The 144,179-nt window shown below is 44.6% G+C and overlaps 1 long non-coding RNA gene across 1 annotated transcript; it reads right to left on the bottom strand.

The window, feature by feature from the left end:
- Positions 1–135,594: 135,594 nt before the first annotated feature.
- On the bottom strand, positions 135,595–140,334 carry LOC141735594 (uncharacterized). Its single transcript, XR_012584798.1, has 2 exons — positions 139,197–140,334; positions 135,595–136,851 (listed from the first exon to the last, which is right to left on the bottom strand). It is a non-coding gene; the product is annotated as an uncharacterized LOC141735594 (long non-coding RNA).
- Positions 140,335–144,179: the final 3,845 nt, after the last annotated feature.

The following is a 144,179-nucleotide window of genomic DNA, read 5'->3' as shown; positions in this document are numbered from 1 at the left end:
TATTTGTTAGATACCTGCTTTGCAGCAATGGGGAGAAGCTCTATGAACTCACCCCATCCAATATCTTCAAGGGCAGATTAAGGAAATGTTTGATACTGTTTCTTATGACAATGTGAGTTTGTTTCATATATAAAGATTTAATTTTTCAGTTATTGGTCATTTGTTTGACTATGAGAAATGACAATGACGCTGGCTTAGATAGAGACAATGCGAAAAGGAAATTTGTTGTGGAAATAGTGTTTAAAAGTTAGGAATAAAATAAATCAAATCAAGGTGTTTTTTTTTCCCACTGGAGATGTTAAACATTCACAACTTACACTATCCCACTGTCAGCCAGGACCATTCAGGATCACTGAAGGAAAAATAAGAAGCTGGCGGGTATGGATTTTCCACCCCAAGATTCCTACTTATGCTAAAATATCATAGTTAAATCCTCTCATACAATGGCCTAAATAACTAAAATTCATTAATTGCTTAATCTTTTTTATGTGTAATAGAAATAGAAAAAAAACTCCCGTGAAGAGGAAGGGACTTCAGGTTTTGATTTCAGATATTCTAGAATATAATTTTCTTGTTTCAGACTCCTACATGTGTTCATTTATCTTGTTACCCATAATGCTATGATATGCACCACCAAATTATTCTTAATTGTTTTAATCTTTATGTTAAAGGAACTAAAAAAATAGCCAGTTGTAAAATAGGTGCTATACCTTATTGAGCTTACATAGCTATATAGCTAAAGTCTTTTCACGGTACCTTAATGAAGAACCTTATTTTTTACTAGTCTGATGCCATGTGTCTGTAAATATGAAGAAAATAGTTACCATAAAAATTCTTTTGGATTTTGATCTGTTGCTGCAGATAGAATAATGGCCATGCTTTCTTAAATTCAGTAAAGTTGGTTTACAGTCACATTTCCATGTTGCCTGATCAATGCTATACTACTCTCTTAGCCCGCTTCCATCCTCCCCTAGTCCTTAGATTAAGGAAAGCAAATTGTTCATCCATGCATGAGTCAGTTTGCTCTTATGAGAGATTTGCTGTTATGCGTTTCTCGATGTCTCGAAGACATTAAAAGATAAAAAAAATTGAGAGACGGGTTGGCTCAGACATCTGACAGGAGAGCGTTCCAGAATGGAAAGTCATATTAGCTGCAACTACTTCCTACTGAAATCGGCACCTTGGAGGGTTAGGCTATAAGCCACAGAGTTGAGACAATTAATAGATCCACTTTGCTGTGTATCTGATAGTATGAACTGAAATATTAAGAGCGAAAATCTTCATTAAATAGATACAGCAGAGCTGCCGTGAATATCCTATAGACTAGTAGAGTAGTAATAATCTCAACAGAAGTTTTAATCGAGTGGGAACCACTGTGGTACACCAGGCAGTGGATGATTCCCATTTTGGAGAAAATATCGGTTGATGCAAGTAGTTGCTGTAATGTAACTGTAACTGTTATCCTTTGGATAACATCCACAGGATGTAACTCTTCATCCTTTGAATTTATTATATCATTCTGCTAGAAAAAATATCAAAGCATGGAGTGGAAACGAGGAAACTGACATAGTCTAGGTCTTAGGTCAAAACCTACAAATAACATCTCTCGGATAATAATTTAGTTTAATAGAATGAAGCTCATATAAGACCTTCATGGATAACAGAAAGACACTGGGCCATAATGGGTTAATCAAAACTAATATAATTGCAACCATTTTAACTCATCTGACATGCCTGAGACATCTTGAGTATATCTCCACTGGCTTAATTGAAGTTTCCATAGTGGGCGCCCAAATTTGCTGGATTGCACATATAATAATGTGGACTTATTTATTTTCACAAAAATGTAGGCAATTTCACAGTGAAAACTCTTTTTTTTTTTTTTTTTTAATAGCCTAATCAGTAAGAGGAAATCTATCAATATATTACAACATTTGTGGATGAAGTATCCTAATAATAATGTGTAACTAAAGTAACCTAATAATAATAACATCTCCTTTCGGGTAACTTCTTTCTTTTGTGGTTTATCCGCAAAGGGTAATCTCCTCTCTTCCATTTCGGCTTGCTATTCTCTTAACTGCCCCAGTGCTAGAATTGCATCACCAACTGCTGTCCCCTGGGCACCTCCTAGGACCGATATGATGTTCCCTTTAAGACAAAAAGGTGCCCTGACTAACAGTCTGGATTGCGTTCCTGAGGTAAATAACCTTTGAGTCAGGGCTTGTGAAGGCAGGGTTGCAAGTACCTTGTTGAATAGCCAATTCTCTAAAATATTGCCCCCCTGCCCCCACATCTATGAGCTTCCATGTCACCATTCTGTCTTTCCAATCAAATAGGGAGGGCTGTTGTGGTTTTGTGGCGGTGTGCTCACACATCCTCACACCACCCCCCTGGCTCCTACTCAAGCCATAACTGTCAGTGGGGATTGTGATGGGTTGCACCTGGATTGCTAAGATTGGCTTACAAAAGCCATATGTGTGGGTTTTTTAGACATACCACAGCAGCTCTATCAAGCGACATGTGCATCTGTGTAAGTTGCAGAAGTATTTGAGCAGGTTATTATTCATGTACTTCTTAAATTCAGTGTGTTCTGGGTTCAAAAGAATATTAGAAGCTTTTTTAAATTAAAAAAAAAAAGTTTTAAATGTATCAATTGTACATGCAACAATTGTTGGCTATGGAAAACCATACCCAACATGACTCCTGTAGACTTTAGTGGGAGCTGGAACTGCTCTTGGAGGGCTGCTTCATCATTTTTAATTGTACTTGGGTGTAGGACTGTAGTGTTCTTGGGTGTATTGCATGGGCTCCATTATCTACAGCTTTGTATAATAACTAGAAAGGGCAGGATAGTTCATTGATGCTTGTCTGGTAATATCACTTCTGTGTTATAATGGAAGGGGTTTCTGTGATGGATGAAACGTGGATTTTTTATATAATCAAGTATAGTGTAGACTAGTATTGTAGTAATGCCTCTTCTCATCTGTAAATAGTTGTGTATGTACACAAGATACTACTTCTGATTTTTATTGCAGTGTTCAGTCAGTTTTTTAGTTCACTATTAAAAGCATCAGGCTTTTGCTTTAACTTTCTGTTCTTTCAGTTTAGTTATCAGATGTGCAAACGTGTACAGATAGTTCAATACTTAGGTATTGCACATAATCACACTATCCAGGATCTATGCTCTGTTGTATTATGTAAGTAATAAAAATCATGTACAGAAGGGAATACTTTTTGTAATAGTTCATTGGTTTTAATTATTGCTGTAACTTGAAAGTGGCCCTGTGGAGGTTGGGATACAAAGCTAGTACTAGATTTGTATAGGGTTTTTTTTGTTTGTTTGGTTGGTTGGTTTTTTTTGCTTAAACCTGTCTGTCTAACCTCCTTATTTCTTACTTTGACATACTGACTTGTTTAAGATAGCTTGTTGAGGTCTGAGAAGCATGAACAGCTGGAATACGGGTAACTCCTTGATGACCAGACAAAGATGTCCGCAAACAACAATGACCTTAAGGGGAATGAAGGAAATATTAGCAGTGAACTTTAAATGCTTGTCATTTGTTGTGGGTTTTTTATTTGGTGTGTGTGTGTGTTGGTTGTTTTTTTCTTCCTTTTGGCTACAAAAGTTATTTCCAGTGGATCTGTTTTAATACAGCTGGTATACTGACTACATTGTTTTGTTCAAATCTTCGCCAGCAGGCCTGGGCAGAGTTGTCAGGATGTGTATCCGAATATGGATGTCACATATGCCAGACTTACCCTTCCCAAGGAGAAACAAAAATACAGAGCACACAGCACATGACTTGGAAGAAGCTATCTTCAGTGCTGAGTAATACATAAAAATTGTTTATATCAGAACTGTGGAGAGAGAGAGAGGTGGGGGAGAGCATCTGTCATTCGTCTCAGTGGCCAATCCGGCCCAAATCACGACAGCATCCCATCTAGTAGTACTAACAGTCAAGGGATATGTTATTACTGCTGCCACTATGTCTACTTCTGATAAGGGAACAAGAGCATGTTCTGGGCCTTCATGTGCCAGGATGAATTTTATTTTTTTAATTGTGGAACTGTTTTAAAGCATCAAAATTATCATTTGTCCACCTTTTTGTATTAAAGTAAAATCAACTCAACTGCACCATAAAAAAGCTTGTTCAGTTTGGGGTTTTTTGGTTTGGTTTGGGTTTTTTTTTGTTTTGTGAATGCACCTTGGAACTGGATATTTGAGTTCAGACAGTTATTTTGGGGTGTTTATGTGGTATTGCCCGTACCTTGGGCACCGTCTCTCGGAATTTATTAATAATCACACCCAGTCTATGGTGGGGAACAGGAGAGGTGCCCGAGGACTGGAGGAAGGCTGACATCACTCCAATCTTCAAAAAAGGCAAGAAGGAGGACCCAGGGAACTACAGACCGGTTAGTCTCACCTCTGTCCCTGGGAAGGTAATGGAGCGACTCATTCTGGATGTCGTCTCCAAACACGTAGAGGAACAGGAAGTTATTGGAAGTGGTCAGCATGGATTTACCAAGGGCAAATCATGCCTGACCAATCTGATATCTTTCTATGATGTTATAACGGGTTGGCTGGATGAGGGGAGAGCCGTAGATGTCATCTACCTTGACCTTAGCAAGGCTTTTGACACTGTCTCCCATAACATCCTCATTAGGAAGCTGAGGAAGTATGGGCTAGATGAGGTGACAGTGAGGTGGATCGAGAGCTGGCTGAGTGACAGAACTCAGAGGGTTGTGATCAGTGGCACAGAGTCCAGTTGGAGGCCTGTAACCAGTGGTGTCCCTCAGGGGTCAATACTTGGTCCAATTTTGTTCAATATATTCATTAATGACCTAGATGAGGGGACAGAGTGTGTCCTCAGCAAGTTTGCTGATGATACCAAGCTGGGAGGGGTGGCTGACACTCCAGAGGGCCGTGCTGCCATCCAGCGTGACCTGGACAGGCTGGAGAGCTGGGCAGAGAAGAACCTAATGAGGTTCAACAAAAGCAAGTGTAAGGTCCTGCACCTGGGAAGGAAGAATGCTAAGCACCAGTATAGGTTAGGGGCGGACATGCTGGGAAGCAGCTCTGAGGAGAAGGACCTGGGGGTCCTAGTAGACAGCAAATTATCCATGAGCCAGCAGTGTGCCCTTGTCGCCAAGAAGGCCAATGGCATCCTGGGCTGCATAGGGAAGACTGTGGCCAGTAGGTCAAGGGAGGTCATTCTGCCCCTCTACTCTGCACTGGTGAGGCCACAACTGGAGTATTGTGTCCAGTTTTGGGCTCCCCAGTTCAAGAGGGACAGGGAACTACTGGAGCGAGTCCAGCGTAGGGCAACCAAGATGATTATGGGACTGGAGCATCTCCCTTATGAGGAAAGGCTGAAAGAGCTGGGACTCTTTAGCCTGGAGAAGAGAAGGTTGAGGGGGGACCTGATTAATGTTTACAAGTATCTAAAGGGTGGGTTTAAGGAGGACGGAGCCAGGCTCTTTTCAATGGTTCCCAGTGACAGGACAAGGGGCAATGGGCACAAGCTAGAACATAGGAAGTTCCGTTCAAATACACGGAAAAACTTCTTTACAGTGAGGGTGACAGAGCACTGGAACAGGCTGCCCAGGGAGGTTGTGGAGTCTCTGTCTCTGGAGATTTTCAAGACCCGCCTGGATGCAGCCCTGAGGGATGTGCTTTAGGCAATCCTGCTTTAGCAGGGGAGTTGGACTAGATGATCTCTAGAGGTCCCTTCCAACTCTGAAGATTCCGTGATTCCGTGAAAGGGGGGGGTGGGGGGACGGGGACGACACACACACACTTTTCCCAGCTCTTTTGCCTCCGTTTTCTCCTTCGGGCCAGGTATGACAGCTTTTGAGAATTTTGAATATCCGTGGGATGCTCAAACCGGCCTCGTCCTAGTTTTATGTCTCCTGAATGCATTCCAGGTCTTGTTTAAGGTTAAACAGCTATTTAAGACTACCACCCAGAGATCTGCCCCGAGGCAGACCCAAGCCCTCAGCCTCTGGAGGCGACTCCTGTCAGGCGTGAGGGTGAGGTACCCCTTCAGTGAAGATGTTGTATGTCACCCAAGCAAGTGGACTACCATGGAAAGAGGTATCCAGTACCTGAGAGAATTGGCCGTGCGGGAGATGATTTCTTATGACCTGGACAATGCACAGTTACCCACAGACCCCGATGAGGTCTAATGCACAAGGCCCACATGGCGGAAGTTTGTACGGAGCGCACCATCGTCATATGCCAATTCATTGGCAGTAATGGCACGGAAAGGCGAATAGGGACTAATGGTGGATGAGGTGGCTGGCCGGCTCCTTGGTATAGACTACCTCAGGAGAGGGTATTTTAAGGACCCGAAAGGGTACCGGTGGGCCTTTGGCATAGCTGCCTTGGAGACGGAGGAAGCTAAACAGTTGTCTACCTTGCCTGGTCTCTCGGAGAACCCTTCTGCTGTGGGGTTGTTGAGGGTCGAAGAACAACAGGTGCCGATTGCTACCACAACAGTGCATCGGTGGCAATATCACACTAACCGAGACTCTCTGATTCCCATCCATACAGTTGTCCATGGTGGTCTCCACAGGCTGCAGGGGAATCTCCTCTGACACGTGGAGCACCTGCTCCCCTTCCTTCTTCGCTGACCTTGGTGTCCGCATAGTTGCTTCTTTCAGATTTTTCTCACTCTTCTCCCTCACCGCTGCTGCACCATGTTTTTTACCCTTTCTTAAATATGGTATCACAGAGGTGCTACCACCATTGTTGATTGGCTCAGCTTTGGCCTGTGGTGGGTCCGTTTTGGATCTGGCTGGAACTGACTCTGACATGGGGCAGCTTCTAGCATCTTCTCACAGAAGCCATCCCTGCATACCCCCCCCCCCCCAATCACACACACTACCAGAACCTTGCCATGTAAACTCAATACATCCTACCCTTCACCTATGTGAATCGTATATTTAAGAATTATCATCAAAATATACATTCATCACACAGTCTTCATGGACATCAACAAAACTTGCTGGACGCAGTTTGGAGAAAAGGAGGCTGAGGGGCGACCTCATTACTTTCTACAGCTTCCTGAGGAGGGGAAGTGGAGAGGGAGGTGCTGACCTCTTCTCCCTGGTATCCAGTGACAGGACACGTGGGCATGTTTCAAAGCTGTATCAGGGGAGGTTCAGACTTGACATTAGGAAACATTTCTTTACCGAGACGGTAGTCAAATGCTGGAACAGGCTTCCTAGAGGGAGGTCGATGCCCCTTGCCTGTCAGTGTTTAAGAAGCTTTTGGACAATACCCTTAATAACATGCTTTAAGTTTTGGTCAGCCCTGAAGGGGTCCAGCGATTGGACTGGACGATCGTTGTAGATCCCTTCCAACTGAACTATTCAATTCTGAAAAAAAATCACCACACCAAAATCAAAGTACCATCATTACAACACCGACAGAGATCAACAGTTTACACACACTCCACCCCTTGTCACTTTACAACATTACAGCAACAAAAATTCTCCACAATTCTTCTGCTTTCTGGCAATATCTGGTCCAAGTTTTGCCTGTTACCTCTCCCAGTTACTGTCCTTATCTCAAATTCTTCAAGACCCCAATGTCAGGTGCCAAATTGATAGTCAGGCATTTGTCTTCCAAAGCAACTGCTACGCTTACTGAGGCCCTGCTTCCCAGGAAGTGGCCAGACATTGCCGGCTGATGGGAAGTAGAGAATAAATCCCTTTTTCGCCTTGCTTCCGTGCACAGCCTTTGCTTTTCTCATTAAACTGCCTTTATCTCAACTCACGAGCTTGTCCATTTTATTTTCTCCCCCTGTCATGTTGAGGAGGGAGAGTGAGAGAGGGACTGGGTGGGGGGGGTGTCTGGCAGCTAGCCAAGGTCAACCTACCACAGCCCTTTAAAACCAATTTTTAGTAGTGCTCGTCCGACTGAATTCTATGGTATTTGTGCAGGGGACTGCTGAAATAAGTTTGTTGTCAAAGTAGTTAGGTCTCATTTCAAGTTGACTGCCACGTCAAAACCGAAATGCCCGTTTTTCTTCTCCTCTCCCAGGAAGTAGGATATTTTAATTCCTATGAGAAAACAGAAGCATTTCCAGTGTTTACTGGTGTGATTAGGTCACCAGTGATCCAAATTAATCTCTACAGGAAGATTCCCAAACATACCGATGGGGTTTTACTGAAATGGGCTGTGTAGGTTTGTCTGGTATGAGGCCATATGCCAACCTTTCAGCGCAGTGTCAACATTTTCATCCTTTTAGCTACACATTTTCATTTTTAATGACACATAATGTGGGTAACGCAATGTGTCTTACGTTCGACTGCTCATGCTGGACTTAATGTTTATGACTGTTTACTGGGGCAAGTGATCATATTGTAGAATTTAAAATCCAAGATCAAGGGACACTCATTTCTCTATTTGGAAAGTTGACCCAAAGCAGACCATCCAGACTGAGCACTTCCAAATTCTGAGAATAAGTACCTGTAGCGTGACTTAGCAGCTCGGTACGATGTAATGATCCAAACTTGATCAGGCTTTAACTTTATCTTTGGATCCTGTTCGAGCTGAAATTTGCCCTTTTAAGATACCTTTGTTGTCCCAAAGCGGGGTCGTTTACCCGGTGTGCAGACGCCAATATACACGCAGAGTAGAGGTATTATCTATTTATTTCATTTCTGCAGAGATGGGTGCTAAGGTGGTAATCCACAAAGCTAGCACACCAGCCTAAAAACTCTTAGGAATATTTATACGGTTCAAAACACAGAAATACACGCCCTTGATTATAATTATTGGTTAGTACCTTATCTTAACAATTTCTATTGGTTAGTACAGTCTCTCGCTTTCATTTAAAGTTACAAGGTCCTTTAATTGATGTGCGCGTGCTCCAGCACTGGGGGGGGGGGGGTAGTCCAATTCAGTCTCCAATTGAGTTGGTGGTCGTGATCTCCTGCTGCCACCTTTACCTTTCCCCCAGTTACTGCAAATTTTTGTTGACTTTATGCCTTATCCAGCAGCTGTCTGGTTTTCAGCCGGTTTCGGCGCCTCCTGTGGTGGGATGTTCCTTATTATCAGCCTTCTGTTCTTCTTCAAGGGTATGTTCATTAGCAAGGCATTTATTGTTTATACCAAGTGTCTGATTTCACAGGGCCTTGTGACCTTTTTACAGCTCTTTATTCTTAGTGAGAGATTCTACCTTCTAAAATACATTTCACCTTTTTAAAAGTACATTCTACCTTCTTAAAGTACATCGCCTTTATTAATACTATAGGATCCTTGCTTCAAAGTCTACATTCTTGTTGCTTGATGGTACAAAGTACTACAAATGGACTAAGTTTTTGATGTGTAATTATGTGTTGTGTGCTGATATGATATGCCATAAATTTGGGAAAGTCATTACTGGTAGCTAAAGAAGAAACAGGTTTTATGTTTATTTCCTATGTCTGATTGAAGAAAATACTGAGACCATTTCTGCTTTATGTTGAGAGCAAATGTATCAAAGGGGCACATCAGCACGAGGAAACAAAACTGAGGACCAGATTTCTCACTCTCATAAAGAATTTAATGCAGGGGAAGAAGCAAGTGTTGGCATGTGGGATGTAAAAGAGCAGAACATCAGCAGCCTGTAATTTAAATGAAATGAAAATAGAGGTGTAAAACTGATAAGATGGCACTATTGAAATAAAAGCAAGATAAATAAAAGTGATAAAAGCCTACAGAGGGCGGAAGCAAGGACAGGTAGACTGGGAGGAATACAGAGAAACTGTCCGAGTGGCCAGGAACCAGATTAGGCAAGCTAAAGCCCAGATAGAATTAAATCTGTCCAGGGACAACAAGGACAAGAAGAAAACCTTCTATAAGTATGTCAGAGATAAAGGGAAGACTAGGGAAGATGTGGGCCCTCTCCGGAAGGAAACAGGAGACCTGGTCACCCAGAATATGGAGAAGGCTGAGGTACTCAAGGACTTTTTCGCCTCGGTCTTCACCGGCAAGGGCTCTAGCCATACCGCCCAAGTTCCAGAAGGCAAAAACAGGGGCTGTGAGAATGAAGAACCGCCCACTATCTATAGGAGAAGATCAGGTTCGAGAACATCTAAGGAACGTGAAGGTACACAAGTCCATGGGACCTTATGAAATCCATCCACGGGTCCTGAGGGAGCTGGCGGATGAAGTTGCTAAGCCGCTTTCCATTATATTTGAGAAGTCATGGCAGTCTGGTGAAGTTCCCGCTGACTGGAAGAAGGGGAAACATAACCCCCATTTTCAAAAAGGGGGAAAAAGGAAGACCCGGGGAACTACAGGCCGGTCAGTCTCACCTCTGTGCCCGGCAAGATCATGGAGCAGATCCTCCTGGAATCTCTGCTAAGGCACATGGAAAATAAGGAGGTGATTGGTGACAGCCAACATGGCTTCACCAAGGGCAAGTCGTGCCTGACAAATTTGGTGGCCTTCTATGACGGGGTTACAGCATTGGTGGATAAGGGGAGAGCAACCGACGTCATCTACCTGGACTTGTGCAAAGCGTTTGACACTGTCCCGCATGACATCCTGGTATCTAAATTGGAGAGTCATGGATTAGACCACTCGGTGGATAAGGAACTGGCTGGATGGCCGCACTCAAAGGGTTGTTGTCAACAGCTCGATGTCCAAGTGGCAACCAGTGACGAGTGGCGTTCCTCAGGGGTCGGTACTGGGACTGGTGCTGTTTAACATCTTTGTCGGCGACATGGACAGCGGGACTGACTGCACCCTCAGCAAGTTTGCCGATGACACCAAGCTGTGTGGCGCGGTCGACTCACCGGAGGGAAGGGATGCCGTCCAGAGGGACCTGGACAGGCTTGAGAGGAGGGCCTGTGCGAACCTCATGAAGTTCAACCAGGCCAAGTGCAAGGTCCTGCACCTGGGTCATGGCAAACCTAAGCACAAATACAGACTGGGCGGAGAATGGCTTGAGAGCAGCCCTGAGAAGAAGGACTTGGGTGTTGGTGTGTTGGGGTGTTGGTGGTCGAGAAGCTCAAGTTGTTTACCTTGCCAGGTCTCTCGGAGAACCCTTCTGTTGTGGGGTTGTTGAGGGTCAAAGAACAACAGGTGCCGATCGCTACCACAACGGTGCATCGGCGGCAATATCACACTAACCGAGACTCTCTGATTCCCATCCATAAGCTGATTCGTCAACTAGAGGTTCAAGGAGTGATCAGCAAGACTCGCTCACCCTTTAACAGTCCCATATGGCCGGTGCGAAAGTCTAATGGAGAGTGGAGGCTAACTGTAGACTATCGTGGCCTGAACGAAGTCACGCCACCGCTGAGCGCTGCCGTGCCGGACATGCTAGAACTCCAGTACGAACTGGAGTCCAAGGCAGCCAAGTGGTATGCCACAACTGATATAGCGAATGCTTTCTTCTCAATCCCTTTGGCAGCAGAGTGCAGGCCGCAGTTTGCTTTCGCTTGGAGGGGCGTCCAGTACACCTGGAATCGACTGCCCCAGGGGTGGAAACACAGCCCCACCATTTGCCATGGACTGATCCAGACTGCACTGGAACAGGGTGAAGCTCCAGAACACCTGCAATACATTGATGACATCATCGTATGGGACAACACAGCAGAAGAAGCTTTTGAGAAAGGGAGTAAAATAGTCTGAATCCTTCTGAAAGCTGGTTTTGCCATAATACGAAGCAAGGTCAAGGGACCTGCGCAGGAGATCCAGGTTTTAGGAATAAAATGGCAAGATGGACGCCGTCAGATCCCAATGGATGCGATCAACAAAACAGCAGCTATGTCTCCACCAACCAGTAAAAAGGAAACACAAGCTTTCTTAGGCATTGTGGGGTTTTGGAGGATGCATATCCCAGATTACAGTCTCATTGTAAGCCCTCTGCATCAAGTAACCCGGAAGAAGGACGATTTTAAACGGGGTCCTGAGCAATGACAAGCTTTCGAACAAATCAAACAGGAAATAGTCCATGCAGTGGCCCTGGGGCCAGTCCGGCCAGGACAAGATGTTAAAAACGTGCTCTACACCACAGCCAGGGAGAACGGCCCTACCTGGAGCCTCTGGCAAGAGAATCGAGGTCGACCCCTAGGGTTTTGGAGTCGGGGATACAGAGGATCCGAAGCCCGCTACACTCCAACAGAGAAAGAGATATTGGCAGCATATGAAGGGGTTCGAGCTGCTTCGGAAGTGGTTGGTACAGAAGCACAGCTCCTCTTAGCACCTCGACTGCCGGTGCTGGGCTGGATGTTCAAAGAAAGGGTCCCCACCGCACATCATGCAACTGATGCTACATGGAGTAAGTGGATTGCACTGATCACACAGCGAACGCGAATGGGAAACCCCAGTCGCCCAGGAATTCTGGAAGTGATCATGGACTGGCCAGAAGGCAAGGATTTTGGAATGTCACCAGAGGAGGAGGTGACGCGTGCGGAAGAGGCCCCACCATATAATGAACTGCCAGAAAATGAGAGGAAATATGCCCTGTTCACTGATGGGTCCTGCCGGATTGTGGGAAAGCATCGAAAGTGGAAGGCTGCTGTGTGGAGTCCTACACGACGGGTTGCAGAAGCCAGTGAGGGACAGGGTGAATCGAGCCAGTTTGCAGAGGTGAAAGCCATTCAGCTGGCTTTGGACATTGCTGAGCGAGAAAAATGGCCAGTGCTTTATCTCTACACTGACTCACGGGTGGTGACCAATGCTCTGTGGGGGTGGTTACAGCAGTGGAAGCAGGGCAACTGGCAGCGCAGAGGCAAACCCATCTGGGCTGCTGAACTATGGCAAGATATTGCTGCCCGGATAGAGAAGCTGGTTGTGAAAGTATGCCACGTAGATGCCCATGTACCGAAGAATCGGGCCACGGAGGAACATCAGAACAACCAGCAGGTGGATCGGGCTGCTAGGATTGAAGTGGGTCAGGTGGATCTGGACTGGCAACATAAGGGTGAACTATTCATAGCTCGGTGGGCCCAGGACACCTCAGGCCATCAAGGAAGAGATGCGACATATAGATGGGCTCGTGACCGAGGGGTGGACTTGACCATGAACACTATTGAACAGGTCATCCATGAATGTGAGACATGCGCTGCAATCAAGCAAGCCAAGCATTTGAAGCCTCTTTGGTATGGAGGGCGATGGCTGAAATATAAATATGGGGAGGCCTGGCAGATTGATTATATCACACTGCCACAAACCCGTCAAGGCAAGCGCCGTGTGCTCACAATGGTGGAAGCAACCACCGGGTGGCTGGAAACATACCCTGTGCCCCATGCCACTGCCCGGAACACTATCCTGGGCCTTGAAAAGCAAGTCCTGTGGCGACATGGCACCCCAGAGAGAATTGAGTCGGACAACGGGACTCATTTCTGAAACAGCCTCATAGACACCTGGGCCAAAGAGCATGGTATCGAGTGGGTATATCACATCCCCTGTCACGCACCGGCCTCTGGGAAGATAGAACGATACAATGGACTGTTAAAAACTACACTGAGAGCAATGGGTGGTGGGACTTTAAAACATTGGGATGCACATTTAGCAAAGGCTACCTGGCTAGTTAACACCAGGGGATCTACCAATCGAGCTGGCCCTGCCCAATCAAAACTTCCACGTACCGTAGAAGGGGATAAAGTCCCCGTAGTGCACATGAAGAATATGTTAGGGAAGACAGTCTGGGTTAGTCCTGCCTCAGGCAAAGGCAAACCCACCCGTGGGATTGCTTTTGCCCAAGGACCTGGGTGCACTTGGTGGGTGATGCAGAAGGATGGGGAGGTCCAATGTGTACCTCATGGGGATCTGATTTTGGGCGAGAATAGCCAATGAATCAAATTGTATGATGTCAATTGCTAAGTAACCCTGCCACTGTATGTCCTATTTACTATAACTGCTATCAGTTCTACTACAGTAAGTATCACCCAAATTAAGGACAGATGGACGTTGGTGAAAAACCGAGTAAAGCGCAGCGGTGATGGAATCAGATCTGACCTCAATAGCTGGTGCCCAGCAACTTCCTCAAGATCTACATCTTCAGCCCGTGGACTGTGTGCATGAGCCACACCGGGTGCACCAGTCACAAGCTCCGGAAATACAGCATGCAACAGTCCAGCACCACACAGCATCTCACCTGCCCCGAGAGACTGTTCTAACAGATGGAGCCCAAAGCCATGGATTAAATGAACTCAACGGACATTTTAGAGGGATGGCCCATAGACTAAGGGCATTATATCTGTATGAATATATATGTGTGTGTGTATATATGTGTATATATATATAAAAGACAGGGGAAAGTGGTGGCAGTTAATTGGAACCTGTAAGATCTGGGCATGGCATAGATGGTATGGAATAAGGGGTGGATAATGTCCTGCTTCCGGTGGGGATAGGGTTAGTTCTCCCCAGGGTCCAGCAGGGACACAGGTATTCCATCCCATGTGAGCCATGCCCAGTCTGAATTGTGGGGGGGTGGAGAGGGGGCGGGAAGTCGAGGCTTGGAGCGGGCTGGGGCATCCCAGGTCCAGTCAGCGAGCAGTGGTTCCATAATCGTGTTTGTACATTCCTCTGTCCGTGTTATTGTTGTTGTTTTCTTGTTCCCTTTGCTGTTCTGTTAAACTGCCTTTGTCTCAACCCCCGAGTTTTGCCTTTTTCTTCTGATTCTTCCCTGTATTGGGGAAGCTCAAGAGAGCGGCCACGTAGTTCTTTGTTGCCATCTGAGGCCAAACCACGACACAGTTAAAGCTGATATACCACCCTGTTCAAGTAATAGGTTCCATTCAAACAGTGTTTTTTGAGATAACCCACTTGCACTTCAATGTGTTCACACTTTATCAAGTGTTTTCAGGCACAATCTGTGATTAAGATCAATATTATATTTACTACAATGAGGAAATGAGGCTTCGTACCACCTAGAAACTAATATATCCATCAAACCACCTTTAGGTTAGATGTTTGGTTTAAGATCTCTGGATTTCAGCAGCCTATGTCAAGTCCAAAGCTTAATACCAGGATGATGATGATGATGATTATTATTATTATGTTGCTATTTAGACTGAAACAGCTTTATGCTTAAACAAAAAACACCCCAGGGTAGGTGAATGACAACTGATTTTAACTCATTTTTATACCATTTGTCTCTTCCTAAACTTCCTACACCTCAGTTTATGCTTATATTCAGGAAGTGTGGGATAGCTGCAAGTTTTTCTACACGTCACTCAAATTATGGGAAGAAGTTCTTGTCCACTCATTTGTTAATATATGCGATTATGTCTAATGTTTTCACTTTTTTTGTTGTTTGGTTGTTGATTTGTTTTGGGAAAAGTAGAAGAGAGTTTGCTAGTTGATCACAGAACACGCACAGTACCTAAGCATGAAGAACCTTAACACAAATAGGCTGTTCAGTTTGATTTGTGAAGAAATTTACACTTAAGTATTTAGCATGACTTCTGCTCTATAACCTTTCTATACAAGGACAACTTCTATTTAAGGCCATTTCATGATTATTCTAAGTGATCTGGAAAGAAAGCTGATATGTGTCTAACAGAAAGGATAAGAGTTCATCTGATGCCTTGAGATTCTGTATGCATGTAAACAAACAGACCACCTCTTTAATATCTGTTAAATAGAGTTAAAAGCAAAGATTGCAACAAAGCTCTACTTCTGGATCCAAATTATATCTCTCCATTAAATTCAGGCTTTGTTTCATCAGGCAAGTAAAAGCATTTTATTTTTAAAATTATTTTTCATTGTCAAAAATGTTTTTTCTTGCAATTTTGATGAAGAGTGATCACAGTATGGGTTACCTAACGGAAGTTCACTTGGCTATGCATACAGAAATACTCAAGATAAGATAAGCCACATTTTTTTGACCATCGGGTAAACCCCCCCAATGGGGATGCAGAAGTGACATGAAAAGAGTTTTCAAATAAATAATTTGGTTTTAACTCCCCATTCTCATTTCTGCTTAAAATATGCTTATTTTAATGCATATTTTTAATTTGCTTTTTCTGCTTAAAATATTTTACTCTATAGAAATGTCCTGCGGAAACAGTTAATATTTAGATATTTAATATTTGATATTATTTAATTATAATAAACTGGTTTCATTTCTGTGTATTTTTTAAATACCAGAATGTTACAAACCTATCGGCAGCAGCAATTTGCAAGCTCATAAGAAAACACTAGGAAAGCAAGCTATTAGGTGCCAGCCACATGCCACATAGAGCTGCTAAGTTCAGCTAGGGTTTGTGTCACTTGGTCTCGAGCATTACCAAGGAACAGCATGCAAAGCTCTGCTTCAGGAGAACTGGAATATAAATGATAAATTACATAAGCACTGTGGTTTAACCCCAGATGGCAACTAAGCACCACACAGCCACTCACTCTCCCCTGGTGGGATGGGGGAGAGAATCCGAAGGGTAAAAGTGAGAAAACTCATGGGTTGAGATAAGAACAATTTAATAATTTAAATAATAATAATAATTATCATTATTATTTATTGGAATGAAAAGGAAAATAACAGAGAGAAAGAAATAAACACCAAGAAAGACAAAAGTGATGCAAATGAAAACAATTGCTCACCACCAACTGACTGATGCCTAGCCAGTCCCCAAGCAGCAGCCCCCTCCTGCCAACCTCCCCCCTAGTTTTGCTCCTGAGCATGACGGCATATGGTATAGAATATCGCTTTGGTCAGTTCGGGTCAGCTGTCCTGGCTGTGTCCTCTCCCAACTTCTTGTGCACCCCCAGCCTACTTGCTGGTGGGGTGGTGTGAGAAGCAGAAAAGGCCTTGACTTTTATTGACAGTAAGCACTGCTCAGAAATAACAAAAACATCCCTGTATTATCAACACTATTTTCAGCAGAAATCCAAAACGTAGCCCCATACTAGCTACTATGAAGAAAATTAACTCTATCCCAGCATAAACCAGCACAACTTCTTCTTTAAAGAGAGGTTTAAAAAGATAAAAATGTCATTTAAAAGAGGACTTAATCATGACTGATGGTTATGTTAGCTCAAGTTTATGAGCTTGATTATTTTTATTACAATAATCTAGTTAGGCAATAATCGTAACAGCCAGTTAGTAGTCACAAGAACTAGTGATAGATACTCTAAATCAGAAATTGGATTTTTTTATACCCAGTGCACAGAAGCAAAAGGATATTATTAATAAAGCGATATGAACCGATACATACACTGTCACAATGGTGTTTGTTACCAAATGAGTAGAAAAGAAGATAGGAGGATAAACAAAAAACACCAGATCAAGGCATTTCAATGGAACTTTGTTTTTAAAATAACATCTCAGGATAACACTGCATAACCTTCACTTTTTTCTTTTTTCTTTTATTTTTAAATAAAAAACATGCTTGTACTGGTTCTGGCTGGGATGGAGTTAATTTTCTTCATAGCAGTCTGTATGGTGCTGTGTTTTAGATTTGTGACCAAAACAGTGTTAATAATACACCAATGTTTTAGCTATTGCTGAACAGTGTTTGCCATCAAGGCCTTCTCCATTTCTCACTCTGCCCCACAAGGAGTAGGCTGGGGGTGGGCAAAAGGTTGGGAGGGGATACAGCTGGGACAGCTGACACAAACTGACCAATGTGATATTCCATACCATATGACATCATGCTCAGCAATAAAACTGGGAGGACTTTGCCGGGGGTTGCCATTGCTCGGGGACTGGCTAGGCATCGGTCTTTTGGTGGTGAGTGATTGCTTTTGCATAACTTATTTTTCTTTGTTTTGGTTTGGTTTTAATTTTTTTTTAACTTATTAAACTGTCTTTATCTCAACCCATGAATTTTGTCACTTTTGCCCTTCCAGTTCTCTCCTCCCATCCCAATGGGAGAGGGGAATGAGTGAGCGGCTATATGATGTTTAGCTGCCTACCAGGGTTAATCCACAACAATGCTCAAATCATTTTAGAAAAACCTCAACAATTTTACCGTTACAACTTAAAAATGGATGGATTAAGGCATTTCTTTCAGCATCAGGTCTTAACTCTGGAACTCTCAAACTTGCTGCATAAGGGCATGCTCTGGTAGAATAAGCACATTATCATTTACTTCAAAGATACAAAATCTCCACCTTTTTGAGGCCTCATCATGCCTCACAGAGATTTCTTCCTGGGGACCAAAAATATTAGGTTTCTAGTAAGTTCAAGCATATTTCTACTAAGCAAGGCATATGAGTACGCACTGCAGATTTTTTTCTTCCAAAATCTATAGTTTTTGAGCCCTAAAGAGGTCAAGAGGGATTCACAAGGCCACAGACCTCTCCGCCTTCGTACTAGGTTTTTCCTTTTGCAGTAGAGAGTCTTCAGGAATTCCCAAGCCTCTATGAGTTCATTTTTTTCTAGCTCAGGAAAGCAACAGGAGCAGAAATATCAAATGAACATAGCACTAACTCCCAGAAAAAGGTGGTTCCTATACTTTCTGAGGAGAGGTTTGTTTCTCCTCTACCCATCCCCAGGACTCTGTGAGCCACTATCTTTACCTAGATTTGAAATTGGGAGTGTCCATTTAACATGCAAAGTTACAGAACTATCACTGTGAGAAAAGCTGGCCAAGGGACTCATATGCAAGATAAGTCATTATGAAACTCTAAGATCAGGATTGGAGTTTTCTGTTAGTCCCACGTACCTGGCATATGCAGTGGCTTCCTTAAATTATTTTTTTTAAAGCATTATTTTACACAAGAGGCTGACTGTAACAAATATCTTAGTCTAGAAAAGAAAGTAACTTATGTAGAAGAAATAATTATTCAGTATGTTTTATGTCAATTTTTATTTAAAAAAAATGAGCAAATAGTGAAAAAAGTAGTCGTCAAACAAGATCACAGATCAAGAACCAAAGAGAGGTCTCTGCAATATTCAGGAACCTTTGTGTTATTTGACATAGTTTTCACTTTCTCCAAAGGGGGAAAAGGGATGATACTGATACTGCCACTTCTCACATGGAGCTAGATCTTGTTTACTCAATTTGGTTTTGAACCAAATTGAAAACACTTATGATTATGGATCAGCAGTTTTATTTTACAGTAACTATACTCAAATAATGGCATAACCTAAGCAACACCTACCTATCTAAATTTCTACTACCACAGAAACAATAATAGACAATTTAATGAAAAGTATGATTTTTTGTTCCATGTGATTGTATGCATTTGATATTTTAACATCTTTTAGATATCATATATAATAAACTCTTCTTGTTAATATGGATACTGATATCTAAACGTGCTTCAACCGAGAAGTTGCTCTTACAGATTACCGCACTCTGACTATACAATATCCTGTATGTGCCATAGGCATACTGTTAGGAAAATCTCATTCCCTAACTATTGTACTAAGCTCTGTATTTGTATGTCAAAAAATTATACGGGTTTTTAAGGCAAGGAATGCTTAAGCTGATAGAAAAAAAAAATAATCCACCACACCCCACAAGCAAGCCTAAATGTAAATCTAAATTTAAAAATTATGCTCTTCCTTGTCCCTCTCCCCTTCAAGACTCCTCTTATGTCACATAAACCACTTTTTGTGTAACCTATAAAACATGTGCAGAAATGCATATAGACCAAGCATGATAAATACTTACACAGTTAGTATCCAAAAGACTGTTCCCAACATGTTAAAATAATGTTAAAAGCCATTCATGACACAGTTAGTTTTGGAGTGCTTCAAGCCTCCAGATAAGAGGATCACGTCAGAAGCACTGGAAGTCATCAGCTAGTGTTATTTCATCCCACAGAATTCCCATGAGAGAAAGAAAATGCGAATCAAATGAGAAATTAAATTAGCTTAAAGCAAGTAAGAATAGCTAACTTACTTGGTACACTTGAACTTTCTGTTTCCATCAAGAATGTTATGATAAGGCTATTTTTCTTTTTAGTGTCTGAATAGACTATGGTTTCAGTTTTCACAAAGTGCTGACCAAACCCTTTATTGCCCTTGATGAGACAGCCATACTGAGCAGAGTACTCCCTCCACCCAGGAGGCACAGTTGCTCCAATTCCGTAACAGTCTGCTGGTGTCTGATAAGAGTAAATTGAACTAAAGTACAGGAATGTAGACAGAGGCCAGGGGTACATCCCAGCGATTACTGGGGAAGATTGTGACAGGCTTTGTTGACATATGGGGGAATGGCTCCAGAATTTTAATACTGAATTGGCAGCAAGTGTGTTTGTGGACCAAACCACCTCTGACATCCGCAACTATTTTAAGGTTCGCATGCTGGGATGGCAAGGAGAAAATTTGAAAGATATTATGTTACCTGAAGGTTCTAGACTTGTAAAATATGTAGATGATTTGTTACTTGCCAGTAAGACATATGAAGATTGCTTGAAAGACACTATTTGTCTATGTACTGCTTTAGCAGAAAAAGGTCACTGTGCATCTCTTTCTAAGCTTCAGCTGTGTCAGCAGGAAGTAAAATATGTAGGATTCATATTAAAAGAAGGACAAAGATTAGTAGACAAAGAACAGGTCCAGGCTACTGTAGAAATACCTCAACTGGTAACAAAGAAAACAATTTTTAGGCGCAGTAGGACACTGCAGACCAGAGCTAGGGGAGTGAAGTAAGCCATTGTCAGAAGCTACCAAGGCAGAGGAAGTAGAAATTATATGTTGGGGTCCAGAGAAACAAAAGGCTTTCCAAGCTATAAAAGGAGCTTTAGCTTCTGCTCCGGCATTGGGATTGCCGGATTACTCCAAGCCCTTTGAACTATTTGTGCATGAGAACAAAGGAGTAGCTAGTGGAGTCCTTACTCAAAAGCAAGGTCCATACTGCTACCCTGTGGCTTATTACTCAACTCAACTGGATCCTGTAGTGGCAAGGAAACATTCCTGTGTTAAAGCAATAGCAGCAACAGAGATTATCATAGAAAGAAGCAGACCCAACAACTGTGTATATCCCGCATGAAGCAGAACTGATTCTTAAGCAACATGCTACGCAAGCATTGTCCCCACAAAGAGCGCATCGCTATGAATTATCAATTTTAAATGCAGATAATATTACTTTAAAATGATGCAATGTTTTGAATCCAGCAACTTTGAATCCAGCCTGTTCCCTCCAATGGTGAGCCACATCATGATTGTAGTAGTGTTTCACTCCAGCTGCCCACAGGAAGATCTGCAGGACAGAATCATAGAATCATAGAATGTGTTGGGTTGGAAGGGACCTTTAAAGGTCATCTAGTCCAACCCCCCTGCAGTAAGCAGGGACATCTTCAACTACATCAGGTTGCTCAGAGCCTCATCAAGCCTGGCCTTGAACGTCTCCAGGGATGGGGCCTCCACCACCTCTCTGGGCAACCTGTTCCAGTGCCTCACCACCCTCATTGTAAAGAACTTCTTCCTAATGTCTCATCTAAACCTACCCTGCTCTAGTTTAAAACCATTGCCCCTCATCCTATCGCTACATGCCCTTGCAAACAGCCCCTCCTCAGCTTTCTTGTAGGCCCCCTTCAGGTACTGGAAGGCCGCTATAAGGTCTCCCTGGAGCCTTCTCTTCTCCAGGCTGAACAACTCCAGCTCTCTCAGCCTGTCTTCATAGGAGAGGTGCTCCAGCCCTCTGATCATCTTCGTGGCCCTCCTCTGGACCTGCTCCGAAAGGTCCATGTCCTTCTTGTGCTGAGGGTTCCAGAGCTGGATACAGTACTCCAGGTGGGGTCTCATGAGAGCAGAGTAGAGGGGCAGAATCACCTCCCTTGCCCTGCTGTCCATACATCTTTTGATGCAGCCCAGGATGCGACTGTCCTTCTGGGCTGCAAGCGCACATTGCCGACTTATGTCCAACTTTTCATCCACCAGTACCCCCAAGTCCTTTTCCACAGGGCTGCTCTCTATCACATCATCCCCTAGCCTGTATTAATAATGAGGATTGTGTAACCAGTTCTTTTTAGAGAGATTCCAACATACAAACCAGAGCCCACACAAAGAAAAAAAAGTTAACTGCTTTATTGTGAAGCCTTGCTACAGAGAAAGAAGTTACTCAGCTTTATTGTGAAGCCTTGCTAAGCAGTTCCCAAATGTCCCAAAAGTTACTTCAGAGAGTCTTACCACCCCATAGATCGTAGTAGCACCACCGAGCAGCAGGATAACGAGGAGCCATATCCATACGGCTGAGGGAGGTAGGCACAGCGCCTTCAGGGCGTCCCCTGTATCTTCAAAGTGCACTCATGTCTCTCTCTCTCTCCGCCCCGAGACAGCCTCCTTATATTCTGCACCGGATTGAGCGGAAAAGTACAGGCTAGAGTCGCTGCACGCGTGGCCAGCGCATGCAACGAGCCCCACCAGGCTCATGATCTGGCTTTGCTAACAGCGGCTTTCTGATACGCGACCACATTGTTGCACTCCCTTCTTGTTGTTTTCTTCTTTGAAGGTCAGGTTCTCATGGATACACACATAGTTTTTACAGCAACAGTACTGAGGTCCTTTTTCTCAGCATGTATACTGGGTTTGGTTCAACTAGTAATTTTCCATCGTGTCTCACTCGGACCATCCTCTATTATCCCTTACACAGATTGTCCTGACCCAAGTGTAGGACCTTGCACTTGGCCTTGCTGAACTTCATAAGGTTGGCTTGGGCCCACCTCTCTAGCTCGTCCAGGTCCCTCTGGATGACGTCCAGGTCCCTCTGGATGACATCCCGTCCCTCTGGCCTGTCAACCCCACCACTCAGCTTGGCGTCATCTGCAAACTTGCTGAGGGTGCACTTGATCCCACTGTCTATATCATTGATGAAGATATTGAACAGCACCAGTCCCAGTATGGATCCCTGAGGGACACCACTTGTCACCCCTCTCCATCTGGACATCGAGGCATTGACCACCATCCTCTGGATGCAACCATCCAACCAATTCCTTATCCACCGAACAGCCCACCCATCAAATCCGTATCTCTCCAACTTAGAGAGAAGGATGTTGTGGGGGACTGTGTCAAAGGCCTTGCAGAAGTCCAGGTAGATGATGTACGTAGCTCTTCCCTTGTCCACTGATGCAGTCACTCCATTGTAGAAGGCCACTAGGTTCGTCAGGCAGGACTTGCCCCTGGTGAAGCCATGCTGGCTGTCTCGAATCACCTCCCTGTCCTCCATGTGCCTTAGCATAGCTTCCAGGAGGATCTGTTCCATGATCTTCCCAGGCACGGAGGTGAGGCTGACAGGGCAGTAGTTCCCAGGGGCCTCCTTTCTACCCTTTTTAAAAATGGGTGCGATGTTTCCCTTTTTCCAGTCACCAGGGACTTCACCTGACTGCCATGACTTTTCAAATATCATGGAGAGTGGCTTGGCAACTACATCAGCCAGTTCCCTCAGGGCTCTGGAGTGCATCTCATCAGGTCCCATAGACTTGTATATGTTCAGGTTCCTCAGGTGGTCACGAACCTTGTCTTCACTTACAGTGGGAGGGACTTTGTCCCCCAGGTCCCCATCTTGTGGTCCTTCAACTTGGGAGGCATGAGGAGAGAGGCTGGCAGGGAAGACCGAGGCAAAAAAGTTGTTGAGAACCTCAGCCTCCTCCTCATCTCTTGTTACCAGTTTGCCATTCTTGGTCATCAGGGAGGGTATGCTTTCTTTGACCTTCCTTTTCTGGTTGACATACCTTCTTGTTATTCTTAGCATCCCTTGCCAAGTTCAGCTCCAGCCACGCCTTGACCTTCCTGACCTCATCCCTACATAACCAGGCAGCATCCCTATACTCTTCCCAGGACACCTGATCCTGTTTGAACTGCCTGTGCAGTTCCTTCTTGCCTTTTAGTTTGACCAGCAGGTCCCAGCTCAGCCATGCTGGTCTCCTCCCTTTCTTGCTTGATTTCTTACACCTGGGGATCGAGAGCTCTTGTGCTCTATGGAAAGCATCCTTGAAGATCTGCCAGCTGTGTTCTGCCCCCTTGTCCCTAAGGACTGTTTCCCAGGGGGTCCTATTGACTAACTCCTTGAAGAGGCAGAGGTTTGCTTTCCTAAAATTCAGGGTCCTGACTAGGCTCCTCGTCTGACATGTATCCCTCAGGACTGTGAACTCCACCAGTGCACGATCACTGCAGCCCAGGCTGCCTCCAATCTTGACATCCCCAATGAGCTCATTTGCATTGGTGACTATGAGGTCCAGTATGGCATTCCTTCGGGTAGGGCTGTCTATTTCCCGTCTTAGGAAGTTATCATCGAGGCACTCCAGGAACCTCCTGGATTGTCTACAGCTCGCCATGTTAATTTTCCAGCAGATGTCAGGGTGGTTGAAATCCCCCAGCAGGACGAGAGCCTTCGAGCGCGATGCTGTAGCTGGAGGAAGAAGGCTTCATCAGTAGGCTCCCCTTGATCAGGTGGCCTGTAGTAGACACCAACCACAAGGTTCCCCTTGTTGCCTCAGCCTCTAATTCCTACCCATAAGCTTTCAACTTCCTCTTGGCTATTTAGGGACATCACACTCTATCCCTTGCTTAACATAGAGGGCAACACCTCCGCCCCTCCTTCCTCACCTGTCCCTTCTGAACAGCCTGTAGCCATCGATAGCCACGTTCCAGTCATAGGATTCGTCCCACCAGGTTTCAGTAATGGCCACTATGTCATAGCTTTCCAGCAGCACAGTAGCTTCCAGCTCCTCCTGTTTGTTGCCCATGCTACGTGCATTTGTGTAGAGGCACTTCAGCCGGGCTGTTGGCCGTGACGCCTTCTTAGAGGAGCACCCCTTGGGGTGTTTCACAGGTGTTTCCCTGTTGACTTGGACTACCTCAGGAGCCCCTGGCTCATCTCTGTAAGACTTTGACTGTGATGCAGCATCCCCAGCATGCCTCCAGGCAACAGGTCAAAGGACCTTACTAGCGCCCCGTCCCTCTAACCCTGATGTTTTATCCCACAGCTTGTCACAGACAAGGCTGATATTATTATCCCCCTCCCCCTTCACATCTAGTTTAAAGCCCTGTTGATCAGCCCCGCAATCTCTTGGGCAAAGACCCTCTTCCCCCTTTGAGAAAGGTGTTTCCCATTTGATGCCAATAAGCCTGGTGCCGTGTAGGCCATCCCATTGTCAAAACCCCAAAAATTGTGGCGGTGACACCAGCCACAGAGCCATGTATTAATGGACTGGATTTGTCTGTTCCTTCCAATGCCACTGCCTGCAACTGGAAGGAGTGAGGAAAAAATAACCTGTGCCCCAGAATCCCTCACCAACCTTCCCAAGGTGCTGAAGTCCCCTTTGATTGCCCTTGGTCTACGAGTCGCAGCTTCCTCTCCACCTACATGGAAGATCAATAATGGGTAATAGTCTGAGGACTGTATCAAGCTAGGAAGTTTCCTGGTGATGTCCTTAACCCGGACTCCAGGAAGACAGCAGGCTTCCCTGTGAGGAGGGTCTACCCGACATATTGGGCCCTCTGTTCCCCTCAGGATGGAGTCACCAACAACTATAACCCTTCTTTTCTTCCTTGTGGGTGTGGTGATGATACAGGAGGTATGCCTTTCTGACTGTGGAGATGCCTCTGTTGTAGATTTCCCATCATCCACATCCTCATTCGACTGGCCTTCCTCATCCAGTACCTCATATCTGTTGTTCAGAGGTATTGGGGGGGGGGGGGGGGGGGCGGGGTGGGCAAGGAGAGAGCTCGCCTGCTGCCCCGACCGTGAACTTGCCTCCATTCACTCCCTTCATTTAGGCTTCTGCCTTCTGCCTGACAGCAGCAGGGTACAGGGGCTTCTTGATCCTCATTACTTTCTGCTAGGTGCTCCTGTTTCTGTTTCAAGGAGGGCAGAGCCTGGCTCCACCAGTCTATTTCTTCTTTAGCCTCCCTAATGCTCCTTAACCTTTCAACTTCCTCTCGCAGTTCTGCCACCAGGCTGAGCAGATCGTTCACCTGTTCGCAATGTACACAGCAGTTCTCATAGCTGCCTCCCGTTGCCAGTGAAAGGCTCTGGCACTCCCTGCAGCCTGTGACCTGGATGGCTGCATGTTCCTGTGGGAGCTCTGTCTGGGTTCCCACATCCATTCTGGCTAAGGTTGAGCGCTATCAAACTAGGGAGTTTCCTGGTGATGTCCTTAACCTGGGCTCCAGGAAGACAGCAGGCTTCCCTGTGAGGAGGGTCTACACGGCATATTGGGCCCTCTGTTCCCCTCAGGAGGGAGTCACCAACGACTATAACCTTTCTTTTCTTCCTTGTGGATGTGGTGATGATATGGGCGGTACGCCTTTCTGACTGTGAAGATGCCTCTGGTGTAGATAACCTCTGGGATCAACCTCTAGAGAACTCAGATCTAACCCTTTTCACCAATGGATCTTCATATTATGTGAATGGAAAATGACACACAGGCTATGCAATGGTGAGAAACTTAGAGGTACTTGAAGCAGAACCTCTACAACCCTCAGTGAGTTCCCAAGGGGCTGAATTAACTGCATTAGCAAGAGCAGCCTGGTGGGGACGTAATCAGCGGGTAACTATTTATACTGATTCTAAATATGCTTTTGGAGTGTGTCATGCAATGGGTATGCTGTGGAAAGAATGAGGGTTCCTTACCTCAGCGGGAAAAAGAATTTCTAATGGAACTGAAATCTGAATGCTGTTGGAAGCTATTAAGCTTCTAAGGGAAATTGCTGTAGTACACTGTCCAGCTCATACCAAAGGATACAGCGAAATTGAAAGAAATAATGAAATGGCAGACAAAGCAATTAAAGTTGCTGCCTTTAAAGGGGTAACAGTTTTACACTGAAAGAGGGGAGATTTAGATCAGATATTAGGAAGAAATTCTTTACTGTGAGGGTGGTGAGGCACTGGGACAGGTTGCCCAGGGAAGTTGTGGATGCCCCTTCCCTGGAAGTGTTCAAGGCCAGGCTGGATGAGGCTTTGAGCAACCTGGTCTAGCGGAAGGTGTCCCTGCCCATGGCAGGGGGATCGCAGTCACAGGCCTTGGTTCTCATGGGGACTTCAATCACCCCGATATCTGCTGGGAAGGCTACACAGCCAGGCATGTACAGTCCAGGAGGTTCCTCCAGTGTATTGATGATAACATTTTGACTCAGGTGGTGCAGGAGCCAACAAGGAGAGGAGCACTCCTGGACCTAGTACTGACAAACAAAGAGGGACTGGTGGAGGACATTAAGGTTGGGGGCAGGCTTGGCTGTAGTGATCACGAGAAGATAGAGTTCAGGATCATGGCTAGTATGCACAAAACAACAACAACAAGTAGGATTGCAACCTTGGACGTCAGGAGGGCTAACTTTGACCTCCTCAAGAGACTGCTTGGAGAGATCCCGTGGGCTAGGACTCTGGAAGGTGGGGGGGGTCAAGAGAGCTGGTTGGTATTCAAACACCACTTTCTCCAAGCTCAGGATCGGTGCATCCCTAAGAGCAAGGACACCTGCATGGTTGAGCAGGGAGCTTCTGAAAAAGCTCAAGTGGAAGAAGGAAGTTTGCAGCACATGGAAGAAGGGACTGACCCCTTGGGAGGATTACAAGAATGCCGTCAGAGTATGCAGGGATGAAACGAGGAAAGCCAAGGCCTCCTTGGAATTAAACCTGGCGAGGGATGTCAAGCTCAACAGGAAGGGTTTCTTCAAGTATATCGGAGGCAAAAGGAAAACTAGAGAAAATGTGAGCCCCCTGTAGAATGAGACAGGAGCCATGGTGACAGAGGATGTGGAGAAGGTGGAGTTACTGAATGCCTTCTTTGCTTCAGTCTTTACTGCTCGGCCCAGCCCTCAGGAGTCCCAGACTTTGGAGGTAACAGGGAAAGTCTGGACGAAGGAAGACTTCCCCTTGGTCGAGGAGGATCAAGTGAGAGATCAATTAAGTCAACTGGATATCCACAAGTCCATGGGCCCCGATGGGATGCAACCGAGAGTGCTGAGGGAGCTGGCGGAAGTCATTGCTGGGCCGCTCTCCATCATCTTTGAAAGGTCCTGGAGAACAGGCGAGGTGCCTGAGGACTGGAGGAAAGCCAATGTCACTCCAGTCTTCAAAAAAGGCAAGAAGGAAGAGCCGGGGAACTACAGGCTGGTCAGCCTCACCTCCATCCCTGGAAAGATGATGGAACAGCTCGTTCTGGGCGTCATCTCAAGGCATGTGGAGGAAAAGAAAGCTATCGGAAGTACTCAACACGGATTCACCAAGGGGAAATCGTGTCTGACTAATCTGATAGCCTTCTATGATGGCATGACTGGATGGATAGATGAGGGGAGGGCAGTGGATGTGGTCTACCTTGACTTCAGCAAGGCATTCGACACGGTCTCCCACAGCATCCTCATAGGGAAGCTTAGGAAGAGTGGGATAGATGAATGGACAGTGGGGTGGATAGATAACTGGTTGAAAGACAGAGCTCAGAGGGTCGTGATTAGGGGCACAGAATCTAGTTGGGAGGTCCGTGACAAGTGGCGTTCCCCAGGGGTCAGTACTGGGTCTAGTCCTGTTCAATATATTCATCAATGACCTGGATGAGGGGATAGAGTGCACCCTCAGCAAGTTTGCTGATGACACAAAGCTGGGAGGGGTGGCTGACACACCAGAAGGCTGTGCCGCCATACAGCGAGACCTGGACAGGCTGGAGAGTTGGGCAGAGAGGAACCTCATGAAATTCAACAAGGGCAAGTGTAGGGTGCTGCACCTGGGGAGGAATAACCCCATGCACCAGTACAGGTTGGGGGCTGACCTGCTGGAGAGCAGCTCAGTGGAAAGAGACCTAGGAGTCCTGGCGGAGGGTGCAGCAAAGGGCTACCAAGATGATTAGGGGACTGGAACACCTCTCTTATGAAGAAAGGCTGAGGGACTTGGGTCTCTTCAGTCTGGAAAAAAGACGACTGAGGGGGGACCTTATCAATGCTTATAAATACTTAAAGGGTGGGTGTCAGGAGGATGGGGCCAGGCTCTTTTCAGTGGTGCCCAGTGACGGGACAAGGGGTAACGGGCACAAACTCAAACATAGGAAGTTCCATCTCAACATGAGGAGGAACTTCTTTCCTTTGAGGGTGGCAGAGCACTGGAACAGGCTGCCCAGAGAGGTGGTGGAGTCTCCAACTCTGGAGACATTCAAAACCCGCCTGGACGCGTTCCTGTCCAGCCTGCTCTAGGTGACCCTGCTCTGGCAGGGGGGTAAGACTAGATGATCTCCAGAGGTCCCTTCCAACCCCTATCATTCTGTGATTCTGTGATCTTTAAGGTCCCTTCCAACCCAAACCATCCTATGTTTCTACGATTCTATGATTCTATGAATCAACAGCTACGATGGCAACCCAACTCACTTTGCAGTGAGTGCTTATTTGTGTAGATACAAATCTGTACTAGTTTTAAAAAAGTGTTGATTAGTAAAATTACTAGAGTCAGCTTCTTGAAGAATCTGTCTCACTGTTGCCTTTTGTCCTATGTAATAAGATGTAGATGACAGAATTTTTTTAATGCCAAATACTTTTCAGTGCATATTTCTCTATTCCCTCTGGGTTTGTGGCCAGTATTGTAGTAACTCTTGTAGTTGGGTTTCTCATGGCAATGTTACTTTCTCTCAAGCTCCCTGAGTAGGATATCTTTATCTTTATTAAATCTCCTTGTATCTAAGATCAGAGTGCAGCATTTATTCCCAAATAGCAGTAAGCTTGGTTATCAAAAACTGAGGTTTAATTAGTACACAGAGAAAATAAAAACTAAGTAGTACAATTATATCTGTCTTCTGAGTACAACCATGCAGGATAGAATAAATTGTGTAATTAGTCCTTACCCAAGGCAGGTCTTGTATTTGCTGACCTTATAGGCACCTGAAAGAGTTCTATAGAGTCAAGTACCTCCCTCTCTGCAGGCTTTCACTGTGAGGCTGCCCACAACCTGTGCCAAAAAAAAGCACTTTCATAGCCTCTCTCTTTAGTACAAGTCCTGCAGAATTCCTGGATTCCAATCCGGATGATTCTAATGCTAAATGACTAGCATTTCAGTGTGATGCTATTTTTAATCCATACATAGGTGACAGTATTTCTCAATTACATTACCCTGAAGCAAGTTCTTATTTTGTTTGTTTTCTGTTTGCTTTTGTAACTGGTATGCATGTATTTTTAAAAATATACATATATGTGTGTTTGTATGTCAAGGAATTTTATATATTTCATCTCTAAAATATGGAGTTCCTTGATCTTTTTTCATTTTTCTTCCAGCTAATATGCTGTATCTCAGAGGATTCAACTGAACATAAGCCTGATGCTTACAATGTCATATACTGTAGTTAGAAAGTGGCCATCTTTGTATAAGACCAACCCAAACATCAGTGTAAGGTTACCTTCCCTTGTGATAAACCAGGACCATGTTTGCTAAATGAACCACCAAAGCTGGGTTGCTCATGAAAAATGTTTAAATCCAAGGAAAGAGTTAGTCATTGACTGTGTAATAGCCAAATATATTTACCTAATTAGACTCAAGGCACCTTAGCTGCTTGGCACTCCGCTTGCTATTCCTCCAGCAAGAGCTACTGGAAAATGTGACTGCATCTTAATTCATTTTGCTTTTTTTTTTTTTTTTTCTTCAGTCCCAGAGCCAGCCAGCCTTGACATGATTTAGTTTGTTATAAGGGAAATATCACAGTTTTAAAATATTTTGTTTGGGGGTTTTGTTGGGTTTTGGGGGGTTGTTGCTGTTGTTTTGACAGGACTATGAGAATGCTTAATGGTAAATTACTTTTAACTTGCTCTTCCTGGTTCATGTGTTTTCAGGCTCTTCCTATAGCTCTTTCTAATGGTTCAATAATAAAAGCAATATAAATGGAGGCAACATGACCTAGAGGATAAAATGAGGCTAGGGACCAGTTTATCACAGCAAATCTTTCCTCTTTTTTTAGCTTCATTTTTCCACTGTAACAACACGGGTAATGATTCTCAGGCCCTTTATCTAAAATACAGCCAGTGCCTGAAAGGTGTTATAAAAATGCTACAGAGGTATATTTAACTATGCGTATTTGGACTCCTCTTTATCGGTTGATTTTTACTTTTAGGTTTTATTCACACAGTCTGTACATCTAGTTAATATATTTTGTTTCCTCAGAGCATTTTGGTGGGGGTGGTTTTCAGTTTGTTAGTGTACTCTTTTGAGAGAAGCACAAACCAAGCTACTGCATGGCAAACGTAGGTGGAGAGACACTCCCTACAGCTCAGATCATTCATCTTTAGAGAACTGCAATGCCTCTCTAATATTTTTGCCTGATTGTTCGGTGAATTTGCAGTATAGCAAGACAGGATGATGTCCTACTGTGAATCTTCATTTGTAATATCACCAAGATCAGAACACAGATCTGAGGAGATGAAAAGCAATTTCATTCATTGTAGCTCATTCACATTTATCTACTCTTTACAATAGTGTACTCTGGTTAGCTTTATATTTACATCGTTACACTGTGAAATTTTATTTAAACATTCTTGCAAGAACAGGTGACCTAGCAGGTAGGCACACCTGAGTTCCCAAAATAACTTCTTTTTATTTCCTATCCCCGGCCGAAATTTCCCTCCCCTGTTTCCCCATTGGCTAGGTACTCCAGGGTTTACAGCCTATCCGATTCGCCTAAAACTACTTCCGTTCGCTCCGCCTCTGTTTACTTCTCCCCATCACCCCTCCTAAACCCCTTACTTCACCTGTTTATTTCTTCCCTCTTTTGGTATTATTGCCCACGGTAGCTGGTCCCAGTTAAACATTCATCCTCCCGTTAAACTACCGATCCGGCATAGACTGGTTTCTCCTTTGTCTAAGGGATGAGCGTTCTTGCATGTCTCCTGATCAGCCTTTGTGTTGTTAATCATTCTCTAGCTACATCATTGCAGACTGGCCAAGTTGTTCCTCTGCAAAAACAATACTTTGATTTTTCTTACAATGGGGCATCCACAACTTCCCTGGGCAACCTCTTCCAGTGCGTCACCACCCTCACAGTAAAGAATTTCTTCCTAATACCCGATCTAAATCTCCCCTCTTTCAGTGTAAAGCCGTTACCCCTCATCCTATCGCTCCACTCCCTTATAAAGAGTCCCTCCCCAGCTTTCCTGTAGGCTCCCTTTAGGTACTGGAAGGCTGCTGTAAGGTCTCCCCAGAGCCTTCTCTTCTCCAGGCTGAACAACCACAATTCTCTCAGCCTGTCCTCATAGCATAGGTCCTCCAGCCCTCTGGTCATCTTCGTGGCCCTCTGCTGGACCCGTTCCAACAGGTCCATGTCCTTCTTGTGCTGAGGACTCCAGAGCTGGATGCAGTACTCCAGGTGGGGTCTCACCAGAGTGGAGTAGAGGGGCAGAATGACCTCCCTCGACCTGCTGGCCACGCTTTTTTTGATGCAGCCCAGGATGCGGTTGGCTTTCTGGGCTACAAGCACGCATTGCTGGGTCATGTTGAGCTTCTCATCCACCAGCACCCCCAAGTCCTTCTCCTCAGGACTGCTCTCAAGCCATTCTCCCCCCAGTCTGTATTAATACCGGGGGTTGCCCCGACCCAGGTGCAGGACCTTGCACTTGGCCTGGTTGAACTTCATGAGGTTCGCACAGGCCCACCTCTCAGTCCTCTGGATGGCATCCCTTCCCTCCAGTGTGTTGACTGCACCACACAGCTAGTATCATCAGCAAACTTGCTGAGGGTGCACTCAGTCCCACTGCCCATGTCCTCAAGAAAGATGTTAAATTATACTGGACCCAATACCAACCCCTGAGGAATGACACTCAACACTGGTCACCACTTGGACATCGAGCCATTGACTGCAATTCTTTTGAGTGTGACCATCCAGACAACTCCTTATCTACCAAATGGTCCATCCATCAAGTCCATGTCTCTCCAATTTAGAGACAAGGATGTCATGCGGGACAGTGTCAAATGCTTTACAAAAGTCCAGGTAGATGATGTCTGTTGCTCTCCCCTTATCCATCAATGCTATAATGCCCTTGTAGAAGGCCACCAAATTTGTCAGGCATGATTTGCCCTTAGTGAAGCCATGTTGGCTGTCACCAATCACCTCCTTATTTTCCATGTGCCTTAGCATGGTTTCCAGGAGGATCTGCTCCATGATCTTGCCATGCACAGAGGTGAGACTGACTGGCCTGTAGTTCCCCGAGTCTTCCTTTTTTTCCTTTTTGAAAATGGGGGTTATGTTTCCCCTTTTCCAGTCAGTGGGAACTTCACCGAACTGCCACGACTTCTCAAATATGATGGATAATGGCTTGGCAACTTCATCTGCCAGTTCCCTCAGGACTCCTCAGTGGGTGTTACCTCATTCTACCAGTCCCTGCCTTTGCCTTCTGCAACTTGGGCAGTGTGGCTAGAGCCCTTGCCTCTGAAGACTGAGACAAAAAAGTCATTGAGTACCTCAGCCTTCTCAATATCCTGGGTGACCAGGTCTCCTGTTTCCTTCTGGAGAGGGCCTACATTTTCCCTAGTCTTCCTTTTATCAGTGATGCACCTGTAGAAACTTTTCTTGTTGCCCTTGATGGTCTTTGCCACATTTAAGTCTATCAGGGCTTTAGCTTTTCTAACCTGATCCCTGGCTGCTCAGACAATTTCTCTGTATTCCTCCCAGGCTACCTGTCCTTGCTTCCACCCACTGTAGGCTTCCTTTTTCTGTTTGAGATTGTCCAGGAGCTCCTTGTTCATCCATGCAGACCTCCTGGTGGTTTTGCCCAACTTCCTCTTTCTTGGGATGCTTCGCTCCTGAGCTTGGAGGAGGTGATTCTTGAGTATTAACCAGCTTTCTTGGGCCCCTCTTCCCTCCAGGGCTTTATCCCACAGTACTCTATGAAGCAGATTCCTCAAGAGGCCAAAGTCTGCTCTCCTGAAGTCCATGGTAGCGAGCTTACTGTGCGCCCTCCTCGCCACCCTAAGGATCTTGAACTCTACCATTTCATGATCACTGCAGCCAAGGTTGTCCTTGAGCTTTGCATTCCCCACCAGCCCTTCCTTGTTGATGAGACCGAGGTGCAGCACAGAATCATAGAATGTGTTGGGTTGGAAGGGACCTTTAAAAGTCATCTAGTCCAACCCCCCTGCTGTAAACAGGGACATCTTTAACTAGATCAGATTGCTCAGAGCCTCATCAAGCCTGGCCTTGAATATCTCCGAGCCCCATGTTGGGCGCCAATAAATCTGTCGTGGTTTTGGCCAAATTGGCCAATGGCCAGCAACAGATGCTCTCCCCCCACCTCTCATACAAGGAGAGGAGGAGGAGAGATAAAGAGATTTATGAGTTTAGAAGGAACTAAACTACTTCAATGAAATATTAATAATAAAATAAAAAGGAAATAATGAAATAGATACAATATATACAAAACCGTATTGAGCTCCCAGGATGACATCACCGGCAGGCACTGGGAAGTCCCAGACTGGACTCATTGATGGGTGGGAACTGGATTCCAAAGCTGGAGTCAGGAACCCACGGATCGTGATCAAAGGCAGACAAACAGACAGGGTCCTCCTCGGACGACAGCCATTGAAGAAAGAGACTTGACCTTTTGATCCCTCAGCTTTTATACTGAGCATGGGGTATGTGGAATAAATACTAAATTGGCTAAAAAATACAAAAGTACAGCATTGTTCACACATTAAGGAAAAGTATAAAATCAAGAGGCTTCTGAGGTAGAAAATAGCCGCAGCTGGCATGAAGGACACAACATCTGTGGTTCCCTGATAAGCTACATGAGGTACGGGACGGGATGCAATTATTCCGTGGCTTTACCTTATGATGTATAGCGGATACGGGAATGGGATGATACCATGAAACAGATAAGCTGCCAATTAGCTGCCCGCTAGATGCTCAGAGCCAACATTTTGTCAAATTTTGATGAAATGCTGTCCTTTGTGCGAACTTTGCTCATTCTAATGTCATTATAATACCAAAACACACCTCCATCCCGAAGGCTACCCGCCTCCAAGGTGCGACCACTCCTCCTTGAGTCTGCGCCCTGAATTTCTCGTAAACTATACCTTTAATTGTGAAGCGAGAGAATTTTACACCAATCATGATAAAAGTATGTATGACTAAAGTCACTCAAACTCCACCTGGAAGATAACAACTAGTACAAAAATAGCCCAAGAGAGGGGGGATACCCGGGGAAGACACCATTGCAAAGAATTACATCACTGACTTCTGGGATCAGTCGATGGGCTGAGCCTCTCTTCCCCCCCATAGGGACACCTTTGGGTAAGACTTAGATTATACCGAGTGCTTCCTCGGGGAACTTAGAAATTTCTCTAGAGACTCTCTTTTCTACATTTAGAGCCAGGCTGTATCATTTATAACTTTGTCGCGCGTTTTGTATATGTAACAATACTTTCATTTGCACGTGCTTTGCAGACAGTGTATTTATCACCGGCAATCCTAAGAACCTATCTATCTGTTGTTTAAATAAACTGCACTTTTTTAAGTAGCTAGTCGTTTTGGTTTCTCACTGAACGCGACCAAAGACTCAAGAGTGGCCGTGCTAGTTCATGAGCACGACTAGACTGAAGGTGCAGTCCACTATAAGTGTATCCAAATCGTAATAGTTCAATACATATTAAACACGATTGGACTGATAGTGCTGAATTGGGCATCACTCAGAATTTAAACCTAGCCGCACCTAGCCTCCCACCTCGGTGAGGAGTGTTAGAACGCAAGGGGGTTTATTTTCTGTCAAAACCGCTTTGCCCCTTTTCACGCAACAGGGTAGATGGGATGGAATACCCTGTTGGTCAATTTTGGGTCACCTGTCCTGTCCCCTCCTCCCTGCAGGTGGGTCTCCTCTACGCTTTTCCGTTTCCAACCCTCCAATGGAGCAAATAATAAAGTGAGCTGGCCTTGGTTGTTATAGCAATAAGTATAAGCAAGAGCCTCTTCTCTGCATACCATTCCTTGGCATGAACTATAAACATAGGTCTTCTCACTCTGAGAACAAACAGTTTTCTGCACAATATGCTGTTAACTTCAGAGAGCTAGAAGAGGCCTAGCTGCAAAGTAAAATAATTGAACAAAAATTGGTTCTGGTTTACCTCAAAGCAGGACATTATGGCAGTGGTCCAATATAGTCAATTTGCCAGTCCTTGCCATATTGAAAACCCAGGCACCGCCCTCTATTCCAGGGAGACTTAACATTCACGTTTTGCATTCATGGGTGACCTGTGTGATGGCCGCCATAGTCAGGTCCACCCCTCAAGCACGAGCCCATCTGTATGTTGCATCTCTCCCTAGATGTACCAATGTTTCAGGACCCACTAAGCTACAAATAACTCACCCTTATGCTCCCAGTGCAGATCCACCTGAACCACTTCAATTTTGACAGCCTTGTCTACCTGTTCATTGTTTCGATGTTCTTCAGTGGCGCAGTTCTTGGGCATGTGAGCATCTACATGGTGTACCTTTAGAATGATGTCCTACCTGGGTGGCAATGTCCTGACACAATCAAGCTGCCCAGATGGGTTTACTCCGTGCTACCAATTGGTCTTCTTCCGCTGCTGTAAGCCACCCCCATTAAGGCATTTGCCACCATCCACGTGTCAGTATATAGAGAGTACTGGCCACTTTTCTCATTCAGCAACCTCTAGGGCCAGTTGGATGTATTTCACTTCCACAAACTGACTCGATTCACCTTCTCCTTCAATGGTTTCAACGACTTGTTGTGTGGGACTCCACACAGCTGCTTTCCACTTCTGATGGTTTCCTACAACACAACAGGATCCATCAGTAAACAGAGCATGGTACTGGCAAAAAAAGGCAAGAAAAATTGAAGCAGACACCCCCGTGCCAGGCCCAAATCACAAACCTGACTGCCCCCACTCGAGCTCTGTCCTTGTACCAGCTGCACCAGGGGAGAGTGTGAATGCAGTCTCCCATTACCACAAATTATGCAGTCAAGTTTCCCATATTTGGGGAAATTGCAGGGGTCAGCATGCCTGGAGTGCAGGGGATGAGCCTCATCCTGGGAAAACCACCCGCCTGCTTAAGGCAGTTAAGTTAAGGAAAGTACAAATTCTAGGTGCTCACTTCCAGCAAAAGACGGGATTAATATGCCAGTTGCCAGTAAAATGACTTAAATGAAGTTTAGCAGGTAGAAACCAGAGGAGAGCCAGCAGCACAAAATCAGCCAGCCATTCTGGGATGAGATTAACTTTCTTTGTAACAGTCTGTATGGTACTGTTTTTTGGGATTTGTGGCTAAAACAGTGTTGATAACACAGCAATTTTCTGGGTATTGCTGAACAATGCTTGCACAGCTTCAAAGCTTTCTCTTTTTCCAACTCTGCCCCTGTAGCGAGTAGGCTGGGATTGCATAAGAGGTTGGGAGAGGAAACAGCTGGGACAGCCGACCTGAATTGATCAAAAGGATATTCCATAGAATATAACATCACGCTCAGCAATAAAACTGGAGGTTAGTCTTTCCAAGGTAATCATTGCTTAGAGACTGACTTGACATCTGTCTGCTGGTGGGAGGTGGTGAGCAATTGCCTTTGCTTTCGCTCTTCCTTTTCTTCCTTCCCCAGCTTTCCTGCTGTGGGAGGGGAGGAGTGACTGAGTAGCCTTTTGGGTGTTTGGCTGATGGCCAGGGTCAACTCACAACAGACATTAAATACAAATACCATCCTATGTTATTTTCCTGTGTAAGCAATTGCTGCAGTGGCTGTATAGAAGTTACACAACTGCCAATTCATAAACAAGTTGGTCTGCACACAATAGTGTATGAGAGTAGAGGTGTTATATAAAATAATCTCTCTATTAAAATATTGCTCACATTAAGGGAAACATTTAGGAGAACCATTCTTAGGCATTGTTTTTACTTGTACGTTGTTTTCAGTGCAGCCAAAATTTTCTTTAACTCTTCAAGCTAAAATGGGCAACTTTTCAGTTCTTGTTTGTTTTTTTCTCTTGATCTGTAATGTGACTAATTTCCCCTGCCACTCCCTGTCCCCAAGTCTCAGATCATTTAGTCTTTGGCTTCTTAGCTGAGGCTGCTAAGAAGTTTGCCAGTTAATTCAGTCATTTGGTATCACTTATGATAGGAACCACACTTAGACCACGAAGTCATTTCATACAACCACTGAATATCAGCCAGCTGGTACTAATATTCAATCATTACCAACTGGGCTTACTTGAAATTGAAAAGCCAAAGTGATTTTTTCTTGGCAATTATTTAAAAGCTGCAATGACCAAGATGAAAAGTTTAATAAAAATTAATATTAAATATTTTTAAATGTGTATTATTACTACAGATTGCTGTTGAAATGTTCCCCTGATATTATTTTTACAAAGTCAACATTTTCCACAGGGAAATATCAGTTTTGGGGAAAAAAACCAAAACCAACCAAAACCCAAAATGCAAATTCAAAATAACTCCCTGGATGCTCTCAGAAACCTCTTCCTAATTTCTTCCTGCAAGTAGAAAATGAAGTAATCAAAAGTCTAATGAAAAAACTACTACCTCAGAGGCTCAGAGTACCCTAATTCTCTGCATGGTTGTATCTGGGCCTCTACTTTTCTTTTAGAGTCAAGTCAGAGAGGTTGAGAAGAACAACTCTAAATATTTCTAAATATTAAAGTACTGATTCAGATATTGGGAAACAAACAAACAAAAATACCACAACAGAAAAAAGAAGCAAACATTTACAAACTTAGGGAAAACATCTTTCTTTCCCCTTTCCCAGGTTCAACTTCCCTCTCAGGCTCAACTTCACTCCAAGCACATCTCCTCTCCCACTTGTTATCCATGCAGGTTACATTCAGTCCATTCAAGTGAGGCAACAAGTGGTGCAGGGCATGGGAGAAGGGCTGTGGTCAGGATGTAGAGGTTTCTCTCTGCTGCACCTTTCTTCTCACTTTTTGCTCCAGAATGTGTTCTCCATGGGCTGCAATTCCTTTGGGAAAATACATCTGCTCCAGTGTGGCTGCAGGGAATATCTGCTCTTCCATGGAGCACCTCCACCTCCTTCTCCTCCTCCTCCTCCTCCGACTTTGGTATTCTCTCTGCTGTTTCTCACTTTATTTGTTCCCTCTCCCTGACGTGTTTTCTCCCCTTTCTTAAATATATTTTCACAGAGGCACCACCAACTCCTCTGATTGGCTCAGCTTTGGCCTGCAATGGGTCTGTTGCAGAGCTGGCTGGAAATGGCTGTGTCTGGCATAGGGCAGCTCCTTACCTCTTCTCGCAGAGGCCACCCCTGTAGCCCCCCGCTACCAAAAGCTTGTCACGTACACACAATACAATAGGGGTTCATTTTTTTCCCAAGAAAAAGATAAATCAAAAACTAATTACTTAATTTGTGGATGCACTGTATTGAAGCCCTGGGTTCATAAGTAAACTCAGGACCAGGAACAACACTGTGAAATGGGGGCCCCAAACTGGACAAGAAGGATATTGATAAACTTGAACAAGTCCAGTGGAGAGGCACCCAGATGGTCAAGGGGCTGGAGCACATGCTCTATGAGGACAGGCCTAGAGAAAAGTAGGCTTTAGGGGGACCTAACAGCAGCCTTTTGTCCTGGTTTGAGGTAAAACAGAACCAATTTTCTGTTCAGTAATTTTACTTCTTAGCTAGGCCTCTTCTAACTCTCTGAAATTAACAGCATGTTGTGCAGAAAACTGTTCATTCTCAGAGTAATAAGACCTATGTTTATAGTTAGTGCCAAGGAATGGTATGCAGAGAGGCTCTTGCTTATACTGATTCCCATAAGAACCAAGGTCAGCTGACTTTGTTATTTTCCCCATTGGAGGGTCAGAAACGGAAAAGCGTAGAGGGGTCGTACCTACAGGGAGGAGGGGACAGGACAGATGACCCAAAACTGACCAACAGGGTATTCCATCCCATCTGCATCATGCTGAGTATAAAAGCTGAGGGATCAAAGGGTCAGCCCTCTTTCTTCAATGGCCAAGGAGGACCCTGTCTGTTTGTCTGCCTTTGATCACAATCCAATCAGTGTGTTCCTGACTCCAGCTGTGGAATCCAGTTCCCATTTGTCACTGAGTCCAGTCTGAGACTTCCCCAGTGCCTGCCGGTGACGTCATCCTGGGAGCTTAATACGGTTTTGTATATATTGTATCTATTTCATTATTTCCTTTTTATTTTATTATTAATATTTTGTTAAATTAGTTTAGTTCGTTCTAAACTCGTAAATCTCTTTATCTCTCCTCCTTCTCTCCTTGGAGCAAGAGATGGGGGAGAGAATCTGTCTCTTGTCATTGGCCAGTCCTGTCATTGGCCAGTCTAGCCCAAACCAGGGCACCTTTCAATATGTATGAGGAGGCCATCAAGACAGCAGCAGGACAAGAGACAACAGGCATAAATTTAAACAAGAGAAGGTCAAACCAGTTATACAGATAATACAGAGAAACTTTAAGTCAGTAGTTCCCAATTATTTTTTAAACCAAACTTCACTTGAGAACACTGTCAGTATTCATGCCCCATAGGGTTCAGCTCTTTCCCCTCTACCCCAAACCTGTTGCTGTGCAAAAAAATAGTTTCAAAAGGTGTAGTGTTGAGGCACCAAGCCAGAATGCATCAAGCCAGAATGCATCTACTACAGCTTATTCAACTGGGTTCCGCACCTCACTTCTTAAGCATTCTCACTAGATGAGCAAGGCCCATCTCACCAGCAGGCAGCACCACTCTGTGTCACTAACAAGTTTGAGAACAGTGGATATATTTAACTTCATGCATTTATTAACACCTACCCATCCTTCCCCCATTCATCTTTGATATACAAGATACCAAGCTCCTTCCACAGAAGGCTAATAGGCCTTTCAGTGTAAGAAGCATCTCACAATTTTCTAATAAGAAAACTCATACCCGAGTTGTGACTCAAGTTGGGCCTTTCACATTATATCTGAAAGTTTTCCATTCTTCAGTTGTCTTGGACAAAGAATAAATTGCTACCAGGGACTTGTATTTACCCATACCATAGTTTTCATTTTGCCTTTTGAGACTATAATGAGCATGGGCCAAGGGCTGTCTTCCCTTTTTATATCATCATTAATAGCAGTATCAAACAAGGTAGTTTGGGCTCCATATTTCATTTAAATTACAGATAAGATGGATATCACTGTAACTTAACACTGTACAAATCATATGAGATATCATTTACTTTTAACAGACAATGCTGTCAATTTAAAAAAGACATTCTATAGAAGTTGGGCAGATTTATTGACTTACACCATCAAAAAATAAGGGAAATGGTTAAATTTATTATCACATTCAAACAAGCACTCCAATGTCATGGAAGGCCTCTGTCAGAAGCAAAATCACTAGCCAGGAACTGATAAGCCTTTTTTCATTTTGGTATTTAGTATTCAGGTTAAATACACACTTCCAACTCTGGTTTACATAAATAGCACCTGCCAGAGCCTCTGAACAGAATCCTTTGTTACACTTACCGGGACAGCAGTTCCAGCATCACCTCTAGCTTCTGGGCCTGCTTGGATAGCCAGTGATCCATACCATGAAGCCAGTAACACATCTCCAGCATCAGCTGGAAGTTAGCCACAAAATCCATTATCCCTGTGTACTGTACACTGGAAAACTTCTGTTCCATCTTCAGTAGCCACATTCCAGCTGATGACTGCTGAAAGGAGCAACTGCTGCCATAACTTGACTGGGATGCACCTCCTCCTTCATCCCTGATGGATGTCTGATCTGTGAGCGGCTTCAGGAAAGGTGCTGTCAGTGGATGATGCTTCTCCAGAAGAAATTCACACAGTATGCAGTACCCTTGCTGCAACTCCGGACTTAGATTCTGTTCCCAGGGACAGCTGCTGTTCTTGCCTCCCACATCATCGTCATTACCCTCATCCTGCTGATGATCCTCCTCCCTCTCTGGAGGGCTGCTGGCTAGAGCTGGATACTTCGAAACCTCTCTGTCAGGAGCAACAAGTAGCAGCTTCCCCACAGCCCCCATGGGCTGTGCCAGGTCCATTTCTCTCACCCTGGGTACACATGTACACATACTGTACCGGTCCTGAAGGGGGCACTCAGCCCAGGAATTAGCTGATGCTGAAAAGACCTCTGTACTCCCCCTCTAACCAAGCCAGGGAACCAAGATGGAGTTCACCTATGTACACAAGTCAGTCTCTCAGCATGCTCCCTCCAACGTCCTCACCCCTACCCTAAAGTGGGAAGAGGAACATTAACTTCTCTGAAGCAACAGGAAAGTAGGCAGCCATGGACAGCCTAGTGCACAGTGCTAGTGCAAGCTTCCTCACCTGGATCTGTCCCGGGCCAAGTCAGCCACGTAAAATGGACTCGACTGAACCTGCACGCAGCTCTGCCTGCACACCTCCTCCCATTGGCACTGAGTGAAGGCCACTGCTTCTGCTGTGCCTACTCCAGAAATATCTCCCTGTCCCTTGTCCTCAGGTACTGCCCTCTTCACAGGGCATTTAAGCGTCATCAGCTTCCCCCCCCCCCCCCCGCCTTCTCAGGAGAGGGATGAAGAAAGCACTGGTTGGCGTTCAATCCAGCTCTGGCTTCTCCCGCTACCTGCAGTAAGCAAGAGGACCCCACCAGCTGCTTCCTGCCATCCAGAAACTGCCCCTGCTTGTGTGTGTCATTCCTTCCCCATGATGTGGCCACTGCCCTTGCTGATTCCTCACCCCATGGAATCCTCCCTCAATCATCCACCTCGGAACGTGCATCTCCTGAGAAAAGGAAGGTGAGTCAGGCTGCAGGGCCTGAGTGCACGACAGCAACAACAGAAACGACAGCAAGCATCACCTTCTTGCTCACAGCCCCCAGCTGGCCTCTATGTATGTTCTGGACAGTTCCCCTTCTCACATCACAACACAACACAATGGAGCCAGGCTTTCCGCTGTGGGACATAGCTGTTACCGAAGCTAGCAATGCTGTCAGTTAATAGCATAGCAAGGACAGGTTAATAGCAGAGAGCAGGGACTTGGTCCTCTGTGAGGCCTAGAAAAGGAGTGAGAGAAAGAAACAAGTTTCCTCACCTAGTACGCATGCGCCCAAATAGAGACTATAGCCAGTAAGGCAGCATGCCGGTTATTTTGGACAGCACCTGAGTTGGCATCATCAGAAAGCAACTGGCTTAGAAAAGGTATGTGAGATTTAGGATGCTTGCACCTCCTCCTGGTATGCATTTGGTATGCCCATTGAGGAGAATTGGAGGGGGGGTGAGGGGATTAAGTGTGCCATTGAGGAGAATTGGAGGGGGGGTGAGGGGATTAAGTGTGTGGAACCTTGGCACCAGGGACCTGATAGTAGACATGCTTGCAAGTGTACGGTTTTCAACTGTCTTAACCCTAGCACGAAGATCATGTTACAAGTCCAGTGAAGCCATACAACTATAAGTATGAATGAATGTACCTTTATCCTTCAAACTTTTTTAACTGTGGTGTGTACTAGTTTGTATTGAAACTAAATCCATGCTAGACACAGTTATCAATGTATCATCTGCAAATGTACATCAGACTTACAAAAGAGCCTTTGCTCTTGCATTACAGATAGATTTCCTCTAAAGACATATATTTTTACCAAATATTAAAGGTTTTTGTACAATTGGTTCTGCAGTTACAGTGAATGAGTTTGTAAAAATTGCTCATAAGTATTAAAGTATTTCTCTTTGAATTGTTACTATTATTTGTATGGGTCAGCTGAGAATTAGTTACAGCCAGAGGGGCTGTAAAACATTCAGTAGAAGTATTCAATCTCTGTAAAATCAGGGCACTTACTGAAACTTGGTTTGGGGATATTTATAACATTTCTATAGTTTGCCTTAACTTGACATAGTGTTCCCTTCACCTTAACTCTCAAACAGGAATCAATATTATTAAACCATGAATGAACATCTAATGACTACAAATTGTTTTGCACCAGGTGGTGCTGGTCCATTATGATCCCAGTAAGAAAGGCACTCAGACTCTGTAAGGTATTGTTTAAAATGCCATTTATAAGAGCTAGCACTATATGGAGAGAATAGTATAGATAATCTTACATCCCTTTGGACGCTGGGTACTGTTATGAAAATTCCCTTCCCTATTATATCAATCACATACTCAGTGATATGAGTTTTCGGAGGGGTGTGAAAAGATAGTAACAGCTCCTCCAGAGCCTGTCCAAACAGGTTGGGAGACTCTGTAAACCCTTGAGGTAGCTTTGTCCATCTGAGCTGCTGTTTACGTCCGGTATTTGGGTCCTCCCATTCAAAAGCAAAGATATCTCGACTTTCCTCAGCCAGGGGACATGCCCAAAATGCATCTCTTAAATCCACTACACTAAACCAGCTGTGTATGTGTATGTGTATGTGTATGTGTAAACCAGTATGTAGATGACTTATTAATATCAGGGGAAGAGGAAAAATTAGTCAGAGAAGTAACAATTCAGTTATTAAACTTTTTAGGAGAGAAAGGTTTAAGGGTTTCCAAGGGAACGTTACAATTTGTAGAACCTGAAGTACGATACTTAGGGCATATAATAAGTCAGGGAAGTTGCAAATTAAACCCCGAGAGGATTGCCGGAATAATATCCCTCCCACCCCCAACTACAAGAAGAGAAGTAAGGAAGTTATTAGGACTACTAGGGTACTGTAGATTATGGATCGAGGGGTATACCCAGGCGGTGAAATTTTTATACGAAAAATTGACGGGGGAAGATAAGATAGAGTGGACACAGAATGACAATGAAAAACTAGAAGAACTAAAGTCAAAACTGATAAAAGCTCCGGTTCTGAGCCTACCATCATTAGAGAAACCCTTCTATTTGTTTGTCAATGTGGAAAATGGGATAGCCCATGGAATTTTGGCCCAGGAATGGGGAGGGGTGAGGAAACCGGTAGCGTACTTATCAAAATTATTAGATCCAGTCAGCCGAGGTTGGCCAATATGCATCCAAGCGGTAGCCGCTACCTCGATACTAGTGGAAGAAAGTCGAAAACTCACTTTCAGGGGTAAGCTAATAGTTCACACTCCACACTCTGTAAGGAATATCTTAAATCAGAAAGCAGATAAATGGTTGACGGATTCTAGGATGTTGAAATATGAGGCCATTTTACTAGACAACAAAGACCTAACCTTGGTAACAGATAAGAATCAAAATCCTGCCCAGTTTCTATATGGGGAACCTAAAGAGGAACTAGTACACGATTGTTTAGAAGTAATAAATTATCAGACAAAAATCAGAGAAGATTTGACCGACCAAGCCTTATCAGTAGGAGAAAAGGTATACATAGATGGATCATCTAGGTGTATACAAGGGAAAAGAATGTCTGGATATGCAATAATAGATGGGAGTAACATGACGATTATAGAAAAAGGAAAACTGCCATCTAATTGGTCTGCTCAAAGCTGTGAGTTATACGCCTTAAAAAGAGCATTAGAATTTCTAGCACATAAGGAAGGAACTATTTATACAGATTCTAAATATGCATTTGGGGTGGTACATACTTTTGGAAAAATCTGGGAAGAAAGAGGATTACTAACTTCAAAAGGAAAAGGACTAGTTCACGAGGAGTTAATATTGGAGGTATCAGAAGCTTTAACTCTACCTAAGGAAATTGCAGTAGTCCATGTAAAGGGGCATCAGAAAGGATTAACACCAGAAATAAGGGGAAATAATCTAGCTGACCAAGAGGCGAAAGAGGCTGCTGAAAATGGGGAAGAGAAATTATTAGTTGTTCAACAGAGAAAAGAGGAGCGAGGTAATATTCCTCAATTCACTGAAGCTGAAGAAAAGGAATTGACTAGAATAGGAGGGGAAAAGACTCCGGAAGGAAAATGGGTGTTACCTGATGGGCGTCAGATGATAAATAAAACATTAGCAAGAAAAATATTGGAGGAATTGCATAGAGAAACCCACTGGGGAACACAGGCCATTTGCGATCACTTTCTTAGAAAATTTGGATGCATAGGGGTGTTTGGAATAGCTAAACAAATCACCGATAGGTGTATAACTTGCCAAAAGGTGAATAAAAAGGTAATGAGAAAACCCATCCATGGAGGGCGGGAGTTGGCCTTACGCCCCTTTCAAAATATACAAGTGGATTTTACAGAACTCCCACAAGTCCAAAGGTGGAAGTTCCTCTTGGTATTAGTAGACCATCTTGCCCATTGGGTGGAGGCAATTCCAGTCACTAGAACATCGGCTAATGTAGTAACAAAGATCCTGCTAGAACAAATTATTCCTAGATACGGAATGGTTCATAGAATAGACTCTGACAGGGGAACACATTTCACCTCCAAAATAATCACCCAGATAACTCAAGCCTTAGGTACTCAAGAGAAAAAGGACTAATAATAATTGTAATAAATAGCCAGATCCCTTAAACAGAAACGGCACTTATTTTATTATAGGGACAAAGCCAATAAAGCAAAAGCACAGCGCTGGGTGCATGACTCAAGTCAGAGGCACACCAGCTAACACTTCAGCCATGTCTTATATACATTCAGTATTGCATACGTATTCACTATTTTAGACAGAGTAATTGTTGATAATGGTTGATTATCATTAGTCCTTTTTCTCTTCTATTTGTGTGTTTCCTTCTGAATTGTTTCTGAGGATCGATGATCTTCAGTTCCCTTTTCCCATGCATCTGTTTCCTTCTGTTAATCACTTGTGGAGTCTTTTGGAGAAGTTCTCTTTTGTTTCTTTCGGATGTTTTTCTTCATGATGTTTTTCTTCATAGTTGCTGTTAGTTGTTATCTTTGAGGTTTCTCATGTTTCCTAATTTACTAAAGGTTAGTTATCCTTATAAGTCAAAGATTTATAGCCTTGTTATTATGGCGAGAGCCAACAATACCTTCACTATTTTTCACAATTCCCCCTTTTTGTCTTTTATACTACATTTGGCTTGAGCCATAACTTTCATTTTGCTTAATCCATTTGTTTTGTTCATAGATCGATTCTGCTTCTTCCAATTGTTGTGGAGTATTTCTTATTCTCCTTAATACCATTATCTTTTTAGTTGAGCCTGAGGCTGCCAATTTTGGATTCTTGGGTATGGAAACTTCTTGCATGCTTTGGACTACTGTTATAATTAAGCGTATAAAACAAGGGATTAAGCAAGGAAGAAATAATAAACCAGCAACTGAACATAAGAGAATGTAGCCTAGTTTCTTCCACCAGGTTCCCCCAAAAACATTATTCCACCAATTATCGTTTAACATAGATTCCCATTTTTTGAACCGGTACATGCGCAATTTTCCGGATTTCTTCTGTTATTTCCAATATTGCATCCCCATTATCATCTATCTGTAAACAACAATCTGAAGTGTTCCATTTTCCACAAATGCCCCCTTCTTCCGCCAGTAAGTAGTCTAAGGCTAATCGGTTTTGGTAGATAGCAGCCCTCACTATTTCGGCTTTTATCATATCTTGTACCCCACCTCCGTCTGATATGTCCCAATGCCCGGCTTTAGTAAAGCAGAGCCATTGCTCCCCTCTAGGACAATGTACTCCTAGTCTTGTTCCGCCTATTCCTAAATTCTTCCCAACCCAATATTCGTGTTGGTCGTATTTGCACACTGTTAACTCATGGCAGTTATAACAGTGGCTGTTGATATGCGAATGCACTGTCATAGTGGAAACCATCTTCCTATTCCAGGAGACCTGCTGGTAACACTTCATGCATTCGTTACTGGATACTAAGGATACCGCTAATAACAATACGAGGAGTGGAGGTCCAGTATGGCTTATACTCCTACCTCTCATGCCTGTTGGGGTGCTTCCAACAGCCGAGAAATAATTCTTCTTGGCAGCGAGTACAGTGGCCAACCTGGTCTTGCCCTCCATCCTCTTTTGATTCGGTATCCCTGGCTCTTGTAGCAGGTAGGGTTCTTATCTCTTTTTCCAAGCAAACCGGTTTTTACACTTAGAGACCACTGTTTCCCACCATTCTTCAGGAATTTCCCACAGAACCGGCACTAGCAATTCCCACCCACAAATTAATGTTACAATATTGGTATATTGTATCTGAGTTTGAGCCAAACTCGAATTTTGCTTCCGGCAATTTAAACAGAAGGGATGTCTTCGGGATGAATGGTAATACCAATTTTGCTTACAACCTAAGCATTCACATTTCACCCAACTATGATATCTAGCATAGGGATGTATCAGACAAGGTATACTACGGGGTACTGGAGGGGGCTGTAGTTCTTCCTCAAGGTTAGGATATAGCCGACTATCTTCTTTATATAAATCGCATGCAAGTGCAAACAGAGAGTTTTCAGTTTTATACAACCCTGACCCTCCTGTCTGTAACGGGAGTGCTCTTCCCCAAGGAGGATATCTAATTTTCCTTAAGGTTTGCCCCGGCCGTACCCAAAACCAACGATAAAGTTCTGGTTTCACTCCCCAAGTTTCTGTGATTTCTAAGTTATTATTCAGTTCCTCTCCCATACATCACAGCGTTGGTTGGCGTTTTAAGGTGAGTCTGGTGTCCCCGGGAGTTGAAGTCAGAGTCCAATCTCTAGGTTCTTCTACTAGTCCTTTTGTTCTGCTGGCATGAGTCCACCCTTTTTCCTTCGTCCGTACTGCAGCTTCCGTAGTCAACAGCACCTGAAAGGGACCTTCCCATTGGGGAGTTAAAGATTGCTCTCTCCATGTTTTTACTAAAACCCGTTCTCCAATTTTCATGTTATGGATCTTAAAATCCAACAGGGTAGTTTGTGGGAGCAACCCTTTATTTCTTAGTTGTTCCAAGTTCTTTGCAATCTGCATTACATATTGTTTAATACTAGCCTCCCCTCCTTCACAAGTGAGTGATTTGAGTTTTAGGAGGGGTGTGAAAAGATTGTAACAGCTCCTCCAGAGCCTGTCCAAACAGGTTGGGAGACTCTGTAAACCCTTGAGGTAGCTTTGTCCGTCTAAGCTGCTGTTTACGTCCGGTGTTTGGGTCCTCCCGTTCAAAAGCAAAGATATCTCGACGTTCCTCAGCCAGGGGACATGCCCAAAACGCATCTTTTAAATCCACTACACTAATCCAGCTGTGTTCCGGGGGAACTTTGCTCAGAAGGATATAAGGGTTTTGTACAACAGGGTACCGAGTCAAAGTTCTCTTATTCACCTCCCGTAAGTCTTGCACCAACCTATATGTCCGCTGCAGCCCAAACTTGCTGATTAATTTTGGATTCGTCCTCCTGACTTAATATTTTTGCAATCATTTTCCCCTCCTTGGGGATTACTCCAACCCCGAGCTGGATCTGCAAGTCTCTTCCCAACAGATTGCACCCAGCTCCAGGCACTAACAAGATATTCCCTACGCCTATTTTGTCATTACCTTCAAAAACCACCTGCTTGATCACCGGGGCTTTAAAACTTTCCCCGTTTGCTCCCATTACATTAATTACTTCTTTACTTATAACGCATCCTTTAGGTATGTTACAAACACAAGTTCGCTCAGCTCCTGTATCTACTAGAAATTCTAATACTTCCTCCTGGGGGCCTACTTTTAGGTTTATCAAGGGCTCAAGGTGATAGATATCCCCCGGGAGGTAGAGCCCCTGACACCCCTAATCCTCAATTTCTTTAAACATTTTCTGATCTTTATCCCTTTGAGGACATTCCTTCTTAAAATGCCCAAGTTTCCCACAATAGAAACATCCACTTCCTTCATTCCTTTTCTCAGTTCCCGATGGTCCCCTTCTGGGAGGGATCTGATTCCGTCTAAAAGTCTCCTCCTGCCTTTCAGGATAACGTCCCATCCCCCCTTTCACCCTGGGATTTTTCTGAATATTTCCTTCCCTCATGGTGGCTACCATGATTTTAGCTTTTGCTTTAGCCTTCTCCTCATCTCTTCGTACATATACTTTCTGAGCTTCCCTCAGTAATTCGTTCAGGCCCCGATCCTGCCAGTCCTCTAGTTTCTCTTAATTTTCTTCGAATGTCTGGCCAGGCGTGTGTAACAAATGGAACTCTCAGTATTGTTTGCCCCACGGGACTCTCTGAATCTCTTCCTGAGCACTGCCTCATGTCAGGTCGCAGCGTTTCAGGCCATTCGGTCGGGGTTTCCTCCCTTCCCTGCTGCCCATCAAATGCTTTGGTTACATTCTGCCCTCTAGGAGCGGCTTCTTTTATACCTTTAATAATTAAATTTTGATAATCACTCATGTTCCTACGACCCTCTACATCATTTTGATTCCAATTTGTGTGTACTATTGGCATCTTCTGATCCCCAGGTGGGCCTTGCTGATTTTCCCTTTCCCATATTCTCATCCCAGCTGTTCTAATCATTTGCCGTTCTTCGGGAGACAATATTATACTTATTATTGACTGCATTTCCTCCCAGGTATAAATATTAGGGCCTAGGAATTGGTCTAATTTTTCTGATAGGCCTATTGGATCTTCCAGTAACCCTTTTAATTCCTTTTTAAAGTTCCTGACTTCAGTGGAAGTCAAAGGAACGTTTACAAATCCTATCCCCCCTTGTGCTCCCCCCAGGGGTACTTCCCTTAAGGGGAATAAACTAACTCCTGGTGTTTCCTGCACCGTGTCTTGGTCTTCCGATTCCTTTACTTTAACAGAAGTTTTCCGCCGTAACCTAGGAGAGTTTGTAAGTGATACTTTTTCAATTAACCTCTGAGACCTGTCCGACCTTCTCCTAGCACTAGGTGTCAGCTCTTTTCCAGGAGAAGGGGGGGCTGTTGGAGGGAGGCGGTAGGGAGGGGGCAAAACTTCCAGAGAATCCCACTGCTTCTCCTTTTCTTCCCTTGAGATCGCAGATATTTTAAAGATACTAACTCCTTTTGGCCAAATCTCCCCTTTCCAGCAGGAGGCATATTCACTCTCCTCTGGGCTGAAGGATTCTTTAGAGTTTACATAAAGGTTTAAAGCCTGGCATATCCACCCTTCAAAGGACCCATATCTAGGCCAATACAAATGGTCTGCTCGTATAGGTTCCTTTGTCCATTCTATCATATAATACTGAATCATTTTAACTTTATCCTTATTTTTAGTATCCGGATCGATATTCCAATTAGCCAATTTTATCCCCAAAGGACTGTCTTGGGGTATATCTGCCAGCACTTTCCCGCTCCCCTTTTCCCTGGGACTCTTTTTACTTATCTTTTGTCCCATTTCCCTGGGGCTGTCTTCCGCTCACCACAGCAGTCAAGCACCCAATTTTCCCGGGGCTGTCTTTCACTCAGTTTCTGACGCTTCGTCTCTTCACCAGCCAATTCCCTCGCGGGAGATTGGAACCGCGGTTAGAAAGACTCCACACTCGCTCCCCAGATCCGGACTGTCCGGTCCGAGTTCCACACACATAGCAATCAAGCCCCAAACCCGCCCAACCAGGCAGTACTTACAGTCCTGTTTTCTTGCCTGGGTCTTCGTGCACAAGAATTATGGGCTACCGTGGTTTTTCCTGGGGAGACTTACCCCTTTTGCTTTATGAGTCCCTCCTCTCGTGGGATGCAATATTGAATGTATATAAGACATGGTTGAAGTGTTAGCTGGTGTGCCTCTGACTTGAGTCGTGCACCCAGCGCTGTGCTTTTGCTTTATTGGCTTTGTCCCTGTGATAAATGATTTAATCGCAAACAGGATTCCAATTAGAATTTATAATTTATTAAAGGAATAAAGGCAAGCAAACAGCGCTGGGTGTGCCGGGGGTCTCTGCCCAACCAAGACACACACCTTACAGACCCCATTTTTGGTTTATATCTCCTATACTAATACATATTCATAACTGCCTCTAAAATGGTTGGCCCTTGCCAAAAATGGGTGTATCCCCCCTCTTACAGGTCACTATGCAGATAACAACAGGACTGGTTTAAGTTGGTATTCTAGAATGTTCGCCAGGTGGCTCCTGCAAAACACAGACACGACAGACACACCGTCTCGTCTGCGGCCAGACAGACAAAACAATCAAAGGTCACACTTCACCCTGTGGCCCTAACACTGTTCCACACTGACACGAATCAGTTAAGCACATTTCACAATCCCCCATTTTCTTTTTCTATGGCATTGATTCGTGTTTTTGATTCCAACCGAGTTAATACTTGCCGAAGGGGTATTAGTTTTGAATCTTCTTTTGTCTTTAGTATCATCAGGGAAAGAGTTTTCTCTTTCCCTGGTTCTGAATCAACAGGTACTGTAGCTATCTGCATTCCTTGTATAACTGAGCGTATTAGTCTAATAAAACAAGGTATAAAACATGGAATTATTAACAATCCTGCAAATGCCCCCAATATAACAATCCCAATTTTAGTAAGCCAATCACCTCCCGTAAAGTTTTTCCAGAATCCTTCTAGGTCGACTCCAGTCCAAGTCTGAACTGGGACATGTGCAATTTTCTTCATTTCTTTTACAAGTTCATTTACAGCTTCCCCTTCATCATCAATTTCTAAACAACAATTACTAAGGTTAAACTTCCCACAAACACCTCCCTCTTGTGCCAGCAAATAATCCAAGGCTAAGCGATTTTGATACAAAGCAGTTCTCATCTTGGTATTTTGTCTCGCATTGTTTTCCATATTTGAGGATTACTAATATTGCTCTCCATAGCCTCCCATGGCCATCGTTCACCTTGGTTTGTTCCACCACAAACATAACAATTAGTTACATTTAATGACTTAGCAATGTTTTCAGCAAGATTTACAAATAGATTTTTAGCAACTGTGGGAATTTCATATTCCACTCCTGTTTCTATTTCATGATAAAATGAGTTAAATAGTAGTCTGTGCTGTACCGATTCCCTTATTCTTTCTTTTATTTCGATATTATAAACCAAAGTCTGGGAACTTACCCGTCCCCTCCTAGTAGTTACTACGCACTGGCTGCAGTTGTTTGCCATAACCAGAGTCAAGGAGCTTACCCCAAATAGGACCAGAAGAGGTCCGGTCAGGGCCATAGTGATCGGCGGTCACAGCCCGAAGGGGTTGCAGCCCTTGGCAGACCTTTCAAGCCGCACCACTCGTTCCCCTCCAGTCTTGCCCTCTTCCTTAATCTTTTAAGGGGTAACCTTCAATCAAGAAACACTCTTTGATTAAATTGACAGCAACAAAGCCTAACCCATGGTAGGTTATATAGGGGAGTGGTGGCCCCACAGCGAATGCACAAAAATTCTAAACTGTTTCCTAGACCCTTGACTTCTTTTTTGGAAAATGATATATTTTAAGACATGTAGAACACTTTGCCCTTAAAAATAAACAACACCGTTTACACAATGGACTAAATTACCTTTCCTAATAGGTATTTATCCCTGTCCACTAATTCTACAGGAGTAGTTAGAATGAAATTCCCACAGCAACTTAGCTTATGCTTCTTGATGAAGGTCTCTTTAAGTTCATCTGATGGTTAGCTTGGCTTCTCCGGGCTCAGATGTGACTCTCCACTCCTTCACTGGACCTTTCACTCGCGACACATGTGTCAAATCCTAATGGTGGTGTTTGAGCCATCATCCCAATCTCTCGTAGTTCTTTTAACTTTTTTCCAATGGATATTATATATTTTTGGATACTATAATCTTCAACTACATTATTCCCCAGGGGCATCCCTTGGGAGTAAGGCATTCCATATAACATTTCATATGGCGATAATCCAGTCTCACTGTGTGGCTTAGTTCTTATGTTTAATAGTGCCAATGGTAGGCATTTCGTCCAGGACATCTGTGTCTCAATCATTAATTTAGCCAATTGCTGTTTTATTGTTTGATTCATTCTTTCTACTTTCCCTGAGCTTTGTGGGTGCCACGGAGTGTGGTATTCCCATTGAATACCTAATGATTGACATAATAATTTTATTATTTTAGAAGTAAAATGTGTGCCCTGATCAGAATCAATATACTGGATTATCCCATATCTAGGTATTAAGTGTTCTAATAAGATTTTTACTACCATCTGTGCCGTAGCTCGTGCTACAGGGTAAGCTTCTACCCATTGTGTTAAATGATCTACTATTACTAGTAAATATTTTATTCTCCCTACCTTAGGCAATTCAGTAAAATCGACTTGTATTCTTTCAAAAGGTCTATAAGCTGTTTTCCTTCCTCTCGTGGCTGCTTGTCGAAACACTTTCTTGTTTACTTTTTGACAAGTTAAACATCCTCGCGTGATTTGCTTTGCTATTTCAAAAATCCCAATACAGCCAAATTGTTTAAGGAAATGATCACTTATCGCCTTTGTACCCCAATGTGTTTGTGTGTGTAATCGTTATAATATTTGCCTGGCATAAGCTTTTGGCAACATCTCTCACCCGTCGGGCAGCATCTATTTTCCCTGTTCTGACTTAGCTCCTATTTTCTCTAATTTTGCCTGTTCCTCAGGGGTAAATTTCTTCTCTTTCTCCTCTAGTTCTTTTTCACTAATGTCTCCTTGTACTTGTACTACATTAATTTTAGTGACCTGAGTCCTCAGGGCTGCTTCCTGGGCCTCTCTATCGGCTAGGTTATTCCCTCTGGTTCGATAATCTAATCCCTTTTGGTGTCCTCTCACATGTACCACTGCTATCTCCTTTGGTTTTCTTAACGCCTTTAAAATTTTCACTATTAGTTCTTGATGTATTAGATTCCTTCCTTGGGTATTAATTAAACCTCTTTCCTCCCAAATTTTTCCAAAAGTGTGGACTACTCCATACGCATATTTAGAATCCGTAAATATGGTCCCGCTTTTTCCTTGTAATAATTCCAGGGCTCTACAAAGGGCATACAGCTCACAAGCTTGAGCTGACCATGATGGACTCAGAGGTCCTGATTCTGTAAGTTCTAAATTTTTATTAATTATGGCATATCCTGATTTTCTCCTCCCTTCCACCACACGGGAGGAGCCATCTACAAATAACACTTCTGCATTTTCTAACTCAGTATCTCTTAAGTCTGGCCTCACCTTAGTCTGGGTCTCAATTACCTCTAAACAATTATGTTGTACTTCCTTTGATGGCTCTCCAAACAAAAACTGTGCTGGACTCTGAGCAGAAGTCACCCTCGGTTCTAAATCGGGGGAGTCTATTAATATTGCTTCATATTTCAAGATCCGGCTGTCCGTTAACCATTTTTCTGCCTTTTGTTGTAAAACACTCCTGACATTGTGTGGGGTATACACCTTTAAAGGAGCACTAAAGGTAATTTTCCGAACTTCCTCTATTAATAATGCGGTAGCTACCAAAGCTTGGAGACAAGCAGGCCATCCTCTACTTACTGGATCAAGTAATTTAGAACAGTACCCCACAGGTTTTTTTATTCCTGCCCAGTCTTGAGTAAGAACTCCATATGCTGTCTGATTTGATGTATTCACAAAAAGATGAAAAGGTTTTTCTAAATCTGGGAGGCTCAATACAGGTGCTTGTATTAATGCCTTTTTTATTTCCTCGAATTTCTGGTCATCTTCTTTAAACCACTTAAGTTGGTTACTAGTTAATTTTTCATATAGAAATTTTACCTTGTCACTATAATTTTCAAGCCATGATCTACAATATCCTAATAATCCCAATATTTGCCGAACCTCCTTTTTAGTTTGTGGGGGTCTTAAAGATAGAATCCCAGATATCCTATCAGAATCTAGTTTCTTCTTTCCCTTACTTAGCCAATGTCCTAAGTATTTTACTTCCTGTTCTACAAACTGTAGTTTTGATTGGGACACTTTCAATCCCTTCTCCCCTAGAAAATTTAACAATTTAATAGTAGCTTCTCGGGTCCCCTCTTCAGTTTCTCCTGCTACTAATAAATCATCTACATATTGCAATAATTTTATCTCCTGGGGTAATGTAAAATCCTGTAAGATTTTCTCTAAAGTTTGCCCAAATAAATTTGGTGACTCCGTAAACCCCTGTGGTAATACCGTCCATCTTAATTGCTGTTTCCATCCCGTTTCAGGGTCCTCCCACTTGAAAGCAAAATAATCTCTAGATCCTTCGTCCAGAGGACAGGCCCAAAAAGCATCTTTCAAATCTATCACACTATACCAAATATGTCTGGGAGAAATATGACTTAATAAAGTATAGGGATTTGCCACTACAGGGAATTTAGTAATCGTTCGCTGATTTACAGCTCTTAAATCCTGTACCATTCTGTATGACCCGTCCGGTTTCTTTACAGGGAGGATGGGTGTATTATGAGGTGACATACATGGTTCCAAGGTTCCTTTTTCTAAAAGTCTGTCAACTACAGGTTTTAATCCTTTTCGACCCTCCATGGGTATATAGGGTATTGCTTGATTCTAATCGAACGATGTGGATCTATTATTTGAACGCTTATGGGGTCCATTTTTATTTTTCCAGTTTCCCCTTCTTTATACTACACCGAGGGGTTAATAGCTTCTTCATCCTCCTGTGTTAAAGTATATAATTTGATCTGCAGTTTGTTCCCCTGACTCTGAATGCTCAAGTTTAACTTCAAAATCAGATCCCTTCCTAGTGAATTGTATTCCGCTTCAGGGAGCAAAAGTAAATCATTAAGACAAATTTTCTTTTCTGTTTCTACTTCTACATCTTTCAAGATAGGGACTTTAAAAGGTTCTCCTTTTGCCCCGACTACTGACATATAATTCTTCCCTATCTCTATTCCTTTTGGAAGTTTCTGAATGGTTGATTTTTCAGCTTCTGTATCCACTAAAAATAAAACCTCCTCCTTATGGGGACCTATTAATAATTTTATCAAGGGCTCTGTTGATGTTTAAGTCCCCAAAAGATATAGCCCCTGACACCCCTATTCTTCTTTGAACATTTTCTCATCTTGTTCTCGCTTACGACAGTTCCTCTGAACATGTCCCCTCTTGTTACAGTAGTAACAGACAGGAATTGTGAATCTCTCCCTATGAGGCTGTCCTCTGGGTGTCTGCTCTATTCTTTTTTCCCTTTTCTCTCTAAACGGATTCTGATTTTTCTGACTTTCTTTTACTGCTGCTACAAAAATTTTTGTCCCTTTTCCTCAGCAGTAAATAAGATCCCTAAAATGGACTGTATTTCTTCCTAGGTATAAGTATTAGGTCCTAAAAATTGGTCTAGTTTTTCTGCTACTCCAAGGGGATCATCTAATAGGGTCCCCATTTCTTTCTTGAAATTCCTTACATCTGTGGTATTTAATGGAACTGCCACAAACCCGATGCCTCCCTGATTGCCTCCGAGGGGTACTTCTCCTAAGGGATATAGAGAAGCTCCCCCAGATGTGGCAGTTCTACTTCTCGTACATGCAGCCGGAGGTCTATCTAATTCCGGTGCTGTCGGTGGTGGAGGCAGGGGTAATGGTGGCACTGGTGGGGGTACTACGGCCCCTGGAGGGAGAGCCGCCGTTGGAGGAGGATTGTTAGGATATGGAGGTGGTAAGTTATCCAGTGGTTCCCCTTTATCATCTTTTTCCTTCCCTTTTTCATCTTTGTTTCCTTCTTCTTTCTCAGACTTTTCATCCGTTTTTAATGTAAGTATTGAAGCCGGAAAAGGACGTGAAGTCCTGATCCATAATCCTGCATAATCACTTTCCTCCTGACTAAAAGGTTCCTTTGAATTAACATATAGATTTAAGGCCTGGCAAATCCAGTCTTCTAAGGATCCAAAACCAGGCCAAAAGACATGTGGTTTTAAAGGTTTCTTCGGCCATTCAATCATACAATAGTGAACTAATTTTAATTTACTTTTTCCTTTTCTGGGGCCCCTTTCATTCCAATTCCTAATCATTATTCCTAATGGACTTTCCAATGGTATATCTGGTAATTTGCTCCCTTTCCTCTGGTCCTGGGTCTTCGATTTTGTCTGACCCATCTAGGAATTTTACTGTGGCAATTCCTATAGCCCTTGGTTACCAGTAAGAGTGTCTTGCAGGGGGTTTAGGACCTATCACCCACCCACGAATCCTATAGGAATCGCTTCGGTCCTTCACTGGCCAAGTCCCTCGCAGGAGATTGGAACCGCGGTTAGAAGACCTCCACAATCACTTCGGAACCAGGTTCCGTCTCAATCACACTCTTACACACAGGCAACCGAATCCCACCCAACCGAACGGTATACACTTTAAATACTTACGACTCCGTCGTCTTCGTTCGGATCTTCGCGCGCAGAATTACGGGTAAAATAAACTGCTGCAGCCGGCAAGGGAGCTCATAAAAATAAAAATCAAAATCTTTTCTTTGCTTGCCTTTACTCAGGTTCAGGATGGCGTTAGTCCCGACCTGACCTGATCAGGAGCCACCTAATGGTGGGGCGCCCCTCCTAGATCAAGTCAGAATTCAGGAACTAAGACCATCCCGGACAAGCCCCCAAATTGTGATAAATGATTTAATCGCAAACAGGATTCCAATTAGAATTTATAATTTATTAAAGGAATAAAGGCAAGCAAACAGCGCTGGGTGTGCCGGGGGTCTCTGCCCAACCAAGACACACACCTTACAGACCCCATTTTTGGTTTATATCTCCTATACTAATACATATTCATAACTGCCTCTAAAATGGTTGGCCCTTGCCAAAAATGGGTGTATCCCCCCTCTTACAGGTCACTATGCAGATAACAACAGGACTGGTTTAAGTTGGTATTCTAGAATGTTCGCCAGGTGGCTCCTGCAAAACACAGACACGACAGACACACCGTCTCGTCTGCGGCCAGACAGACAAAACAATCAAAGGTCACACTTCACCCTGTGGCCCTAACACTGTTCCACACTGACACGAATCAGTTAAGCACATTTCACAGTCCCTATAATAAAATAAGTGCCATTTCTGTTTAAGGGATATGGCTATTTATTACAAAGGGTATAAGAACCCTGTGTAAAACCACATTCGTAGTGCCCCAATTTGGCTGGGACACCTCATGTACATTGTTATAGATTGAGGCCCAATAATTGACAGGAACCAGTCCAATTAATCAAATTAGTTTATTAAGCAAGCGGCAACAAGCAAAACAGCGCTGGGCGGCCGGGGAGTCTTTGCTCCGCCAACGGCGCGCACCCACTTCCCGAAAGTAGTTGATTATATACTCTTCTGGTTCCCGTATATGTGTCAATCCTGGTATATTCCGTGTCTGAGCGACCTGTTGCTAGGGGGTCGGTCTTGTCCCGCCTCCTGATGGTCGTGAGGCTGAAGGCTCCTCATCTTTATCAGTGTCCTTGGGGAGACTCTTTTCAGCTTATCTCACAATTTAGCTCTTCCCTTTGAAGTGTTAAAACACACCAGATGCCTGTGATTTAGGCCTTGAGGTGTCAAAGTGCCCCAGACAGCACACCGGATGCCTGTGATTTAGGCCTTGAGGTATCAAAGTGCACCAGATAACACGCTGGATGCCTGCGATTTAAGTATGTGAAGAGTCGAAACAGTGTAAGTTTTCACCAGCCTTTAAGAAAGCCTGATTTGGTTAACAAACATGATTCTATTTATTACATACATGAATAAATATTTACCCTTGTAATTCTATACTTTGTGTCCTAGCCTCTCTCCTCAGTCGGCACGGGGCAGTTGCGGATTTTTGTGACAGTACCCTAGGTGGTGTAGCATTGAACGGGCTTCTGATCCATGTGCAGCATGCCATGCAGACCCTGTCCATGGAAAGGTTACGCCATTTTGGTCATTCAAGCTGTTGTAGGATTTTTCTTACAAGGACACAACTCTATTCAACATTTCTACTGTCAGACAGGAACGATATTCGTATAAGAACTTCTTGCTGCACTGTTAGATAAAGGCAAGGACGTGCAGGTGGCATAATCTCCAGTACCAAGTGGAGCTGCCTGCGGGCTCCTCTGTTACAACGAGCTGTCTGAGTTTATCCTGCGTCCAAGGGATTTGCGCCACACAGCACAGGCCTGAAGACCAAACTGTATGTGCAGCATAACGCAGCACTAACTCCTCACCTCTTCCGGGCAGGACCATTACACACATAGAGTAAGATGAACTCCAGGAAAGGAGGAAGAAATAAAATTAAGTCTTAACTCCCCATTTTGAAACAGTGTGTAGCAGTACAGATAGGGGCCGACTGGCTAGAAAGAAGCTTTGCAGAAAAGGACCTAGGGGATACTGGTGGATGAGTTGAACATGAGGTGTTATAGTTGAATTTAAAATAAATCAAGTCCGAAATAGATTCAATAAATATTTATTGAGGTAGGAAGGCAAAAGCAGCGCTGGGCAGCCGGGGAGTCGCAGCTCCACCAAAGGCTCGCAAATTCAAGCAAGCTGAGCAGCTCTTTTTATCTTCACGGAGGTCGGGTTTCGACATCTTCGGTACGCCCCTCCGTAGCTTCTTGCTTGAGGTAGTTTAGATAAAATGTTGGTCACAGAATCAGCTCAAAACAATACATTCTGATAACATTGTGGTTAAGCTTTTTGTCAAACAGGAGTTCCCATGTTGGTGTAGCAAGATAACATTGTGGACATGTCTCTTCTGGTAAAACAGGGAGTTCTCAAGACTGTCACAATGGGTTCGTTCCTCTTGCTTAACTTGTTCGATCAGCAAATCACCTTTAGTTACTTATTACAATCCCCCCCTTCTTTTATTTATAAGTGATTTGCTGATCAAACCTAGACAATACCTCACAAGCTGCATCTAATTCAGGATTTTCGTTCGGTATAATTTTCATTTCCAGTTCTGATTGCTTCATCACCATTAGCTGCACTTTTTCTAACCTGCTTTCAACAAAGGTTACAAATTTGTTAATGACACAGGGTCCAAAAGTCAGAGCCAATAGCAACATCATGAGGGGTCCCGCCAAAGTAGAAATTAAGGTACTCAGCCATGGTGACTGATTAAACCAAGATTCATACCAGGAGGACTGAGCCTCTCGCTCTCGTTTTCTTTTCTCTAATCCCTCTCTCAGTTTAGCTAACGAATCTCTTACTACCCCTGTATGGTCAGCATAAAAGCAACATTCTTCACCTAGGGCAGCACATAATCCTCCGTTTTGCAAGAACAAAAGGTCCAATCCTCTTCGATTCTGTAAAACTACTTCCGACAATGAGGTCAATGATTTCTCTAAATAGGAAATAGATTTTTCTATTCGGGCCAAATCTTCGTCTACTGCAGCTCTTAGAGATGTTAGACTCTGCTGTTGTTGCACCAAGGAGGTTATGCCAGTGGCGGTCCCAGCGACCCCTAGACCAAGTAGAGTAGCTATAGTAATTGTAGATATTGGCTCTCGTTTGTTGATTTTATGTCCTAAATTGCTCCAGTGTAAATACATAGTTTCTTCCCCATGTAAGAGGATTCTAGGTACCACAGTAACCTGTACACAAAATTCTGAGATACTTTTCTTGAGAACAGCAGTGGACAAACACGGTGTTAATCCGGTTATGGAGCAGACCCACCATGCCCCAGGACTGGGCAGAACCCATTTAGTATTAGATGTAAAGTTTTGAGTCTGGTTGGTACATAGAGTTCTTCTCTCGTTCGTTACCTTCCCTATACACCAACCACTCCCTCTGACCTGTTGGAGAGTAATCCCCGCCTTCCGTTCCTTCCAATTACATCTGGAGGGATTGTCCTCGGTAGAGGTATTAAAAGGAGATGACACAGCTATTCCCTCATAAAAAGGGGGCTTTATGTCATAACATAACCAACAGGAAATGGTAAAATTTGGATTTGTTGTATTTAAAGCTTGATAGGCTGCCTGCATTACAGCCCATAAGGGTTCATTGTCTTTGGGTATTTTCTCCACTTTATTTGTAGAGGTTAGGTATGTCCCTGGGGTGACTGAGGCTGTGGAGTTTCCTACCTTTGGCTTCTTCTTTTTCCCTTTTTGCTTTGTGATGACTCGATTGGGCCCTACTGCTTGTGGCATTTTAACTTCCCGTTTTTGAATGAATATTAGTCCTCCTCTATCAGTTCCAGATTCCCAATATCGCATTCCCCAGGTTCGTCCCAATAACCATCCGTGGTCATTAGGCTGCAGGATTTCTAGTATAACATGCTTACAGTTGCCAAGGTGGGGGCCCTCTATGTGTCCATCCCAGCTAGGAGCTGGCGGGTTGCATCCTCTGGGTCCCCATGTTATAGTTAAAAATCTATCTTTAATGGCTACGTCCCAGTTTGAAGCTATGGTTTCACATCCCCAATATGCACAGTAATAGTGATTAGGGAAATTGCAATAGCTTTTCCCTGGATTCGAACTGGGGCAGAGATAAAAAGGTTTTATTGCTCTTTCTCGTCGGCCAGGTGGGTCTAGTTCATAAAAGACTAAATCTTCCAATTTAACTTGGAATTCTGGGGGTCCGGCTGTCACATTATACCGAACTTCCATTGAATCTTCCCATCGACCTAAGGTCCAATTGAAGGGTTGATGTTCATTTTCTAGCGTCATGGCAATCAATACCATTAATAGGATACCAGCTTTCATTTCCCCACTGTTTAGTACCTCTCTGCCTTCCTCGTCTACTCCTTTGCAGAGAGCAACGGGATATCAAGATCTTCTTGGCAGCAGCAGATAGTCTTCAGGGGAATTTTGCTGTTATCCTGTCAATAATTTCCAAGGTCTAAAGAGTTAGTTATCTCTCAAATATATTTCCACCTATGTGGTTGTTGTGCCTGTTTCCAGGCGAATCTTATAGCACACTGTCTTAAAACTCTATACCAGTCTGTTTCATATACTTCCCAAAGTTCAGGTACTGACAGTTCCCACCCACAAAATAATTTACGAATTTCCACTGGATCCTCTGGTCCCCTGGCACGTATCAAATCATTGCAACATTTCATACAGTAGGGTTGTCTCTTAAATGAAACACAGGACCAATCTCTATTACAATTTAGACATCGGCAAACAACCCAACATAAATGTCCGGAAGTAGGGTGTTCTAAGCAGGGTATTCCCCAGAGATCTCCTATTCCGGGTGATTCGGGTATCTCCGTCTCTGTTTCGCAACAAAATGGAAAAACCTGGGGAGTTCCTGTTAGTTTGTATAATCCACCCCCCCTGTTTGGTCCGGTATCCTTTCTTCACTCCAAGGTGCAAAATATACCTTTCGTAGAGTATTTCCTGGTGGTATTTGGAACCATCGATATAAACTATCTCTTACTTCCCTTCTGGAGTGGTTCATTTACCGGTCTCGCTTTTCCTTATCTTTACTCGAAGATCTCCTGGTTCCGACGTCACAGTCCACTTCTCTGGGAAGATAGGTCCCTTAATCCTACTAGCGTGAGTCCATCCTTTTTCTGCTGTCCATACAGCCGTATCTGTGGTAAGTAAAACAACAAAGGGTCCTTCCCAACGGGGTGTTAGGGAGGTTTCTTTCCAGGTTTTGATTAGTACCTGGTCTCCGGGCTGGATTCGGTGTATGGAAATGTCCAAGGGAGGTCTTTGTACTACCAAGCCCTTCTTTCTTAGTTCCTGTCTTCTTTTTGTAAGTTCTAAAATATATTCTGTTAAAAGTTTATCCTCGACTTTTGGGTGTTCCACGAATAACCCAAAGTCATAAGGCATTCCATACAACATTTCAAAGGGGGATATACAAGTATCTGTTCTTGGCTGAGTTCTAATGTAAAGCAAAGCCAATGGTAAACATTTAACCCAATTCATTTTTGTTTCCACCATAAGTTTGGTTAGGTGTTTCTTTATCTCCCCATTCATTCTTTCTACTTTCCCAGAACTCTGTGGGTGCCAGGGAGTATGGTATTCCCATTTTGTACCAAACAATTCAGTTGTCTCTTTAATTACTTTGGATGTGAAATGTGGACCTCGGTCTGAGTCAATTACCACAACAGTCCCATATCTTGGAATAATTTCTTCCAAAAGAATCTTAATAACTGTCTTTGCAGTAGCTCTTACCACTGGAAAGGCTTCTACAAAGTGCGTAAGGTGATCAACCAAGACCAATAAATACTGATATCTCCCCACCTTTGGCAATTCGGTAAAATCCACCTGTATTTTCTCAAAGGGTCTTTTAGCCAATTCACGACCTCCTTGAACCTTTTCCCTAAGTTGTCGTTTATTCACTTTGTGACAGGTTAAACATCCCTCTAAAGTCCTTTTAGCTAGACCGTATATTCCGACACAGGCATAGTTTGTCTCAAACTGATCCACTAAAGCTTGAATTCCCCAATGAGTTTTATGGTGTAATTTATTCAGTATTCCCCGAGCTAATCCTTTTGGAAGAATTTCCCTGCCATCTGGTAGCAGCCATTTATCGCCATCTCTTTTTGCTCCAATTTGTTGTAGCTTCTCCAATTCTTGGAGGGTGAAAGTTTTATCTAATTTTAGCCTTTCAGGTTCCTCTCTCAAGGTCTGAACCATTAATAATGCAGCCCGTTTTGCCTCCGCGTCGGCTAGATTGTTTCCTCTTACAGTATGGGTTAGTCCCTTCTGGTGTCCTTTTACATGGACTATGGCTATCTTTAGTGGACCTCTTAATGCCTTTAAAACTTCTAAGATTAGCTTTTCATGGACTAATCCTTTTCCCTGGGTGTTAATTAAGCCTCTCTCTTCCCAAATTTTTCCAAAAGTATGTACCACCCCAAAGGTATACTTTGAATCTGTATAAATAGTTCCAACTTTATTTTCTAAGAGCTTTAATGCCCTTAGCATAGCATATAACTCACACGCTTGCGCGGACCAGGCTTTACTTAATGGTCCTGATTCTTTTATCTTAAAAGTATACCCATCCACAATAGCATAACCTGATTTCCGTTGTCCTTCAACCACTCGTGAGGAGCCGTCCACAAATAATTTTTCTCCTTCGTCTAATTCATCGTCTTCTAAGTCCTCCCTTATTTTAGTCTGCAAATTTATTAGTTGGAGGCAGTCATGTGTCAAATGTTCTTTAGGTTCTCCGTATAAAAATTGGGCAGGATTCTGAATAGAAGTGGTTTCCATTTCTAGTCGAGGGGAGTTAATTAAAATTCCCTCATATTTTAGCAGTCGACTATCTGTAAGCCACTTATCAGCCCGTTGTTGCAATACTCCTCGAATGTTATGGGGGGTGTATACTTTTAGTTCACCTCCCAAGGTGACTTTTCCAACTTCTTCTACTACTAATGCAGTGGCCACTATTGCTTGCAAGCAGGTGGGCCACCCGCGGCTTACAGGATCCAGTATTTTAGAATAATATCCTACAGGCTTTCTCTGCCCTGCCCATCCTTGGGTCAGAACCCCATAAGCTGTCCCGTTATCTACATTGATAAAGAGTTGAAAGGGTTTATGGATATCGGGTAAACTGAGGACAGGTGCTTCTACCAGATCTCTTTTTATATTTTCCCAACGATTCTCATCTTCAGGGGACCATTTTACCAACCCGTTTTTAGTTAATTTTTCGTACAAGAATTTTACTTTACTGCTGTAATTTTCTATCCACTGTCGACAATACCCTAATAATCCCAATAACTGTCTTATCTGTCTTTTATTAGTGGGAGCTGTTAGAGACAAAATTCCTTTTACTCTTTCGGGATCTAATTTCTTGTGTCCCTTTATGAGCCAATGCCCCAAATATTTTACCTCTTCTTCAGTAAACTGTAATTTGGACTTAGAAACCTTTAATCCCTTGAGGCCTAAAAAGTTCAATAATTTGATGCTCTCATTTCTGACTTCTTCTTGAGTTCTTCCAGCGATCAATAAATCCTCCACGTATTGTATTAGAATTAGTCCCTGACTTAATTCATAAGATTCCAGTAACTGTTCCAGAGCTTGTCCAAACAAGTTCGGAGACTCTGTAAATCCCTGGGGCAAAACGGTCCACCGTAATTGTTGTTTTCTATGGGTCTTGGGGTTCTCCCACTCGAAAGCAAAATAATCCCTACATTTTCCTTCTAAGGGACAAGCCCAAAAAGCATCTTTTAAATCTATAACACTATACCATTTATAATCTGGACTTAACTGATTAAGTATAGTGTGCGGGATAGCCACCACAGGGAACCGGGTAATGGTTCGTTCATTTACGGCTCTCAGATCTTGTACTAAACGATAGGACCCATCCGGCTTCTTTACGGGCAATATGGGAGTATTGTGGGGAGACATACAGGGTTCCAAAAGCCCTTGGGCCAAAAGTCTCTCAATTACTGGCTGCAACCCTTCTCTCCCCTCCCTAGAGATGGGATACTGTTTTATCCTAATTGGCTGGTCTGGGTCTTTTATGGAGACCGTGATCGGTTTGATATTTAATTTTCCCACCGACCCTGGGCTATACCAAGTTTCTGGATTAATCTTGGCTTCATCTTCTGCAGTTAATAAGCATAATCTTACTTTTAATTTCTCTTGCTCTACTTCCAAATTGATTCCTAATTCCACCATCAGGTCTCGTCCCAAGAGGTTATACTCAGCTTCTGGGACCAATAAAAATGTTCCCACTCCATATTTATTTGGGGCTTCTATTGTTACATTCCTTATCAGGGGCACCTTAAAAGGTTCCCCCTTTGCACCAATTACTTGGAGTTTATCCTTTGATTCAACACATCCAGATGGTAACTTTTGGACTGTTGATCTTTTGGCACCCGAGTCCACAAGGAACTCGAACACTTCGTGCTGAGGACCCAATTTCAATTTTATCAAGGGCTCGGTAACCTTAGGGGTCCCCAGCAAATAGAGCCCCTGACCCCCCTAATCTTCCTTAAAAATCTCCTCATCCTGCATTCTTTTCCGACAATTTCTCTGTAGATGTCCCTTCTTGCGACAATAAAAACATTCTATGTCCTGCGAACTAAATCTTCTTCTTCTCGGTTCTACTGGGCCCTTCCGGGGACTTTCTCCTCTCCTGCCCTGATTTTGTCCTTCCCTTACAGCTGCCATCAGGATTCTGGCTTGTTTCTTCTGATTTTCTTCCTCCCTTCTCACATACACCTTCTGAGCTTCTCGTAATAATTCATCTAACCCCCTTCCCTGCCAGTCTTCTACTTTCTCTAACTTTCTCCTTATATCTGTCCAAGATTTAGCTACAAATTGAGTTTTCAGCAGGGCTTGACCCACTTGGCTATCAGGGTCTAACCCAGAATATAGCTGTAAACTTTTTCTCAATCTTTCCAGCCATTCGGTGGGGGTTTCATCTTTCTTTTGTTGTTCATTAAAGGCCTTATTAATATTTTGCCCTCTGGGTACAGAATCTCTAATCCCCTGAATTATTATATCCCGGAGATCAATCATGTTATTTCTATGTGCGGGGTCTCGATTGTCCCAATTGGGCCACTGTAAGGGCCATTTTACATCTCCGGCGGGACCATGCTGATGCCTCTGGTCCCAATGCCTTATGCCTGCCATTCTGATCATTCCTCGTTCTTCGTTTGTGAACAAGATCTTTAAAATAGACTCCATCTCATCCCAAGTATAAATGTTAGGCCCGAGGAATTGATCAAAACATTCTGCTACCCCTAATGGGTCCTCTAACAAGTGTCCCATTTCTTTCTTAAATTCCCTCACATCCCCGGAGCTGAGGGGTACAGATACAAATCCAACTCCGGGTTGTGGTCCCCCCATAGCAGTCTCCCTTAAGGGATACAAGTTTTCCTCCCTCCTTTCTCTAGTTTGACTTCTAGTTATTCTTCGATTAGAAGGAGGAGCCTCTTCCCCAGGTTCTGTGGGGGCTGTTGGAGGGAGATCTTGCTCAGGACCTTGCGGAGGGGGGACATAGGGTGGGGGAGACGCTGGAGGTTCGTCTACATCCCACCTTTTCTTTTTATCATTTTTCTTTTCTTTTAATGGAAACAAATTAGCAGCCTGAGCCGTGCCCAGGATCCATAAAAAGGCGTATTCACTCTCCTCCTTATTAAATGGTCGTTTGTTGTTAACATATATGTTTAATTGTTGGCATATCCAATCCTCTAAGGATCCATGAATTGGCCAATATAAATCTTTTCTTATCTGTTTTCTTCCCCATACCTCCATACAATAATAGACCAATTTCTCCTTGGATTTCCCTTTTCGAGAAGGGGAACTATCCCAATATCTAATCATTAGGCCTAACGGGCTATCTTGGGGTATATCGGGGAGCCCACCCCCACCCCGTATCTCCTGCATGGAACCAGAAGTCCTACTTTTCTTCTGTCCCATCTTCCAAAAGTGCCTTCTTTCACTCAAAATTCACTCACTTCCCTCCGTTCGTGGCCCACGCCCTCGCGGACAATGGGAACCGCACTATTAGGAGGTCCACACTCACTTCGTCCGGTGGGCTACTTAGCCCAGTGGACGTCTCAGTCACTCGCACCCGGGTACCCAATCCCCGACCGAACGGAACCGCAATATACTTACTCACTCCCGAGTCTTCGTCCGGATCTTCGTGCACAAAAATTATGGGGAACTGCAGTATCTCCTTTCTCTTTTCTTTTTGCTTTCCTATCTCAGTTCGGAAAATCCAGGTGAGCTAAGTCGGAATCTCCTCCGGGACCATCCGAAGATGGGCCGCCCTCCCAGAGTTGAATTCCGAGTCGGCTGTCTGGATCCGAGTCACGGCACCAAATTTGTTATAGTTGAATTTAAAATAAATCAAGTCCGAAATAGATTCAATAAATATTTATTGAGGTAGGAAGGCAAAAGCAGCGCTGGGCAGCCGGGGAGTCGCAGCTCCACCAAAGGCTCGCAAATTCAAGCAAGCTGAGCAGCTCTTTTTATCTTCACGGAGGTCGGGTTTCGACATCTTCGGTACGCCCCTCCGTAGCTTCTTGCTTGAGGTAGTTTAGATAAAATGTTGGTCACAGAATCAGCTTAAAACAATACATTCCGATAACATTGTGGTTAAGCTTTTTGTCAAACAGGAGTTCCCATGTTGGTGTAGCAAGATAACATTGTGGACATGTCTCTTCTGGTAAAACAGGGAGTTCTCAAGACTGTCACAATGGGTTCGTTCCTCTTGCTTAACTTGTTCGATCAGCAAATCACCTTTAGTTACTTATTACATGAGGCAGCAGTGTGCTCTAACAGTAAAGAAGGCAAACAATGCCCTGGGCTGTATCAGCAAGAGCATAGCCAACAGGTTAAGGGAGGTGATTATTTCCCTCTATTTGGCACTTGTGAGACCACATCCAAAGTCCTATGTCTGCTTTTGGGCTCCCCAGTACACGACAGACATGGACATACTGGAGTGAGTCCAGCAGAGGGTCACCGAGATGGTCAGAGGGCTGGAGAACTTGACGAAGGCAGAGATGCCGAGAGGACTGAGTTTACTTAGCTTTCAAAAGGGAAGGTGGTGGTAAATCTTACTGCTGCCTTCAACTATCTAAATGGGAGAGTGTGGAGAAAATGAAGCATGCAGCAAAAGGACAAGTTGCAACAGTCACAAGTTGCAACAATGGAAATTCTATTTTTTCCTAATAAGGAAAAAATCTGCCCCCCCCCCCCCCAATGGTGGTCAAACACTGAAACAGGGGCCTAGTGGGTTGTAAGATCTCCACCCTTAGGGATAGTCGAACATCAACTGGACAAGGCCCTGAGCAACCTGCTCCAATTGGTCCTGCTCTGAGCAGGGGAGTAGTGGAATGGAGACCACAAAAAACAACCAAACCCCAAAAAATCCTGTAAAAGTTTTTATTTTTCAAGACTGCCATATAAAATTTCCTTTTAATTCACTGCACAAAAGTTGTCAGGGAGTGCAGGGAGTGGAGCCTCTGGCATACTTCAGTTTTTGAATAATCAGTTTTTTAAATGTTCTGGATTCATTCTGCTGATCTTTTCATCCTCCCCCATAGCCTTCCACTATCATTTCAGATCATACCCCAATTAGGGAGACAGCACTACTTTATATTTTATTGCTAATGCTACCCTTGTTGCTAGTTATATATGTAAGCTGAAAAAAGCAGAGAAAGCATCCTTGAGTTTTATTCTTTAAAGACATTTTCCTCTTTGAGTTCACCATGCTCTACACTGTTTTGGACCCTAAGGTCTGCAGTAAATGGCTCTGTAGTTCTTAAATCTTTTTCAACAGCTTAAATATTAACTTAAAACCTGAGATATAAGAAGTAAAATTCTTGCAATTTATTAAAATGGATCAAAAAAAAAGTAGGAATAAATATTTATTCCTTCATTATGACAAAAGGTTATCAATGTTACGACTCAAAATTCTGTTCCAGATCATAGAATCATAGAATGGTTTGGGTTGGAAGGGACCTTTGAAGGTCATCTAGTCCAACATCCCCCTGCAATGAGCAAGGACATCTTCAACTAGATCAGGTTGCTCAGAGCCCCATTCAACTTGACCTTGCATGTTTACAGGGATCTACCACCTCTCTGGGCAACCTGTTCCAGTGTTTCACCACCCTCATTGTATAAAATGTCTTCCTTATATGTAGTCTAAATCTACCCTCTTTTAGTTTAAAACCATTACCCCTTGTCCTATCACAACAGCCCTCCTAAAATGTTTGTCCCCATCTTTCCTGTAAGCCCCCTTTAGGCACTGGAAGGCTGCAATAAGGTCTCCCCGGAGCCTTCTCTTCTCCAGGCTGAACAACCCCAACTCTCTCAGCCTGTCCTCATAGGAGAGGTACTCGAGCCCTCTGATCATTTTTGTGGCCCTCCTCTGGACCCGTTCCAACAGGTCCATGTCTTTCCTGTGCTGAGGGCTCCAGAGCTGGACACAGTACTCCCAGCGGGGTCTCACGAGAGCAGAGTAGAGGGGCAGAATCACCTCCCTCGACCTTCTGGCCACGCTTCTTTTGATGCAGCCCAGGATACCGTTGGCCTTCTGGGCTGCAAGCGCACATTGTTGGCTCATGTCCAGCTTTTCATCCACCAGTACCCCCAAGTCCTTCTTGTCAGGGCTGCTCTCAATCCCTTCATCCCCCAGCCTGTATTGATACCAAGGGTTGCCCTGACCCAGGTGCAGGACCTTGCACTTGGCCTCATGAGGTTCACACAGGGCCCACTTCTGGAGCTTGTCCAGGTCCCTCTGGATGGCCTCCCATCCCTCAGGCATGTCAACCGCACCACTCAGCTTGGTGTCGTCTGCAAACTTGCTGAGGGTGCACTCGATCCCACTGTCAATGTCATTGATGAAGATATTAAACAGTACTGGTCCCAGTATGGACCCCTGAGGAATACTGATGGCTACAGTCTGTTCAGAAGGCACAGGCAAAAAGGAGGGGTGGAAGGGTTGCCCGCTACATCAAGAAATGGATAGAATGTGAAGAGCTGTCTCTGAAGAATAGCCACGAGCAGGTTGAAAGCTTATGGGTAAGAATTAGAGACCAAGGCAACAAAGGGAACCTTGTTGTTGGTGTCTATTACAGGCCACCCGATCAAGACCTGCTGGTCAACCTAAAGGGCAAGAAGGAAATGCACAGGCAGTGGAAGCAGGGACAGGTATCCTGGGAAAAGTATAGGGACGCTGCCCGGTTGTGTAGGGAGCTGAACTTGGCAAGGGATGCAAAGAATAATAAGAAGGGCTTCTATAGCTATGTCAACCAGAAAAGGAAGGTCAAAGAAAGCGTGCCCTCCCTATGAACATGACTGGCAAACTGGCAACAACGTTACGAGGAGAAGGCTGAGGTACTCGACAACTTTTTTGCCTAAGTCTTCACTGGCAACCTCTCTTCCCACACCTCTCAAGTGGATGGACTGCAAGACAGGGACTGGGGGAGCAAAGTCCCTCCCACTGTAAGAGAAAATCAAGTTCGAGACCACCTGAGGAACCTGAACATATAGACATCTATGGGACCTGATGAGATGCACTCCAGAGTCCTGAGGGAACTGGCTGATGTAGTTGCCAAGCCACTCTCCATGATATTTGAAAAGTCATGGCAGTCAGACTACGTCCCCGGTGACTGGAAAAAGGGAAACATTGCACCCATTTTTAAAAAGGGTAGAAAGGAGGCCCCTGGGAACTACTGCCCTGTCAGCCTCACCTCCGTGCCTGGGAAGATCATGGAACAGATCCTCCTGGAAGCTATGCTAAGGCACATGGAGGACAGGGAGGTGATTCGAGACAGCCAGCATGGCTTCACCAGGGGCAAGTCCTGCCTGACGAACCTAGTGGCCTTCTACAATGGAGTGACTGCATCAGTGGACAAGGGAAGAGCTACGTACATCATCTATCTGGACTTCTGCAAGGCCTTTGACACAGTCCCCCACAACATCCTTCTCTCTAAGTTGGAGAGATACAGATTTTAAGGATGGACTGTTTGGTGTATGACGAATTGGTTGGATGTTCGCATCCAGAGGGTAGTGCTCAATGGCTCAATGTCCAGATGGAGATCAGTGACAAGTGGTGTCCCTCAGGGGTCCATATTGGGACCAGTACCATTTAATATCTTCATCAATGATATAGACAGTGGGATTGAGTGCACCCTCAGCAAGCTTGCAGATGACACCAAGCTGAGTGGTGCGGTTGACATGCCTGAGGGATGGGAGGCCATCCAGAGGGACCTGGACAAGCTCCAGAAGTGGGCCCTGTGTGAACCTCATGAGGCCAAGTGCAAGGTCCTGCACCTGGGTCAGGGCAACCCTTGGTATCAATACAGGCTGGGTGTGGAATAAATGCTAAATTGGCTAAAAATACAAAAGTACCACATTGTTCACACATTAAGGAAAAGTATAAAATCAAGAGGCTTCTGAGGTAGAAAATAGCCGCAGCTGGCATGAAGGACACAACATCTGTGGTTCCCTGATAAGCTACATGAGGTACGGGACGGGATGCAATTATTCCGTGGCTTTACCTTATGATGTATAGCGGATACGGGAATGGGATGATACCATGAAACAGATAAGCTGCCAATTAGCTGCCCGCTCGATACTCGGAGCCAACATTTTGTCAAATTTTGATGAAATGCTGTCCTTTGTGCGAACTTTGCTCATTCTAATGTCATTATAATACCAAAACACACCTCCATCCCGAAGGCTACCCGCCTCCAAGGTGCGACCACTCCTTCTTGAGTCTGCGCCCTGAATTTCTCGTAAACTATACCTTTAATTGTGAAGCGAGAGAATTTTACACCAATCATGATAAAAGTATGTATGACTAAAGTCACTCAAACTCCACCTGGAAGATAACAACTAGTATAAAAATAGCCCAAGAGAGGGGGGATACCCAGGGAAGACACCATTGCAAAGAATTACATCACTGACTTCTGGGATCAGTCGATGGGCTGAGCCTCTCTTCCCCCCCATAGGGACACCTTTGGGTAAGACTTAGATTATACCGAGTGCTTCCTCGGGGAACTTAGAAATTTCTCTAGAGACTCTCTTTTCTACATTTAGAGCCAGGCTGTATCATTTATAACTTTGTCGCGCGTTTTGTATATGTAACAATACTTTCATTTGCACGTGCTTTGCAGACAGTGTATTTATCACCGGCAATCCTAAGAACCTATCTATCTGTTGTTTAAATAAACTGCACTTTTTTTTAAGTAGCTAGTCATTTCGATTTCTCACTGAACGCGACCAAAGACTCGAAGGTGGCCGTGCTAGTTCATGAGCACGACTAGACTGAAGGTGCAGTCCACTATAAGTGTATCCAAATCGTAATAGTTGAATACATATTGAACGCGATTGGACTGATAGTGCTGAATTGGGCATCACTCGGAATTTAAACCTAGCCGCACCTGGCCTCCCACCTCGGTGAGGAGTGTTAGAACGCAAGGGGGTTTATTTTCTACTAAAACCGCTTCGCCCCTTTTCACGCAACACTGGGGGATGAAGGGATTGAGAGCAGCCCTGACAAGAAGGACTTAGGGGTACTGGTGGAAGAAACGCTGGACATGAGCTGACAATGTGCACTTGCAGCCCAGAAGGCCAACGGTATCCTGGGCTGCATCAAAAGAAGCATGGCCAGAAGGTCGAGGGAGGTGATTCTGCCCCTCTACTCCGCTCTCGTGAGACCCCACCTGGAGTACTGTGTCCAGCTCTGGAGTCCTCAGCACAAGAAGGACATGGACCACCTGTTGGAACGGGTCCAGCAGAGGGCCACAAAAATGATCAGAGGGCTCGAGTACCTCTCCTATGAGGACAGGCTGAGAGAGTTGGGGTTGTTCAGCCTGGAGAAGAGAAGGCTCCGGGGAGACCTTATTGCAGCCTTCCAGTACCTAAGGGGGCCTACAGGAAAGATGGGGAGGGACTCTTTATAAGGGAGTCAAGCAATAGGACAAGGGATAACAGTTTTACAGTGAAAGAGGGGAGATTTAGATTAGATATTAGGAAGAAATTCTTTACTCTGAGGGTGGTGACGCACTGGCCCAGGTTGCCCAGGGAAGTTGTGGATGCCCCTTCCCTTGAAGTATTCAAGGCCAGGTTGGATGGGGCTCTGAGCAACCTAGTGTAGTGGAAGGTGTTCTTGCAGGGGGTTGGAACAAGATGATCTTCAAGGTCCCTTCCAACTCTAACCATTCTGTCATTCGATGATTCTATGATACTAAGGAAATGAATTGGAAAAGAATGTAATAAGTTCAGAGCAAAGAGTGGAAGATTAGAAAATAGACAATATAAGCAGAGAACCAGAATTACTGGCATTTTGTATGAGTAGGAAGAACAAGTTTCTTGTAAGCTTTGGTTTCCTTGACTCACTTTAACAAGTTGTGACAATGTTTGTTTTCTGTGCGGGCTCACATTTTACCCATGGGGTCTGTTATAAGGAAGATGATAGTGCATCCAAAGTATCCCCCTTCTCAAAAAAGTGTATGAAACCACAACAGTTTCATGAACTTTACAAATAAAATCAACAACTTACTTAGAAGCAACTAAAAAGACAGCTCAGGTTTTGTGGGTAAATATGAATGGTTATGCTTTTTAAAATTGAGTGGTATATAATTAGCTCCATATTGTGGCTTGTGGCCAGCATTAGCGTGAAACTTTAGGACTCAGAGGAGCAGTGGAAGGGTGAATATAACACCAGGAAAGGGGGTAGAAACTAAGAAGTGTGTGTGTGTTACAATTTTAATTGTATCATAGCTATTATTGCAACTTTTTCTATATGTAAGTACTATACCTCCATTATTATTGTTTTTCTGTAATAATTAGATCTGGACTAATGATGATCCTTCAATTAGACTGTTAAGATTTCCATTATATTAACAATAATTTCTTGGCTTTACATATATATGGTGGGCTTCCCTTGTCCATAAACAAGATTCTGAGAATAAAAATTTCATACTACTCACAACTGCACTCACTTATTAAAATTTTAGTGTATTTCTGTATACAGCTGAAAACTAATGACTTTTATAATATAGTAACGCCTATGCTGACAACTGCTCTGAAATCTGTTTACAAGTTTTTTAAGAAACCTCCATTCTTAAAAACACACAGCAAAAAGTGAGAAAGTCCTGTCGAAACAAAAAGTCGATGTGCCTCCAATGTTTTGATTTTTTAAAATACATTTCTCAATCTAAAGTTGCTATACTGAATTTTACAATTGTTTTGTTTGGGAATTTTTATTTGAGGCAAATTAAACACACATTTGTGCTTAAATTGAAAAAAAAAATTAATGAACAATGCATTGGACAGAATCCTACTGCCATAAGTGGTTCTACAGCGTCTGCAAAGATGCATCATGAGAAGATTCCTTGTATACGCTTGCACCAGCACCAATCCTGTGAGCTTTGGCATGGAGTGCCTTAACCCAGCCTTGGATCCATCCCCCAGCCCAGCTCTGCTGCCCAAAGGTAGCCCCTGAGCATTCGAAGTCCAGGATTGCTACAAGGCAATACTGCATCTGTTTCTTAACTCATCACCAAGGGAAACCTCACTCCCTTAGAGGGAGTCCTCCTGTCTCTGGCATGCCTGCTTCCAGACAGTTTAACCCTTTCTGCAGTTGAGCATTCTCGCCTTCCATGCCAGATCATTCCTTAGTCACAAATTACCACTGCTGAGCAGTTACAATTTGAATTTCCCTTTCAAATTCTTACTCATTTTAGTTTGAATAATGCTTGGTCCTTACAAAAAACACAGAAGGTTGAATTCTCTTGATCTTGAAATCACAAAAGCTGTGTTCTATTTACTGTCTGGTGGCACACAGGTCCACATATGGGGTCAGGTAAAGATGGTATTATGCTGCAATCCATAGAGCAGTGTTACAGACAACGTTGCATGCTGAGGAAAACATGGAGGCAGTCAGGATGCCTCCTTCCATTAGAATAGCTTCTTTGTCTTAAAGGCACAATTGAGTCATGTTAAGTTTGGCTTTACACCCCTTTGGAGTAAAGGCTCAACTTGGTTTAAAAAAAGGAGGGGAGTGACACTGTTACCTGAAATAAAAGCCCTCGAAACCAAAAGTAGTTTAGAGAGGAGATATTGCTTTATTCGATGTCAGGTGCTAGGGGGAAAACCCACAAATCTAGCACACCTTACCGGGGATGTTCACCCATTATTTATACACAAAAGATTCTCACTATTCCGCCTGCCTAATACATAACTCCACCTAGGCTTACGTATTCATTAGGATGACCGAATAGCCTTTTTGCCCATGCGCATCAAATTTTGCTGGGTTGGCAAAACACTTCTGCGCAAGCAGTGAGTGTCTCGGTGGTCGTTTGGGTAAGGAGACCCTTCCTCACATTATTCTTTTAAGGTATTGAGTCATCTCAGGACAGTAAAAGTTTGCTGTAAGTTTGCCAACTTCTTGAAGATAATAAGGATGTTCTTTGAAGCAGCCATAACTCTATCCTAATTGGTATAGGAGTACGTACTTGATGCATAAAAGAACTTTGGAGTGATTAACTACTTCTTGTTATCCCATCCTTGGTGATTAACTACTTCTGGTTGTCTCCTCATTATCGCTATCTATAACATCAGCTCAGTGAATAACTATTTCTATACAGTAAGAAGGTCAGTAATTAGCTATTTTCTCACACAGTAAGAAGGTTAGTAAGAAAAAATTATTTTAGAAACAAAGCAGAGGCCTGTCTTTGGTAACAACGCAAGATGAAGTAACATTCCAGAAGTACACACCTTCATATTAAAAATGAAATGAAGTGAGGCTATGTTGTCTCTTTTAAAGAGAGACCAGTTCTTCTCTTCAGTTTTCCTCATTGAAATCAAGAGAACTAAAGTAAATATTCCCCCAAATTACAAGTAATTTATACTGCAGAACTGTATTTCAGCTCTTCTGAATCTCCTATTTGGAATTAGTTGTGTTTGGATTTTGCAAAACAGATGTTCAGAAGAGATGTAGTTGGATGAGACTAAACATTCATACAGAACAGGTTTAGGTATGTACATTGTGTATCTGCACCTGTCTACTTATTGTACTTCTTCCTTCCCTTGAATAACTTTTCAATCCACTGGTTAATTTTTAACCAAATTTGAAAGGTGGGTTTCTATAACTTCTGTGGAAACACTCCAGAACAAGTGACAATATTTTAAGTTATTCAGGAATAGGGATCATCCATTAAATTCACACCTTACAAGTATTGACTAATATGGACACCATTAAAACTATTCTTTGATGAAACAGTACAGTAGAGACTGTAACATCTTATACATGTGTTCAGTGTGTAGGTTTTGTACCCACTGATCACTGTCAGGGCTTCTTCTATGTGTCACCAGCCCTAAGATAGGCACGATCATAAATGTACAGGCTGTTTTTTTGTGAATCTATTGGGAGAGGTTCTCTTCTGAGCCAGAAATGTTCATATCTGGCATGACTGCAGTTTTAGTCCTGGCCTGTAAGGAACATTCTCTCAAATTGTTGTAGGATATGGCTTTTATGGTATATGATTATACAGGAATTGAATGGGCAGTGAATTGAACAAATGTTTTAGTCATCATGACTTTCTCATTTCAGTAAGTTCAGAATTCACTTCAATTCAGTCCTAGCAGGTGTGAGACCATGTCAAAATTCAGTGTATAAGAAATAAGAGTGCTATATTGTATATTAGTATACAATAGTTCTTTGGATATGCATTTGAACTTGAACATCCTTTACCTGGATTTTCTTTATTTCTGCGTCTGTCAATTGTTATCTTTGAAACATTGCCTCTGTTAGGAAGTGATGGGATGATGTCAATGCCATTAGGTCTAGAATGGACACTGACATGGTGATACCAGGATGCTTGATCCATCTGTCTGGGTGTTCCCCTGTTAGCTGGGGAAAGCAACCCCTCCCATCCCCCCCACCCCACCCCCATCTTCCTGACTGCAGAAGCAGGTTCAACACATGTGGTACGGTCAGAACAATAGGCTTGGTTTATTGTCTTCATGTAGATTGTGGTGACTGAGTGCAGGGCTGCCCCCAGGAAATCAAAGACAGCTCCAGGTCACATGATTTGCATACCTTATCTTTTTCATGCTTTTTGATCCTCCTTTTTGCTACCTTTGTCCCTCCCTTTATCCACACACCAGTCCCCTTCCAAATAACCTACCTCTAATTACTTTTTTCCTGTTGATCCCTGTTTTGCTACGGTCATACCCAAATTTGATATTTCTGATACTGGTCTCTAGGCACTCTTGGCCTTATATGCTATTACTGGTACATCAGGTGTCTGTGAAGTCCATCTCTCTCATCATTCTCCCTTTAACTACCCATGCAATCCAGCCATCCCCCATGGCACTGCCTATAACTTTTGTCAGCTTCTCCCTTTGGTATCTGTCATGTTCAGCAGTTGCTCATATCACATCCAGCAGTTTTCTATGTCCTATTCATTTAGCTGATTCTTGGTCCAGGGCCTAGGCAGCAGCCTAGTCATTTGTCTGCAACCCTAAAAACCTGTATGTCTACTTACAATGTTCAGACTTAGCCTCTTACAAAATCTCTTTGCTGTTACAGTTCTGTCCTTTTACTCTTCCACTGCTACTGTAATGAAAAAAGGGTAATAATTACAATTCCTGTAATATCAGAATAATGAAAAACAACAGTTTCGGCTGAGCAATTAGATGCTGGAATGTATGATTATAAAAATTCAATTAAAAATTGTTATTATGTATTAAGCAATTCTGTGGCTGCCATGCTTGTGTTTTTCAGTTATAAAGGAAAGATTTAAGACTTACAATATTAGGGATGAGTGTTAACGAGTCCTTTTTGACCTGGTTTTCTAAGGAAATGAGGCATATGCAGTTGTGCTATCTGTATATCTGTCTTCCCCTCCAGTAACTTTTCAACCTGTTGGACAATCTTGACCAAAAATGCAGGGAGGGAGAAAAAAGGTTAATGTCTAAATGTCCTGGTTTGGGGTGGAGCAGAGCCAACTTTCTGTTCAGTGAGAGAGGCTCTTGCTTACACTTGTTGCTGTGGCAACCAGGGTCAGCTGACTTGGTTGTTTACCCTGTGGAGGGGTTGCACCTGTGGGGAGGCGTGGACAGGTCAGGTGACCCAAACTGACCAATAGGGTATTCCATCCCATCTGCCTGCTCAGTATAAAAGCTGAGGGACCAAAAAGATCAGGTTGACTCTTCTTCAATGGCTTGGCTTAGTTGGTGATTGTCTTTTTCCTCAGTGACTGATGTCTGAGGAGGACCCTGTCAGTTCATCTACCTTCAATCCCCATCAGTGTGTTCTGGAATTTAGTTCCCATTCATCACTGAGTCCAGTCTGGAACTTTCCTGGTGCCTGTCAGTGATATCTCCCCAGGAGCTTGATATGGTTTTGTATATATTTATATATTGTATCTATTTTATTATTGCCTTTTTATTTTATTATTAATATTTTGTTAAAGTAGTTTAGTTTTTTCTGAACTCATAACTCTTTTTATCTCTCTTCTTCCTCTCCTTGGAGCAAGAGGTGGGGGAGAGCATCTGTCATCTTGTCATTGGCCAACCTGGCTTAAGCTGTCACATTAAAAAAAAGAAAATTCTCACAAGTTTTGTGGTAGCTAGCAGCTGGATAGAGGAGTGAGGTGGAAATGCCTTACTTCAGGCAATGCTGCAGCTTGATCTCAATATTGCCTGTTTGTTTTCTGAGAAAACAACTAGGAAAACTGGTGCAGGTGGATTTTGGGACATTGCTGATGTTTAAGCATGGCTCTACTTCAGAAGAAATAAGTTTGTTCTTAAAGTATTTAAAATCCAAGTAAGCACCCTGGAGCATGATTTAATGATATTGAGGTCAGGCATTGTGTGGATCTCCAGCAGCATGCCTGTGTGATTTAGATCTCCAAATAAATTAATTCCTTTCTATTAAAAAAATTTAAATTAAATCAGTGATCTGGATGAGGGGATCAAAAGTGCACCCTGTCTGCAGATGACACAAAATTGGTTGGGAGTCTTGATCTCCTTGAAAGACTCTACAGAGGGATCTTGACGGGCTCAATTGATGGGCCTAGGCCAATTGCATGAGAGTCAACATGAGCCCTGCATCAAAACCGCTTCCACAAAGAAAAAAAGATGGGTCATTGTCGTAGGTGACTCCCTCCTGAAGGGAACAGAAGGCCCAATATGCAGACCAGACCCACTCCTTAGGGAAGTCTGCTGCCTTCCTGGGTCCCAGGTTAAAGATGTGGCAAGAAAACTCCCCCCCCGGTACAACCCTCAGATTATTATCCATTATTGATTTTTAAGACAGGCAGTGATGAAGTCGCAACAAGAAATCTGAGGGCAATCAAGAGAGACTTCAGGGCCTTGGGATGACTGGTTAAGGGATCAGGAGCACAAGTAGTGTTCTCTATGCCTCCAGTTACAGGGAAGAAACAGGAAGAACCAACAGATCAATGCCTGGCTCTGAGCCTGGTGTCACTGGCAGAACTTTGGGTTTTTTAATCATGGGTTGATTTACCCTGCTGGCAACAGATGGGGTACACCTGTCTCAAAGGGTGAAAAAGATTTTTGCACAGGAGTTGACAGGGCTCATTGAACAGGCTTTAAACTAGATTTCAAAGGGGAAAGGGATAAAACCAGGCTCACTAGAGAGAAACCTGGGGGTGGTACATCAATGTTTGTGGGATGGTGTGCTAGCAAGGTCCTCTAGTCTGCCATCACAGTGGTGGTAGGGGATGGAGTGCCATGTGATAGCGAAGACACAAGGGATATTGATGGTCTAGAAATCATGTAAGTGCCTGGGAATGGTCAGGTAGGAATTAGGGCTTCTCCCTGCAGAAACATGGTGGGATGATACATGACTGGAGTGCTGCATTGGATGGCTATAAAATCTTCAGAAGGGATAGGCCAGGAAGGAAAGGCGGTGGAGTGGCCCTGTATGTTAGGGAATATTTTGATTGTCTAGAGCTTGATGATGATACCAATAGGGTTGAGTGTTTACGGGTAAGAATCAGGGGGAAGGCCAACAAGGCAGGTATCATGGTGGGAGTCTGTTATAGACCGCCCAACCAGGATCAAGAGGCAGACAAAATATTCTATAAGCAGCTGGGAGAAGTCTCACATCACTACCACTTGTTCTCATGGGGAACTTCAACTTAACAGATGTCTGCTGGAAATACAGTACAACAGAGAGGAAACAGTCTAGGAGGTTCTTGGAGGTGTGGAAGATAACTGACACAGCTAGTGAGTGAGCCAAAGAGGGAAGGCGCCCCGCTGGACCTGTTGTTAACAGAGAAGGACGTGAGGGTGATGTGAAGGTTAGAGACCGTCTTGGGCATAGTGATCATGAAATGACAGTTTTCAATTCTTGGAGAAGTAAGGAGGGAGGTTAATAAAACTGCCACCTTGGACCTCTGGAGGGCAGACTTTGACCTGTTTAGGAGCCTGGTTGACAGTCCATTGGGAGGCAGTCCTGAAGGGCAAAGGAGTACAGGAAGGCTGAACGTTCTTCAGAAGGAAATCTTTAAGGCACAGGAGCTGACTGTCCCCATGTGCCAAAAGATGAGCCGGTGGGGAAGAGGACCAGCCTGGCTAAACCAAGAGCTTTGGCTGGAACTCAGGAAGAAAATGAAAGATTAGGGGCTACGGAAGAAGGGGCAGGCCACTCAGGAATCATAGAATCATAGGGTTGGAAGGGACCTCTGGAGATCATCTAGTCCAACCCCCCTGCCAGAGCAGGGTCACCTAGAGCAGGTTACACAGGAACACGTCCAGGTGGGTTTTGAATGTCTCCAGAGTTGGAGACTCCACCACCTCTCTGGGCAGCCTGTTCCAGTGCTCTGCCACCCTCAGGGTAAAGAAGTTCCTCCTCATGTTTAGGTGGAACTTCCTATGTTCAAGTTTGTGCCCATTGCCTCTTGTCCTGTCCCCGGGCACCACTGAAAAGAGCCTGGCCCCATCCTCCTGACACCCACCCTTTAAGTATTTATAAGTGTTGATAAGGTCCCCCCTCAGCCATCTTTTTTCCAGACTGAAGAGACCCAAATCCCTCAGCCTTTCGACTACAAAGGAAGACTACAAAGACTTTGTGAGGCTATGCAGGGAGAAAATTAGAAGGGCTAAAGCTCAACTAGAACTTAATCTGGCTACTGCCATAAAAAACAATAAAAATTGTTTCTATAAATTAACAACAAAAGGAGGACTAAGGAGAATCTCCATCCTTTACTGGAAGCAGGGGCAAACCTAGTGACCAAGGATGAGGAAAAGGCTGAGGTACTTAATGCCTTCTTTGCCTCAGTCTTTAACAGTGAGACCAGTTGTTCTCTGGGTACCCAGCCCCCTGAGCTGGAAGACAGGAATGGGGAGCAGAATGAAGACCTCATAATCCAAGGGGAAATGTTTAGTGACCTGCTACACCACTTAGACGCATACAAGTCTATGAGGCCAAATGGGATCCACCCAAGGGTACTGAGGGAGCTGGCGGAAGTGCTCACCAAGCCACTTTCAGTCATTTATCAGCAGTCCTGGCTAACCGTGGAGGTTCCAGTTGACTGGAGACTAACAAAAACCCATCTACAAGAAGGGCCACAAGGAGTATCTGGGGATTTACAGGCCTGTCAGTCTAACCTTGGTGCCTGGGAAGGTTATAGAGCAGATCATCTTGAGTTCCATCACGTGGCACATACAGGACAACCAAGTGATCAGGCCCAGTCAGCATAGGTTTATGAAAGGCAGGTCCTGCTTGACTAACCTGATATCCTTCTATGACAAGGCGACCCACTTAGTAGATGAGGGAAAGGCTGTGGATATTGTCTACCTGGACTTTAGTAAAGCCTTTGACACCATTTCCCACAGCATCCTCCTGGAGAAACTGGCTGCTTGTGGCTTAAAATCTGGCTGGATGGCCGGGCCCAGAGAGTGGTGGTGAATGGAGTTAAATCCAGTTTGCAGCTGGTCACAAGTGGTGTTTCCCAGGGCTCAGTATTGAGGCCTGTTCTCTTTAATATCTTTATCAATGATCTGGACAAGGGGATCGAGTGCGCCCTCAGTAAGCTTGCAGGCGACACCGAGTTGGGCAGGAGTGTCGATCTGCTTGAGGGTAGGAAGGGATCTGGACAGGCTGGATCGATGGGCTGAGGCCAATGGTATGAGCTTCAACAAGGCCCAATGCCAGGTCCTGCACTCGGGTCACAACAACCCCATGCAATGCTACAGGCTTATGGAAGTGTGGCTGGAAAGCTGCCTGGTGGAAAAGGACCTGGGGGTGTTGGTTGACAGATGGCTGAATATGAGCCAGCAGTGTGCCCAGGTGGCCAAGGCGGCCAATAGCATCCTGGCTTGTATTAGAAATAGTGTGGCCAGCAGGACTAGGGAAGTGATCATCCCCCTGTACTTGGCACTGGTGAGGCCGCACCTTGAATACTGTGTCCAGTTTTGGGCCCCTCACTACAGGTGGAACATTGAGGTACTGGAGCGTGTCCAGAGAAGGGCAATAAAGCTGGTGAGGGGTCTAGAGCACAAGTCTTATGAGGAGCGGCTGAGAGAACTGGGGTTGTTTAGTCTGGAGAAAAGGAGGCTCAGTGGAGACCTTATAGCTCTCTACAACTATCTGAAGGGAGGTTTTAGTGATGTGGGTGTCAGTACTGTGAGAAACAAGTTCCAGTCCAAATGAAATAGGCTCAGGCAGAATCCTCTGTGAAGCACATTTTTATTTACGTTCTTGCAAGAGCGGGTGACCTAGCAAGTAGGCACACTTCCAGTTCTTGAAACACACCTTTTTATTCCCTAATCCCGGCCAAATTTTTCCCTCCCCTGTTTCCCATTGGTTAGGTACTCCAGGGTTCACAGTCTGTCCGAGCCGCCTAAAATTCTTCCCGCATGTCCTGCCTCTGTTTACTTCTCTTTATGCTACACCTAAAGGGATTATCTGACTAGTTTGTTTCTTTCCTTTTTGGTAAAAGACTGCTCAATGTCATTAGCCCTGGTTAAATGTTTGACTACCCTTCTAGACACTAATCCAGTAGGAATCAGTTTGTCCTTTTGTCTGTGTGATAAGAGATGTTCTACAAGCCTTTGCTGGAGCCTCTTTGTCTTAGTCATTCCCTTATCATGCCACCTCTGATGGAAACGGCTTTTCTCCTCTGCAAAAGCAATACCTGCCTTTCTTACAACTTCCCCCTTTCCTTTTTCATAATCTTATTGTCTTTTGCATTTCTAGGGCATGGTTCCATATGAGGCCTCTAGATCCGACAGCATGATGTTACATTCTTCTTCTTCTTTTCGAGAGTTTTTATTTTCTTCTAGATGAAGCATTTTCCCAGGGTATGGGGGAGGGTCTGCTTCCATTTGTTTCATTAGGGCAGTTTCAATTAATCGTTGAACTAATCCTCACACACAGGGAATGATACAGCATCCTACAGCCACTAAAACTCCTGCTACCATTATAAGAGAAGTCAGTATTGATACCACCATACCTTTCCATTTCCCAAACCAGGAATCCAGCCAACCTGTCAGTGAGGTGTCTATTACAGAGTTCTCAGCTAACTCATCAGCTAGAGTGGTGAGCCCTTGAAGGGCTTTAGTTATAGTACCATCTGGAGCTGTATTGTTTGGCATGAAGGTACAGCACCGATTCCCTAACATTACACACACACCTCCCATCTCTGCTAAGATCATGTCCAGGGCGATCCTATTCTCCCATGCCATTCGGCTGGTTGCATCCAATTGTTCAGCTATTCCTTTCAATGCATCTCTGGTATAATTAATAAACCTCTGCTGGTTATAGTAAATATAATTTATCCAATCTACATTTCTGTTTACAGTTACCTACCAGAAAAGGACAGATTTGAATCCTGCTCCTATCTGATTCCTTGCTTTGTGTTCATCTGGGACTCCTCTAGGGACTCCAATGGAATCTATATATATCCGTTCATCAAAGGATACACCCACACTTCTTTTTACTCTATTGCCTGAGCTCAGGGATCCTGTTCCTTTTTCAAATGCTAGGGTGAATGGTATTGCCAATTGTACCATTCCACACGTACCTTTCCAGTTAGCCAGCAACACAGATCGCAAGGTCTTCCCTCCACAATACCACCAGAGATCCACCCAAGGCACTTGTATCGCTGAGTAGTTTCCTTTCACATCCTTGGTCACGTTCAGAGTTTCAGTGCATGGGGTAAATCCCCTCACAGGTTTGGTAGCCTTCACACCCTGCCGTGAGAGGCATGCTGGATGGTTACCAATTGCTGTGGAAAATACTGGTGGCACTTTAACATCTCTAGACTCCAAGGCAGGAAACAGTAAGGAAAGTGAATGACAGGTCTCATTTCCCCAGGCGCTCCTTTCTTGGTATAATGCTATCACACACCACATCCCTATGGAATCTTTCGTCCACCCTAAGGGAAAAGGGACGATCTGTGCTGTGGGCCTTCCTGAGGCAAAAGCATAGCAATTGCTTTGGTTCAAACTACTAACAGTATATTTTACCCATTCTACCCAAGCATTTGTCTCACCGTACCCTGTCTCAATCTCAAATGTTTGTCTAAGATCTTTAATCTCAGTAACCGTTACCAAAGCTGGATCATTCGGTGGTTCCCACTGTTGTATTACTGGGAGTTTTAGTAGTCATAGTTGTCCCTTCTGCTTAACTGCTATTTTCCAGTGTGTCTATTCTAAATCTTCCCCTTGGATCTCTTCCAGACACATCTGCTCCTATTCCATATATTAGGTTAGCCGTATCATCCGCCTGGGTTATAGTTATCAACAGAGGATTACATTCAAAAAGGCCACACTGTGGGGAAGGTGATCCTTTATAAAAATGTATTTTCTTTTTGAGAGGGTAATAATAAGAAGGCTTGATCCACTTATCAATGGCCCACCCTCCAATTTGGGTGGTCCACCACACTTCACTCCATCGGTCACAAGGTGCAGCCTCGTGATATCCCTCTGCGACCCTCCAAGTTTCTGGGCACAGGTACTTGTTTTCACCACTCAACCATCTTTGGGCCTCTAGATTCCCACACTTCAGTACTTGACAGGCATCAAAGCGTACAGTCTGTGGGGTATTTCCTTTAGTGATATTTATGATAAGCCTAACCGGGTAATCTGGGTGTGCACTTCGTATGTGATCTAGGCGTACAACACCGCCCCTATGACCAGTATCATCACAAAATGCTTCTTAAAATTCATGCCGTACACAGATTTATATCTCCCGACTGGATCATCCTGCCCCAACCTACGGCTTATTGTCTCTTTAGGGTTACTCGCAGCGGGCTGTCAGTAGAAGGTACAGTCCACCGTTCTACCGGATCTGTTGGCGGGGATTCAGCTGGTCCTTTTAGCTGAGTGTAGTGAGTCCAACCCCTGTCGGCCGTCCTCACTGCAGTCTCAGTGGTCAGTAACACTTGGAATGGGCCTTCCCATTCTGGTTGGAGCTTGGTTTCCTTCCAGGATTTGATCAAGACCCAATCTCCTGGTCGGAAGGCATGGACTGCAAATTCCAGTGGGTGGAGTTTGGGCAAGAAGTCCTTTATTTCTGAGGAGAGAGAAAGAAGATGACAACCCCAGTATATAGTTCTTAAGAAACACATCTTTAGTTTCAAAAGTGGGCAAGTCTTCTCTGTTACCCATATAAGGTAGTTCAAAAAGCATCTCATAGGGCGAGAGACCTGTATCTTTTCTAGAAGTCTGGATCCTCAACAATGCTATTGGTAAACATTTAGTCCATGGTAATTTGGTTTCTAAAATCAGTTTCAACAATGGTCTCTTAATGGTCTGGTTCATCCTCAACTTTTCCTGATGATGGGGGATGCTAGGGGACATGAAATTCCCAAACTATCCACAAAACTATTTGCATGTTGCATGTGTTCCCCAATGGCTTCCCTGTTGTAACACTGTCACTGTTTCTCTCATTGTTTGTTGACCATTTCCCTTCCATCAGGCAGAATCCATTTACCACATTTCTCCACTGCCCCTGCTTCTGTCATTGCTTCTCCTGCCCCAAGGCTGCCTCTTTTGCCACTTTGTCCACCAATCTGTTTCCCTTTGCGATAATTGAATTGCCTCTCTGGTGACCTTTAACATGTAAAGCTGCTATTTCACTTGGTATTAATATATTAGCTAACATCTGCTTTGTACGTTCTTAGTGTAAAAGTTCTTTCCCTTTGCTATTTATTAGTCCTCGTTCTTCCCAAATTTTACCAAAGGTATGCACTACCCCAAGGGCATAACAAGAGTCTGTATATATTGTTCCTTCCCCTTTCTCCAATTAATTTAAGTGCCTGGTTTAAGGTATACATCTCACATGTTTGAGCGGACCATGCACTAGGTAATTTTTCAGATGCTTTTACTTGTTGGTGTCGCGTTAAAAGGACTGTAGTTTCGATATTTGTCTGTCAGAGTCCCAGGACTTTCACTGATTTGCTATCAGAGTCCCACCAAAGGACTTTCACTGAATCAGATTCACAAATAATCAAAATTAGTTACTTTATTGAGAGTGACAGAACAGATTCGAGATTGCCATTGATAAATTCGCTAACTACAATAGCGCTAATTACTTAAGGTTAATATTGCTAGCAAAAATAATGATAGTACAACAACCCGGGGTGACATTCACCAGAGGGTGAAAGGCACAGTGCTTACCCAGAAAGGCATCCCTGCCTGGGGTGGAGGGAGAGAACGCAGCCCATGGACTGGTCCATCAGGTATCAAGTTTCTTCTCTCCCAATTTAACAATCATTTTCTCCATCCTTTTATCCCCAAAGTTACAAGGTTTCCCTCCCCTAGGTGATGTGTAGTATGATTTGGGTGGAGAGACGAGTGCTATAGTCATATATGTTTAGCATGATCTCTAAAATCTTCCTTAGCATATACAGGGGTGTCAACTTGAATATGCATTTCACAGGTAACGAGGCAAAGGACTACCCCGTCATTTATGTATCCTGTGATAGCCAGACAAGCCTTCACTCCCCTGGGCTGCACAAGAGATAGCAAAGCCAGTCTTAATTGCTCTTTGAGCACAGAGACTTCACCTCATTATCCAAATTCCACAGTTGACTCACTCCATGCACCACCGCATATCCATTACACCTCTTTCCTTCTATCACTCTTGAAGAACCGTCTACGAACAAATGAAGACCCCCAGATAGGGGTTCTTCCCTTAAGTCAGGTTGTATCTTAGTCTGGTACTCAATTTATATTTATGCATTCGTGTGTAAGTTCTTCATCCTTTGCCTCTATTTTTTTTTTTTCCCCCTACAAAAAGCTCACTGGGTTAAGGCAAGGTCTGGTAGTTAAAATCAAATCATCCTTTTCAATTAAAATTCCTTCATACTTCAGTATTCTTGAATTGGTTAGCCGTTTTCCCGTGGTTTGGGCTAAAATGGTTTTTACTTGGTGAGGGGTGCTAACTTGTATCATTCCCCTGGCCACCCTCGGGAGACCGGATCTAAGAGTTTAGATAAATAGGCTGCTGGCTGCCGCTTATCCCCCCCCACTCTTGAGTTCCTAACGCAGCCCCTTTGTCTACAGTTAAAAATAGTTGAAAAGATTTTTCCAAAGAACATAAGGCTAAAACTGGAGCTCTGATTAGGCTCTGTTTTAAATCTTACACTAAATCCTTCTCTTCTTCTGTCTAAACCCATACATTTGGTTCTTCAGCTAACAGTTTGGAATATAGTCCTTTAGTCTTTGGAGCGTACTCCTCTATCCACAGTCTACAGTACCCAGTCAGCCTCAAAAATTTTCTCAGTTCCCTCTTGGTCTTTGGCAGAGGTACGTCTACTATTCCTTTGATCCTCTCAGGATTTATAGGATTTATTTTTTGAGCCTTATCATGTCACCTCTGATGGAAACGGCTTTTCTCCTCTGCAAAAGCAATACCTGCCTTTCTTACAGTACCAAGTGATAGGACGAGTGGAAATGGCCTCAAGTTGCATCAGGGGAGGTTTAGACTGGATATTAGGAAAAATTTCTTCACTGAAAGGGTTATCAAGCATTGGAACAGTCTGCCCAGGGAAGTGGTTGAGTCACCATCCCTGGAGGTACTTAAAAGATGTGTAGAGGTGGCACTTAGGGACATGGTTTAGTGGTGGACTTGGCAGTGTTATGTTTATGGTTGGACTCGATGATCTTAAAGGTCTTTTCCAACCTAAATGATTCTATGATTTATTCTTTCTTTTTGGCCAAGGAGGTGGTCATCCAACCTCCATATACTGGTTGGCCAGCCAGCACATGTGTAACTGAACCAGCCACAGCACAGAACTCGCCTCCTGTCTAGTTGGTAGTGGAGAATATGGGAGGAAAGACTTTAAGGATGTGGGAGCAAAGTGAAGATACTGTAGCCATTTAGTATGGTATTATGTATCAGTACATACCACCAATTCATAGGAAATCAGATGGTATTAGTTGTGCTTCTACAAAGAGAATCAGAATGGTTGAGGTTAGAAGGGACCTCTGGAGGTCATCTAGTTCATGTCACCTGTTCAAGCAGGGTCAGCTAGAGCAGGTTGCCCAGGATGCTGTCCAGTTGGCTTCTGAATATCTCTATGGATAGAGACTCCACAGCTGCTTCTCCTATGTCAGATGCTCCATTCCTTTAGTCATCTTAGCAGCCCTTTGCTGGACTCACTCCAGTAAGTCCATATCTCTCATGTACTGGGGAGTTCAGAACTGGACAGAGGACTCCAGGTGTGGCCTCACCAGTGCTGAGTAGAGGGGAAGGATCACCTCCCTTGACCTGCTGGCAACATTCTTCCTAATGCAGCCCAGGAAGACTAGGGAAAATGTGGGCCTTCTCCAGAAGGAAATGGGAGACCTGGTCACCCAGGATATGGACACGGCTGAAGTACTCAATGACTTTTTTGCCTCGGTCTTCACTGGCAAGGGCTCTAGCCATACTGCCCAAGTTCCAGAGAACTGGGAGAATGAGGAACTGCCCACTGTAGGAGAAGATCAGGTTCGAGAACATCTAAGGAACGTGAAGGTACATAAGTCCATGGGACCTGATGAGATTCATCTGTGGGTCCTGATGGAACTGGCAGATGAAGTTACCAAGCCACTATCCATCATATTTGAGAAGTTGTGGAAGTCTGGGGAAGTTCCCACTGACTGGAAAAGGGGAAACATCCCCATTTTTAAAAAGGGAAAAAAAGGAAGATCCGGGAAATTACAGGCCAATCAGTCTCACCTCTGTGCCCTGCAAGATCATGGAGCAGATCCTCCTGGAAACTATACTAAGACACATGGAAATTAAGGAGGTGATTGGTGACAGCCAACATGGCTTCACCAAGGGCAAGTCGTGCCTGACAGATTTGGTGGCCTTCTATGATGGGGTTACAGTGTTGGCGGATAAGGGAAGAGCAACTGACTTCATCTCCCTGGACCTGTGGACATTTGACACTGTCCTGCATGACATCCTTGTCTCTAAATTGGATTTGATGGATGGACCACTGGGTGGATAAGAAATTGTCTGGATGGTCGCACTCAAAGAGCTGTGGTTAACGGATCGATGTCCAAGTGGAAACTAGTGATGAGTGGTGTTCCTCAGGGGTCGGTATTGGGACCAGTACTATTTAACATCTTTATCAGCGACATGGACAGTGGGATTGAGTGCACCCTCAACAAGTTTGATGACGACACCAAGCTGTGTGGCATGATCCACGACCCTGCTCAGTGCCTCCCCGACATCCTGCTCGGTAGGTGCAGTCAGCAGGATGTCATTAATGTTATGGAACAGTTGACACTTTGGGGACAGGTTTCACTCCCCCAAGTGCTGAGCTACAACCCCATGACAAATTGTGGGGCCATGCAGGTTATCTCTGAGGCAGCACTGTAAATATGTACTGCTGTCCTTCCCAGGAAAAGGCAAACTGTTCTTGCAGCTCTTCAGCAACAGGAATACTGAAGGCAGCATTCACCAAGTTGGTAACAGCATGCCAGGGGCTTGCCCCAGCTTCCAGCCACTCTAACAGAGTGACAATGTCCAGCAGGACCACAGCCATGGGAAGGGCAGCTTTGTTCAAAAGTAATCCAGTCATACACCAGGAGCCATCCGGCTTCTTTACAGGCCATATAGGGTTATTAAAAGGTGAATGTGTCCGTCAGATAACCCCTGCTTCTAACAACTGTTTAATAGTTTGAGAGATCTCAGTATGCCCCTCAGGCAATTGGTATTGTTTTAAGGCTATAGGCTTGAAGGGAGGGAGGGAGGGAGGGGTGTCTGGTCAGCACAGCTGGGAGTCACAGTCCTTCCTACCATAAGCATTTGGATCCGAGGTGATCAGGTACCAAAAGAATATTTTCCCCCAGTGGTATAAAAAGTGTTGCTTGCTAACAGATTATATATTCAGGCATTCTCATCATCCATACTTGAGCTGAAAACAGTGGGTATCCTAGTTGCAAGATTAGAGAAACTTCTCAAGATGGCTCTTTCCTTCTCTTGAATACATTAATATTTATCAGTTTATTCTTGGGGTAATGGGACAGATTTCCATCAATTAGGGTTACTTACACCCCAGTGTCTAGCAGGACCACAGCCCATTGCTTATGATGTCAGCTACAGTGTATTACAAATGGAATGCATGGATGGCAGTCCCCCTTGTCAGCTCCCTTTATCGGCTGTACTGGAAGGGGACCACAAGTTCCCTGTTCTTGTTTCCAGGGAGAAAGGTCAGGGTACTTAGGGGCAGTTAAAGATGATAGTATCTTCACTGTTGACAGTGTGACATGAATGAGACCGCTTCACACTTCCTTTCACCCCTTCTCCTTTGCTTTTGCTTTCTTATACAAATTCCACAAATAAGGAGTTGGTTTGCCATCTATCTGCTCCCTAGGCACTCCTGCCTGTATGAGTGCAAGAAACATCTCTTTCTGAGTAACCTTTCCCTTGAGTTGTTGCAATCAGGCTCCATCTCCTCTTTTTCAGTCTGATAATCATCAAGCTGTCCTAGTGATAGAATAACCTCCCCCACTGGTTTGTCCCATGGCAGCCCCTAGCAAGGAAATCATCATCCCTTTCAAGGCAAATTGGCCACCCCTCTAATATGCAGATTTTCATGTGGGGTGTAAAAGGTTCCATATCAGGACCTAAAAAGTTATGTGAATACATTCCTTGCCATGTGGCCAGCTCCTGTAAATGCTGGCCAGCCCGAGCTATACTTTTCCAGGATGCTGCTTTATCATCCCAATTGATAGGTAAAGATACTCTACTTGTAAAGCTTCCCTGAGCCATACCCACAGGGAGTGGGATACATTATCCTGCACTCATCTCAGCTGCTGGGTAATCATAGAGTTTTGCAAGATGACATCCAAACACTCGAATTCCTTACTATTTAAATGTACGCTATCTCCTCCAAATTCCCATACTCGCAACAGATAGTGTGCCAGCCTTTTTCCCAGCTTTTGCTGGTATGTCTTTGCTGAATCTTGCAACTCGGGCTGTGTAAAATCGCACACTGAGTGTGCTGAGGTGCACTTGGGGGCCCCTTTTCTTTGTCAATCACTAATGGCAGGATGGAAACGCTGTTGCCATGCTCATCCTCCAACCCTTCTGTCTACTTGTCCACACCAGAGGTCCTCATCCCACCATTCATCCTTCTGGTAAATAGCTCGTACCTCAGTGGTGCCGTTCCCCAGGCTACTCAATGCATCTCCCCTGAACCATAGCCACCTGCACCACTGTTCATTGCCCAGGGGCTACTGTGTGGAGCTGCACCTGCAGCTCATACAGGTCTTTTTGTGTCAGCTCTAACCTCCCCCATATCCATTTCAAGCATGTTAGCACAAATTTTCCTTGAGTTTTCCTTTCCCTAGCCCGGTTTTTAAGACAACGTAATGCTTCAGATGGGTTGGGGCATTCAGACAATTCCTCCTCACTTTCCCAATCAACTGGGGAAACCACCTGGGCCAAATGCCTTGCAACTACCCCCTACAGCTCCATGTGGAGACAACCAGGCATCCAATTTCTCTCTTCACCTTTCTTTCTCCAAAAAGGCATTTCTCACTGGGACCTGCTGACTATGCCAAATGTTTTGCACCAGGAGGTGCTAGTCTATTATGATCCCAGTAAGAAAGGCACTCAGACTCTGTAAAGTATTATTGTAGAATGTGATTTATTAGAGCTAACACTATAAAGAAAGAGACAATAGCATAGATAATTTTATGTCCCTTTAGATGCTGGGAACCCTGAGCACTGAACAGACCTCCAATCCACTCACAGCACACCATGCAGATCCCTTCGGTCATTCAAGCTATTATAGGATTTTCTTGCAAGAAAACAACTCTATTCATCGCTTCCACTGCCAAAATGGAAACTATGTTCTCATGAGAACTTCTTGCTGCACTGTTAGATACAGGCAAGGCTACATAGGTGGTGTAATCACCAGTACCAAGTGGGAGCTGCCTGCAGGCTCCTCAGTTACATTGAGCTGGCTGAGTTTATCCTTCACCCAAGGGATTTGTGCAGCACAGCACAGGCCTGGGCCTACTCAAAGTAACTATTATGTGGCCCACTAACTCCTTGACGTACATTGGTCTTCTGGTCAGGATCACTACAACATGCCACGTTTTTCTATCTGCTTGAGTAAATTGTTTTTTCTCGTCAGCTTTAGAACTGTTCCACAGGTTGTGGTCAGTTCATAATGCTTTGTCTCTGCCACTCCTTCCTCCTCACTCTCTTCCCCTGCTCCAGTGTGGGGTCCCATCCATGGGAGACAGTCCTTCATGAACTTCTCCAACATGGGTCTTTCCCACGGGCTGCAGTTCTTCATGAATGAACTCCTCCAGCATGGGTCCTCCATGGGCTGCAGGGGGACAACCTGCATCACCATGGTCTTCACCACAGGCTGCAGGGGAATCTCTGCTCTGGTGCCTGGAGCACCTCCTCCCCCTCCTTCTTCCCTGACCTTTGTGTCTGCAGAGTTGTTTCTCACATTTTCTCACTCCTCTCTCCCAGCTGCTGTTGTGCAGCATTTTTCCCCCTTCTTAAATATGTTATCGCAGAGGCGCTACCACTGTTGCTGATTGGCTTACCTTTGGCCAGCAGTGGGTCTGTCTTGGAGCTGGCTGGAACTGGCTCTGTCCAACATGGGGGCAGCTCCTGGCAGCTTCTCACAGAAACCACCCCTGCAGCCCCCCTGCTACCAAAACCTTGCCACGTAAACCCAATACGCAGGTTCTAATAATAATAATATCTGAAGGAACAAAAATAAAGCCGAATTAAAAACAACCAGCATAAAAACAGTCCTCATGCTAATGATATTAGACTTGTCCCATCACCAAAAGCAGACTAGTACTTTCTGAAGTAGGTCTATATTTCACTGGAGGGAAGTAAGCAATATAACAGGTCTGCCAACCCTATTATTTTGTGTATTATACTATTATAGTATAGCTATTTGTCGTGGTTTACCCCCAGCTGGCAACTAAGCACCACACAGCTGCTTGCTCACTCCCCCCACGGCAGGATGGGGGAGAGAATTGGAAGAGTAAAAGCGAGAAAACTCATGGGTTGAGATAAAGACAGTTTGATAAGTAAAGCAAAAGCTGCGCATGCAAGGAAAGCAAAACAAGGACTTCCTTCACTGCTTCCCATTGGCAGGCAGGTGTTCAGCTATCTCCAGGAAAGCAGGGCTCCATCATGTGTAATGGTTACTTTGGAAGACAAAACGCCATAACTCCAAATGTCCCCCCCCTTCCTCCTTCTTCCCCCAGCTTTATATGCTGAGCATGATGTCACATGGTATGGAATATCCCTTTGGTCAGTTGAGGTCAGCTGTCCTGTCCGTGTCCCCTCCCAACTTTTTGTGTACCCCCAGCCTACTCGCTGGTGGGGCAGTGTGAGGAGCAAAAAAGGCCTTGACTCTGTATAAGCACTGCTCAGCAGTAACTAAAACATCCCTGTGTTATGAACACTGTTTTCAGCACAAATCCAAAACATAGCCCCATACAGGCTACTATGAAGAAAATTAACTTTATCCCAGCTGAAACCAGGACACTATTATAGTATAGGGTTTTGTTTTAAAATATCTGCTATGCTTTTTTTTTTTTAACCTATGATCTCATCTTGTTGCTTGATAAAAATAATCTATATTTTCTGGATATTTGTCAGCCAGGTGTCTGGCAACCTAGGAAAGACCTCCCTTTGCACATGCATAGATCCATCCAGCACAAGGAGAAGGTGCAACACAGAGTGTGTCAAACCTGTCAGCGTTGAAAGGTGCGACTCAGGCACTCAGGACGTTTTGTTAGTCTCCTTTGTTTAAGGGAGTAGCTGAATCTAGTGGACTTCTCCTCCCAGTCTGTTAGATAGGAGGCTGCTGCTCTTTCATTTCCAGGCCCAGACACTTAGCAAGGCTGAGTGTACTGGGTGTACATGGCAAGGTTTTGGTACTGGAGGGGGGGGCTGCAGGGGTGGCCTCTGTGGGAAGAGGTCAGGGGCTGCCCTGTGCCAAGCACAGCTGATTCCAGTTGGCTCTGCGAGAGACCCACCACAGGCAAGAGCTAAGCCAATCAGCAAAGCTGGTGATGCTTCTGTGAAAACATGTTTAAGAAAGGGGAGAAAACGGTGGACAGGCAGAAGAGAGGGAAAAAAAAGTGTGAGAGACAACAGAAGGAACACCAAGGTGAGAGAAGGAGGACTGTGGAGCACTTCCTGCACATCCTGCAGCCCATGGAGGACCCATGCTGGAGCAGGAGGAATATCCTCCTGAAGGAATTGCTGCCTGTGGAGAACCCACACCAGAAGAGATTTTCCTGACAGGACTGTGGCCCATGGAGAACTCACACTAGAGCAGAGGAAAGGTGTGAGAAGAAAGGAGTGGCAGAGAGAAACTACTGTTTCGTACTGACCATAAACTGCCCCCATCCCTCCTGGTCTGCTTGCAGGGAGGGGGTGTAGAGGAGTCTGAAGTGAGGGAGTAAAGTTGAACCTGGGAAAGGGTGGAGGAAAGGTGGTGTTTTCAGTTTTGTCTTTGTTTCTCATCATCCAAATCTATTTTAATTGTCAATAAATTAAAATAATTTCCCCAAAGTCAAGTCTGATTTGCCTGTGACAGTATCTGGTACATGATATCCCTGTCTTTATCTCAACTCATGAGCTTTTTCATTCCTATTCTTCCTATTTTCTCCCCATCCCACTGGAGGTGGGGGAAGTGAGTGGCTGGGTAGGAGCTTGGCTGTTAGCCAAGGCTAACCCACCACACCAAGGAAGTATTAAAAAAAATGCAATATATATACACACAAAGTATAGACACAACCAACCACATAGAGACCAAAACAGGCAGACAGCAATGGCTTTACCAGCACCCACATAAACACCAGCAGCACTCACATACACCACACAGATTACTGTTGGAGTGGGAGACAGACCCGGAGTAACGATGGAGTCTCAATATGAGTATGATCGTTCTCCTTTTATTCCAGTTTTCACAGAGTAGATATAGACAGGCAATAAGAGCACGCGCTAGCGGCAGCTATATGATTGGCTTACAGTCTCTGTTCACGCACTGTCCATGCAGTTCATTCACAGATCAGATTGGTTACAAGAATTCGCATAGTAAATTGCTTAGTCATTAGCACCACATGTTTTCTACCTTCTCAGTTCCCGTTTTTCCCATGTACTAATTCCATCTTCTACCACCTGTTTTGCCCTTAATCTAATCTCTCATAGTAGGGAGGCTGGCTCACATGACCATTTTCTCTCAGACACATTCCTACAATCCCCCCTTTTTCTTCTTGAGCCAGCCAGACCTTATGCATGGCATTTTCTATCATGTCAGTCACTTTGCGGAGAACACACGAGGCTACCATAATCAATAATAATATAACCAACAGTAGCATGAGCCCTTGTTTTAGTAAGTCTGATAACCATCCCGTTATACACCATGAGTTTGACCAATCATCGAAACCATTTTTGACCGCTTTTAATTTGGACATGTTATCCTTGTTGTGACGCTCTTAGCAGGTTATATACTAAACACAATTGAAAACAGAATCAAAAAGAACCCTGCTAAGGCAATAAATACCCAGATTCCTAAATTTAGCCCAGAAAGCAAATTTCTTTGGATTTACCCATGAGAAATCCTTTTGTAATATTTCAAATACATTGCGGTTGCTGACAGCACAAACGACACTGGAAAAACAATCGTGGTAACATTTCGATCATCATAGTTACTGGTTTTGAAAAGGTATGTGGCAAAAATACCCACTCTAATGCAGTCAGGCTCTTTGCGAGTGCATCATCCCACTGTCCTATCAGGGCATAAAGTTGAAATTCTTGTAGGAAGGTGTTCAATGCGTCTTGCAGCAGTAGTAGACTATATCTTATCTTGCAACATGCTGTAATGCCTTCAGAGCTGTTGGGGTTAATGAACATAGAGCTTATGGGGGGGGCGGGGGCAGACACAGTGCTTCCGGGCATCCCCTGTACCTTCAAAGTGCGCTCATGTCTCTCTCCCCCTCTCTGACCCGAGACAGCCCCCCTATATCCTGCACTGGATTGAGTGGAGGAGTACAGGCTAGAGTCGCTGCATGCATGGCCAGTGCACGCAGCAAGTCCCACCAGACTCTCCTGCACTGGATCGAGTAGAAAAGTACAGGCTAGAGTCGCTGCACGCGTGGCCAGCGTAGGCAGCGAGTCTCACCAAACTCATGATCCAGCTTTGCTAACAGCAGCTGTCTGATACGTGACTACATTGTTGTAATCCCTTCTTGTTATCTTCTTCTGTGAAGGTCAGGTTCTCATGGATACACACATAGTTTTTAGAGCAACATATTCTACAACTCGTACAAGGGTACGATGCAAAGCGGCATCTACAACTGATCGTATAATGCTTATTAAACACGGCAAACAGCATACTAAACATAACAGACAAATTCCTTCCACACAGGCGATGAGTATAATTTGCTTCAACCAACCCCACCCCCAAGTCCATCCAGCAAAGAGATTTCACCCAGTGGTCTCCACAAGTTGCTGGTTCGGTCGGTGCAGTTCCTGCAGCTGGGCATGGATGGATTTGGAGTGGTCACTTAGATTCATACAACACAGTCCTTTAAAATCTTGACAACCATGTCTGTGAGCTGAAAGCAAAAAATCAGTAGCAGCTCTGTTTTGCAGTGTCGCATATCAAATACTATCTACATCTAGCAATAACTCAGAAATAGCTGGACTAGTAGCATTGTTAAACTTATCCTTGGCAGCGAGAGAGTCCTTGTTATCACGAATCCTTGGCAGCAAAAGAGTCCTTGTTAGCAAGAGCGCATGCGGACTCCCTGTTCTCACTGGTACTGTGCTTTGATCTTCTTCCACAACAGGCCAAGGTTCTCAAGCAGCTGGATAAGGTGTCTGTGAGTCCATTACAGGCTTATGTCATCCAAATGTTTTTCTTGCCAGCACCCGAGACAGAATAACAATTGGTGTGATATATGTGTTTTCCAGCACCCAGGTGTGAGTCCCTTGAGTGTATTTACAATCCTCCTCGCCGATTTTCCGTTGCTTTCCCATATTCCACCCCCTTGCTCAAGAGACCACTTCTGCTGGGTTCATTTTAGTCTCGCAGGGTATAACACAGAGCAATCTACTAAGGCATGCAATAACATAGACACATATAGGAAAAAACCAAAACCATATCTCTATGGTACTGCTTTGAATCAGGTGTCCTATTTCTCTTTTTCTGATGCTTTCTCGTAATGCGTATGGCATACTTTTGTGCTAACGTGGCACATTTCCCATCTAATTGTTCCTGTTTGGTTTCTTTTTGGTTTTTCTTGTTTTTTTTTTTTTCCCCCTCTTTTTTTCCCTCTTTTTTGTTTTTTTTTCTTTTTTCTTTATTTTTTTCTTTTTTTTTCTTCTTTTTTTATCACTTATGACTGACATAAAAGTCTGCCTTTGCAACAAGAGCTCAGTTTCTCATTTTTCCTTAAGTTTCTCATTTTCCTACAGAGCATCCTATAGACTTTGTCTCAACTCCTTTTCCCAATCAACCATGATCTTATAGACAAACAACAAACAACCAGCGATACGCCCTGCACGGGCGAGCCGTTCCCGAGAGTGTAAACGTGTCGGCTCGTGAAAACTCCCCCAATATTTCAGGACTTCCATCGGTTCTACAGCCCATCCTGGTGTATCTACCTGGGGCGCGCTCGCCTTACGTCTAAACATTGTGTATACACAAACTTCTTCACTTGACGGAGTGTCAGCCCTAGTTGCATCCGAGAACAGTACCACACCGGGCAGAACACCTGCTCAAGTGGAGTCACCTAACGACACTGCACACAACAAAAAGCAAACAGTAGCACAGATGCTGATCAGCAGGTATAAGCTGGCGCCCACACACACTTACACAGCAGACATACAAAACCAGCACTTCTATCTCAGGGAGATGACTGGGGAGGGGAGGGGGCGAGGCGGGCAATGTCAGGAGCAAATGGCTCTGGCTCTGTCCTTCTCTCCTGACATTCTGCCTCCTCCCTCGGCCTCAGGTGGAGCAGAGGGGATCAGCAGGGGATTGTCCCAGACCTTCGGACCTGGCCTGTTTGATCCCCCTCCCGTGGGTTGTAATGCTGCAAAAGCCCCGGCTGCCGTGGCTCGCTCCGCCTTCATATCTTGTAAGGTCGATAACACCAACCGCCATGTCATCGCTAACGGTGATGCCTCTTTGTCTCCTTTACTTATCACTTCCCACAGTTTTTTCCCAACAGCCTCCCATATTTCTGGTTTAAAAGCTGTCTGGGGCTCTGGTGCGAATCCGTTCTCTCTGCACCAGGTTAACAACCTTCGGAGCATACGCTCATCGTATTTCACCCCTCTCTTAGAGAGGATATGCAGGAGAAGTCTTAATATAGCCCCTTCTTCTTTTGTTACTTGTTGTCCCATCTCCTGCCCCGGCTTAATCAGTTTGAGCAACAGTTTCGCTGGTGTTTCAATCCCTCTCTTAGAGAGGATCCCAGCGAGTAGCGTGGCCGCAGCTTCTGTTTCCATAGCTGCGCCTGGGAGGTGAGGAGCGACCTCACGCCGTTGTCTGCTCCCGCTGATGCACCCAAGCAGATCGTCTCCCAGCCGAAGTTTCCCACTCCCCTCCTCTAGCTGCTTACCGCAGTCTTGGAGAACTCAGTCGCGCTGAACCATCCTCTGCTACCAGATGTTGGAGTGGGAGACGGACCCGGAGTAATGATGGAGTCTCAATATGAGTATGATCGTTCTCCTTTTATTCCAGTTTTCACAGAGTAGATATAGACAGGCAATAAGAGCACGCGCTAGCGGCAGCTATATGATTGGCTTACAGTCTCTGTTCACGCGCTGTCCATGCAGTTCATTCACAGATCAGGTTGGTTACAAGAATTCGCATAGTAAATTGCTTAGTCATTAGCACCACATGTTTTCTACCTTCTCAGTTCCCATTTTTCCCATGTACTAATTCCATCTTCTACCACCTGTTTTGCTCTTAATCTAATCTCTCATAGTAGGGAGGCTGGCTCACATGACCATTTTCTCTCAGACACATTCCTACAGATTACCCCATCCTGTTCCTCCTTTCCAGTGTCAGAGAGGAGCAAGGACCATCTGTTCCCTAAGGGACAGAGCATAAAAAACAATAACACAGCCAGCAGGGCAGGGGCCTCACCAGCTAGGGAACAGCCCCACAGTATGCAAGCAAAGTGAGCAGGGCAGACCCAGAGATGGAAGCCAGATTAAACCAAGAGTCCAGATCATCAGGCAAGTTCATGTTGATGAGCCAGGTCCAAAGTACAGCCAAAAAGTTAATCCACAGCTCAGGATCAGAATCAGGTTTGGTGAGGGTAAACGGGGTCAGATACAACCCAATGATTACCAGGCAGGTCCACAGCAATAATGTAAGTCTGATACCAAACCAAGAAATCAGTCCACAAGTCAGGGTCCCAATGGGATTGATAGCCAGGCACAAGCAAGGCTGTGGTTGAGCTAGAGACCACTACTCCTGCAACATAGCTCAAACAGAAAGCAAGGGGCCCAGGCCTGAGCTTAAATGCAGCTCCTGGAGTCATGGACAGAGGCTGTAGGTGGAGGCAAAAGTTGAGGCTGCTCAGGACCCTAAAAGGATTGATCAGGATTAAAGTTCACTAGCAGAACATATACCCTCACTCTTGATTCATGGGCACACTCTCATTTGCCGATCCCTTGAACAGTGGCATGGACTTGAGATCCACCCAGTAGCCATGCCCAGACCCTGGGCCCTTTACTCAATCACGGGCCATGGGTATTTCCAGATGTCATTCTCCTACTTGCTGGCTAAGTCCGACTTGAAGTTTGCTAGGAGAATATATACATACGCTTACAGACATACACAGAATAGAGAGTGAGCTCACACAGAAAACAGTTAGGAATAGAGTTTAATAAGATGATAGGACAGACTGCAGTGATTGGATGCAGGACTTGCTCAGACAAGCATACTGTTGAGAAGCTTGCTTACACACAACCAGCTCCTTTTATTCTCCCCTTCTCTCCATTTTCCCATGCTTGTTCTTCCTCCATCCACCTTGATCCCTCCCTTTCTCCACCTCAGTCTCCTCCCAAATAAACAACCCAACTTTAAATACTTTTTCCCCATTGGTCCCAGTTTTGCTACATATTAACCCATATTTGGTATGTCTGATACCAGTTCCTAGACACTCTCGGACATGTATGCTATTAGGTTCCACTCCCCTAAAGGTTCCCAGTGTTCCCTGTCAGGTGTCTGTGAAGTCCAGCCATTTCTCACATCACTTGCCTTTAACCACCTGTGCCATCCAGCCGTCCCTCACAGAACTGCCTGTAACTTTTGTAAGCTTAGAATCATAGAATCTGTGTGAGCCGACACAGGCAGGATGCAGAAACAACCACAAAACCACAGATGAAATGCAAAGAGTAAATTTATTTTCATTACATCACAAACCAGAGGATCTCTGAAGCAGCACATGGGCAGAGGCACACAAGCAGGAATGCAGGCACCGTGGAGGTCAGTCCTTGCTAGGGAGTGTTACCAAACCTGATAGTTTTGCCTGTATATCAGGGATTCAAGCAGGCGTAGTTTACCACTGTGCTTTGATCTTTCCCACAGCAGGGCAGGAATCTCAAGCATGTTTGATAGGGTGCTCCGAGTCTATCACAGGCCTACGTTACTGAAACACAGATCATAGAATCATAGAATCATAGAATTGCTGAGGTTGGAAGGGACCTTTAAGATCATCAAGTCCAACCTTTAACCTACCCTGACAAAAGCCACTTCTAAACCATGTCCCTAAGTGCCCCGTCTACCCTTTTTTTAAACACCTCCAGGGATGGTGAATCCATCACCTCCCTGGGCAGCCTATTCCAATGTTTAATAACCCTTTCAGTGAAAAAATGTTTCCTAATATCCAATCTAAACCTCCCCTGACATAACTTGAACCCGTTTCCCCTCGTCCTATCACTTGTCACCAGGGAGAAGAGGTCAGCCCCCATCTCTCTACAACCTCCTTTCAGGTAGTTGTAGAGGGTGATAAGGTCTCCCCTCAGCCTCCTCTTCTCCAGGCTAAACAACCCCAGCTCCCTCAGTCGTTCTTCATAAGGTTTGTCCTCCAGACCCCTCACCAGCTTTGTAGCCCTTCTCTGGACACGCTCCAACACCTCAATGTCCCTCTTGTACAGAGGGGCCCAGAACTGAACGCAGTACTCGAGGTGGGGCCTCACCAGTGCCGAGTACAGGGGGATGATCACTTCCCTAGTCCGGCTCACCACACTGTTCCTGATACAGGCTAGGATGCTGTTGGCCTTCTTGGCCACCTGGGCACACTGCTGGCTCATATTCAGCCGGCTGTCAACCAACACCCCCAGGTCCTTTTCTGCCGGGCTGCTTTCGAGCCACTCTGCCCCAATCCTGTAGCGCTGCATGGGGTTGTTGTGACCCAAGTGCAGGACCCGGCACTTGGCCTTGTTGAACCTCATACCATTGGTCACAGCCCATCGGTCCAGCCTGTCCAGATCCCTCTGCAGAGCCAACCTACCCTCAAGCAGATCAACACGCCCGCCCAGCTTAGTGTCATCTGCGAACTTACTGAGGGTGCATTCAATCCCTTCATCCAGATCATTGATAAAGATATTAAAGAGAACCGGCCCCAGCACCGAGCCCTGGGGGACACCACTTGTGACCGGACACCAACTGGATTTAACTCCATTAATCACAACTCTCTGGGCATGGCCATCCAGCCAGTTTTTTACCCAGCGAAGAGTACACCTGTCCAGGCCATGAGCAGCCAGTTTCTCCAGGAGAATGCTGTGGGAAACAGTGTCAAAAGCTTTGCAAAAATCCAAGTAGATAACATCCACAGCTTTTCCCTCATCCACTAAGTGGGTCACCTTATCATAGAAGGATATTAGGTTTGATAGGCATGACCTGCCCTTCACAAACCCATGCTGACTGGGCCTGATCACCCTGTTCTCCTGCATGTGCCGTGTAATGGCACTGAGGAGGATCTGTTCCATGACCTTCCCAGGCACCGAGGTCAGACCGATAGGCCTGTAGTTCCCCGGATCCTCCTTCCGGCCCTTCTTGTGGATGAGTGTCACATTTGCTAACCTCCAGTCAGCTGGGACCTCCCCGGTTGTCCAGGACTGCTCATAAATGATGCAAAGTGGCCTGGCGAGCACTTCCGCCAGCTCTTTCAATACCCTTGGGTGGATCCCATCCGGCCCCATAGATTTGTGCACCTCCAGGTGCTGAAGCAGGGCCCTTACCGTTTCCCTTTGGATTATGGGGGCTTCATTCTGCTCCCCATCCCTGTCTTCTAGCTCAGGGGTCTGGGTACTCAGGGAACAACTGGTCCTACTGCTGAAGACTGAGGCAAAGACTTCATTAAGTACCTCAGCCTTTTCCTCATCCTTGGTCACTATGTTGCCGGCCCCATCTACTAGAGGACAGAGATAATCCTTAGTCCTATTCTTATTGCTAATATATTTACAGAAACTTTTTTTGTTGTCCTTGACAACAGAAGCCAGGTTTAGTTCTAGCTGGGCTTTGGCCCTCCTGATTTTTTCCCTACATAGCTTCACTGCCTCTTTGTAGTCCTCTTGAGTGGCCTGCCCTTCCTTCCAAAGGCCATAAATCCTCTTTTTTTCCCTAAGTTGCAACACTAGCTCCCTGTTTAGCCAGGCCGGTCTTTTTCCCCGACGGCTTGTCTTCTGGCACATGGGGACAGCCTGCTCCTGCGCCTTTAAGACTTCCTTCTTGAAAATCATCCAGGCTTCCTGGGCTCCTTTGCCCTGGAGGACTGCCTCCCAGGGGACTTTGTCAACCAGGCTCCTGAAAAGCCCAAAGTCCGCCCTCCGGAAGTCCAAGGTAGCAGTTCTGTTGACCCCCCTCCTTGCTTCTCGCAGAATCGAAAACTCTATCATTTCATGGTCACTGTTCCCGAGACAGCCTCCAACCTTCACATCCCCCACAAGACCTTCCCTGTTTACAAACAACAGGTCCAGCAGGGCACCTTCCCTAGTTGGCTCTCTCACCAGCTGTGTCAGGAAGTTATCCCCAGTACATTCCAGGAACCTTCTAGACTGTTCCCTCCCTGCTGTATTGTATTCCCAGCAGATGTCCGGCAAATTGAAGTCCCCCACGAGGACAAGAGCTCGCGATCTTGAGACTTCTCCCAGCCGTTTATAGAATATTTCATCTGCCTCCTCATCCTGACTGGGCAGTCTATAACAGACTCCTACTACGATATCTGCCTTGTTGGCCCTGCCCCTGATTCTTACCCATAAACACTCAACCCCATTATCACCATCATTTAGTTCAAAGCATTCATAACACTCCTTAACATACAGGGCCACACCCCCACCTCTCCTTGCTTGCCTATCCTTCCTGAAGAGCCTATAGGCATCCATGGCAGCACTATAGCTATGTGAGTCATCCCACCACGTTTCTGTGATGGCGGCTACATCATAATTATCCTGCTGCACAATGGCTTCCAGCTCCTCCTGTTTGTTGCCCATGCTACGTGCATTAGTGTATAAGCACTTCAGCTGGGCTATAGGTCCTTTCTCCTTTTTACTGGCGGGAGACGAAATTCTGCCACCCCCAGACTTATTCCTAAGGAGCCTGGTTACGCCCCCTATCTTTTCCAAGTCTAGTGCCAGCATGCCACCTTCAGGCTTTTTGCTAGCAAGCTTGGATCTATCCCCATCCCCCTTCAAATCTAGTTTAAAGCCCTGTCAATGAGCCCCACTAACTCCTGCCCTAAAACCCTTTTCCCCCTCTGAGACAGGCTTTTGCTGTCTGTTGCCAGCAGGCCTGGCGTCCTGAAAAGCAGCCCGTAATCAAAGAACCCAAAGTCCTGCCGATGACACCAGTCTCTGAGCCAGGCATTGAACAGCTGGCATTTCCTATTAATCTTCTCATCAATCCTCGCAACTGTTGGGATAGAAGCAAACACTACTTGTGCTCCTGATCCCCTAACCAGCCGTCCCAGGGCCCTGAAGTCTTTCTTCATTGCCCTCAGGCTTCTTCCTGAAATTTCATCATTGCCTAACTGAAAAATCAATAAAGGGTAGTAGTCAGTAGGCCTAACTAGGGTAGGGAGTTTCCTCTGGACATCCTTAACTTTGGCCCCAGGGAGACAGCAGACTTCCCTACAGATTGGGTCTGGTCTACATATGGGACCTTCCACTCCCTTCAGAATCGAGTCCCCTACTACAAGGACCCGTCTTTCTTTCATAACCGAGGATGTTGTTATACGAGGCATAATCCGTCTTGGCCTCGGTGACAACTCCAAGTTCAGCAAGCTGTTGTCCTTGTCATCCTCCGGTTCCCTTTGCAGAACATCATATCCGTTCTGCAAGAGCACCTGGGATGGTGTGGGGGTTACCTGGGTGGCACGCCTGCCACGCCGGACGGGGACTTGTTGCCACTGGCCCCTGTCCTCTGAATCTCCACATTCAGCTATGCTGCTAGAGGGTGGGGAGTGCTCTGTATGTGGAGCTCTGTCTGCCTGAGGTGCTTCTTTCAGGGAAGGCAGGATGCGACTCCAGTTATCTATCTCCTGTTCACAATCCCTTATACTTCTCAAACGACTTACCTCCTCACGGAGCTCCATCACTAGGTAGATGTTCTACTTGTCAAGCATACAAGACTAAACAATGATTAGTATGATATATGTTTTTGACACCTCAGCTGCAAGTCACTTGAGTGTGTCTACAATCCTCCTCGCTAATCACTCTTCCGTTATTTTCCCACAGAATCATAGAATGGTTTGGCTTGGAAGGGACCTTTAAAGATCATCTAGTCCAACCCCCCTGCCATGGGCAGGGACATCTTTCACTAGATCAGGCTGACCCATCCAACCTGACCTTGAACACTTCCAAAGATGGGCATCCACAACGTCCCTGGGCAACCTGTTCCAGTGTCTCACCACCCTCAGGGTAAAGCATTTCTTCCTTACGTCCAATCCAAATCTATCCTCTTTCAGTTTAAGACCGCTGCCCCTTGTCCTGTCCCTGCAGGCCCTGTTGAAAGGTCTCTCTTCATCTTTCTTAGAAGCCCCCTTTATATACTGAAAGGCCGCAATAAGGTCTCCCCGGAGCTTTCTCTTCTCCAGGCTGAACAACCCCAACTCTCTCAGCCTTTTCTCGTAAGAGAGGTGTTCCAGCCCTCTGATCACTTTTGTGGCCCTCCTTTGGACCCATTCTAACTGGTCCATGTCTTTCTTGTGCTGGGGACCCCAGAGCTGGATACAGTACTCCAAGTGGGGTCTCACAACAGCAGAGCAGAGAGGAAGGATCACCTTCCTCGACCTGTTGGCCACGCTTCCTTTTATGCAGCCCAAGATATGATTGGCTGTGAGCGCACATTGATGGCTCATGTCCAATTTTTCATTCCCCCATTCCCTACCTTGAGTTTCATGGGCTTGAGAGATTTGGGAAGAGAAATTACCATTGAAAACCAAGGGGAAAATATTGTTGAGTACCTGTCCTGGTTTGAGGTAAAACAGAACCAATTTTCTGATTTGTAATTTTACTTTTTAGCTGGGCCTCTTCTAACTGACTAAACTCTGAAATTAACAGCATATTGTTCAGAAACTGTTCGTTCTCAGAGTGATAAGACCTGATTATACCAAGGAATGGGATGCACAGAGGCTCTTGCTTAGACTTATTGCTATAACAACCAAGGTCAGCTAATTTCGTTATTTGCCCCGTTAGAGGGTCGGAAGTGGAGAAGTATAGAGGGGTCCCAACTGCAGGGAGGAGCAGACGGGACAGGTGACCCAAAACTGACCAACAGGGTATTCCATCCCATATGCATCACACTCAGTATAAAAGCTGAGGGATCAAAGGGGCAAGGGGGCTCGCTCCCTCCTTCTTCAATGGCCGACGTCTGAGGAGGACCCTGTCTGTTCGTCTTTGATCCCGATCTGAGCATTCCTGACTCCAGATCCGGAATTCAGCTCCTGTCCATCACTGACTCCAGTCTGGGACATTCCCTGTGTCTGCTGGTGACACGATCGTCATCCTGGGAGCTGGATATGGTTTTGTATATATATTGTATACTTTTTTTATTATTTTATTATTATTTCTTAATTCCTTATTTATTATTATTTTCATTAAAGTAGTTTAGTTCTTTTTCTAAACTCGTAAATCTCCTTATCTCTTCCTCTCCTCTCTGAGGAGAGAGGGGGAGAGGGCCATCTGTCATTCTGATTGGCCAATCCGGCCAAAACCACAACAGTACCTCAGCCTTCTCCACGTCGTTTGTCACCAGACCCCCTATCCTATTTATCAGGGGGGCTACAATTTCTTTCATCTTCCTTTTCTGGACAACATACCTGTAGAAGCCCTTATTATTATTCTTCACATCCCTTGCCAAATTCAGCTCCAGCTGTGCCTTAGCTTTCCTGATCCCTTCCCTACACAACCGGGCGGTGTCCCTATATTCTTCCCAGAAATCATACCCCTGCTTCTGCTGCCTATGCATTTCCTTCTTACTCTATAGTTTTACCGGGAGGTCCTTACTCAGCCATGCTGGTCCCCTTCCTTCCTTGCCTGATGTCTTACATGTGGGAATGGATAGTTCTTGTGCTCTAAGAAAAAAGTCTTTTAATAGCTGCCAGCTCTGTTCAGTTCCTTTATCCCTGAGGGCAGCTTCCCAGGGGGTCACATCTACCAGTCCCTTATATAACTGAAAGTTCACTTTCCTAAGGTTTAGGGCCTTTACTATACTTCTTGTTCGGCCTATATCCCTTGAGATCATGAATTCCACCAGGGCATGATCACTGCAGACCAGGCTGCCACAAGTCTTGACCTCTCCAATTAAATCATCTATATTGCCAAGCAACAGGTATAGTAACACTTCTCCTCTGGTTGGGCTGTGTATCACCTGGATTAAGAAATTGACCTCGACACACTTCAAGAGTCTCCTGGATCGCTTACAGCTTGCTGTGCTGCTCTTCCAATGGATGTCAGGGTGATTGAAGTTTCCCGGCAGGATCAGAGCCTGTGAGCGTGATGCTTCCCATCGTTGAAGTAAGAACACTTCATTAACAGGCTCCCCTTGATCAGGCGTCCAGTAGTAAACACCAGCCACGAGGTTTTGTTTGTTGGCTTGGCCCCTAATTTTTACCCATAAGCTCTCAAATTGTTCATCGCATTTTTTTCAAAGACAGCTCTGTGCAGTCAATGCCTTCTTTAACATAGAGGGCAACCCCCCACCCCTCCTTCCTTGCCTGTCCCTTCTGAACAGTTTATAGCCATCGATTGCAGCTGTGATGGTGTGCTCCACCGCCAACCTGCCCTTTATCTCCCATAACCCTGCCCAAGCGACAACCACCCGTGGTGGTCACAATGGGTGCATCTAGTCATGATGGCTGCATCTGGCTCAATGTGGTTTCAGGGAGACAAATAACAACACAATAGCCAAAGGCTAACTTGAGCAATGTGCCCACCTAACCACAATACTGGTACTGTGGTCAATATGCAAATATGACTATAAGTCAGTCATCTTACCCCCATAAATACTGAACAGCCCAAGAGCCCTTTGAGCTCTCCTGCACGGCAGTGGGCTGCACACCAGGATCTCCCCTTGGGTGGGGGTCCCTCTCAAGGTTACTTCTCGAGGTTGAGAGATTCCTTGCTGCAACAGATCCTCAGTAAATGACTAATAGCATGCTAAACTTTGAAATCTTAGCTAAGTGATATAAAGAATTGATCGTGCATAAATAATCCTTTAGACATAAACCATTGACCAAATCTGGGACTAGGATTGGATCCAGCTGCACCTAGACTCCTCTCTGAGAAGGAGTTTAGAAAGCAAGGGGGTCCTTTCTGAACCTTGTGACTCAACGGGAGGGTCTCCCTGACAGTTCTGTCTGACCCTGTCCTCTGTGCAGTAAATAACCAAGTGTGCCTTGCCATTGAATCTTGTTACAACACTGTCACATTTACTATCAAACTTTGTTAAATCCCTGTTTTATATCAATAAATGTACCGCTGCTTCTCTCTACAAGTGAAGTGCATCACTCCATCTGCGACAGCAGTGCTCCAGTCATGCGATTTATCCTAGCACGTTTCAGTGGTAATGATCAGATGATAGCTTTCTAGCTGCACAGTGTCTTCCAGGTCCTCCTGCTTGTTACCCATGCTGTGTGCATTGGTATGAGGCACTTCAGCTGGTCTTCATACCTTGTCACCTTTATAGAGGGACAAGACCTAGTTCCTTTGAAGCATTTCACAGATGTTTCCCTCTTGGTTCCTAATACATCATGTCCTGGTTTGGGATGCTTCAGAAGATTTCTTTCTCAGTTGGGGTATAATTGGCCTTGGAGCCTTTGTATCCTCGACTCCAGAATCCTAGGGGTCGACCTCGAGTCTCCCCTGGTACTTTCTGCCAGAGGCTCCAGGTAGGGCCGTTTTCCCTGGCTGCAGTGTAGAGCACAGTTTTAATGTCCCATCCTGTTCGGATTGGTCCAAGGGCTACTGCATGCACAATCTCTTGTTTAATTTGCTCAAAGGCTTCTCAATGCTCAGGACCCCACGTAAAATCTTTTTTTTTTGAGTCACTTCACAGAGAGGTTTCACAATCTGACTATAACCTGCAATAGGCATTCTCCAGAAACCCACAACGCCTAAAAAGGCTTGTGTTTCCTCTTTGTTAGTAGGTGGGGACATAGCTGTTATTTTGTTAATCACATCCATTGGGATCTGGCGATGACCATCTTGCCACTTAATTCCTAAGAACTGCATGTCTCATGCAGGTCCCTTGACCTTACCTCTTTTTATGGCAAAACCTGCTTTCAGAAGAATTTTAATTATCTTCTTACCTTTCTTGAAAACTTTTGCTGCTGTATTATCCCATACAATGATGTCATCAATGTATTGCAGGTGTTCTGGAGCTCCACCCTTCTCCAGTGCAGTCTGGATCAGTCCATGGCAAACAGTAGGGCTGTGTTTCCACCCCTGGGGCAGTCCATTCCAGGTGGACTGGATGCCTCTCCAGGTGAAAGCAAACTGTGGCCTGCCCTCTGCTGCTAAAGGAATAGAGAAAAATGCATTAGCAATGTGTGGGAAAGCAAGGGAAGATCGGCGAGGAGGATTGTAAATACGCTCAAGGGACTCACACCTGGCTGCTGGAAAACACATGTATCACACTAATTGTTATTCAGTCTTGGGTGCTGGCAAGAAAAACACTTGCACTTAGATAACAGAAGTCTGTGATGAGCTCAGGGACACCTTATCTAGCTGCTTGAGAATCCTGGCCTGTTGTGGAAGAAGATCAAAGCACAGTGGGAAAACTATGCCTTTTTGAACCCTTTAAAGACCAGAAAGAACAGGGAGTCCGCGTGCACTCTTGCTAACAAGGACTCTCTCTCACTCCGCAGTGCCCACGGTCCCTGCCTGCGTGCCTCTGCCCGGGTGTTGCTTTGGAGTTTCCCCGGTGTGTGAGGTATCAAGATTAAATTTGTTCTTTGCTTTCCATCCGTGGTTTGTGGTTGTTCCTGCGTCCTGCCTGCATCGGCTCATACACTATGTCAATTGTAGCATACCATTTGGCTGCCTTTGACTCCGTTTCATACTGAAGTTCTAGCATGTCTGGCATGGCAGCACTCAGTGGTGGTATGACCTCATTCAGGCCACGATAGTCTGCCAGATAATCTCCAGTCTCTGTCAGACTTTCACACTGGCCATATAGGGCTGTTAAAGGGTGAGTGAGTCTTGCTGATCACTCCTTGGGTCTCTAGCTGACGAATCAGGTTCTGGATGGGAATCAGGGAGTCTCAGTTAGTGCGATACTGTCTTCGATGCACCGTGGCAGTAGCAATTGGCACCTACTGTTCTTTAACCCTCAGCAGTCCCACCACAGAAGGATCATCTGAAGGACTGGGTAAGGTAGACAGCTGTGTAATATCCTCAGTCTCTACAGCTGCTATACCAAAAGCCCACCCTTTCTTGACATAGTCTATGCCACAGATGCACGGAGCATCTGGGTCGGTCACAATGGGGTGCTTCTCCCATTTATTCCCATTCAGGCTCACTCTGGCCTCCAAAACAGTCAGTTCTTGAGACCCGCCTGTCACTCCAGAAATAGTAACAGATTCTGTCCCTTTATGATTCGATGGCAATAGGGTGCACTGTGCACCAGTGTCCACCAGGGCTGTATATTTTTGTGGCTATAATGTGCCAGGCCATCGAATCCACACAGTCCAATAAACTTGGTTGTCCCTCTCCTCCTCCTGGTTGGAGGCAGGGCCCCTCTAATGTTGAGAACAACATCTACAATTAGCGGATGAGTTCCTATCTGGACCGGAGAACCGCTTATCGTGAACTGGAGCAGCCACCCTCCTGCAAGAATTCTTTCTTCTATCTGCTTTACTTTGCAACTCAAGCACTCATGCCTCTAGGACCGGGATAGTTTTTTTTTTATCCCACTTACTCATATCCTCTCCACAGTTGCAGAGGCAAACTCACAGGAAATCTCAGAGTGGGTCCTGTTTTTCTTGAGTCAGTTTCGTAGGAGAGTATTTTTTCTTAATGACCAAGACATGCGTCCATTCAGGGGAAGAGTGGGATTCTTTGTCCATCCTGGACAGTTTTTCAAATAGTTTTTCAAACAGTTTATCATTTTTCTTAGCTATTTCCTTGTTTCACTTGGCTTTTGTCTTGGTCATTTCCTCTATTTTCTCAGTCATTTTCTCCACGGCTGCCACTGTAAGGGGACGAGAGAGACTGTCTTCATACTGTCATACCTTGTTAGCCACTTCACTTACAGTTGGTGCATCATTATCAGATCCTCCCCAAACCACTGTTGACAATGCGTGGGAATACGTTAATGGTGCACTCTGCACAAACTTCCTCAGCAAAGATCATTTGCATGGCATTTCATCAGGGTCTACGTTCACCTGCCAGTCACCATAAATCACCTCTCGCACAGCCAGTTCCTTCACGTACTTAATACCTTTTTCCATACCGGTCCATTTGCTTGGATGGCATTCCATATCATCCTTAAAGGGATTCCTGCCCTTTACAACTGATAGCATTCACCTCCAGAGACTGAGAGTGTTTATCTTTCTCCCAATCGCTTTATCGATACCTCCATCTTTGGACAGGTTTCACAACTGCTTAGCCTCTCTACCTTCTAAGTCTATGAAATCAGCCCCATTGTCCCAGCATTGGAGCAACCGGGAGATAAGTGTTTCCCCTTCTTGATGACTAAAGTCCTTCCTCATATTTCGCAAATCCTTCATAAAGGATTTAATGATTATCTCTACATCTGATTCCCCTTCCTGTGTTGACGCTACCCAAGAAGGACCCTCTCCTGGATCTGCTTTAGAAGGACCCTTTCCTTTATCTGCTTTAGAAGGACCCTCTCCTGGATCTTCATCAGAAGAACTCTCTTCCATGCTACCTGACTTGCGCTGGTCTTTGTCATAAGGGGCAGGGGAATGAGCTGATCTTGTTTTCTGCTTCCTGGTCACAGAGGCAACTTGTACCGCTTCTGTTGGAATTTGAGTAGCAGCAGAACTCGTTGTCAAAGCAGCTGAAGTAGTGACAGTGCTTGTTGTCGAGGCTGGAACAGCTGGTGCTGATACAGGCAGGGGCAGAGTCATAGCCAGTGCTGGTGTGGGGGTAGCTTGGGGAGTGGTTTCTGCCTGTGCTGGCTGTGAATTGGCCCATGGGATCTGAGTAGCAGCAGCACATGCCACACAATACCCACTCCTGCACCGATGTTTAACACAAAAGCACCCCTGAAAACATTCAGGAGAACCAGCGAGAAAATCATGATCTTCTGAAAGTAACATTCATTTTCTAAAGAGCCCAAAAGGTTTCCATCCCCTAATTCTTTGACATAAGCATTAAAGGGCAAGATAAACCTTTCCCAGGTGAAACCAAAAGTGTAATTAGTAATAGAATCCATCACGTTGGGCTCCACGTTGGGCACCAATAAATCTGTTGCGATTTGGGCTGGGTTGGCCAATGACAAGATGACAGATGCTTCAGAAGTAATCAGTACAGAAGCACAGCTCCTCCTGGTGCCCCGATTACCAGTACCGGGCTGGATGTTCAAGGGTAAAGTTCCTTCTACTCATCATGCCACCGATGCTACCTGGAGTAAGTGAGTTGCCTTAATCACACAGCGAGCTCGAATAGGAAACCCAAATCGTCCAGGGATCATAGAAGTGATCACAAACTGTCCCAAAGTCAAACACTACTCCGGATGCCACCAGAGCAGGTGGTGACTTGTGATGAGGAAACCCCACCATATAATGAACTCTCAGATAATGAGAAACAGTATGCTCTGTTCACTGATGGGTCTTGTCATATTTGTCGTAGTTTAGCCTCAGACAGCAACAAAGAACCACGTGCCGCTCGCTCGGGGCTTCCCAATACAGGAAGAATCAGAAGAAAAAGGCAAGACTCTTGGGTTGAGACAAAGGCAGTTTAACAGAACAGCAAAGGGAACCAGAAAACAACAACAATAACACGAACAGAGGAATATACAAACACGATTACCACACCGCTGCTCCCCACAGGACCCGGGACACCCCGCCTCGACTTCCTGCCCCCTCCCCCCGGCAGCTCAGGATGGGCATGGCTCATATGGCATGGAATACCAGGAAGAATTAACCCTATCCCCGCCAGAACCAGGACAGTATTGTAGGAAAACATCAAAGGTGGAAAAATGCTGTGTGGAGTCCTACACGACGAGTTGCAGAAGTGACTGAAGGGGAAGGTGAATCGAGCCAATTTGCAGAGGTAAAAGCCATTCAGCTGGCTTTAGACATTGCTGAACGAGAAAAGTGGCCAATAGTCTATCTCTATACTGATTCATGGATGGTGGCCAATGCTCTGTGGGGGTGGTTAAAGCAGTGGAAGCAGAGCAACTGGCAGCGCAAAGGTAAACCCATCTGGGCTGCTGAATTGTGGCAAGATATTGCTGCCTGGCTAGGGAAACTAGTCATGAAGGTATGCCATGTAGATGCCCACGTACCCATGAGTCGGGCCACTGAGGAACATCAAAACAATCAGAAAGCGGACCAGGCTGCTAAGATTTTCCAGACAGATTTGGACTGGGAACATAAAGGTGAACTGTTTTTTAGCTTGGTGGGCCCATGACCCTTCAGGTCATCAAGGAAGGGATGCAACATGTAAATGGGTCTGTGACCGAGGGGTGGATGTAACCATGGACGTTATTGCGCAGGCTATCCATGACTGTGAAACATGCACCAAAATCAAGCAAGCTAAAAGGTTAAAACCTGTGTGGTATGGGGGATGATGGTTGAAATATAAGTATGGGGAGGCTTGGCAAATTGACTATATCACACTCCCTCAAACCTGCCAGGGTAAACGCTATGTGCTTACAATGGTGGAAGGAAGCACCGGATAGTTGGAAACCTATGCCGTGCCCCATGCCACTGCCGGGAATACCATCCTGGGCCTTGAAAGACAAGTCTCGTGGTGACATGGTACTCCAGGAAGAATTGAATCAGACAACGGGACTCATTTCAAAACCAGTCTTATAAGTACTTGGGCAAAAGAACATGGCACTAAGTGGGTATATCATATCCCCTATCATGCACCAGCTTCTGGGAAAATTGAGCAATACAATGGATTGTTAAAAGCTACCCTGAAGGCAATGGGTGGTGGAACCTTTAAAAATTGGGACCAGCATTTAGCACAAGCTACCTGGCTAGTTAACACCAGGGGATCCATCAATAGAGCTGGTCCTGCTCAGTCAGACATTTACATACAGTAGAAGGGGATAAAGTCCCCGTGGTGCATGAAAGAAACGTGCTAGGGAAAACTGTTTGGGTTTTCCTGCCTCAGGCAAAGTCAAACCCATTTGTGGGACTGTTTTTGCTCAAGGACCTGGATGTACTTGGTGGGGGATGCTGAAGAATGGAGAAATTCAATGTATACCTAAAGGAAATTTGACCCTCGGTGAGAATATTGAATTCTGAGCAGTATGATGTTTTTATATAATAGTAACAGTGTTCAATAAGTGTGTTCAGGATAAAATGGCGGTGATTAAACCTGAGCTAACTTAATCAAGTGGCGTCCAGCAAACTCTTCAAGATCGACATGCTCCCCATGGACATGAACCACAATAAATTTCATATCATCTTTCCTGCCCTGAGAGTCTCCTATAATAGATGAAATTCTGAAATTATGAACTAAATGAACTTAACGAACTTTTGTGTATAGAGATAAATCATAGATGACTGATCTGTGTATATGTATATATTTGATGGATAAGAATTATTAGTGATCTGAACACGATGCAAATGGTATGGGATAAGGAGTGGAATGTCCTGGTTTGGGGTGAAGCAGAGCCAACTTTCTGTTCAGTAAGAGAGGCTCTGTCCTCTACATGTTGCTGTGGCAACCAGGGTCAGCTGACTTGGTTGTTTACCCCATGGAGGGGTCAAACCTGTGGGGAGGAGTGGACAGGTGCCCCAAACTGACCAATAGGGTATTCCATCCCATCTGCCATGCTCAGTATAAAAGCTGAGGGATCAAAGGGTTAGCTCTTCTTCAACGGCTTGGCTTCTTTGATGGCTCTCTCTTTCTTCAATGACTGACATCCAAGGAGGACCCTGTAAGTTCATTTGATTCTGATCCATTGATTTCTGAATCAAGACCCGGAATCTAGTTCCCATCTGTCACTGAGTCCAATATGAAAATTCCCCAGTTTCTGCCAGTGACATCTCCTTGGGAGCTTGTTATATTTTTGTATCTATTGTATCTATTTAATTATTTCCTTTTTATTTTATTATTAATATTTCATTAAAGTAGTTTATTTTTTTCTAAACTCATAACTCTCTTTATCTCTCTTCTTTCTCTCCTTGGAGCGAGAGGTGGGGGAGAGCATCTGTTGTCTTGTCATTGGCCAACCCGGCCCAAACTGCAACACATCAGCAGCCCCTGGCTCTCCTCTGTTGCTCAAAAACCACATCCCCTTCCCCCACTTAATCTAGTTTAAAGCTCTTATAAATCTGGCCAGCTTGTTGGCAAGGGCCTTCTTGCCTCACTTGGTCAGGTGAATCCCACGAGCTCCCAACAGAGCCAGCTTCTCAAAGGTAGATCCATGATCATAGAAGCCAAAACCCTGAGTATGGCACCAGCCACACAGCCAGCCATTCACCTGTTAAATTAATCTCCTCCTTCCTGAACACTTACTATGACTGGGAGGATAGAGAAGACGACCATCTGTGCTCCTGATCCTTTTAACATTGTTCCAAGGTACATATAGTCTCTTTTGATGGTTCTAAGTTGCCTTGTCGCAGTATCATTAGACCCTATTTGGAATAGTAGGTGCAGATGATAATATGTCGGGTTCACCAGGCTCGGCAGCCTCTCAGTGACATCGTGAATGCAAGCTCCTGGTAGGCAACAAACATCTCACACTGTTATCTGTCACATCCAGCAGTTTCTCATGTCACATTATTTTTTCAGTTAGCTGAACCTCAGGCCAGGGCCTAGTCATCTGCCTGCATACCTTAACATTGTTCACTTCATGTACAGAATTTTTGCTCACCCTGAACAGAGAGGATGGAAAGAAAGCCTCCCAGAAACAACTGCTAAACCCTAGATATTTCAGAAAATCGTCATCAATGTAAAACAGGAATAAAGAAGTGATTGATCACGCCCAGCATTCTCAGAACATTGTGTCGCCGCTAGTGCATTCTGTTATTTCACTAGCCTAAGTTTTCTGGCCAATAAAGGTCAAATTTTGTTATAGTACTTGTTTACTTTATAGGTCTGCGTTGGCTCAGAAACATATAGGGTTTGTACTGAATTTGAAAGTAGCAAATTTGTTCCAGGAAGGCACTGCTCAATCTACTGCACTGGACAAGACCTAGGTCCTATCAAGAAACTGTAGAGTTGTGTCTCGTAGCAGCTGACACCATACTTGGGGAACAAAAAGTGAGACACCCTAACCATAAAATCAGAAGTGGTTTAAGGGAAATGCTTTCTGTCCTTGCTTTTTACTTTTCTCAATTTACAGTTTTATTACATGTTTTAATACTGAAAACATTATTTCAAAATTTGTTGAGCTCAGATGACCAGGATTGCTTCAGCATTTTCAATAAATTCTGTCTGTTTCTTTGTCAGTACTGCTCTCTCTCCTTAACCAACATCCTAGGCACTTGGAATGTCAGACATTAATACATTCCTACATGCACATCTTTCAGTCTTACCACGTGTTGCTCTATATGGACAGTCTCTCCTTCCCTCCCTTCCCATCTTCTGGTCATATGCAAGTCCCTCAGCCTTTACCAGCCTTCCTAGTGAAGGTATTGTTGGCTTTCGCCATAATAACAAGGCTATAAATCTTTGACTTATAAGGATAACTAACCTTTAGTAAATTAGGAAACATGAGAAACCTCAAAGATAACAACTAACAGCAGCTATGAAGAAAAACATCATGAAGAAAAACATCCGAGAGAAACAAAAGAGAACTTCTCCAAAAGACTCCACAAGTGATTAACAGAAGGAAACAGATGCATAGGAGAAGGGAGTTGATGATAATCGATCCTACCAGAAGGAAACACATGCATGGGAAAAGGGAGCTGATCCTACCAGAAGGAAACAGATGCATGGGAAAAGGGAGCTGAAGATCATCGATCCTCAGAAACAATTCAGAAGGAAACACACAAATAGAAGAGAAAAAGGACTAATGATAATCAACCATTATCAACAATTACTCTGTCTAAAATAGTGAATACGTATGCAATATTGAATGTATATAAGACATGGCTGAAGTGTTAGCTGGTGTGCCTCTGACTTGAGTCATGCACCCAGCGCTGTGCTTTTGCTTTATTGGCTTTGTCCCTATAATAAAATAAGTGCCATTTCTGTTTAAGGGATCTGGCTATTTATTACAATTTGGGGGCTCGTCCGGGATAATTCACTTGGTCCCAGTGGGCTCCGAGACCCCGAGCAGGAGGTGCACCCCACTGATTTCGGCGGCCTGCTCGAAGGACTTCCTGGTGCCTGTTGAGACTCCAAGCTGATAATCCCATAAGAGGAGGGACTCATAAAGCAAAAGGGGTAAGTCTCCCCAGGAAAAACCGCGGTAACCCATAATTCTTGTGCACGAAGACCCAGGCAAGAAAACAGGACTGTAAGTACTGCCTGGTTGGGCGGGTTTGGGGCTTGATTGCTATGTGTGTGGAACTCGGACCGGACAGTCCGGATCTGGGGAGCGAGTGTGGAGTCTTTCTAACCGCGGTTCCAATCTCCCGCGAGGGAATTGGCTGGTGAAGAGACGAAGCGTCAGAAACTGAGTGAAAGACAGCCCCGGGAAAATTGGGTGCTTGACTGCTGTGGTGAGCGGAAGACAGCCCCAGGGAAATGGGACAAAAGATAAGTAAAAAGAGTTCCAGGGAAAAGGGGAGCGGGAAAGTGCTGGCAGATATACCCCAAGACAGTCCTTTGGGGATAAAATTGGCTAATTGGAATATCGATCCGGATACTAAAAATAAGGATAAAGTTAAAATGATTCAGTATTATATGATAGAATGGACAAAGGAACCTATACGAGCAGACCATTTGTATTGGCCTAGATATGGGTCCTTTGAAGGGTGGATATGCCAGGCTTTAAACCTTTATGTAAACTCTAAAGAATCCTTCAGCCCAGAGGAGAGTGAATATGCCTCCTGCTGGAAAGGGGAGATTTGGCCAAAAGGAGTTAGTACCTTTAAAATATCTGAGATCTCAAGGGAAGAAAAGGAGAAGCGGTGGGATTCTCTGGAAATTCTGCCCCCTCCCTACCGCCTCCCTCCAACAGCCCCCCCTTCTCCTGGAAAAGAGCTGACACCTAGTGCTAGGAGAAGGTCGGACAGGTCTCAGAGGTTAATTGAAAAAGTATCACTTACAAACTCTCCTAGGTTACGGCGGAAAACTTCTGTTAAAGTAAAGGAATCGGAAGACCAAGACACGGTGCAGGAAACACCAGGAGTTAGTTTATTCCCCTTAAGGGAAGTACCCCTGGGGGGAGCACAAGGGGGGATAGGATTTGTAAACGTTCCTTTGACTTCCACTGAAGTCAGGAACTTTAAAAAGGAATTAAAAGGGTTACTGGAAGATCCAATAGGCCTATCAGAAAAATTAGACCAATTCCTAGGCCCTAATATTTATACCTGGGAGGAAATGCAGTCGATAATAAGTATAATATTGTCTCCCGAAGAACGGCAAATGATTAGAACATCTGGGATGAGAATTTGGGAAAGGGAAAATCAGCAAGGCCCACCTGGGGATCAGAAGATGCCAATAGTACACCCAAATTGGAATCAAAATGATGTAGAGGGTCGTAGGAACATGAGTGATTATCGAAATTTAATTATTAAAGGTATAAAAGAAGCCGCTCCTAGAGGGCAGAATGTAACCAAAGCATTTGATGGGCAGCAGGGAAGGGAGGAAACCCCGACCGAATGGCCTGAAACGCTGCGACCTGACATGAGGCAGTGCTCAGGAAGAGATTCAGAGAGTCCCGTGGGGCAAACAATACTGAGAGTTCCATTTGTTACACACGCCTGGCCAGACATTCGAAGAAAATTAGAGAAACTAGAGGACTGGCAGGATCGGGGCCTGAACGAATTACTGAGGGAAGCTCAGAAAGTATATGTACGAAGAGATGAGGAGAAGGCTAAAGCAAAAGCTAAAATCATGGTAGCCACCATGAGGGAAGGAAATATTCAGAAAAATCCCAGGGTGAAAGGGGGGATGGGACGTTATCCTGAAAGGCGGGAGGAGACTTTTAGACGGAATCAGATCCCTCCCAGAAGGGGACCATCAGGAACTGAGAAAAGGAATGAAGGAAGTGGATGTTTCTATTGTGGGAAACTTGGGCATTTTAAGAAGGAATGTCCTCAAAGGGATAAAGATCAGAAAATGTTTAAAGAAATTGAGGATTAGGGGTGTCAGGGGCTCTACCTCCCGGGGGATATCTATCACCTTGAGCCCTTGATAAACCTAAAAGTAGGCCCCCAGGAGGAAGTATTAGAATTTCTAGTAGATACAGGAGCTGAGCGAACTTGTGTTTGTAACATACCTAAAGGATGCGTTATAAGTAAAGAAGTAATTAATGTAATGGGAGCAAACGGGGAAAGTTTTAAAGCCCCGGTGATCAAGCAGGTGGTTTTTGAAGGTAATGACAAAATAGGCGTAGGGAATATCTTGTTAGTGCCTGGGGCTGGGTGCAATCTGTTGGGAAGAGACTTGCAGATCCAGCTGGGGGTTGGAGTAATCCCCGAGGAGGGGAAAATGATTGCAAAAATACTAAGATTAAGTCAGGAGGATGAATCCAAAATTAATCAGCAAGTTTGGGCTGTGGCTGGTAACAGAGGAGGTCTGAATATCCAACCAATCAAAGTTTCTATAGAAAGGGAAAATCACCCCATACGAGTCAGGCGGTACCCCATTTCAATGGAGGGGAAAAAAAAGGCCTCCAGCCGGTAATTGAAGGACTCATCTCTGATGGAACCCTCGAACCCTGTATGTCTCCTCATAACACTCCTATCCTACCTGTAAAGAAACCTGACGGGATGTATAGGTTGGTGCAAGATTTACGGGAGGTGAATAAGAGAACTTTGACTCGGTACCCTGTTGTACCAAACCCTTATACCCTTCTGAGCAAAGTTCCCCCGGAACACAGCTGGTTTAGTGTAGTGGATTTAAAAGATGCATTTTGGGCACGTCCCCTGGCTGAGGAAAGTCGAGATATCTTTGCTTTTGAATGGGAGGACCCAAATACCGGACGTAAACAGCAGCTCAGATGGACAAAGCTACCTCAAGGGTTTACAGAGTCTCCCAACCTGTTTGGACAGGCTCTGGAGGAGCTGTTACTATCTTTTCACACCCCTCCGAAAACTCATATCACTCAGTATGTAGATGACTTATTAATATCAGGGGAAGAGGAAAAATTAGTCAGAGAAGTAACAATTCAGTTATTAAACTTTTTAGGAGAGAAAGGTTTAAGGGTTTCCAAGGGAACGTTACAATTTGTAGAACCTGAAGTACGATACTTAGGGCATATAATAAGTCAGGGAAGCCGCAAATTAAACCCCGAGAGGATTGCCGGAATAATATCCCTCCCACCCCCAACTACAAGAAGAGAAGTAAGGAAGTTATTAGGACTACTAGGGTACTGTAGATTATGGATCGAGGGGTATACCCAGGCGGTGAAATTTTTATACGAAAAATTGACGGGGGAAGATAAGATAGAGTGGACACAGAATGACAATGAAAAACTAGAAGAACTAAAGTCAAAACTGATAAAAGCTCCGGTTCTGAGCCTACCATCATTAGAGAAACCCTTCTATTTGTTTGTCAATGTGGAAAATGGGATAGCCCATGGAATTTTGGCCCAGGAATGGGGAGGGGTGAGGAAACTGGTAGCGTACTTATCAAAATTATTAGATCCAGTCAGCCGAGGTTGGCCAATATGCATCCAAGCGGTAGCCGCTACCTCGATACTAGTGGAAGAAAGTCGAAAACTCACTTTCAGGGGTAAGCTAATAGTTCACACTCCACACTCTGTAAGGAATATCTTAAATCAGAAAGCAGATAAATGGTTGACGGATTCTAGGATGTTGAAATATGAGGCCATTTTACTAGACAACAAAGACCTAACCTTGGTAACAGATAAGAATCAAAATCCTGCCCAGTTTCTATATGGGGAACCTAAAGAGGAACTAGTACACGATTGTTTAGAAGTAATAAATTATCAGACAAAAATCAGAGAAGATTTGACCGACCAAGCCTTATCAGTAGGAGAAAAGGTATACATAGATGGATCATCTAGGTGTATACAAGGGAAAAGAATGTCTGGATATGCAATAATAGATGGGAGTAACATGACGATTATAGAAAAAGGAAAACTGCCATCTAATTGGTCTGCTCAAAGCTGTGAGTTATACGCCTTAAAAAGAGCATTAGAATTTCTAGCACATAAGGAAGGAACTATTTATACAGATTCTAAATATGCATTTGGGGTGGTACATACTTTTGGAAAAATCTGGGAAGAAAGAGGATTACTAACTTCAAAAGGAAAAGGACTAGTTCACGAGGAGTTAATATTGGAGGTATCAGAAGCTTTAACTCTACCTAAGGAAATTGCAGTAGTCCATGTAAAGGGGCATCAGAAAGGATTAACACCAGAAATAAGGGGAAATAATCTAGCTGACCAAGAGGCGAAAGAGGCTGCTGAAAATGGGGAAGAGAAATTATTAGTTGTTCAACAGAGAAAAGAGGAGCGAGGTAATATTCCTCAATTCACTGAAGCTGAAGAAAAGGAATTGACTAGAATAGGAGGGGAAAAGACTCCGGAAGGAAAATGGGTGTTACCTGATGGGCGTCAGATGGTAAATAAAACATTAGCAAGAAAAATATTGGAGGAATTGCATAGAGAAACCCACTGGGGAACACAGGCCATTTGCGATCACTTTCTTAGAAAATTTGGATGCATAGGGGTGTTTGGAATAGCTAAACAAATCACCGATAGGTGTATAACTTGCCAAAAGGTGAATAAAAAGGTAATGAGAAAACCCATCCATGGAGGGCGGGAGTTGGCCTTACGCCCCTTTCAAAATATACAAGTGGATTTTACAGAACTCCCACAAGTCCAAAGGTGGAAGTTCCTCTTGGTATTAGTAGACCATCTTGCCCATTGGGTGGAGGCAATTCCAGTCACTAGAACATCGGCTAATGTAGGAACAAAGATCCTGCCAGAACAAATTATTCCCAGATACGGAATGGTTCATAGAATAGACTCTGACAGGGGAACACATTTCACCTCCAAAATAATCACCCAGATAACTCAAGCCTTAGGTACTCAATGGGAGTTAAACACTCCATGGCATCCCCAAAGCTCATGAAGAGTTGAACGAATGAATCAGACTTTAAAAAGGGCTTTAACCAAATTAATGATAGAAATTCAACTGTCATGGGTCAAGTGCCTCCCTTTAGCATTACTCAGGGTTCGAACTCAACCCAGAACAGATCTCGGAGTCTCTCCATATGAAACGATGTTTGGTTTGCCCTTCTTGGCTTCACAGCAGGAAATGGCTACTTATGAAGGAGGGGAGGCTAGTATTAAACAATATGTAATGCAGATTGCAAAGAACATGGAACAACTAAGAAATAAAGGGTTGCTCCCACAAACTACCCTGTTGGATTTTAAGATCCATAACATTAAAATTGGAGAACGGGTTTTAGTAAAAACACGGAGAGAGCAATCTTTAACTCCTCAATGGGAAGGTCCCTTTCAGGTGCTGTTGACTACGGAAGCTGCAGTACGGACGAAGGAAAAAGGGTGGACTCATGCCAGCAGAACAAAAGGACCAGTAGAAGAACCTAGAGATTGGACTCTGACTTCAGCTCCTGGGGACACCAGACTCACCTTAAAACGCCAACCAACGCGGTGATGTATGGGAGAGGAACTGAATAATAACTTAGAAATCACAGAAACTTGGGGAGTGAAACCAGAACTTTATCGTTGGTTTCGGGTACGGCCAGGACAAACCTTAAGGAAAATTAGATATCCTCCTTGGGGAAGAGCACTCCCGTTACAGACAGGAGGGTCAGGGTTGTATAAAACTGAAAACTCTCTGTTTGCACTTGCATGTGATTTATATAAAGAAGATAGTCGGCTATATCCTAACCTTGAGGAAGAACTACAGCCCCATCCAGTACCCCATAGTATACCTTGTCTGATACATCCCTATGCTAGACATCATAGTTGGGTGAAATGTGAATGCTTAGGTTGTAAGCAAAATTGGTATTACCATTCATCCCGAAGACATCCCTTCTGTTTAAATTGCCGGAAGCAAAATTCGAGTTTGGCTCAAACTCAGATACAATATACCAATATTGTAACATTAATTTGTGGGTGGGAATTGCTAGTGCCGGTTCTGTGGGAAATTCCTGAAGAATGGTGGGAAACAGTGGTCTCTAAGTGTAAAAAACAATTTTGCTTGGAAAAGAGATAAGAACCCTACCTGCTACAAGAGCCAGGGATACCGAATCAAAAGAGGATGGAGGGCAAGACCAGGTTGGCCACTGTACTCGCTGCCAAGAAGAATTATTTCTCGGCTGTTGGAAGCACCCCAATAGGCATGAGAGGTAGGAGTATAAGCCATACTGGACCTCCACTCCTCATATTGTTATTAGTGGTATCCTTAGTATCCAGTAACGAATGCATGAAGTGTTACCAGCAGGTCTCCTGGAATAGGAAGATGGTTTCCACTATGACAGTGCATTCGCATATCAACAGCCACTGTTATAACCGCCACGAGTTAACAGTGTGCAAATATGACCAACACGAATATTGGGTTGGGAAGAATTTAGGAATAGGCGGAACAAGACTAGGAGTGCATTGTCCTAGATGGGAGCAATGGCTCTGCTTTACTAAAGCTGGGCATTGGGACATATCAGACGGAGGTGGGGTATAAGATATGATAAAAGCCGAAATAGTGAAAAATAAAATAGAACAAATTAAGAAAAAAATATCTCCAAAATTTGATGGAGAATTGTATGCAAAAATCAGAAAGCAGTTGGAGGAAGAAATAGGACTCCCAACATTAGGAAAGAATTTGTTTGTAGATTTGGGGGAAAGAATAAGCAGGGAATTAAATGTAACAAATTGCTGGATTTGCGGAGGGCCTTTAATGACGGAAGAGTGGCCTTGGAAAGGGAGCAGTTTAGGGCCAGTGGAACTCCTTAAATGGAATCGTACCAGTAGCACACGAGAAGACCAACCTGAGGGATGGATTTTGAGTTCTATCACAATAGGGGAGGAATGCCTACGGAGAGAGGGTAAAAATTATTTAAAGAGTGTGGGACATTCTCCTTGTAAAAGACTTAAAATCAGCAATGGGACTTCCACCTGGTGGTACCCAGAAAAGCCAAAATGGGTATGGGCCCTAACTAATAATACAGGAAATTGTGAATATGACAGTATGACCAGACTTTTTAAATGTAAAAAAAGGGTCCTAAACCCTTACCAAAACATTCCAGAAATATCCAAGTTTTGGGAAAATATAGCGGAGATGCAGACAGAGTTTTGGAAAGCCCCTGAAGGGTTATTCTGGATATGCGGAAAAAGAGCTTATTACGAACTACCTTCTAAGTGGAAGGGTAGCTGTACCCTTGGTATTATTCAGCTGGGATTTTTCTTATTGCCTGGACCAAAAGGAGGTGACTTAGGAGTACCGGTATATGATTCTTAAAAAGAACTAAGAGAGATATTATAGGAGGATCTCAGAGGTGGGGTGAAGAGGATTGGCCTCCTGAATGGATAATCCAAGTATATGGACCAGCCACTTGGGCTCAAGATGGCAGCTGGGGTTACCGGACTCCCATTTATATGTTAAACCGCATTGTCCAACTACAGGCGGTTGTAGAAATAATATCTAATAGAACAGCTCAAGCAATAAATCTAATAACGAAACAGCAAAAACAAATGAGGGCTGCTATCTACCAAAACTGATTGGCCTTAGACTACTTACTGGCGGAAGAAGGGGGCATTTGTGGAAAATGGAACACTTCAGATTGTTGTTTACAGATAGATGATAATGGGGATGCAATATTGGAAATAACAGAAGAAATCCGGAAAATTGCACATGTACCGGTTCAAAAATGGGAATCTATGTTAAACGATAATTGGTGGAATAATGTTTTTGGGGGAACCTGGTGGAAGAAACTAGGCTACATTCTCTTATGTTCAGTTGCTGGTTTATTATTTCTTCCTTGCTTAATCCCTTGTTTTATACGCTTAATTATAACAGTAGTCCAAAGCATGCAAGAAGTTTCCATACCCAAGAATCCAAAATTGGCAGCCTCAGGCTCAACTAAAAAGATAATGGTATTAAGGAGAATAAGAAATACTCCACAACAATTGGAAGAAGCAGAATCGATCTATGAACAAAACAAATGGATTAAGCAAAATGAAAGTTATGGCTCAAGCCAAATGTAGTATAAAAGACAAAAAGGGGGAATTGTGAAAAATAGTGAAGGTATTGTTGGCTCTCGCCATAATAACAAGGCTATAAATCTTTGACTTATAAGGATAACTAACCTTTAGTAAATTAGGAAACATGAGAAACCTCAAAGATAACAACTAACAGCAACTATGAAGAAAAACATCATGAAGAAAAACATCTGAGAGAAACAAAAGAGAACTTCTCCAAAAGACTCCACAAGTGATTAACAGAAGGAAACAGATGCATAGGAGAAGGGAGTTGATGATAATCGATCCTACCAGAAGGAAACAGATGCATGGGAAAAGGGAGCTGAAGATCATCGATCCTCAGAAACAATTCAGAAGGAAACACACAAATAGAAGAGAAAAAGGACTAATGATAATCAACCATTATCAACAATTACTCTGTCTAAAATAGTGAATACGTATGCAATACTGAATGTATATAAGACATGGCTGAAGTGTTAGCTGGTGTGCCTCTGACTTGAGTCATGCACCCAGCGCTGTGCTTTTGCTTTATTGGCTTTGTCCCTATAATAAAATAAGTGCCGTTTCTGTTTAAGGGATCTGGCTATTTATTACATTAAGAAACAACTATTTTGGAAACAAAGCAGAGGCCTGTCTTTGGTAACATACTGTCCTCATTAGCAAAGCTGAACATTTTCTGTAACTGCTGTATACACTTGGCCTGCTGGACTCAGCACGCGTACAACCAGAATGTGCATTACCAGCTACCTCGCGATAACCTTTCCCCCCAGCGATATTCCTCATAGAGCCCTACCACATATGCCTTTCCTTAGAATGCAACCTGCTTCACTTCTGTTCCTTCCCTGAACACACTTCACTCTGCATGCTGCCACCACAGCAATGCTCTTTAATTTCCTTTCCTTATCCTGTTTCCCCTTAATCTCCCATATCACCAGTGATTCTCTGCTCCTCTAGGGTCATGGGGCTACAAGGTGTTGAGGATGACTACTTGTTTTAGGGATATAAGGCATGTTGTGTATTGGAGACAATACACAATGTGACAATTTACACAGCATCATACCTATTTTTCTGCAATGCATCCACATCTAATGGCCACTATGATCCCATCTATCCCTGTAACCCAAATACATGCAAACCTGCAGCTCTTTTGCACCTTTTGTAACCTATAAAATCACTGTATAGTTGTATGCAGACCATTCTACCATCTACATAACCAGTAATATTTGGCTGTAATACATATATTGGTCATAGCCAGCATGGGCTCATGAGGGGAAAGTCCTACTTAATTTCCTTTTACAACAAGGTCACCCATCTAGTTGACCAAGGGAAGCCAGTAGATGTGTGGGTTTCTTTTATTTTAGCAAAGCTTTTGATACTGTCTCTCACAGTATCCTTCTGGATAAAGCATCCAGCACACAGCTAGACAAGTCCATAATATGTTGGGTGAGCAATTGGCTAACAGGTTGGTTTCAAAGAGTTATAGTAAATGGGGTTACATCAGGCTGGCAACCAGTCACCAGTGGGGTTCCCCAGGGCTCAATTTTAGGGCCAGTGCTCTTTAATGTTTTTATAAATTATCTGGACGCAGGAATCGAATGTACATTAAGTAAATTTGCTGATGGTACTAAACTAGGAGGAGCTGTGGACTCCCTCAAGGGTAGAGAGGCCTTACAGAGAGATCTGGATAGACTACAGAACTGGGCCATCACCAACTGTATGAAATTTAACAAGAGCAAGTGCCGGATTCTGCACCTGGGATGAGGTAATCCTGGTTATACATACAAATTGGGGGACGAGAGACTGGAGAGCAGCCCCGTGGAAAGACATCTGGGGGGTTGGGTTGATGGATAGTTGAATATGAGTCAACAGTGTGCCCTGGCAGCCAAAAGAGCCAACCATTTCCTGGGGTGCATCAAACACAGCATAGATAGCCAGTCAAGGGAGGTGATTGTCTCACTCTACACTGCACTGGTGCAGCCCCACCTCGGGTACTGTGTGCAGTTTTGGGCACCTCAATATAATAAGGACATCAAACTATTAGAGTGCATCCAGAGGAGGGTGACCAAGATGGTGAAAGGTCTTGAGGGCAAGACTTATGAGGAGCGGCTGAAGTCACATGGCTTGTTCAGCTTAGAGAAGAGAAGGCTGATGGGTGACCTCATCACAGTCTATAGCTTCCTCAAGGAGGGCAGCAGAGGGGGAGGTGCTGACCATGGAAATGGTATGAAGCTGCATCAGGGGAAGTTCAGGTTGGACATTAGGAAAAGGTTCTTCACTGAGAGGGTGGTTGGTCACTGGAACAGGCTCCTCAGGGAAGTGGTCACAGCACCAAGTCTTGAACCAAGTTCAAGGAGCATCTGGATGACACTCTTAGTTATATGATTTAGTTTTAGGTAGTCCTGTGAGGAGCAGGGAGTTGGACTCAATAATCCTTATGTCAACCACCAGGGAATGGTCTTCCATATGGCTGCTGTCTGAATGAGCTGCATGTATTCTCTCACATAGCAGCCATTCTCAAAATCAGGCTGCAGCAGTTTCACTGGCATTTGTTCATCATCCACAGAGGGCCAAAAAATTTATATCATAATGTTTAAAGTTGAAAGGGTTCTTAGCATAATTGCTGCTAAAAGCAAGACAGAATAATCTTAAATTAGTAAAATAATGCTATTTTTTTAAGGAGAAGATATAGCTTGTTACTTTCTATTATAGAATCTAATCCCAAGAGGCTGAACAAATACCTTCTCCACTAGGTTCCTGTGGTGGGTTGTCCCTGGCTGGATGCCAGGTGCGTACCAAGCTGCTCTATCACTCCCCTCCTCAGCAGGACAGGGGGGAGGAGAAAATAAGATGGAAAAAAAACCTCGTGGGTCAAGATAAAGGCAGATTAATAAAGCAAAAGCAAAGGCTGTGCATGGAAGCGAAGGAAAACAAAAGATTTATTCTCTACTTCTCCTCAGTAGGTGATACTTTCTTTAATAAGTGTCGCGTTAAAAGGACTGTAGTTTCGATATTTGTCTGTCAGAGTCCCAGGACTTTCACTGATTTGCTATCAGAGTCCCACCAAAGGACTTTCACTGAATCAGATTCACAAATAATCAAAATTAGTTAGTTTATTGAGAGCGACAGAACAGATTCGAGATTGACGTTGATAAAGTCACTAACTGCAATAGCGCTAATTACTTAAGGCTGATATTGCTAGCAAAAATAACGATAGTACAACAACCCGGGGTAACATTTGCCAGAGGGTGAAAGGCGCAGCGCTTACCCAGAAAGGCGTCCCTGCCTGGGGTGGAGGAAGAGAACGCAGCCCGTCGACTGGTCCATCAGGTATCAAGTTTCTTCTCTCCCAATTTAACAGTCATTTTCTCCATCCTTTTATCCCCAAAGTTACGAGGTTTCCCTCCCCTAGGTGACGTGTAGTATGATTTGGGTGGAGAGACGAGTGCTATAGTCATATATGTTTAGCATGATCTCTAAAATCTTCATTAGCATATACAGGGGTGTCAACTTGAATATGCATTTCACAGGTAATGAGGCAAAGGTCAATTACCGGGCATGGGAGACTCTCAAGGAAACAAAGAGCTACACAAAGTCTCTGTTATCTTGATTTTACTGTCTTTGCTGATGAAAAGCAGGGCTGTCCTGGCTCCCCAAGACTACCCTGTTATTTATGTATCCTGTGATAGCCGGACAGGCCTTCACTCCCCTGGGTTGCACAAGAGACAGCAAAGCCAGTCTTAATTGTTCTTTGAGCACAGATACTTCACCTCATTATCCACATTCCACATTATCCACCCTGTGACTATAGTCACTCGAATCGAAATCCAAATCACACTCTCATAAAATCAATTTTGGGGGTATCCCTTACATTAGACGACTTCTCTTCCTCCACTTCAGGATTCAGCTTCAATTCTGTCCTGCCAGAGATCATCCGCACCTGATGAATTAACATCCGGGTCAACATAGATTTAACACAAGCCAATATCATACAAAAAACAATTACTACAATGACTACAATAATCACAGATTGCAATAAAGAAGCAAGCCATCCTGATAGTGAAAATCCTAATCCTTGTAATAGCTTATTCAACCATGTTGTTTCCATCCCTATCCTCAATTCGCGGCTGGCCTTTGCCACAAGCTTTATGTGATCTAGTTGTTCGTCAAGATCTTTAGTCACATTTGGTATATGAACACAACAGGTATCATTCACTAAGTCTAAATATCCACACGCTCCATTTTCATGCAGCAATAGCAGATCTAATGCCAGTCTATTTTGCAATGTCATTTTTGATGTTGCCTGAAGCTGTTCATTTAATTTTTCCAGTCCAACCCAAGTCGCATTATCCAAATTCCACATTAAGTCAATTTGTTTCGAAGTTAAAAATTATTTTGATAAACATATTTTTCCTTTCTATCCAGCAAATAAAGATAGTTTAATTTAGCTAATAATACACTGAAAGTGTTGGGAAGATGTATTTTCATTGAATTTTAAATTCCTTTTTAATGATATATGGGACAGAAAAGGCTCTAAAGGTTCTAAAGGTTGGGCACCAAATAATTTTTGTCTCATAAAAGCTGTTGCCAGAACACTATGACTGTAAGTCCACAGTAATGCTTTAGAATACTTCATCTTACCCATAATGGTTAAGAAAGCACTGACATCAGGAAGCACTTTATTACTATGAGGGTGACTGAGCACTGGAACAGGTTGCCCAGAGAAGTGGTGGTGGTTGCCTTGGAGATATTTAAAAGCCATCTGGACATGGTCCTCGAAAAACAGTTCTAGGTGTCCCTGGTTGAGCAGGGAAGTTGGACTAGATGATCTCAAAAGGTCCCTTCCAACTTCAACCATTCTGTGATTCTGTGACGTGAAGGCTGTTTCTTCTTGATACTGTACTCTTATTTCTTCTGTCAAGCATCATTTGAATGCTTACTTGCTTGGACAGATGAACAGGATAAGCTGTGGTAAGAGCCTTAGAATTGGCTCTTTATCTCAGTCGACTGGGCTTGTCAATTTGTGTTCTCCAAGCCAGGAACTTCATGTGCCTGTCTTTGAAGGAAGAAATTAAACCTCTTTCAGGACTTGGCAGAAATAAAATGAAATGACTGAAGTTCTTTCCCTTACTCTACATATTTCCAGAATGTTTTAGAAACATCATAGCTTAGGAATATATAATCAGCTGTTATATAGGTAGGAGGGTTGTAGCTACCAGTGTTTCAAGGAAATTATCAAATCAGTTTAAAGTTGTAATCCTTTCTTCTATGTAGTTAATTTGCAATGATAGACACTTAGATCCATCAGGGCCTAATACACCTGATAGAAATTAGAATAGGAATAGGAAATTCTACTTCAAATACTTCCACATATATCATAGAATGTGTTGGGTTGGAAGGGACCTTCAAAGGTCATCTAGTCCAACCCCCCTGCAGTAAGCAGGGACATCTTCAACTAGATCGGATTGCTCAGAGCCTCATCAAGCCTGGCCTTGAATGTCTCCAGGGATGGGGCCTCCACCACCTCTCTGGGCAACCTGTTCCAGTGCCTCACCACCCTCATTGTAAAGAACTTCTTCCTAACGTCCAATCTAAACCTACCCTGCTCCAGTTTAAAACCATTGCCCCTCGTCCTATCGCTACATGCCCCTGCAAACAGCCCCTCCCCAGCTTTCTTGTAGGCCCCCTTCAGGTACTGGAAGGCCGCTATAAGGTCTCCCCGGAGCCTTCTCTTCTCCAGGCTGAACAACCCCAACTCTCTCAGCCTGTCTTCAGAGGAGAGGTGCTCCAGCCCTCTGATCATCTTCGTGGCCCTCCTCTGGACCCGTTCCAACAGGTCCATGTCCTTCTTGTGCTGAGGACTCCAGAGCTGGACGCAGTACTCCAGGTGGGGTCTCATGAGAGCAGAGTAGAGGGGGAGAATCACCTCTCTGGATCTGCTGGCCACGCTTCTTTTGATGCAGCCCAGGATGCAATTGGCCTTCTGGGCTGCAAGCGCACATTGTTGGCTCATGTCCAGCTTTTCATCCACCAGTACCCCCAAGTCCTTTTCCGCAGGGCTGCTCTCTATCACATCATCCCCCAGCCTGTATTGATAACAAGGATTGTCCCGACCCAAGTGTAGGACCGTGCACTTGGCCTTGCTGAACTTCATGAGGTTTGCTTGGGCCCACCTCTCTAGCTCATCCAGGTCCCTCTGGACAGCATCCCGTCCCTCTCTCAAAATAAACTTTTTAAACTTAAGTCATTCTCAAAGAAGGTATGTCTCTTCTTAATTTTTTAAGAGATCATCCTTTTTTCTGAATTTTACAACAATTACTCGTTGCTATTGTGGAAGTAGAAATGCTAAGGTCTGAATGGGCCTCTTGACTCAACTCTCATCCTGTCTCATGGGCCTCTTGATTGAACTCTCACCCTGTCTCCTGAAACAATAATTACTGTGTAACCTTCATGATAAATCGGTCCCTGTGCTAAAGGAAGCAGACTCCAGACCAGCATTGAGCAGTTCTGTGGCCTTATGTATGTAACAGATATGAATAACTCACATCCTGATATCTGTCTTTTGCAGCATCTCTAAGCGTATAAAACTTGTACACACTTTACAGAGACAGAGTACACATCAGCAGAGGCTGTTTCTCTGCTGCTCTGTGCTCTCTCCAATAGCTTCTGTTCTGACCTTATGTAAATTGTATTCCACTTTTTCCATGACAAATTTGGGGCCGTGAGTCAGTTTAACACATCCTGCTTCATCTGGGAGGACTACAGACTGCTCCCTGCCAAAACCCCTTGGCATCACTCAGAAAGGTACAGGACCTTTTGAAATCATAGAATCATAGAATAGTTTGAGTTGGAAGGGCCCTTTAAACTTCATCTAGTCCAACCCCCCTGCAATGAGCAGGGACATCTTCAAGTGGATCAGGTTGCTCAGAGCCCCATCCAGCCTGACCTTGAATGTTTCCAGGGATGGGGTATCTACCACCTCTCTAGGCAACCTGTTCCAGTGTTTCACCACCCTCATTGTATAAAATGTCTTCCTTATATGTAGTCTAAATCTACCCTCTTTTAGTTTAAAGCCATTACCCCTTGTCCTGTCGCAACAGGCCCCGCTAAAATGTTTGTCCCCATCTTTCCTGTAAGCCCCCTTTAAGTACTGAAAGGCCACAATAAGGTCTCCCCGGAGCCTTCTCTTCTCCAGGCTGAACAACCCTAACTCTCTCAGCCTTTCCTCATAGGAGAGGTGTTCCAGCCCTCTGATCATTTTTGTGACCCTCCTCTGGACTCACTCCAACAGGTCCATGTCTTTCCTGTGCTGAGGGCTCCAGAGCTGGATGCAGTACTCCAGGTGGGGTCTCACAAGAGCAGAATCACCTCCCTCGACCTGCTGGCCACGCTTCTTTTGATGCAGCCCAAGATACTGTTGGCTTTCTGGGCTGCGAGTGCACATTGTCAGCTCATGTCCATCTTTTTCATCCACCAATACCCCCAAGTCCTTCTCAGCAAGGCTGCTCTCAATCCCTTCATCCCCCAGCCTATACTGATACCAGGGCTTGCCCTGGCCCGGGTGCAGGACCCTGCACTCGGCCTTGTTGAACCTCATGAGGTTCACACAGGGCCCACTTCTCAAGTCTGTCCAGGTTCCTCTGGACAGCATCCTGTCCCTCAGGCATGTCAACCGCACCACTCAGCTTGGTGTTATCCGCAAACTTGATGAGGGTGCACTTGATCCCACTGTCTATGTCATTGATGAAGATATTGAACAGTACTGGTCCCAACATGGACCCCTGAGGGACACCACTTGTCATCAGTCTCCATCTGGACGTTGAAACATTGACCACTACCCTCTGGATGCGACCATCCAGCCAATTCCTCATCCACCGAACAGTCCACCCATCAAATCCATATCTCTCCAATTTAGAGAGAAAGATGTTGTGGGGAACCGTGTCAAAGGCCTTACAGAAGTCCAGATAGACGACATCCGTAGCTCTTCCCTTGTCCACTGATTGGTCAGGCATGCTGGCTGTCTCGAATCACCTCCCTGTCCTCCATGTGCCTTAAATCCCTACTGGGACTTTGGGCAATGGTCATCTGTAGGCTCCTGTGGCATGCTGAGACTGCCAAATCTGAACTTTTGATAAAGATCAGTTCAGACCCAAATTGCTGGCTAAAAGAGAGAAGAAATCTGTAATTCTGGTTTTGGTAAAATTTAGGAGAGGTAAGTCAGGAAAAGTCTGGGTTGATTTCTGGTATTAATATGGTATGAATGAATGAACCTGTGTGAATGGTGATTCTTGAGAGCTAGGCATTGATTTCTGCCACCACTTAGAGGGGTATCCATTAGCCACCCAGTTAAAAAATGGTGTGAGCGAACCCATCAACCCTTTTCTGTCTCTAGTTCTAGTATGAGCCTCCTTTGGTTTCATTGTTGACGACACCAACCTCAACCAGTATGGTGGGCTCAGGTGACCAGGAGGGTTGTCGTGGTTTAAGCCCAGCTAGCAACTAGGACCATGCAACCGCTTGCTCGCTTCCCCAGTTGGGATGAGGAAGAGAATTAGAAGAGTAAAAGTGAGGAAAAACTCGTGGGTTGAGATAAAGACAGCTTAATAAGTAAAGGAAAAGCTGCACACACAAGCAAAGAAAAACAAGAAATTAATTTACTACTTCCCATTGGCAGGCAGGTATTCGGCCATCTCCAGGAAAGCAGAGCTTCATCACGTGTAATGGGTCCTTGGGAAGACAAGCACCATAACTCTGAATGTCCCTCCCTTCCTCCTTCTTCCCTGCAGCTTTTAATGCTGAGCACATCATATGGTATGGGATAACCCTTTGATCAGTTGGGGTCAGCTGTCCCAGCTGTGTCCCTTCCCAACTTCTTGTGCACCCTCAGCCTACTTACTGGCGGGGCAATGTGAGAAAAAGAAAAGGCCTTGACTCTGTGTAAGCACTGTTCAGCAATAACCAAAACATCGGTGTGTTATCAACACTGTTTTCATCACAAATCCAAAACACAGAACCATACAAGCTGCGATGAAGAAAATTAATTCTATCCCAGCCAAAATGAGTACATGGGCTGTCGTGGTTTGGGCCGGACTGGCCACTAAAACAAAGGACAGATGCTCTCCCCCACCTCGCCCTCCAGGGAGAGGAGGAAGAGAGAGAGACTTATGAGTTTCAAAAGAAACTAAACCACTTTAATGAAATATTAATAATAAAATAATAAAAAGAAAATAATGAAATAGATACAGTATATACAAAACCATATCAAGCTCCCAGGATGACAATCACATCACCGTCAGGCACTGGGAAAGTCCAAGACTGGACTCAGCAATGGACGGTGTGTGAGCCAATGCAGGCAGGACGCAGGAACAACCACAAAACCACGGATGGAAAGCAAAGAACAAGTTTAATCTCGATACCTCACAGACCAGGGAATCTCCGAAGCAACACTCGGGCAGAGGCACGCAAGCAGGGGCCGCAGGCACCACGGAGTGAGAGAGAGTCCTTGTTAGCGAGAGTCCTTGGCAGCGAGAGAGTCCTCGTTAGCAAGAGCAGGCGCAGACTCCCTGTTCTCGCTGGTATTTAAAGGGTTCAAACAGGCATAGTTTTCCCACTGTGCTTTGATCTTCTTCCACAACAGGCCAGGATTCTCAAGCAGCTAGATAAGGTGTCCCTGAGTCCATCACAGACTTCTGTTATCTAAGTGCAAGTGTTTTCCTTGCAAGCACCAGAGACTGAATAACAATTAGTGTGATATATGTGTTTTCCAGAACCCCAGGTGCGAGTCTCTTGAGCGTATTTACAAAGGCATGCAATAAACATATATATATATAAAGGAATAAACATATCTCTACAATAATGCTTTGAATCAGGTGTCCCATTCCTCTTGTTAGGGGATTAAACCACTCAGCCAGGCAGGCACCACCAATAGTTTCGTTCATTTGGTGTGTTAAGTCCCAGAGAATGCTGAATGTCGTGCTCCATGCTGGCTGTTTCATCAGTTATGTTGAGGCAACACATGCCGTCACAGTCAAAGCGGCATTTCTGGTGTCGGGGGGGGGGGTGGGGGGGGTGGAAATAGTCCACCTTCAGTTGATATTGTAATATTCATTGGCATACAGCCGTTACCTACTCAGAAAAGATAGCAACGAAAGACATTAATATCAAAAATCACTTAGCATAGTATCATTCTGTAATACAGCTGCTGGGGTTGATGCACCACTGAAAACAAGTTATCTAAATATCTGCAGCTGTTGACCTTCCCTTAATATATAAAAGGCAAATGAGTTAGGTACAGTAGAGGCTAACCACATCCAAGTATTTACATATTGATTTTGCGGAGATGTATCCAGGGTGTGTACTTGTAGTACCAGACTATAAAGCACGGCAAGCCAGCCTGTGACAGAGGAGGAATACAGGAGCGTCATCACTTTCCAGCAATACATACGCTATTGCTCCAGCTCCTTCAGCCAATATTACCCCAGGTTTGATGACCTGATGCAGGGTAACTGCCCACACAGACTGGGGAGCTGTGGCTTGTGCTTTTTCAGATTGGACTTCAATTCGATACTGGGCTCGTGATACCAATAACACCGTTCCAATGCGATCTCCTCTAGATAAGGCACAGGTACTTGTCGAGGGCACCTGAAATACAAGAACTCGAGAATCTGATATCAACAACAAAGGATGTAAAGTACGAGGAGAAGTTGGGTTATGATGTATAGGGGAACCTTGTAATGCCTTGGACCAAAATCCTACAGGTTCTTTCTGATTTTTCATCCCAGTCATCTGCCACAATCCCGAGACTGTATCATCTGGAATTATTACTTCTAATTCAAAAGGGTATCCTTGCTTAGGAGTGTATAATTGTGCATGCTCAATCAAAGCATTTTTGCAGGCATCAAAGGCTTCTTGTTGCTGCTTGGTCCCCTGCCAGACAGCTTTCTTCCTAGTTAATTTCTGCAGAAGGCACATTAATATCACTAAATGTGGGATAAAAGTTCTCCAATACCCGAAAAGTCACAAAAAGATCTGTAACTGTTTTACTGCGATTGGTACAAGAAATCGCGGGACTGTTTGCTGTACCTGATTTGATATTTCTCTAATCTGTCCATGCCAAGCTATTCCCCAAAATTGTACGGTAGCACTAGGGCCCTGTATTTTCTTTGGATTAATTGCCCGGCCTCGGTCCTGCAAATGCACTTTCAGCAATTCAGCAGCTGCTTCACTTTCTTGTTGTGACTCTGCCATAATCAGTAGACCATCAATATAATAGTAAACAGTAACGGTACCCGACCGTACTGCTACATCAGCTGCTATCATTAGGTGGCAAATGGAGGGACTGTGTGTGTATCCCTGAGGCAATACTTGGAAAGTATATTGCTTTTGTTCCCGGGTCACATCTTGCACTGAGGTGTCAGGCAGGGCGGAGGGGGGGCGCGGAGTTGGTGGTGGGGCTGGGGGCGGTCGGCTTTTTTGCATAAATGCTAACTTTTGCCACCGGGGAAACATTTCTGATGTTGTGATCCCATCTCTTTCTGATTGTGGGATAACAGCTTGTACAAAATCATTCCGCTTTTGTTTCCTTGTCACCCATGCTGTAACTGCTTTCTGTTTCGTCGGCTCTCCTTTATTCACCACCCACACAGATGGTCCCGAAATCACAGTCTCAGTTTCCCTCAAGGTATTTCCCAGGGCACCTACAGTACCCATAGCATTTGTCACTGCTGGTATAACCAAGGGGTTTAGTGAGGCAGGCGCTCCTCTCAAAAACTGCATTTTGATACTTCTCGTCACTGCTACACTGTCCGGATTGCATCCTGTAACCAACACATGAGCCATCCCCATCTGCTGCACCAAATTAATACCTTTCTTGGTTGCACACCAGTTTCCGAGGGACGACACTAATTCAACAAGTTCTGTATATGCTGTTAAAACTGCTGCACACAACCACTGATACAACACAGGTGCAATAATGTCTTGCCCATCAGGACCTCTGACATTTTGCAGCTGAGCATATCCTCATATCTGATCACGAATGGGGATAGGGCTTAATAAATCTTTTTCACTCTCTGATAAATGGATAGATGCAGCTCCACTATCCCAAGCTGGCAGAATCCATGCCAGTATACCTTCCCCACTCTTTTGCTGACAAATCTCTAAAAATTCCCTTAACTCTTTCGGAGTGTCAGTACGCGTGATCTGCACTCCCCTGTCTGCTCGTTCCCGCTCCCCCCTCATTTGAATGAGGGGTCGTGCTACCACCACCTCACTGCTTTTTAAGTCCGCATCAAATTCAAACTCAGTCCCGGAGTCTGAGGGTTCACTCCAAATATTTTCATCCCATTCCTCAGGATCCCATGACCATTTTGTGGTGAGAGCACGAACTTGGGAAATTGAAAGCTTACTTTTCCCATATTTCTCCCTTTGTTTATTAACAATACCCGCTACCAACCGGTCTACATTATCTTGCAGCTCATGGCACCGCTCTGCTTGAACAGTAATTACTTCTTGCGCGATCACCTTTTCATCCTGTAAACTCCTGTATTCCTTTTCCAACTCTCTCACTTTACTACGTAATGCAACGACTTCACAATTAAGAGCTCTAAGTCCAGTAGCTAACAGCCATCCTAATTTCCCTGCTAATTCACATGAAGAACACGATGCCGTTTTCCACAGCAACCGACACATAGCCATTTCAATTGCCTGGGGGGTAATCACTCCTCTGTCATCTAATTCAGGCCATGCCTGCGGCAGAGTCAATTGAGACAGAAAAGCAGCAACGGGAGTCTAGTATTCAGTACTGGGCCATCCCAAAATATAGGAAGACATCTCAGTTTCCCCCCCCAACCCACCGTTTTTTCCTCAGCCATGGCATGGTTGTTCCTGGAGCTGCCGACTACGCCAAATGTGTGAGCCGATGCAGGCAGGACGCAGGAACAACCACAAAACCACGGATGGAAAGCAAAGAACAAGTTTAATCTCGATACCTCACAGACCAGGGAATCTCCGAAGCAACACTCGGGCAGAGGCACGCAAGCAGGGGCCGCGGGCACCACGGAGTGAGAGAGAGTCCTTGTTAGCGAGAGTCCTTGGCAGCGAGAGAGTCCTCGTTAGCAAGAGCAGGCGCAGACTCCCTGTTCTCGCTGGTATTTAAAGGGTTCAAACAGGCATAGTTTTCCCACTGTGCTTTGATCTTCTTCCACAACAGGCCAGGATTCTCAAGCAGCTAGATAAGGTGTCCCTGAGTCCATCACAGACTTCTGTTATCTAAGTGCAAGTGTTTTCCTTGCAAGCACCAGAGACTGAATAACAATTAGTGTGATATATGTGTTTTCCAGTACCCCAGGTGCGAGTCCCTTGAGCGTATTTACAATCCTTCTCGCCGATCTTCCGTTGCTTTCCCACAAGAGGTCGCACCTGCGGGGGGGAGCAGACGGGAAAGCTGACCCAAAACTGACCAACGGGGTATTCCATCCCATCTGCCTCATGCTCAGTATAAAAGCTGAGGGATCAGAGGGGTCAGCCCGCTTTCTTCAATGGACGGCATCCAAGGAGGACTCTGTCTGTTTGTCTTCCTTTGATCCTGATCCGTGCATTCCTGAATCCAGAACCAGGATCCATTTCCCATCTGTCACTGACTCCAGTCTGGGACTTTCCCAGTGCCTGCCAGTGATGTGATCGTCATCCTGGGAGCTTGATACGGTTTTGTCTATATTTCATTATTTTCTTTTTATTATTTTTCTAATATTTTCATTAAAGTAGTTTAATTTTGTTTTCAACTCTTAAGTCTCTTTCTCTTTCTTCCTCCTCTCCCTGAAGGGCAATGCTCTCCCTTCCCTTAAGGGAGAGAGGTCAGAGAGCATCTGCCATTCATTTCAGTGGCCAGTCCAGCCCAAGCCAGGACAGATTTATTGGTGCCCAATGTGGGGCTTGAGAGGGACTCAGGGCTCTGATAAATTGTTTGAATAGTTTGAATTCCAGCTTGCTCAGAAAATAAAACAGACAGCTCACATAATGTCATTCTTAAGCGAAATGTTATATTGTGTCTTTAAAGAGTTTTGTTTAAAGTTGATGCAATGCTGCTTAACCTGCCAAATGTGTTGTATGGTTTATTTGCTCTTTGTGCTTTTATCCAGTGGTTTAAATGTGCTATTCTGCTGTGGTTTGGGATACAGATCTATAATATGATAAATTGGATAATGGTTTTACCTGCATATCTCGGGCATCACATAATGGATTCTTTTACTAATTACACTTTCATTTTTACCTGGGGACAGTTTACTGTTATGGTTTGAGAAAACCCATAACAACTTATTGTCGTTTAGACAACTATAACCCGATGACCCCTCCCCACCCGGAAAGGGGAATCGGGGAAAGCAAGGAAACACGAGGGTTGAAATATAAATAGACTTAATAGGATAAGACTAAATAATTAACATTAATAATACTAAAGAATCAGTATTAATCCCGATACCAATATAAGATATACAAGAATTATACTCAGCCAATTATATCAGTAGGAAGCTGTGCACTCCCAGCAGTGGATAACGAACATCGGACACTGCGAGCACAATGGCTTCGGGAGGAAGGGAAGGGCTCAGGGGTCAGGCACTGGGACAAGGAGTTCTCTGGGCTGCCGCCATCAAAGGAGAGAGAGACTATGCAGCAAACTTCCTAATTTATATTGAATGTGACATTCATGGTATGAAATAATCCTGTTGGCCAGCCTGGGTCAAATGCCCAGGCCTCGCTCCTCCTCATCCCTGCACCTGGCGAGGCTTGAAAACACTGAGACCTTGAATCCCACATAGCCTAGCTGGCTATAAAGTAAATATTTTCACAAATTCAGACAGTAGAGTCTTCCAAAAGTGGAGTTTTCCCCAGCATTAGAAGAGAAGTTAGTCCTGTGTCGCTCAACCCAGGACATTTATTTCGCCCTTTAATGCTTATGCCAAATTGACACCATGAGAGCTAGGAGATGGAAACCTTTTGGACTTCGAAAATGAATGTTACTTTCTTAAAATCATGATTTTATTGACAATTTTCCTGCATGTGTTGCAGGGGTGGTTTCTTATTAAGAATCGATGCAGGAGTAGGTATTATATGACATATGCTGCTGCTACTCAAATCCCACAAGCCACTCCATCACCTGTACCAGCACGAGCTACTCCAGCTTTGACAATGAACACCACCACTACTGCAACTCTGACAATGACCACTGTCACTATTCCAGCTGCTTTGATAATGACCACTGTCACTATTCCATCCTCGACAATGAGCACCATCATTACTACAGCTGCTCCAACAATGACCACTGCTACTATTACACTCCTCGAAAGGGAGGCACAAGCCACTCCATCACCTGTACTGGCACAAGCTATTCCAGCCTTGACAACGAGCACTGTCACTAGTCCAGCTGCTTTGACAACGAGTACCACTGCTACTCAAACTCCATCAGTACCAGTACAAGTTGCCCCGGTGGCCAGGAAGCAGAAAAGGAGATCGGCTGGTTCCCCTGCCCCTTATGACAAAGACCAGCTCAAGGCAGATAGCACGGGAGAGAATTCTTTTGATGAAGATCCAGGAGAGGGTCCTTCTAAAGTAGATCTGGGAAAGGGTCCTTCTCAAGCAGACCAGGAAGAGAGTCCTTCTCGGGCAGCATCAATGCAGGAGGAGGAATCAGACGCAGAGGTAATTGTTAAATCCTTCTGTATGAAGGACTTGCAAAATATAAGAAAGGGCTTTAGCCGTCGTGAAGGTGAGACACTTATCTCCTGATTGCTCCAATGCTGGGATAATGGGGTCGATACCATGGACTTAGACAGTAGAGAAGCTAGGCAGTTGGGAAACCTGGCCAAAGATGGAGGTATTGATAAAGCAACTGGGAGAAAGTCAAACACCCTCGGTCTCTGGAGGCAATTGGTGTCAGCCGTGAAGGGCAGGTATTCCTTTAAGGATGATATCGAATGCCACACAAGCAAATGGACCAGCATGGAGAAAGGTATTAAGTACCTGAGAGAAATGGCTGTGAAAGAGGTGATTATGGTGATTAGCGAGTGAATGTACACCCTGATGAAATGCCATGCAAATGACCTATGTTGCAGAAGTTTGTGCAGAGTGCACCATCAATGTATTCCCATACATTGTCAACAATGGTCTAGGGATGATCTGATGCCGACACACCAACTGTAAATGAAGTGGCTAACAGGGTACGACATTATGAAGACAGTCTCTTTCGTCCCCTCACTGTGGCAGCTGTGGAAAAACTGTCTGAGAAAACCGAGAAAATAGTTAAGAAAAATGAGAAACTGCTTGATAAACTGTTTGATAAACTGTCCAGGATGGAGGAAAGATCCCACTCTTCCCCTGCACAGACCCACGTTGCAGCTGTTAGGAGAAAACATCCTCCTATGAGACCGACTCACAGAATCACAGAATGGTAGGGTTGGAAGGGACCTCTGGAGATCATCTAGTCCAACCCCCCTGCCAGAGCAGGGTCACCTAGAGCAGGTTGCACAGGAACGCGTCCAGGCGGATTTTGAATGTCTCCAGAGAAGGAGACTCCGCAACCTCTCTGGGGAGCCTCTTCCAGTGCTCTGCCACCCTCAAAGGAAAGAAGTTCCTCCTCATGTTTAAATGGAACCTCCTATGTTTGAGTTTGTGCCCATTACCTCTTGTCCTGTCCCCAGGCACCACTGAAAAGAGCCTGGCCCCATCCTCCTGACACCCACCCTTTAAGTATCTATAAGCGTTGATAAGATCCCCCCTCAGCTGTCTTTTTTCCAGACTAAAAAGACCCAAGTCCCTCAGCCTTTCTTCATGAGAGAGGTGTTCCAGTCCCCTGATCATCTTGGTAGCCCTTTGCTGCACCCTCTCCAGCAGTTCCCTGTCCTTCTTGAACTGGGGAGCCCAGAACTGGACACAGTACTCCAGGTGCGGCCTCCGCATAAGATTCCTCTCCAGCCTGTCCAGGTCTCTCTGTATGGCGGCACAGCCTTCTGGTGTGTCAGCCACCCCTCCCAGCTTTGTGTCATCAGCAAACTTGCTGAGGGTGCACTCTATCCCTTCATCCAGGTCATTGATGAATATATTGAAGAGGACTGGACCCAGTACTGACCCCTGGGGAACACCCCTTGTCATGGACCTCCAACTAGACTCTGTGCCCCTAATCACGACCCTCTGAGCTCTGTCTTTCAACCAGTTTTCTATCCACCCCACTGTCCATTCATCTATCCCACTCTTCCTAAGCTTCCCTATGAGGATGCTGTGGGAAACCGTGTCGAACGCCTTGCTGAAGTCAAGGTAGACAACATCCACTGCTAGATAAGGTGTCCCTGAGTCCATAAGAGACTTATGTTATCTAAGTGCAAGTGTTTTTCTTGCAAGCACCTGAGACTGAATAACAATTAGTGTGATATATGTGGTTTCCAGCACCCCAGGTGCGAGTCACTTTCTTCCGTTGCTTTCCCACAGACGGGAACTGGATTCCGGACCTGGATTCAGGAATGCACAGATTGGGATCAGAGGCAGATGAACAGAGTCCTCCTGGGATGCCAGCCACTGAAGAAAGAGGGCTGACCCTTTGATTCCTCAGCTTTTGCACTGGGCATGAGGCAGATGGGATGGAATTGCCATGGAGACCAGCTTCATTGCCACGGAGACCAGCTTCAGGGCAGGTAAGACTGCGCTGGGGAAGGGATCTGCAGCAAAAAGGGCCAACGAAAAGCTCTTCCTGGGGCTTTTTGAAGCTGGGAAAAGCCCTCTGCTTGTGCTGGGTGCTGTCAGGGAGGGATGGGGGCTGTCAGGGAGGGCAGGGACTAGTCCCTGCCCACAGAGCACAGAGTGAGCAACCAGTGCTTGTGTGTGTGCCGCGGCAGGTGCCTCATCTGGCTGCAGCTTGTTCGGCAGGGCGCTGAGCCTCTGCCAGTGTACGAGGTAAGTTCAATCCCTCTAAGTGGTCAGAGGACTAG

The sequence above is a fragment of the Larus michahellis genome, chromosome W (assembly GCF_964199755.1).
Source record: "Larus michahellis chromosome W, bLarMic1.1, whole genome shotgun sequence".
Classification (NCBI taxonomy): Eukaryota; Metazoa; Chordata; class Aves; order Charadriiformes; family Laridae; genus Larus; species Larus michahellis.
The sequence above is the reverse complement of the archived record's forward strand: the minus strand, read 5'-3'. Positions and strand labels throughout refer to the sequence as shown.